The sequence below is a fragment of the Lithobates pipiens genome, unplaced genomic scaffold (genome assembly GCF_037356315.1).
Source record: "Lithobates pipiens isolate NorthernLeopardFrog02 unplaced genomic scaffold, aLitPip1_a1.2 Scaffold_13, whole genome shotgun sequence".
Classification (NCBI taxonomy): domain Eukaryota; kingdom Metazoa; phylum Chordata; class Amphibia; order Anura; family Ranidae; genus Lithobates; species Lithobates pipiens.
The window spans coordinates 216662567-216806745 of record NW_027507718.1 but is presented as its reverse complement, the minus strand read 5'-3'; the positions used below and the strand labels follow the sequence as shown (position 1 = coordinate 216806745).

General features: G+C 43.0%; 1 protein-coding gene across 2 annotated transcripts; it reads right to left on the bottom strand.

Annotated features, from left to right (window-relative positions):
* Nucleotides 1-79409: 79409 nt before the first annotated feature.
* On the bottom strand, nt 79410-117628 carry LPL (lipoprotein lipase). Of its 2 annotated transcripts, none has more exons than XM_077476206.1 (10): nt 117364-117628; nt 102424-102602; nt 98103-98282; nt 97029-97140; nt 95579-95821; nt 93674-93916; nt 92109-92229; nt 88792-88974; nt 84545-84652; nt 79410-83870 (listed from the first exon to the last, which is right to left on the bottom strand). In XM_077476206.1, coding segments are annotated over exons 1-10 (1464 nt in total). In that variant the 5' UTR covers nt 117458-117628; the 3' UTR covers nt 79410-83869. The 2 variants fall into 2 exon arrangements, with proteins under 2 accessions (XP_077332332.1, XP_077332333.1); XM_077476207.1 differs by having other exon boundaries at nt 102424-102599.
* Nucleotides 117629-144179: the final 26551 nt, after the last annotated feature.

Here is a 144179-nt window from a genome sequence, read left to right as displayed (position 1 = left end):
ATTTGCGAAATTGGTACCACAACAGGTGAGTGTCTGAGATCACAGCTTCAGGTAAGGTAATCAATGTATGCCTGCATATTTATAATACACAGTGTTTTTTTTTCTGTTTCTTTTTAGGTGATGTGGATATTGTGGTCGAAGAATCGCATTTTACCAGTGAAAGTGCCCAGGTCATCATCGGGGAGATAATGGGGTGCAATCGCGATTTAGATAATATCAAATATTTTCGAATTTGGTTGAAATATTTTCGAATGCGACCGATTTTTCGAATTCGGTAGAAAACGAAACGAAATCCAAAAACGAATTTAACGAATTTAACGAATATAACTAAATGAAATGAATTAATGAATTAAAACGAAACGAAACTAAACTAATTTTTTCCTTTTGCACATGTCTACTGCCAATACTCTGCAACACTCTGGAATACTCTGCCAATACTCTACAATACTCTGCCAATACGCGCCAATACTCTGCCAATACTCTGGCAATATTCGCCAGTACTCGTCAATACTCTGCCAATACTCACCAATACTCTGCAATAAATTTTAACAGAAACAAAGAATTTTATTTATTTTTTTAACAGAATTTTCAGTCTTTTTTGATTTATAGAGCAAAAAATTAAAAACCCAGCGGTGATTAAATACCACCAAAAGAAAGTTCTATTTGTGTGAAAAAAAGGGCAAAAATGTTATATAGGTAAAGTGTTACATGACTGAGTAATTGTCATTCAAAGTGTGAAAGCTGAAAATTGGTCTGGTTAGGAAGGGGGTTTAAGTGCGCAGTGGTCAAGTGGTTAAATTGACCTATGAGGGATCCCCCAGGCTGCATAGGTTAAATGTTTGTTTGGCTAGTGGGGAAAGAAATATGTCAAAATACTTACCTTATTATACCTAGAGCATCAGACAGTGGGGGGAGCACTGTCTGCAAGGGGAACAAGGAATAAGGAGACTTTTTGTACTTATTTCTCTATTTTAGACAATTGATCCATAAACCCATGCAGTTTGGAGGAACTCCACTGCATGAGTACATTTAAAAGCAACCTTGGGATGGCCTTTAAAGTGATATTAAAGTTTTGTTATTTTAATAATATACTATTATACTTAACTGCTTTGTGTAAGGGTTTTGCACAGAGCAGCCTCAATCCTCTTTTTCTTGTGCCCCCAACCAGCACTTTCTCCCCCTTGATCAGTGCCCCAATAGAAAGTTGCTTGCTATGGGGGGACCGGTCCATGCTCACTCCCGAGCCCCGTTCTATACGTCCATAAAACTCATAGAGTCATGGTTTGGCCCCACCCCTCGCTCTCTACTCATTAGGCCAATGGCTGTAATTGACAGCAGTGGAGCCAATGTTGCTGTCTCAGAAAATGGAGAGAGAAACCTAGGACAGCCGAAGCTCCCATGCACATTGCTGGATTGAGAGGAAGCTCAGGTGAACATCAGAGGGGCTGCGTGGGGGACAGCACAGAAAAGGCTTTTTACCTACATGCATTGAATGCGTGCAGGTAAAAAAGCTGTCAGGGACATGACATGTGCATATGTGCATTAGCAAGTGCCGTATTGCCGGGCATAGACTAAAGCCTATGCACATGCGTTGGATAACATTAGCGCTAACAACCAAATGCACATTAGCGCTAACAGGCGAGCGCACATTGGCACTAACAGGTGAACGCATATGCGCTAACAGGAGAACACATATGTGCAATACGTGAAAATACGTGCACACGTTAGCCATTAATGCTGGCTCCAAATGGCCTATATAAAGCCAGCAGCTGCACTAGTGCAGCTGCTGTCTGATCTGCAGCTTTACCCTGTGTTCTGATCCTGTGCGTGTATCTGATCCAGTATTTGACTCGGCTTTCTGACCCGCTGCTGTCTCCAATCCTGACCTTTGGCTTGCCTTGACCCTGATTATCCCTGTCTGTCTGCCTGATTTCCTGTTGCTAAACCCAGCTTGAACTCTGATCATTCTCTGCTTGCTGTTTATGATATACTGAACCTCCGTATATGACCTGGTTTGTCTGACTCTGCTCCAGTCTTTCTGCTTCCAGCCTGTGTAGCTCCAGTACTGCCATCCTGTATCTACAGCTTACTTGCATCCGCTGTCCTGCATTCACAGCATACCTGCATCCGCTGTTCCTGCTACCTTCTGCTGCTGAGCAATCCAGTCTGGTCCTGCTACTCATCAGCCGCCACTACCGCTACCAACAGAGTACTTTGCAGGCACTCTTAAGCCCCATACACACTATCAGATTTTCTGCTGATTTTTTCCTTCAGATTTACCAAAACCATATAATATGAGGTCAAACCTTAGGAGGTTCAATGTGTATGTAATCAGGCAGGCCCTTGTACCACATGGTTTTAGTAAATCTGAAGGTAAAACTCAGCAGAAAATCTGATAGTGTGTATGGGGCTTTACTTCACCGTGCTCTCACGGCCACTGTTGCAACTCCAGTGGTCCTTGAGCCGGGGCTGTATGAGAGGTCTCCCTCTACTCGTCAGGCTCTCCCAGACGGTACGTAACAAAAGCCTTCAGCCTTTACAACCACTTTTAGTGTAGTTACCAAATGCAAGCGATCAGCATTCACTCTGATGAAGTTAGGCCTGTACAAGATGAATTTTGATGCGTTTTTGTAAGTCACTGCACTTAATTTATTACATTATTACACTTAGCCCTTGTACACACGATCGGAGATTCCGACAGAATGTGTCCGATCGGAGCGTTTTGTTGGATATTCCAACTGTGTGTGGTCTGCATTGGACTGTTTCCGTCGGAATATCTGTCGGACCAAATTTTCCAACTTGCCGGAAATATTTTCCGACAAAATGTTCCGATCGGACATACTCCGATCATGTGTAGAGAATTCCGATCGGACAAAGTGCCATGCATGCTCAGATCAAATTCCTAGATCAAAGCTATTGGCTACTAGCCTGAACGTAGTCCCATCGTAACGAAATTACGTCATCATGTTCTGAAAGATCGGATTTTCTGACAACTTTGTCCGACTGTGTGTATGCAACAGTTTCGGATAAGATCCGTCGGACAAAATCCGATGGATTTGGTTGTTGGAATCTCCGACCGTGTGTACAAGGGCTTACACTTTACCTTACCTTACACACAACTGCTGACTTATTGAATACCGACCATTATACACAAATCTACATAAAACCATGTTTTTCTCAAATGATATGTTTTATTTCCCAACTAATAATTTTAATTAACTTGCATTTTTGTGTATGAAGTTGCTAAAACAAATCTACTGTGTTAAGTATGCCAAGTAGGGTAGTGTATTTCAAAATAATTGATTGCTATGATTTGCAAATGCCAAGGACAATTTTGCACTGTCATTTCCTGCAGTGTCTCAGTGTTTTCCAGCCAGACAACAAATGGCTATTAAAGTTACAACAATGTCTCAGTACTGCAAATGCATCTGAAGGTCATTGCCAAATGTATTGCAAAGTTTATGAATGTATTAAAATGAAGGCACCACAGGTTTCTGAGTATATGAAACTCCTGGATGCAATAAAGGGTTTTTATTTTTATTTTTTTTCCATAAATTAGGTAAATTGATGTTGTGGGGGAAATACATGCCTTTTGCCTAACAGTTCCTTTGTTAAAAATGTTTGCTAGCATCATTAAAAAAGTAAAACTTGCCTTGTGCTGTTTACTGTAAATCACAGCTTTATATTTGACATAGGATATTCCAGTAATAAATGGATGTTTACTCTGCACAGCCCTTTCCAAATACCTTAGGGATTCTAATTTTTTTTTCTATATCATAAAATAATAAAAACAAATAAATAAACAGGAAACATGAGACACCCTCTACTATGCATTTATTTAGTTTATACAAGATGCTATGAACTTTGGCTTGAAAAGCAATGACTGACCAGCCCTTTGTTAGTTTTGCATACAAAAGTTCAACAAACATATGTAGCGCTTTCCCCAGTAGGGGCCACTGAATATACACAGCTCTCTCTTACCTGTTCAGAGGCTGCCAGGCTTAGATGCACAGCGACAAAATGCTCAGTCTAGGGCAGCGTGGCTGGTCCATAAGGAGCGCAGGGGTGCCGCCCCACTAATCTCCATGCGCCGGCCCCTGATCTCCATGTGGGGCGCCGGACATATGGATTTCTACAGGGTTTTTTTTTTTTAAGCACATTATTAGAGCCTGACGCTCTAATTGGCTTCAAAAAGGTTGGGCTCGGGGTGAAGAGCACTGCGCCCGGAGCCCAACCACTTGTGACTTTCGAGAATCAACATTCGCTATTATCTTCCTGCTTCTCTTCCCGGCCAATCAGTACAGAAAGCAGGTCCTAAGACCGGATTGGCCGGGAGGAGAAGCCGCTGAAGCAGCCTGCCCAATCCAATTCTTAAAATGGAGCACCCGCCGCCATTGGTCTAGGGGTGTCTTTTTATTGCAGTACTTGAACATAGCTGGGTAGAGGGATGAGGGTGCCTTCAAGGCACATGCAAGCATTAGCAGACAGATCCAGCGCTTCAGTAACACAGGCTGCCTCCCAGGAGTGGAGGCCCCAAGAGAGAGCCTGTGTTAGTAAAGAGCTGTCCGGCGGACTTTAGAAATAGAACATGTTTTACATTTTTCCACCGGAAATCCGCCGGACTCAGAAATCCGTTCGTGTGTATGCTAGTCCGACGGACAAAAAACGACGCTAGGGCAGCTATTGGCTACTGGCTATGAACTTCCTTATTCTAGTCCGGTCGTACGTCATCACTTTCGAATCCGTCGGACTTTGGTGTGATTGTGTGTGGCCAAGTCCGTTCATTCGGGAAGTCCGTCGGAACTCCGCCGAAAGTCAGTCGGAAAGTCCGTCGGACCTAGTCCCTCAAAAAGTCTGGTCGTATGTACGTGGCATTAGAAGCTGGGCTGGAGAAGGACTGAAAAGTGTTGCAGGGAAGTTGGTTCAAGAGCTGTCTCCAGACATTGTGAGTAGGATCTTTTGCCTAGTGCTTCAGGCATGCTTGTGTTTTGAGAGTTAGGAGACATTTTTACAACCTCTTCTGAATGATTAACTTGACAGATAGTAACCCACGTTTAAAATGTCAGTTTTGCTTCGCTTAGCGTTTTTTTTTTCCACCGTGTTTTGCCGCGTTTGCATTTAGAAGGGGTTTTTCAAAATGGGAAAAATAAAAAACGCCTATAAACAAAAAACAGCTAAACGCGAGTTATTGTGTTTAGCCGCATTTATAAGCGTTTGGCTCTTGCAATGCCTCTAAACTCAGCGTCTGAACCCATTTTTTTGCATTCCAAAAAAACCTCAACTCAACTGCCTAAAAACAACTATAAGGCCCCTTTCACACTGGGGCATTTTTCAGGCGCTACAGCGCTAAAAATAGCGCCTGTATAGCGCCTGAAAAAATCTGGCCCCTTTCACTCCAGTGTGAAAACTGGAGGGCTTTCACACAGGAGTGGTGCGCCAGCAGGACGGTGAAAAAAGTCCTGCTAGCCGCATCTTTGGAGCGGTGTATTCGCAGCTCCTAAACCGCTCCTATCCATTGAAATCAATGGGGCAGCGCGGCTATACCGCCAGCAAAGTGCCGCTGTTTTAACCCTTTTTCAGCCACTAGCGGGGGTTAAAACCACCCCGCTAGCGGCCGCATACCACCACTAAAACAACGGTAAATTGGCGCTAAAAATAGAGGCGCTTTACTGCCGACGCCGCTCCCGCCCCAGTGTGAAAGGGGCCTAAATGAACCCGTGTACATGTACTGATAAGATAACATAGAGGAGAGTCCAGAAGCAGTTGAAAAAAATTCCCAACTGCTCCTAAATGCCCATTTTTTTGCATTCCAAAAAAAGCCTCTAAACTCAACTGCCAAGAAACGACTATAAACTAACCTGTGTACATGTACTGATAAGATAACATAGAGGAGAGTTCAGAAGCAGTTGAAAAAAATTCCCAACTGCCCCTAAATGTCTGTTTAGCAGCAGCAGTGTACATAAGGTCTTAGCCCTTGTACACACGGTTGGACATTCCAACGGAAAATGTCTGATCGGACCGTGTTGTCGGATAATCCGACCGTGTGTGGGCTCCATCGGACTGTTTCCGTTGGAATATCCGACCGACAAAGTTTTAGAGCTGGGCCGATCGGACAAAGTGCCATGCATGCTCAGATCAAATTACGAGACCAAAGCTATTGGCTACTAGCCTGAACGTAGTCCCGTCTTAAGGAAATAACGTCATCACGTTACAAATGATCGGATATTCCGACAACTTTGTCCGATCGTGTGTATGCAACACCAGTTTCGGTCAAAATCCATCAGACAAAATCCGACGGATTTTGTTGTTGGATTGTCCGACCGTGTGTACAAGGGCTTAGATGCCAGAGGTTGCTAGAAGGACTGTAATAGCTCTTAGAAAAGATATAATAAAATAATTACAAAAATGTAAGGGGTGTACTCACTTTTGTGAGATAATGTATGTATACAAAAAATACGTATATGTACTAGTATATGAATAAAGAACCATAAGGAAAAAGGAGGGGGAGGGAAGGGAGACAAGGGGGAAGGAAAGGAGGGGAGGTAGGGAAATGGAGGGGTGAAAGGGAAGGAAGGGGCAAAAAGAGGGGGGGGGGAGAGGGGAAAAAAGGGGGAAAAGGGGGAGATAAAGAGGAAGGAAAAAAAGGGAGGGCATGGAAGGAATGAAAATGAGGAAGAGAGGAGAGATAGGAGAGAGGAGAGAGATATAGCTCTCCTCTCGTCCTCTTTTTAATTCCCTTCCTGCTCTCTCCCCCCTTTTTTTATTTCTCCTTTTTTCCCTTTTTATCTCCCCCCTCCCCCGTTCCCCTCCTTTTTCTTCCCCCGTTCCTCTCTATGCCCCTTCTCTCCCTTTCTTTCCCCCTTCCCCCCCACATTTCCCCACCTTTCCTTCCCCCCTTGTCTCCCTCCCCCCTCCTTTTTCCTTATGGTTCTTTATCCATATACTAGTACACTTACGTATTTGTATACATAAATATTTTACCTATTTAGTTATTGCGGAGGACTAATTCATTCATGTCTACACATCCCTTATATCTGCCGTAGGGGAACTTGGTGATGTCTTGGCTGCGCTCCTACATATGGGATTATGAGTAAGCATATTTGTGCCACTCCTCCCCCTCTGATTATACATATTTCGTATTACCGTATATACTTGAGTATAAGCCGAGTAATTTAGCCCATTTTTTGGGCTGAAAAAACCCGCCTAGGCTTTTACTTAAGTACGTGAACAAATGTCTCAAATGGAGGAGAAAAAGGGGCGGGCCTTGCTGCTGGGTGACGCTTGTAAATGGCCCGGCACCCTTGTGAGTTTCCCCTCCCTCCCATGCTGCGTCAGCTCGCTGCGCAGTCACCCGCATAACAATGTCCCACCTCCTCTTGTGACAGATCCAATGCTAGGAATCACTGTGCCGTGTGTCATAGGAGGCGGGACATCACTACTGCGGCTGCACAGCGATCTGACACAGCGGGAGTGAACTTCTTGTAAACCAGTTGTGCTTTACTCCAATAACTGCCACATAGCTCTGGTCCCAATACAAACGTTATCAACAGAATTTTAAGGAGTATTATGGCCACCCAACCGCACATAGTGTGGTTCAAAAAGTAGAGACAAGAGATGGGAGGGGCCTTTCTAGAGATATAGTGTAATATAGGTAAGCCTACTAATAGGGAGCTAACCCATCAAATGATCGATTACACAGAAAGGTACCAATGAGGAGTGTAATCAGGCCTAGGATGCTGTGTTAGAGTTTCCCCTCCCTCCATGCTCTGTTAGATCACTGTGCAGCCAGCCGCATAACTGTGTCCCACCTCCTCTTGTGACAGACAGTACAGTGATCCAATGCTAGAAATCATTGTGACATGTGTCATAGGAGGCGGGACATCGTTACCGCTGCTGCACGGCGATCTGGCAATCACGGCAATCTGACTTAAGCTTTTACTTAAAGCGGGGTTTAACCCAAAAACAAAAAAATTGTTATAGTACAGCTTACCAATTCTTAGATGTGGTGGCTGAATTTGTTTTCTTTCTTTTAGTTTTTTTTCCCCTTTTTTTTCACCAAGTGATCCTGTTATTTTTACTTTCTTTCAAAGTGGTATTTAGATGGTTGAGACAAACTGTTTGACATTTGCAATGGCTATTGTATATATAATGGGCACTGGCAGGCTATATACCGGTATAATGGACACTGGGAGGCTGTATATAATGGGCATTGGCAGGCTGTATATATTGGACACTGGCAGGCTGTATATAATGGACACTGGCAGGCTGTATACAATGGGTACTGGCAGGCTGTATATAATGGGCACCGGCAGGCTGTAAATAATGGACACCGGCAGGCTGTAAATAATGGACTCTGGCAGGCTATATATAATGGAGACTGGCAGGCTGTATATAATGGTCACTGGCAGGTTGTATATAATGGTCACTGGCAGGTTGTATATAATGGGCACTGGCAGACTGTATATAATGGACACTGGCTGGCTGTATATAATAGGCACTGGCAGGCTGTATATAATGGACACTGGCAGGCTGTATATAATGGACACTGGCTGGCTGTATATAATAGGCACTGGCAGGCTGTATATAATGGACACTGGCAGGCTATATATAATGGACACTGTCAGGCTGCATTTCATGGGCACTGGTAAAATGTATATTATGAGCCCTAACACAGGCTTCTCTATGCAAACAGTCATGTCAGCACATTCTGTAATATCATCAGCCTGCATTAGGCCTCAAACTATACAAGTCTTTTTTTATCCTGTTAGAAATGGATCCCAATACTTCTACCGGTAATCCTGGACCAAAAGAAAAATACAGGTCATATGAAGCTGGTTTCAAACTTAAGGTTGTTTCAAGAGCAAAAGAAAGAAATAACAGTATTGCAAGTAAGGAATTTTGTGTTGATGAAAAACAAGTGAGGGAGTGGCGGAAAATTAAAGCTGACTTGGAAAAGATTCCAAAGGCAAAAAAAGCTTGACGTGGCTTAACAACTTCATATGGGGCTCTAGAGATTGAATTGCATAAATGGGTTATGGAGTGTCGTTAAAATGGTTACTGCGTAACATGCATGGGAATTCGCTTACGTGCCCTTCAAATGGCTAAAGATGACAAATTAAATGCACCAGGCATTGAAAATGTTGTTGCGTCAGCAGGATGGTGTACCCGCTTCATGAATAGGTTTGCCCTATGATTGTGGCAAAGAACAAAGATTTCACAGAAGTTGCCAAAAGACCTTGATGAAAAAGTTATGTCATTCCATTCATCATAAAACAAAGAAGGATCCATAACTATGACCTGGGAGATATTGGAAATATGGATGAAACACCTATGACCTTTGATCTTCCAAGCGACAAAACTATTTTTCTCGGAACCACAGGAAATTAAAAATAACAATTTCAGTCGTTCTGTCATGTTTGGCTAATGGAACTAAGCTGCAGCCTGTCATTATTTTTAACAGAAAGACCTAGCCTAAAAAGGTCACATTCACACCACAAATTACAGTATGCGTACATATTAAAGGCTGGATGGATGAAGATGGGAACAAAAAATGGCTGGAAGAAATTTGGAACGGACGACCAGGTGCAGTGTTAAAGAAAATACCATCATTGCTAGTTTGGGATATGTTCAGAGCCCACACATCTGATGACATTGGCAAAGTCCCCTCAAGTTACTCCAGGTGGGCTTAAATCTGTATTGCAGCCCCTAGATGTGTGTTTAAATAAACCTTTCAAAGACCATGTGCGAAAGATGTGGCATGAATGGATGTCATCTGGTCAAGCCCGACTGACAAAAGGTGGAAATCTGATGAAGCCCGACATAGAATTGATAGCAAAGTGGGTTTGTGATGCATGGGAAGAGATTCCAGAGGAAATGGTGAAACGCGCCTTCAAGAAATGTGGCATTAGTAATGCTATGGATGGCAGTGAAGACAGCGCTTTGTTTGAGAATGACAGCAGTGATGGTGATGACTGTGAACTCAGTTATGATGACAATGTCTATGCTGATAACCTCACAAAAGCTAATGCGGAAGCTCTGTTTGGACAAACAGATGATGAGGAGTAATCCAGTTTTGAAGGATTTTAACTTTTGTGGTTTAGCTTGGCTGCTGATTGAGCTAAGGTTTTTGTACTTTTAAAGTTATTGTTGATGCCATATTGTTTTTATTGACCCTCTTTTCCACTTACAGAGCTAGTTTACTGTTTTCTTTGAAATAAATATTCAAAAACATTATTGATATCTATTTTTATTTTTGAAATCTAACGGTAGCTGCTGCATTTCCCCCCCAGGCTTATACTCAAGTCAATATGTTTTTCCATTTTTTTCTGGTAAAAATACGCGAGTATATATATATATATATATATATATATATATATATATATATATATATATATATATATATATATATGTGTGTGTGTGTGTGTGTGTGTGTGTGTGTGTGTGTGTGTGTATTGATATTATGTTTATATATGTATAGATATAATAACTTTTCTGTATTGCTATGTATAATTTGTTATTTTTATTTTAGACTTCCTCCTGATGAAAAGGTAACAGATTGCAAAACATGTAGAGGACCATATGTCCCGTGAGGACCAACCATAGCTTGTCTCCTTTTTGGAGTACACTAAGTATCTTCACATCTGTATAGACACCCTCCCCCCTTTTTTTTGTACTTTTTTATACTGTTCTATCTTGAACATTGGAACATGATGTTCTTGTTTGGATCATTTGTTTTTTATCTATGTGTATAATAACATTCAAATTTTTATTGAAATATATATGTTGTTCCATTGGTACAGAGATAGTCCATTTCTTCATTGGAGATCAGTTTAGGGAACTGTCTCTGCCCCCCCCCCCCCCCAATTTTGGAGAAAACAGAGAAAATAAAAACATGTTTTTTTATTTAAATGTTCTGTCTTTTCATGTATTAGCAAAAAATAAAAATAAAACAGTGGTGATTAAATACTACCAAAAGAAATCTCTTGTTGTGTGAACAAAATGATAAAAATGTAGTTTGGGTACAGTGTTGCATGGCTACGCAATTATCATTCAATGTGTAACAGTGCCGAAAGCTGAAAATTGGCCTAGGCAGGAAGAGGGTAAAAGTACCCAGTATTTAAGTGGTTAAACTACTTTTATAGTATACCATTTTTATGTATTGTGTTACTTTTTTGTGTTTTGAAAACTAAAGCGATTGCCTAATTTTAGGCATTTTGTGACATTTGTTTATTTTTCCTGTGACCAGTACATCTTTATTTTCTTTTGTAAATGTTCTAGTCCATTAGAATTGTAAAGGGTGTAGGTCTACACAGAAATATTCATGCTAATATTTTTACTTTAAGATTCTCTGTGATCTTTGCTCGCTAACTTTTCTTCCACTGAAAAAAAAGACATCAGATGTTATATCAAAATGGCCTCAGTTGCTGAGATATTGTCATGCTCTGCAGGAGTGCATAAATGCTCTATCATCTGCTAAGCAATAACTCTTTCTCTTTTTTTTATATTTATACAGCCCAAAAACATTTAATACAAAACTGATTTTCAATACTTTTAAACTCCCTACTCTACCATCTGCTTCCTCCAATTCCTTTATGTCATATTAAGACACGTATGTTAGAGAACAAGGGAAACAGATTCGCTTTGAACTCTATATTACCACCTCCTCTGTTTTTTTCCCTCAGATTTCACGCCTGGAACAAGGACTTCTTCCATAATTTGCAATTTTCTGCTTATTCTATAGATTCCATATCTTCCTTTTTGTTTTTCCTCCCTCAAACACACAGTCACAGTACTTACACTTTGAAAACATTCTTCAGTCTGACCTCTCTAAAGTTTTCTAAACAAAGATCGATCTTCACAATGGTTCTTCTTGATCAGTTTTTAAGCTTTCAAAACTGGTGACAACACTGATGCTTAATGTTTTCTAAATATCTTCTCAGCAAAAATTCTCTCTTCAAGCACACATCTAATCCCCTTTCTAGAAAAAATCCTCCCCTTCCCAGTAAAAAATCTTTCTTCTGCCCACTTCTAGTACAAATTCTCTCCCCCAAATCCTCCTTGCCAGGACACATTTTCTTCCACCCCAACCCCTAAATCACCCCTCTCAGTGCAACTCCTCATTCCAGGGCAAATCTTCCTTCCCCCAAATTCCAATCTATAATCATTCGCATCTGACACGTATGATTGTCATGTGGTCTCAGAGAGGAAAGTCAGCAATATTGATTGTTTAACCACTTGACCACTGGGCACTTAAACCCCCTTCCTAACCAGACCAATTTTCAGCTTTCGGTGCTCTCACACTTTGAATGACAATTACTCAGTCATGCAATACTGTACCCATATGAAATGTTTGTCCTTTTTTTCACACAAATAGAGCTTTTTTTTGGTGGTATTTAATCACCGCTGTTTTTTTTATTTCTTGCACTATAAATCAAAAAAGACTGAAAATTTGCTAAAAAAAAATAAAAATTCTTTGTTTCTGTTAAAATTTATTGCAGAGTATTGGCAGAGTATTGCAGTGCTGCAGAGTATTGCAGAGTATTGGCAGAGTATTGCACAGTGTTGCAGAGTATTGCACAATGTTGCAGAGTATTGGCAGAGTATTGCACAGTATGGGCAGCAGAGTACTGCAGAGTATTGTCACAGAGCAGCGCTGCGGGCACTACACTTCCAGCCCACAGTGCTGCTGCAATCTCTCCCCCTCTCCCCTCATACTGTACCGATCGGTACAGAGAGGGGAGGGAGGAACCGGCGTCATGTCATGTTTGTTTATAATTCATTTGAACGATCACGTGGTAAACGGCCTCTACCAGCGGCCGTTTACCTCGATCCATGATGCGCCAAGTCTTCCAGACCCGGCGGTCATGGATGTTTGCAGGAGCGTGCCCTAGGGGGCGCGCTAGAGAGAGATTCTGGGAGGACGTGCGTGGACACCCTCCCAGAAAAACACAACTGCGCTGTAGCTGCCTTTCGGCTATGGCCCGGTCGGCAAGTGGTTAATTTGTCGATATACAATGGTGCCTCCAATATGAAATAATTAAATATAATTACGCTGGCCGATTAATTAATTCCTGAATTCATGGTCTATGCAGATATTCCTAAGCACAATACAATTATGTAAAAGTATGGGCTATGAAAATAGAAAAGTAAATTAGGATTTATTTTACAATTAACTAACATGTATAGCTGCAAAATTAATAGTATGATATGGAAACATAAACTTAAATTCCACAATGAAATGCCTTAACTTATATGGCTAAAACATACTCCTGGGAACTAGCGTGAGTTGAACAATTTGCTTTCAACTCATACGTTTTACACCTGAACAGAAGCGTGACATAGCGGGAGATTCCCACTGAGGCAGATCGTCTGGAGGATGAAGCAGAGAGGAAGCAGAGGAAGTTGCTGGATGAGAAGACCGGAGAAAGAAGCGGAGGAAGATTGAGGAAGAAGTGGGGAAAGAAGAAGACATTAATAAAGGCATTGTCAAAAACCGTCTATTGTCTTTTTTAACATTTTTGACACTTTTTTTGTGAAATGGTAGGGGTAAATTTGTACCCCATTACCAATTCACATGGGGGGGGGCCGGGATCTGGGGGTCCTCTTGTTAAAGGGGGCTTCCAGATTCCGATAAGCCCCCCACCTGTAGACACCCACAACCACCTGGCAAGGGTTGTGGGGATGAGGCCCTTTTCCCCATCAACATGGGGACAAGGTGCTTTGGGGGGCTGGCTGGCTTCTGTAGGACAAGCATGCTGGAAAACCAGCAGCTGGCCGGCTCCTGATCAGTGCTCTTAGCCAATGCCAGAGAGCACTGACCAGAGTGTTCTAGCGGGGGAACTGTCCCCCTGTCAGAACACAACAGCTCGGGAGGGGGAGATTGTTGTACTAACTTTGCATAGTGACTATAGCAACTCCGACCGGAGCCGTCAGTTTTTTTCACTCAACCTGTTGGGTTGAATGAAAAGAAACTCGTAGTGTATACCAGGCTTAAGTTGTAGAAGAAGTTGTAGAAACAAATTATGATTGTTGTCTTGGTAAACTCCTCCATTGTTTCTAAGCTTGGAGAGTCCATGATTTTAATTCAACTGTACTCAACTCCGTGGGTAGAACAAAGTTTTCAGATTTTTGCAGCTCTGAGATAGGTAAACATTCATGTAATCCTGTAAGATTTAATTAATCTGAGAAATACACATTTCCTAGTGCCCTTAGACCGACACCAGTGCAAATAGCTTAGTGCTTGGAGGTTCGCTCCACTCCTCACTCCCATGGGCCAGCGTGCATTCCAAACGCTAGATGTAGGAACCAAACCTGACGTCGCATGTTTCCTGGAAATGACGGCAGCGCATGCTTTAACCCCTTCCTGACTGGGCCATTTTTTGCGATACCGCACTGCGCCAATTTAACTGACAATTGCGCGGTCATGCGACACTGTGCCCAAACAAAATTGATGTTCTTTATTTCCCACAAATAGAGCTTTCTGTGGTGGTATTTGATCACATCTGCGTTTTTATTTTTTGTGCTATAAACAAAAAAAAGAGCGACAATTTTGAAAAAAACAACAATATTTTTTACTTTTTGCTATAATAAATATCCCACATATATTTATTTTTTTAAACAAATTTCTTCATCAGTTTAGCCTGATATATATTCTTCTACATATTTTTGTAAAAAAAAATCGCAATAGATGTGTATTGATTGGTTTGAGCAAAAATTATAGCATCTACAAAATAGGGAATAGATTTATGCCATTTTTATGGCATTTTGATTATTATTATTTTTTTACTAGTAATGATGGTGATCTGCTGATTTTTATCTTGAGTGTGACATTGCGACAGACAGGTTGGACACCTTTGACACTTTTTTGTGACCAGTGACATTTATGCAACGATCAGAGCGATAAATAGCCACTGATTACTGTGTAAATGTCACTGGCAGGCAATGGGTTAACTGTTCCCTATGAGTGTCTCTAACTGTGGGCGGAGGGGCTTATTGGGATATGACAGCGATAACTGTTCCTGACCACTGGGAACAGTAGATTCCTGTCATGTCTCCTGTCAGAACGAGGAAATGCCTTGTTTGCATAGGCATTTCCCCGTTCTGCCTGTGTACAAGCAATCACGGGCCACCGGGCATGCTCCCACCCACAACAGAGCCTGCGTGAGCCACTGTACACCTACGGCGATTCACGCAGGAGAGCCATTATGCCACCGTCAAACGACGGCAGCCGGTCTTTGAGCGGTTAACCCATTTCTCCAAGATGTCGTCTTCAGGAAGATAGGTCGATAGGAGATAGAAAGATATGATGGCTTGTTTGGTTTGCACATACACTGAGGTTGGCGCCCACTTAAAAGCATATTTTAAGGTTAACAATATTCCTCATGCTCTTCTTAGAGAATGAGGATGGTACTATATTTTTTAGTTGGATGTATGTGATGCAGGCCTTTCTTAAATAAAGATTGTTTTTAAAAAAATATAAAAATATGAGTCTTTAAATCCCATTTATAGCAAAAAAACTACAAACTTTTCATAGTTACTGTCATATCACTGCATATACAAGGAAATATATTTTTAATTTACTTTACAAGTTAAAGCGGAGGTCCGCCGACCATTCTTTTTTTTTTTTTTTTTTTCAGCCATTCTGGCACTTTGCTAAACACTATACAACACTCACTTGTTTGGTGTATTAATTCCCCCGATGTCCATTTTCGAATTAGAAAATTAACTTATAAAATCTTATGATGGCATGTGAAGCCCACAAGCATTGACTTCCAGGATGCGGTGAATGCTGAGCTCTCAGCATTCACTGCTCCTTCTCGCGCATGCTCAGTGTTTACGGCACAGAGCGCTGTAAACTTCCAGGTTGCCATCACAACGGACGGCAACCAAAGAGATCTCGCAGTGGTGTTCCGCACTGACTCCTGGGAAGCCTGAGACTTAGCTCCCAGGAGACAGTGCGGCGCCGGGGAAAAGCTATATACATGCCTACTCCCACGGGAATGAAAGACAGTAAGTGTCACAATAAACACTGATACTAAGGTAAATACAGCACTAAAAAATGTTTTTTGTTCATTTGCACATCTGTGCAATGTACTGATGGGGATAAGCTAGGTTAGTAATTTGTGTGAACTTCCGCTTTAAAGTGGAAGTAAACCCTCCTGTTGTTTTCAGTCAATGAAGCTGCCATCTTGGCCTCTCAACTGCCATTGTGCTGCACATGTGATCAGTTATGACAAAAGTCTTTGGATGATTTGAGAATTTGGTTGAGAGCACAACCAATGTGTAATTTATTTTTTAACTGTTAACTGGGTTTACTTCTGCTTGATACAGCAACCTATACTGCTGAAGAGTGGTATCTGTAACCAGAAAACTGTTATTGCTATGCATTTATCAACAACATTTTTTTCTTATATCCTGGTAACACACATTCACTTTTGCATTTTTAATCAGTTGCCTAAATGTTAATAGCATTGTTCAAGTGTAAAGCAAAATAATGAATGGATATATGCAAAGTTCAGTAACCAACAACTAATCAGTGCTATTTTTTTATTGACCTGACTCCCATACACATAAATTCTAGTTGTATGCGTTTGGAGGGTTACTAGACTGTAATTGCACCTTTGCAATTTTTTATTAACCAAGTCTTACATTAAAGTCAGAAAGAATCAGAGCTAGCCATGTGTTTACTTCTCTAGTGCTTTTCCACAGATCACAGGCTATTATTGCAGGAGGATACAGAATGTTCTCTGTGTACAGTACGTACATAACGTTCTGCATATAATAGTGTTTTGTAGTTTTAGTTAACTATTGCATAGGGTACACCTCAATGTCATGCTATCAAACTTAACGTCTATAATTATTTGCATCTGACACACGTGATTGTCATGGGGACAAAGGAATTTCTCAGCAAATGACCTTTGAGAAAGGAAACAGAAGCCTGCTTGAACAAAGACATTTGTATCATTTATTATGCATAGAAACCTGAATAACCTTTTCTGTATTACAGGTAAACAGAGATGCATATACCATACCTTCCAACCAATGTATGTGCAGAATAGGAGCCAACACCCACATGGACCTATGCTAACTTCAGACATTTGACTATTTTCTAATCAACCCGCCAGAACATATGACATGACACTGCTTGCAAAGAAACATTTTCTGCATGTTACCAATATATGTTGTGCTGAGAAAACCCATGTAGCTTAAAAGAATTCTGAGTCATGCCTAGTCACCATATTTTATTCAGTAAAAACAAAAGAATGGTCAGTTCAGGATGGTTAACACAAATAGTGAATCTGCTATAAAAAGTAGTATACGATTGAAGCAGTACCCCCTTGGGGGCTGCTGAGTTTGTTCTTTACCTTTTGCCAGACTGCTCTGCTTCCGATCCCCCATGCAATTATGACACACAAACAGTCAAGATTCCGGATTTATGATTCTTTATTTCTGGTATAAGTCGGTGGGCTATTCAGTAGGGTATATGAGATGCCCCATCCGACCCCAATTTTAGGTTAGAGGGTATTAATCTCTAGCCATGGCTTTGATAATTAAGGCCCTTATAGCAATCCTTTCCTGGTTCTACTTCTATTTCTGTCGTAACACTCCCAATTTGGACAAATAAGCATTACTCTGAATAACGCTGTGGGTTTTGAACTCAAAGTCACAGGCCATGCTGCCTATTTCCATGACTTATATGGTCAAACCTCCCTTAGCCCTGGAAAGTGTTCAATACTGTGGTCCTTGGATACACAGTATGAAGTTCCTAAATAGCTCTACTGGGTTTGCACTCCCGTTGCTCTCTCCCAATCAACAGTCCATGTTCAACTCACAGAAAGTTGATTATCCAGTCTTCTTTCTCTGCTTAGCTCCTGCTTCCTCCTCCTCCAACGCTGCCCGGCACATCCTTACATGGGACGTCCGGTATTCCTCCAGTGCTACATATAAGCTCCGTCTCCAGGGGACAGACTATCGACCTCCCTGGACTGGAGGCTCTGGGATCTCTGAAATCCCGGGCCTCCGGACATGAACCTCCGAACCTCGAACTTCTCCTCCCCAAGAGCATGTGACCTCCCCTTTTTATGAGAGACCTCCCTGTTGACCATATGAATTAACCATTGGGCAATTCACTCACGTGGGGTTTCCTGCCACTCAGGTCTCAGCCCATCCTCTCAGCAAAATCCACTGTCAAGCAGAGGAGGTATCCCTGAACCCAAGTGAAGGTGGCCACACCCCCTTCTACTCAGACACTCCCAACCCTGAATAAACAACCAGGCTTGGTAAAACAGTACAGCCCTGGCTAAATTTACCTGTCTCTATATCCTACACTGTCATAACAAGACTATTAAGCACCTACCAAAGGTAGAGGGCGCTACACGATTATCTGATGTTGCATTGTGGAAACCTGCTCTTACCCACTTGTATAACTAACATATATGGCGGTGAGGTGACACTGCTGCGCCAAATCACATACAGTGGATATAAAAAGTCTATGTACCCCTGTTAAAATGTCAGGTTTCTGTGATTTAAAAAAAATGAGACAAAGATAAATCATTTCAGAACTTTTTCCACCTTTAATGTGACCTACAAACTGTACAACTCAATTGAAAAACAAACTGAAATCCTTTAGGGGCGGAAGTAAAAATAAAAAAATAATAATGTGATTGCATAAGTGTGCACACCCTTTTATAACTGGGGGGGGGGGGGTAGCTGTGTTTAGAATTAACCACTTACTGACCGGGCCATAGCCAAATGACGTCATATGACATCCACCCAGAATCACGCTCCCACGTGCCCCCAGGTTCACGCACATGGGACTGTCTGTGCTCGCGGGGTTCACTGGACTAGTGATGGACGAACTTCCGACGGGACGTTTCACAAACGCGACCGCGAACGTGGCCAAAAGTTTGTGAACAGCAAAGTTCACGGTGGACCCCATTGACTTTAATGGCAGGCAAATCTTAAAAACCTACAGGTCATATTTTCCGCCACTAAATACTTACTAGCTGTGCACACACAGTTCCACAACATGGACACTGACATAACAAAAGTATTACGTGAATCTGGGATCGACAACGACAAGCATTCTTTTTTTATCTGTGAAATTTTGACAATTCAGGACTCAGGAGCGCATGAAGGCCATGGAGGAGAGGCAAGGTCAGGGCAGGCTATGAAGGGGGTGCAGGAGATGATCAGTGCCACAGTTAGGGCAGCGCAGTCCTGTGCCAGTGTCCCAGTGTGCCAACCTGTGCTTGAGCCCCTCCCTCTGCCCGGCCCTTACCCATGCAGGCTCCACTATGGTGGTCCGGAGGTGCCAGTCCAGTGCTGATCCTCAGCCATGGTGCTGGCACTGCCTGCTGATCGGCTTCTCCGCTGCTATCTCTCTCGCTGTCTGAAACCAATACCGCGATAGAGACAGAGCACTGACACCAGCACCGTGATAGAGAGCACTGACACAAGCAACGTGATAGAGAGCACTGACACCATCACCATGATAGAGAGCACTGAGACCACACCAGCACCGAGATAGAGAGTACTGAGACCACACCAGCACGAGATAGAGAGAGAGCACTGACACCACACCAGCACCGTGATAGAGAGCACTGACACCAGCACCGTGATAGAGAGCACTGAGACCACACCAGCACCGAGATAGAGAGCACTGAGACCACACCAGCACCGTGATAGAGAGCACTGAGACCACACCAGCACCGTGATAGAGAGCACTGACTGACACCAGCACCATGATAGAAAGCACTGAGACCACACCAGCACCGAGATAGAGAGCACGGACACCACACCATCACCGTGATAGAGAGCACTGACACCAGCACCGTGATTGAGAGCACTGACACCAGCACCATGATAGAGAGCACTGACACCAGCACCGAGATAGAGGGCACTGACCACACCAGCACCGAGATAGAGAGCACTGAGACCACACCAGCACCGAGATAGAGAGCACCGAGACCACACCAGCACCGTGATAGAGAGCACTGACACCAGCACTGTGATAGAGAGCACTGAGACCACACCAGGACCGAGATAGAGAGCACTGAGACCACACCAGCACCGAGATAGAGAGCACTGACACCACACCAGCACCGAGGTAAAGAGAGAGCACTGACACCACACCAGCACCATGATAGAGAGCACTGACACCAGCACCATGATAGAGAGCACTGAGACCACACCAGCACCAAGATAGAGAGCACTGACACCACACCAGCACCGTGATAGAGAGGACTGACACCAGCACTGAGATAGAGAGCACTGAGACCACACCAGCACCGTGATAGAGAGCACTGACTGACACCAGCACCATGATAGAGAGCACGGACACCACACTAGCACCGTGATAGAGAGCACTGACACCACACCAGCACCGTGATAGAGAGCACTGACACCAGCACCTAGATAGAGAGCACTGACACCAGCACCGAGATAGAGGGCACTGAGACCACACCAGCACCGAGATAGAGAGCACTGAGACCACACCAGCACCAAGACAGAGAGCACTGAGACCACACCAGCACCGTGATAGAGAGTACTGACACCAGCACCATGATAGAGAGCACTGAGACCACACCAGCACCGAGATAGAGAGCACTGAGACCACACCAGCACCGAGATAGAGAGCACTGAGACCACACCAGCACCGAGATAGAGAGCACTGACACTACACCAGCACCGAGATAGAGAGCACTGACACCAGCACCGTGATAGAGAGCACTGACACCAGCACCGTGATAGAGAGCACTGAGATCACACCAGCACCGAGATAGAGAGCACTGAGACCACACCAGCACCGTGATAGAGAGCACTGACTGACACCAGCACCATGATAGAAAGCACTGAGACCACACCAGCACCGAGATAGAGAGCACGGACACCACACCAGCACCATGATAGAAAGCACTGACACCAGCACCGTGATAGAGAGCACTGACACCACACCAGCACCATGATAGAGAGTACTGACACCAGCACCGTGATAGAGAGCTCTGAGACCACACCAGCACCGAGATAGAGAGCACTGAGACCACACCAGCACCGAGATAGAGAGCACTGACACCACACCAGCACTGTGATAGAGAGCACTGAGACCACACCAGCACCAAGATAGAGAGCACTGACACCACACCAGCACCGTGATAGAGAGCACTGACACCAGCACTGAGATAGATAGAGAGGATTGACACCAGCACCAAGATAGAGAGCACTGACAGCAGCACTGATACCAGCAACTCACTGCGGGACCTAAAAATATGACACCGCTCAACCTATTCAAACAGGAGGGTACGGGCATATAGTACAGTGTGCTTTTTTTTTACAAGGAAGTGAGCCAAAGGTAGAAAAAAGGTCTGTGTGCTTGATTAAATAAATCGTTTAGAGAGTTATGCATATACATGGTCTACTGGTCACATGTGTTGAATTCCTCCGAGATCCATGCCTCATTCATTTTTATAAATGTCAGGTAGTCAACACTGTCATGAGCTAGGTGAGTGCGTTTATCAGTCACGATCCCCCCTGCTGCGCTGAATGTCCTTTCGCACAGGACACTGGATGAGGGGCAAGCCAACAGTTCCATTGCAAATTGGGCAAGCTTTGGCTAGAGGTCAAGCCTGCCCACCCAGTAGTCCAGGGGTTCATCACTCCTCAGAGCGTCCACATCGGCCGTTAACCCGATGTAGTCGGACACCTGTCGGTCTAGGTGTTCCCTGATGCTGGATCCAGATGAGACCTGTCGATGGGTCGGCTGAAAGAATGACCTCATATCAGAAGTCACCAACACATCTGCAAACCGACCTCTTCTTGCAGGCGCTGTTGGATTGGTACCCGCAACTCTTTCTCTGGGAGTGGGAATTCCTCCTCTGCGAGTGCACGCAAAAGCAGAATGCAGCATTTCTCGAAGCAAGGCCTGGAAGTGCTCCATTCTGACAGCCCTCTGTGACGGTGGTAACATTTCTGCCATTTTGTGTTTGTACTGGGGGTCTAAGTACGTTGCCACCCAGCCTCCCCATCCACGCACAACAAGAGGAATCCCAGAAAGGTTTAAAGCATGCTCTTCTTGCTCCTCCTCATCCGCCTCGGCACCATCCTCCTCTTACTCCTCTTCAGGCTCCTGTTGTTGACTTGTCTCAGATAGAGTAGCCCCCCCCCCCCCCGGAATTTATCCAACATTGCGACTTCCTCATCTTCCTGCTCCTGCTCCTCCATGACTTGATCAATGACACGACGCAATGCACGCTCCATAAAGAAGGCATAAGGTACCATGTCACTGATAGCGCCATGGCTGCGACTGACCAGTTTGGTGATCTCATCAAATGGCTGCAAAAGTCTGCATGCATTGTGCATGAGCAGCCACTGGTGCGGTGAACCAAGCTCCCAGAACCTGTCCTGCCGCAGAGTTCGTAAGGTAGTCGTTAACTGCACGTTTCTGCTGGAGCAGCCTATCAAGCATATAGAAGGTTGAGTTCCATCGCGTCGGGCAATCGCAAGTAAGACGTCTGACTGGCAGATTGTGTCGTCGCTGAATGTCAGCAAGGCATGCCATGGCCATGTAAGATCTTCTGAAATGGGCCGAGATTTTCATTGCCTGCCGCAAGATGTCCTGGACCCCAGGGTATTGAACAACGAATCGCTGCACGACCAAGTTTAAGACGTGTGCCATGCATGGCATGTGTGTAATTTTGCCCTGTTTCAATGCGCTAAGCAGATTGGCACCATTGTCACACACTACTTTACCAACTGTCAAATTGGGCAAGAGGGTTATCCGGCGTCATCATTTTTTTACGCTCGAACATTTGGCCCACGGAAGCCTGCCTTTTTCCAGAAAAACATGAGGACGGCGTGATGGAAGGTGGAGTGGAGGACAATTGTGAGGAGAGAGGAGAAGGAGAAGTAGAAGACGAGGCTGGATGGTGAGAGCCTGGAGTGGGGCTTTGTGTGTTCCGTTGCTCCCACTGGGCTCAGTGATGGCAGCTCATGTGCCTTCTTAAGGCGGTCGTCCCTAGGTGAGTGTTGGGCTTACCGCGACTTATGCGTTGACTGCAAAGATTGCAGATGGCAACACTATTGTTAGCAGCGGACACGTTAAAAAAAGCCCACACTGTGGAGCCATGTGCCACCGTCCTGGGAGCGCCAGATGTGACCGTACATAGTTGATGCCTCACTCCTGATACATTAGCAGTCTGCTTTGTCCCTCCTGTGTAATCTAAGTTCCGCCTGCTTCTCCTCCCTATCTGCTGGTTCATATCTCCCTCTGAACTCCCCTCCTCTTCCTCTCTTGTGGGCACCCACGTGACATTACAAGACACGTCATCATCGACGTCACCTTCCCCACCGCTATAATTAGAGATCTCGGAGTCGGCAGCAACAGCAGGGACCAACCTCCTCCTTGAGCTGATCTGGGTACTGCCGTCAGACTGCTGAGTGGCGGTTGTTGCTACCTCCTCTTCCTGATCCAATGCCAAGAATGGCTGCGCATCGGAAATGTCTTGTGATGGATCAGAAAATAATTCCTGTGACTCAAGCGGAAGGTATATGGTGGTGTTGGTGGTAGTGTCTTTGGCGGTGCACACAGCAGAGAGTGAAGAGAGTGCAGATCGAGAGGATGAGGAGGGTGCAGAAGAGTAAGGCTGAGTGAGCCACTCAACCAAGTCTGGTGCGTCCTTTTACATAATCGCACGCACCTTCTTCAATTTGCCACTTTGGCTCAAGTCTGTTCCTCCTGCCCTACCCCTACCACCCCTGCGGAAGGGCCTGCCTCTTCCTCTGCCTGTCATTTTTTAAATGACCCTGTGACAAAAGTCTCTAGAGAAGTGCAGTATGTATGTGGAAGAAGGTATATAACACCCCGCTTCAATCTGTCGTTTTTGGGGGCCACTGGTCTATCACACCAGTTATAATACTTTTTTTTTTAATTGCGTTTGTCACTCTTTGTAGTATCGCTGCAGAACCGCTCAGCAGTCACAATGCTGCACAGTGGAAATGCACTATACTATACTTTCTATATGTGCAAGTATTTTATACATGTATTACACCCCTATATACTGCACACCAAATAGTACAGCTATACCAGTCCTTAAAAGGACCTTTGTGGACCTAGTAGCTAGTGATTTGCAGACTGTCCCTCAGTCCCTACACTGATAAAAGACAGCTGCAGAATCGGTCAGCAGTCAAGTATAATAGGCTTTCTATATTTGAAAGAAAGTATATTATACGTGTACAACCCTATATACTGTACACCTATACCAGTCCTTAAAAGGACCTTTGTGGACCTAATAGTAATAGCTAGTGATTAAACTGCAGAATCGGTCAGCAGTGCACTCAGCAATCACCAGTACAGCAGTCAGCAGCAGTGCACCAGAACCCTATATACTGTACACCTATACCAGTCCTTAAAAGGACTTTTGTGGACCTAATAGCTAGTGATTTGTGTCACTACCGTCTGTCCCTGCTCCACACAGCAACCTCTCCCTACACTGACAAAAGACAGAAGGTAAAATAGCCGCCAGATGAGATCTATTTATAAGGTAGGGAGAATGTCCAATTGTCCATGTGCTGAAATGTCTCAATTGGCTGTCCTGTACCCCATGATTGATGTGTCATCATGGGTCAAAGTTCTTTCACAATGTAAACGCATATGTCCGCCATGCGAACAGTGCCAGAAGTCCACCGGTTTGGCGAATCGCGAACACACAAAATTCGCTGCAAACCTACCGCCGGGCGAACCATAAGGCCATCCCTACACTGGACCCTGCGCATCACGGATTGCGGTAAAGGGCCAATGACATCGGCCCTTTACCACGTGCACGTGGACAAATCGAAGCATGTCCAGTACAGCTCCTCCCATCTCCTCACACCGATTGGTAAAGTGTGTGAGGAGATGAGGGAGCGGGTGTAGCAGCGCTTTTGGACTGGATCTGAAGTGCCAACAGCGCTGGTCTGTGCCCATTCATAGCTCATCCATCTTCATTCATGGCTCATCTATCCACGTTCATGGCTCAACCATCCCTATCCATGGCTTATCCATCCCCATCCATGGCTCATCCATCCCCACCCATGGCTCATTCATGCTCATCCATGCCTCATCCATCCCCACCCATGGCTCATTCATGCTCATCCATGCCCATCCATAGCTCATTCACGCTCATCCATGGCTCATCCATCTCCATCCACGACTCATTCATGCTCATCCATCCCCATCCATGGCTCATCCATCCCCATCCATGGCTCATTCATGCTCATCCATCCCCATTCATGGCTCATCCATCCCCAGCCATACTCATCCATCCCCATCCATGACTCATTCATACTCATCCATGCCATATCAGTGATCATCCATGCAACATCCATGCCACATCAGTGCTCATCCATGCCACATCAGTACTCGTCCATGCCACATCAGTGATCACCCGCAAAATAACACTGCACATCAACAAAAGAACACTATACCCACAGTGAAGCATGGTGGTGCCATCATCATGCTTTGGGGCTGTTTTTCTTCAGCTGGAACGGGGGTCTTAGTCAAGGTAAAGGGAATTATGAACAGTTTCAAATACCAGTCAATATTGGCACAAAACCTTCAGGGTTCTGCTAGAAAGCTGAACATGAAGAGGAACTTCATCTTTCAGCATGGCACGACCCAAAGCATACATCCAAATCAACAAAGGAATGGCTTCACCAGAAGAAGATTCAAGTTTTGGAATGGCCGAGCCAGAGTCCAGCACTGAGTCCGATTGAAAATCTGTAGGGTGATCTGAAGAGGGCTGTGCAAAGGAGATGCCCTTGTAATCTGACAGATTTGGAGTGTTTTTGCAAAGAGTGGGCCAATATTACCAAGTCAAGATGTGTGATAGACTCATACCCAAAAAGACTGAGTGCTGTAATAAAATCAATAGGTGCTTCAACAAAGTATTAGTTTAAGGGTGTGCACACTTATGCAACCATATTATTTTATTTTTTTTATTTTTACTTCCCTCCACCTAAAATATTTCCGTTTTGTTGTTCAACTGAGTTGTACAGTTTATAGATCACATTAAGATCCCTTTCACACTGGAGGCGCTTTAGCGCTAAAAATAGTGCCTGTAAAGCACCTGAAAAAAGCCTCATCTGTAATCCCAGTGTGAAAGCCAGAGTGCTTTCACACTAGGGTGCTGCACTGACAGAACGTCAAAAAAGTCCTGCAAGCAGCTTCTTTGAGGTGCTTTAGGAGCAGTGTATACACCGCTCCTAAAGCGCCCCCGACCATTGAAATCAATAGACAGCGCCACAGAAGTGCCTCGGTAGCGGCGCTTTGCAGGCGCTTTTAACCCTTTATTTGGCCGCTAATGTGAGTTAAAAGCGCCCCGAAAAGTGCGAAGGAAAAGTGCCGCTAAAACTAGCGGCGCTTTACCTCTGACGCCCCAACGCTGGCAGTGTGAAAGGGCTCTAAGACCCCTTTCACACTGGGGCGTTTTTCAGGCACTTTAGCGTTAAAAAAAGTGCCTGTAAAGCGATTGAAAGAAGCTGCAACTGCAATCCCAATGTAAACGCCCGAGTGCTTTCACACTGAGATCCCTTTCACCCTGGAGCATTTTTCAGGCGCTTTAGCTTTAAAAAAAGTGCCTGTAAAGCGACTGAAAGAAGCCGTAACTGCAATCCCATTGTAAAAGCATGAGTGCTTTAACACCGAGGCGCTGCGCTGGCAGGGCATCAAAAAAAGTCCTGTAAAGCAGCTTCTTTTGCAGCGCTTTTGGAGAGGTGAATACAACGATCCTAAAGCGCCCCTTCCCATTGAAAACAATGGGAAGCGCCTGTAAAATGCCTGAAAAGCGCCTGAAAAGCGCTATTGGCAGCAGCATTTTGTGGGCGCTTTTAACCCTTTATTTGGCCACTAGCAGGGGTTAAAAGCGCCCCAATAACGCTCGAAAAATTCTGGTAAAGCGTTGCTAGTTTAAGCGGCGCTTTATGAGCATTTTTCGGGCGCTGACATTGTGAAAGGGCTCTTAAAGCACTTGGGTTTTGGGACTGCAGATAAAGCTTCTTTCAATCGCTTTACAGGCGCTTTTTTTAACGCTAAAGCGCCTGAAAAATGCCCCAGTGTGAAAGGGGTCTAAAGGTGGAAAAAGCTCTGAAATTATTTATATTTGTCTCATTTTTTTACAACACAGAAACTTGACATTTTAACAAGGGTGTGCAGACTTTTTATATCCACTGTACCCAGTACGTGATCTGACATTTCCACATAGGGGCGGGAACTGGTCTGCGGGTACCGCGGATTCGATGTCCGCCGCTATGTAAACAAGACAGATTGTTCTTTTGTCAGTAAGGAAGTTATGGATCTTGTGTTCCTGCAAAGCAAGGACAAAGATCCATGTCTTGCCCTGGTAAAGCACCTTCCACGCAGCACAAAAACACAGACTGGGCACACAGTTAACCCTTTGATTGCCCCTGATGTTAACCCCTTCCCAGCCATTCGTACAGTGACAGTGTATATTTTTTGCATTGATCACTGTATTAGTGTCACTGATTTCAAACATTTTTTAAAAGTGTCAGTTAGGGTCCGATTTATCTGAAGCAATATCTTAGTCCCGGCTATAAGTCGCTGATCATCACCATTATTACAAAAAAAAAATATACAAATTCCAATCCCATAGTTTGTAGACGCTATAACTTTTGCATAAACCAGTCATTATACGCTTATTGGATTTTTTACCAAAAATATGCACCAGAATACATATTAGCCCAATATAATGGAGAAATTTGATTGTTTACATTTTTTTATTGGATATGTTTTATAGTAGAAAGTAAAAAATATTGTTTTTTCTTTTTTTTCAAAATTGTTGGTCTTTTTTTGTTTATAGCACAAAAAATAAAAATCGCAGAGGTGATCAAATACCCCCAAAAGAAATCTCTTTTTGTGGGAAAAAGGGACATACATTTTATTTGGGTAGAGCATTGCATGACCGCGCAATTGTCAGTTAAAGTACCATATCGCAAATAAAATAGCCTGGTCAGATAGGGAGGTAAATCTTCTGGCGGTCAAGTAGTTAAAGTCTCAGGCTGTAACCCCAAACATTTATTATTTGACAATAATTTAATAAATACTACTTTAAATAATAGTACTATGACTAATGATAAAAATAATAATACTACATTACTTCCATTATTATTTTTATGATGCTGAATTTTAGTAAATGCACCCAGTCAATTATTCCTAACCCTATGGGTGTACCCACTGGCAGAGTTTGAAGTTGGGGAGTATGCTCAGTAGAGGAAGCAAGAATATTTGTATGTAATTCCCAGAACAAGCCCAGTAATAATACACATCTGATAAAGACAACTCAAAATTACACTTACTGATAACTGGCCATCTAACCCTGCGTAACACAGTTTTACCACTAGCCACCTCAACTTCACAACTAGGGACTCGCAGGGAGCTCCACAGGAACCTCAAAAAAACAATTGATCCCAATCATTCATTGACCACCTTGCAACCTTCCTACAACAACCCATTGTACGCTGTCATGAAGATGTTCTAGAAATGGCGTATTACCAAATGGTAAGTATACTTTATTGCATATTGACTACAAACAAAATACACTATATTGTCACAAATATTGGGACACCTGCCTTCAAAAAAAGGGAACTTTAATGACATCCCAGTCTTAAGCCTAGTACACACAATCAGATTTTCTGACGACCGCTTGTGCGTTTTTTGTTGCATGTTAGTCTGATGCCAAAAGTGAAGAGGTTACTCACCATATGAAAATTCTCGTACGACAGAATACAACTTCAGAAGGGACGTACTGTGTTTAATAGTTTTGTATGTTTTCTTTCGTTTTTGAGCATGCGTAGTCTTGCTCTTATAATTTTTTTTTCCTATGAAAACTGTACTAATTATACAAAAATCAGACTTTGTGTTCACATCCGATAAAAAAATTATAGTCTGCACATCCAGCTTTTGTTGGACGAAAAAAACAAAATTGGCTGTCGAATACTAACGATCCGAAAATCGGCAGATCGTTCGTCTAACGAAATTGTACTTCCGATTTTCAGATCATGTGCCAACTCACTCATCCATGTCATTATGAACCTTGATTTGTGCGCTGGTGCAGAGTCATGTTGGAACAAGAAGGGACCAGCCCCAAACTGTTCCCTCACAGTTGGGAGCATGAAATTGTCCAAAATGTCTTGGTATGCTGACACCTTAACAGTTACCTTCACTGAAACTAAGGGGCCCATCCGAACCTCTTGAAAAATACAACCCTAAACTATAATCCCCCCTCCACCAAATGATGGTGATTTATTAATGTTAAGTTTCCCAAGTCTAATTTTAATTCTGTCCTCTGTTAACCATGGAGGTGCTTCCTGTGATGTGTCATAAGGATAAACACTGCAGTTTTGGTTACTAAAGCCCCCCGTTTCCCTCGTGAAGACTGAGGAGAAGAATACATTCAATACCTTTGTCATCTCTCCATCCTTAGTAACTAGATTCCCTTCATCATTCTTTATGGGAGCAATATGATCTGACCTCCCTTTCTTACTATTTATATACTTAAAGAATTTATTGGGATTTTTTTTTACTCTCCTCCACTCTGTGCTTTTTGAGTTCTATCTTAGCCACCCTGATTGCACTCTCACATGTCTTGTCGCATTCTTTGAAAAGTTGGAATGCTGATGAAGATCCCTCCGCCTTGTATTTTTTGAAGGCCTTGTCCTTTGCTTTTCTAAGCATTTTTACGTTGGAGTTAAGCCGCCTAGGACTTTAGCTCTTTTAAATGTATTTCCCATTGGGATGCACTGGCTAATACCCTTATTTAATATGCTCCTAAAGCATACCCATTTTTCCTCCATGTTCTTTGTTTCTTAAGATTTTATCCCATTTAGTATCTTCTAGCAAGGGTTTGTAGTTTAGGAAGTTGGCTCTTTTGAAATTCAGTGTCTTTGTATTCCACCTATGTTTCCTATTTGTGTGATTTATACTGCAACGAATTTGCCCTGTATTTCCACAATCGTGATCAGGTCTGTATTGTTGGTAATCAGTAGGTCTAGTAAGGATTTGTTTCTTGTTAGTGCATATACCATCTGACCCATGAAATTGTCCTGCAAGACATTTAGGAAATGGCAAGCTTTAGATGAATGCGCAGTTCCTTCCGCCCAGTCTATGTCTAGATAATTAAATTCACCCATTATAATGACACTTCCCATCCTTGCCGCTAATCCACATTGTGATAGGCGGTCTGCCTCCCCCTCCTCCCTCTGGTTAAGGGACCTAGAGCATACACCCACTATTACTTTCCCTTTAGTTTCCTCCCTTTGTGGCTCTACCAATTAGGATTCCCCCTCCTCCCTTGTCATCTCTCACATTCACTTGTACATAATTTTTGAAATACAGGCATACCCCTGCCCTTTTTTACCCTCTCTATCCCTGCGATATAGGGAATACCCTTGAATGGTTGCCAGCCAATCATGAGAGCTGTTGAACCAAGTTTCTGAAATTCCTCCAAAATATAAATCTTCAACAGTAGCTCTAGTTCTCTCATCTTGTCCGCCAGACTTCTGGCATTGGTGAACATGCCACGTAGTTTAGATTTAGATTGTTACTATACTTATCTAGGGTTTAAGTGCTTTAGTCAATACTACCCTCTGGAATTTGTTCTGCTCAGATTATCTCTAACTCTGGACTAGGGATGACCCGAACATCCCCCGGTTTGGTTCGTACCAGTACTTTCGAATGGAACAAAAATTTGTACGAACTTTAGAACCCCATTAAAGTCTATGGGACTCGAACGTTCGAAATCAAAAGTGCTAATTTGAATGACTAATATGCAAGATATTGTCCTAAAAAGGGTTTGGGGACCCGGCTCCTGCCCCAGGGGACATGGATCAATGCCAATTTTTTTTTAAAACTGCAGTTTTTTAGGGAGCACTGATTTTAATGACGATTAAAATGAAAAAAAAAGTTTAATATTCCTTTAAATATCATGCCTGGGGGTTGTCTATAGTATGCCTGTGAATTGGCACCTGTTTCCTGTGTTTAGAACAGTCCCTGCACAAAATGACATTTAACGGAAAAAAAAGTCATTTAAAACTGCTTGCGGTTTTAATGTCATGTCTGGTTCCGGCAATACGGATGAAAGTCTTGTACGGATATTATGGGGAACCCCATACCCAAATAAAAAAAGTAAAGGTGTGGGGCCCCCAGGCCCTATATTCTCAGAACAGGAGTATACAGGCGGTGCAAACAAGACAAGGACTGTGTAGGTTTGTTGTGTTAAGTAGAATCTATTTGTAATTTTGAACTGGTACATTTTTAAATTGTAGCTCCAGTCAAAAAATCTAATTTTAAGCTTTTTGGAAGACATAGAGAAGGGTTATCACCCCTGTTTTTTCATCTCCCTTCCTGTTGTCGCCTTCCGTTTGCAAGTAGGAGACGTTTGTAAGTTGGATGCTTGAAAGTAGGGGCCTGCCCTATATGCTCTGCAGAAATGTGAGCCTAATGCCCCGTACACACGAGCGGACTTTTCAACATCCAAAGTCCGAAGGACCGAGTCCATCAGACTATCCGATCGTGTGTGGGCTCCAACGGACTTTTAATTCGCCAAAGTCTGACGGACTTTAGAAATGAAGCATGCTTCAAATTTTCCCGAAGGAACTCTGCCGGACCCGGTCCCCTTCGAAAACTCCGCTCGTGTGTATGCTACTCCGACGGACTAAAACCGACGCTAGGGCAGCTATTGGCTACTGGCTATGAACTTCCTTATTCGAGTCGGGTCGTACGTCCTCACGTTCGAATCCGTCGGAGTTTAGTGTGATCGTGTGTGGCCAAGTCCGTTCGGCCGAAAAGTCTGTCAGAACTCCGTCGGAACTCCGGCGGAACTCCTTTGGAAGTCTGTCGGACATAAGTCCTCTCGTGTGTACGGGGCATAAGGTGTTGGTGTTGCCACAACACTGTAAGCCCTCAAAGTGACTCTTGGTGGGCACTGGAGCGCCCTGCTGTGAATGATTATATCAAGAATTGTAATTACATGCCATTGTTGAACAGTGGTAGAAAAATTTGGCCTTCGGTGGTTGTGGTGGTTGTGGTGTTGGTGGTGGAGCTGGTGCCACAACACTATAAGTCCTTACAGTTACTCTCGGTGGTCTCAAGAATGGGCCCTGCTGTGAAATATTATACCAAGAATTGTAATTACATGCCCCTGTTAAACAGGGGCTGAAAAATTCGGTCTTAGGCACTGGTGCTGGTGCCACGACACTGCAACCTCTCCCAGATACTCTAGTTGGAGTGCAGGAATGAGCCCTGCTGCAAAGCATTGCATCAAAAATTGTGATTACATGTCCCTATTAAACAGGGGCTGAAAAATTGGGCCTTAGGCTCTGGTGCCATGACACTGCAACCTCTCCCAGATATTCTAGTTGGAGTGCAGGAATGAGCCCTGCTGCAAAGCATTGCATCAAAAATTGTAATTACATGCCCCTGTTAAACAGGGGCAGAAAAATTGGGTCTTAGGCACTGGTGCTGGTGCCACGACACTGCAACCTCTCCCAGATACTCTAGTTGGAGTGCAGGAATGAGCCCTGCTGCAAAGCATTGCATCAAAAATTGTAATTACATGTCCCTATTAAACAGGGGCTGAAAAATTGGGCCTTAGGCTCTGGTGCCATGACACTGCAACCTCTCCCAGATATTCTAGTTGGAGTGCAGGAATGAGCCCTGCTGCAAAGCATTGCATCAAAAATTGTAATTACATGCCCCTGTTAAACAGGGGCAGAAAAATTGGGTCTTAGGCACTGGTGCTGGTGCCACGACACTGCAACCTCTCCCAGATACTCTAGTTGGAGTGCAGGAATGAGCCCTGCTGCAAAGCATTGCATCAAAAATTGTAATTACATGCCCCTGTTAAACAGGGGCTGAAAGATTAGGCCTTAGCCACTGGTGGCGTCACCCAGAAATGTCAACCAAAAATGTTCTTCTAAGCTATCAGCAGGATCATTGAGGAGGAAGAGGATAGTCAATCAACATAACAGGATAGGCAGTCTTGAAGGGATGTGACATTTCAAAAAAATTATTTGGTTACATCAACTTCAGGTGCTTGGTAGCTGGTGGTGATCCAAGACTGATTCATCTTTATGAAGGTCAGTCGATCAACCGAGTCCGTGGACAGGCGCACCCTGTGATCGGTTACAAAGCCTCCAGCCTCTCTGAAGGTGCGTTTCGAAAGAACGCTGGATGCAGGACAGGCCAGTAGCTCAATTTCATACTGTGCAAGCTCTGGCCAGTGATCCATCCTCAAGACCCAGTAAGCCAGAGGATTTTCGGTGGGAAAGGTGTCCAAGTCTAACCTTGCCCCTAGGTATTCCTGCACCATGTAAATCAGACGCTGGCGAGGGTTGCTGGAACCGATCATACCTTGTCTGAACGCATCGATCAGATGGTCACCTTCTCCACCGCTCCTTCTGTGACTGACCGAAGCCTCAGCAACACGTTGTCCAGGACCAGGAGTTTGTAACCTCACAGTCTCTGGGAATGTGTTGCACAGACCTTTCTGCAAGGCCTTCCGGAGATGTCTCATCCTCTGCTCCCTCTGCGATGGCAAGATAAGGTCTGCAACCTTACCCTTGTACCATGGATCAAGGAGAGTTGCCAGCCATTAATGATCCCTCTCCTTGATCCAAAGAATACAAGGATCCTTCTGCAGGCTTTGCAGGATCAGGGAGGCCATGCAGCATAGGTTAGCTGAGGCATTTGGTCCGGAATCCTCTGGGTCACTAAGGACAACATGATCTGCAGCCACTTCCTCCCAGCCACGTACAATTCCACAGGTTTCTTGGGACTGTAAATTATCCCTAAAAGACTGCTGCTGCTGATGCTGAGGGCCAGGCTCCGCCTCCACGCTGACACAATCCTCCTCCTCTTCCTCCTCCTCATCCTCTTCCTGTGTGATAGGTGAAACAGCAGGAACACTGTCTGGATAAAGGGGGCCTTGAGAGGCAAGGAAGTCCTCCTCTTCCTGCCTCTGTTCTGCCTCAAGTGCCCTGTCCATTACAGTGGTGTGAAAAAGTGTTTGCCCCCTTCCTCATTTCCTGTTCCTTTGCATGTTTGTCACACTTAAGTGTTTCGGAACATCAAACCAATTTAAACAATAGTCAAGGACAACACAAGTAAACACAAAATGCAATTTGTAAATTAAGGTGTTTATTATTAAAGGTGAAAAAAAATCCAAACCATCATGGCCCTGTGTGAAAAAGTGATTGCCCCCCTTGTTAAAACATACTATAACTGTGGTTGTCCACACCTGAGTTCAATTTCTCTAGCCACACCCAGGCCTGATTATTGCCACACCTGTTCACAATCAAGGCATCACTTAAATAGGAGCTGCTTGACACAGTAAGGTCCACCAGAAGATCCTTAAAAGCTACACATCATGCCGAGACCCAAAGAAATTCAGGAACAATTGAGAAAGAAAGTAATTGAGATCTATCAGTCTGGAAAGGGTTATAAAGCCATTTCCAAAGCTTTGGGAATCCAGCGAACCACAGTGAGAGCCATTATCCACAAATGGCGAAGACATGGAACAGTGGTGAACCTTCCCAGGAGTGGCCGGCCGCCCAAAATTACCCCAAGAGCGCAGCGACGACTCATCCAAGAGGTCACAAAAGACCCCACAACAACGTCCAAGGAACTGCAGGCCTCACTTGCCTCAGTTAAGGTCAGCGTTCATGCCTCCACCATCAGGAAAAGACTGGGCAAAAATGGCCTGCATGGCAGAGTTACAAGGAGAAAACCACTGCTGAGCAAAAAGAACATCAAAGCTCGTCTCAATTTCTCCACAACACATCTTGATGATCCCCAAGACTTTTGGGACAACATTCTGTGGACCGATGAGACAAAAGTGGAACTCTTTGGAAGGTGTGTGTCCAAGTATATCTGGCGTAGAAGGAACACTGCATTTCATAAAAAGAACATTATACCAACAGTAAAATATGGTGGTGGTAGTGTGATGGTCTGGGGCTGTTTTGCTGCTTCAGGACCTGGAAGACTTGCCGTGATAAAAGGAACTATGAATTCTGCTGTCTACCAAGAGATCCTGAAGGAGAATGTCCGACCATCTGTTCGTGTACTCAAGCTGAAACGAACTTGGGTTCTGCAGCAGGACAATGATCCTAAACACACCAGCAAGTCCACCACCGAATGGCTGAAGAAAAACAAAATGAAGACTTTGGAGTGGCCTAGCCAAAGTCCTGACCTGAATCCTATTGAGATGTTGTGGTATGACCTTAAAAAGGCCGTTCATGCTCGAAAACCCTCTAATGTAACTGAATTAGGACAATTCTGCAAAGATGAGTGGGCCAAAATTCCTCCAGGACGCTGTAAAAGCCTCATTGCACGTTATCGCAAACGCTTGGTTGCAGTTGTTGCTGCTAAGGGTGGCCCAACCAGTTATTAGGTTTAGGGGGCAATCACTTTTTCACACAGGGCCATGATGGTTTGGATTTTTTTTCACCTTTAATAATAAACATCTTCATTTACAAATTGCATTTTGTGTTTACTTGTGTTGTCCTTGACTATTGTTTAAATTGGTTTGATGTTCCGAAACACTTAAGTGTGACAAACATGCAAAGGAACAGGAAATGAGGAAGGGGGCAAACACTTTTTCACACCACTGTATTCCACACAGCGTATGCTCCAACAGGTGGACAAGAGGTACACTGATGCATGCACTGTTACTGCTCACCATCCTCGTGGCCTCCTCAAATGGTGACAGGTCAGTGCATGCATCCCTGATCATGCCCCACTGGCGTGGTGAAAAAAAAACGAGCTCCCCTGACCCTGTCCTGGAGCTGTAGTCGCACAGGTACTCATTGATGGCCCTCTGCTGCATGTGAAGCTGCTGCAGCATGGCCAACATTGAGTTCCACCTGGTGGGCATGTCACATATGTGGTTCATCTTGGGCAGGTTCAACTCCTTTTGGAGCTCAGCCAGCCGAGCACTGGCATTATATGATCAGTGGAAATGCATGCAGACATTCCAGGCCTGCCTCAGGACATCCTGTAAGCCCGGGTCCCTGCCCAAGAACCGCTGTACCACCAGGTTAAGGATGTGAGCCACACAGGGCACATGGGTCAGTTGTCCCTGTCGGATGGGGGGGAGAGGAGGTTGGTGCCATTGTCGCAAACCACCGTTCCTGGCTTAAGCTGGCGTGACGTCAACCACCTCCCGGCCTGCCCCTGCAGAGCTGACAAAATATCTGCCCCAGTGTGTCTCCTGTCCCCCAAACAAACCAGCGCAAGCACGGAATGGCATCTTTTTGCCTGCGTACTTGCGTAGCCCCTTTAATGCCTACGGAGCACCGCTGGTTCCGAGGACAAAGCACTGGATGAGGCCATGGAGGAAGAAGAAGAGGAGGGGGTGGAGGAGAGGGGTGTGTCACAACCAGTAGTAGCATTTTGGAGGCGTGGTGGTAGAACAACCTCCAACACTACTGCACCTTGTCCTGCATCCTTCCCAGTTGCCAGAAGAGTGACCCAATGAGCCGTGAAAGATAGGTAACGTCCCTGTCCATGCCTGCTGGACCATGAGTCAGCGGTAATATGCACCTTATCACTGACCGCCCTGTCTAGCGAGCATGCCTTCCACATGCCGGTAGAGAACCGGAATCGCCTTCCGTGAGAAAAAGTGTGTGTTTGGGAACCTGCCACTGAGGAACCGCACATTTCACAAACTCACAGAGGGGGGCCGAGTCTACCAACTGAAAAGGCAGCAGTTGAAGTGCTAACAATTTAGCCAAGCTAGCATTCAACCGCTGGGTATGTGGATGGCTGGGAGTGAACTTCATTCGATGGTCCACAGCTGGGGCAGGGACATTTGCCTGCTACAATCGGACATCGGTGTACTGCTAGCAGAGTTCCCGCAAGTACTTGGCTGTGACACACCTAATTCTACACCTTCATTCTCTCAGTGCAGATTTCAGAGAGGACTGAAGGTCTAGTGGGGTTGAAGATCCCAGCTGATGAGGAGCAAGGAGAGGTCCACTTTGTTCTTTGGTGTGGTTCTTTAAAGTACGCTTGCCAACGAGCTGCATGGCAGGTCAACATATGTCTGGTCAAGCATTTGGTGCCCAAGTGGCTGATGTTTTGGCCACGCGAGATACGTTTGAGACATATGTTGCAAATAGCAGCAGTGCGATCTGATGCACTGGTCTCAAAAAAGCCCACACCAAAGAACTTTTGGAATAACGCGCAGAGGCAGCGCCCTGCACAGGTGGAGCTCTGTGGTGTGATTCAGTCGGTGTGCTGCCCCTAAGCTGGCCCCCGGAGGGCATCCTGCCTCGTTGGAGATGTGCCTCCTCCTCCTCTCTCCTATCAGTCACCCACGTGGAGTCAGTGACCTCATCATCCCCTCCCTCTTCATCACTGGAGCAAACTTGGCAGTATGCTACAGCTGATGGAGCATGACTGCCAGATTGCTCTGCTTCTCTCTCTGTGCTCACGCTACTGCCTTCCTCTAGCTGGGTATCATCATCAGAGCCTTTAAAACGATGGGTATCCTCCTGCAGCATGTACCAAACACTGTGCTCAAACAATTTGGGGGACTCCGCAGGAGGAAATGGTGGGTCTATGGAAGGAGTGACTGATGACATTGAGACGAGGGAAGAGGACGCGTTGGCAGCTGCTTTGCTAGTACCCTGAGCCTGGGTGAGAGAGGATGAGGAGGGCTTGGTCATCCACTCTACCAAGTCTTTGGCATGATCCGGTTCAACACGTCCAGCTGCCGAAAATAAGGACAAGCGTGTCCCATGGCCACGTGCTGATGACGATGCACCACGTACACGACCAGCACTGTTGTCTCTAGACACAGAACCTGCTTGCCCTCTTTCATTGGCTTGTGACTGTCTGCCTCACTTTGTTGGCCTTCCAGACACAGTAATGGCCTGCAGGGAGATGGGAAAACCAGTAGGGATGGCCTTGCGGTTCGCCCGGCGGTTGGTTCGCGGCAAATTTTGCGTGTTCACAATTCGCCAAACCGGCGGACTTCTGCCGCTGTTCGCGCTGCGGACATATGCGTTTACCTTGTGAAAGAACTTTGACCCATGATGACACATCCATCATGGGGTACAGGACAGCCAATTGAAACATTTCAGCACATGGACAATTGGACATTCCCCCTACCTTATAAATAGACCTGATCTGGCGGCCATTTTACATTCTGTCTTTTGTCAGTGTAGGGAGAAGTTGCTGTGTGGAGCAAGGACGGACTGTAGTGACACAAATCACTAGCTATTAGGTCCACAAAAGTCCTTTTAAGGACTGGTCTAGGTGTACAGTATATAGGGTTGAGTATAGAGTGCACTGCTGACCGATTCTGCAGCTGTCTTTTGTCAGTGTAGGGACAGGACGCTGTGTGGAGCAGGGACAGTCAGTTTAATCACTAGCTATTACTATTAGGTCCACAAAAGTCCTTTTAAGGCCTGGTATAGGTGTACAGTATATAGGGTTGTACAAGTATAATATACTTTCTTTCAAATATAGAAAGCATATTATACTTGACTCCTGACCGATTCTGCAGCTGTCTTTTATCAGTGTAGGGACTGAGGGACGGTCTGCAAATCACTAGCTACTAGGTCCACAAAGGTCCTTTTAAGGACTGGTATAGGTGTACTATTTGGTGTGCAGTATATAGGGGTGTAATACATGTATAAAATACTTGCACATATAGAAAGCATAGTATTGTGCATTTCCACTATGCAGCATTGTGACTGCTGAGCGGTTCTGCAGCGATACTACAAAGAATGACAAACGCAATAAAAAAAAAGTATTATAACTAGTGTGATAGACCACTGGCCCCCAAAAACGACAGATTGAAGCGGGGTGTTATATACCATCTTCCACATACATACTGCACTTCTCTAGAGACTTTTGTCACAGGGTCATTTAAAAAATGCTGGTGCGGCCAGACTGTATAGGATGGGGATTGGGGAGGGAGACCTTTGTACCAGATGTGTCAGGGATAGGGGAGACCTCATACATTTACTTTGGCGCTGTCCCAAATTACATTTATATTGGTCGGGGGTCATTGCTACTCTCAATGGGGCCTTCCAGGTGCGGATTCCACAGGATCCAAAGGTGTGCCTTTTGGGTGTGCTGGATGATCCCTCGCTGGGGACGCCGGTTAGGGAGGCCCTGGGGAGAGCTCTTTTTCAGGCGCGCAAACTCATCCTTCAACACTGGAGAGCGAGCGACCCTCCAAGGTTGAAGGAATGCATAACTCAGATGGGGAACGTGTTAAGTATGGAAAAGTATATTTACCAACACCGAGGCCGAGCGGAACGCTTTGAGCGACTGTGGGGACCCTGGCTTGATACCCCCGGGTTGTCTCCCCTGGAGCTGGTTATGGGACGGTTGCTTAGTTAGGGGGTATAGGGCAGGCCTTACGAGGGTATGTGTTGTTGCGGGGGAGGGGGGGGAAGCAGGTAATAGGGCTGCGGCCCGTCTGGACAATCTTGACCGGTATCTGTGATGTCATGATTGATTAGGGTAATATTCAATACCGCCTGGGGCATATGACTTTGCTATGTACAAGGTGTCTTTATGTGTACGATGTTTGACTATGTATTCTCTGCTGACGATGTGATGACCTGTGTGTGTATTTATGTGTTAAATAAAATCCGTTTTGTTTAAAAAAAAAAAAAAAAATGCTGGTGAGGGGTCAGTGCTCTCTATCACGGTGCTGGTGTCAGTGCTCTCTATCACGGTGCTGGTGTGGTATCAGTGCTCTCTATCACGGTGCTGGTGTCAGTGCTCTCTATCACGGTGCTGGTGTGGTGTCAGTGCTCTCTATCTCGGTACTGGTGTGGTTTTCAGTGCTCTCTATCTCGGTGCTGGTGTCAGTGCTCTCTATCTGGTGTCAGTGCTCTCTATCACGGTGCTGGTGTCAGTGATCTCTATCTCGGTGCTGGTGTCAATGCTCTCTTTCTCGATGCTGGTGTCAGTGCTCTCTATCACGGTGCTGGTGTCAGTGTTCTCTATCACGGTGCTGGTGTGGTGTCAGTGCTCTCTATCTCGGTGCTGGTGTCAGTGCTCTCTATCACGGTGCTGGTGTCAGTGCTCTCTATCACGGTGCTGGTGTGGTGTCAGTCCTCTCTATCTCGGTACTGGTGTGGTCTCAGTGCTCTCTATCACGGTGCTGATGTGGTGTCAGTGCTCTCTATCACGGTGCTGGTGTCAGTGCTCTTTATCTCGGTGCTGGTGTCAGTGCTCTCTATCACGGTGCTGGTGTCAGTGCTCTCTATCACGGTGCTGGTGTCAGTGATCTCTATCTCGGTGCTGGTGTCAGTGCTCTCTATCACGGTGCTGGTGTCAGTGTTCTCTATCTCAGTGCTGGTGTCAGTGCTCTCTATCTCGGTGCTGGTGTCAGTGCTCTCTATCTCGGTGCTGGTGTCAGTGCTCTCTATCACGGTGCTTTTGTCAGTGCTCTCTATCTCGGTGCTGGTGTCAGTGCTCTCTATCACAATGCTGGTGTCAGTGCTCTCTATCACGGTGCTGGTGTCAGTGCTCTCTATCTCAGTGCTGGTGTCAGTGCTCTCTATCACAGTGCTGGTGTCAGTGCTCAGTCTCTATTGCAGTGCTGGTTTCAGACAGTGAGGGAGATAGCAGCGGAGAAGCCAATCAGCAGGCAGTGCCAGCACCATAGCTGAGGATCAGCACTGGACTGGCACCTCCGGACCACCGCAGTGGAGCCCTGCATAGGTGGGGGTAGGGGCCGTGCAGAGGGAGGGGCTCAAGAACAGGTTGGCACACTGGGACACTGGCACAGGACTGCACTGCCCTGACTGTGGCACTGATCATCTCCTGCCCCCCTTCATAGCCTGGCCTGACCTTGCCTCTCCTCCATGGGCTTCGTGCGCTCCTGAATTGTCAAAATTTCACAGATAAAAAGAGAATGCTAGTCGTTGTCGATCCCAGATTCACTTAAAACTTGTGTTATGTCAGTGTCCATGTGGTGGAACTATGTGTGCACAGTTAGTAAGTATTTTGTTGCTGAAAATATGACCTGTAGGTTTTTAAGGTTCGCCTGCCATTAAAGTCAATGGGGTCCGCTGCGAACTTTGTGGTTCGCAAACTTTTGGCCGCGTTCGCGGTTTGCGTTCACGAAACATCCCGTCGGAAATTCGTCCATCACTAAAAAACAGTAATTGGGTATCTTTAGGTGCACACTGAGAAGATGACACAGTACACCGACTGTAATTACTGCAGCTGCCTGCCTGTGTTACAGAAACAGAACAACACCAGCAATAAGGGGTACCTTCAGGTGTATACTGTGCAGGAGGCACACAGCACCCACTGTAAATGCTGCAGATGCCTGTATTACAGAAACAGGACCCCAGCAATAAGGGGTATCTTCAGGTGTATACTGTGCAGGAAGCACACAACACCCACTCTAACTGATGCAGATGTCTGTATTACAGAAACAGAACACCAGTAATAAAGGGTGGCTTCAGGTGTATACTGTGCAGGAGGCACACAACACCCACTTTAACTGATGCAAATGCCTGTATTACAGAAACAGAACACCAGCAATAAGGGATATCTTCAGGTGTATACTGTGCAGGAGGCACACAACACCCACTTTAACTTCTGCAGAGGCCTGTATTGCAGAAACAGAACACCAGCAATAAGGGGTATCTTCAGGTGTATACTGTGCAGGAGGCACACAACACCCACTAACTGATGCAGATGCCAGTATTACAGAAACAGAACACCAGTAATAAAGAATAGGTTCAGGTGTATACTGTACAGGAGGCACATAACACCCACTTTAGCTGCTGCGGATGCCTGTATTACAGAAACAGAACACCAGCAATAAGGGGTATATTCAGGTGTATACTGTGCAGGAGGCACGCAACACCCACTCTAACTTCTGCACACAACACCCACTGTAACAGTGCTAGGTTCCCAAGCAGTAAAGACACTTCCCTGCCTATCGTCCTCTTTCCCTGACCGCCGCAACACACTACACAAGGCCGCCGCACTGGCGGCCTTATACAGTGCGGGGTGTGTACTAAAGCACCCTGAGCTATAATTGGACACAGGCATCCTGCCTGTGGCCAATTATGGCTCTCCTTGCTGCTGGTGCTGTGATTGGCCAAGCATGTGGGGTCACAGTGCATGCTTGGTCAATCATGAGCCAGCAATGCACTGCAATGGCACGGTGCATTGTGGGCCGCGAGCGCTACACGAATATGGCGCAAATGGCCCACAGAGTTCTGGCTTTGCCGAACAGGTGAACAGCTGGTGTTCGAGTCAAACATGCTTTCGTCTCAAACACCGAGCTCATCCCTACTCTGGATCCTTCAAATTGGGAACTGCACTTTTAAAGATCATCTCCAGCAATGCATTTGTTTTAGCTTTGAATAATGTTAGGAAGGGGTAGAACCTTAGCATTGTATTGCTGCCTATGACCCCTGGAACTGCACTTTCTGTCCTAGTAACAACACTGTTGCCAGGACAGAAAGTAAGGGGAATTTCTCAAGTGAGGTCATAGACAGGAATAAAACCTCTTACGTTTTAAAGGAAAAAAAAACGTTTTGGTTAGAGTTATTTTTTAACAGTGATTACTCTTTAACACGTCATATGCAAGCAATGCTCATTTATCATTAAATAAATACTGTCCACCCAGATCTAATATTTCTGTGGGGTTGGAAACAAAGCTATTTTTCATAGAGCTATTGAAAAGTTGCATTGTGTTGTTCCACTTGTTTGTAATTTATCATGCATGACTGCTACCCTCAATTAACCATTTCATATGTTAACCTCAATTACCCATTTCATCATGAAGTTCTTAGAGGAGATTTGACAGCCCTGATTAAAGAAAGCCCAAATAATGGGAGTTCAAAGATTATTTGTGCCTTTTCTTTGTCAACACTGCCATGCCCAAAGTACACTCTATTATCAAAAGTATTGGGACGCCTGCCTTTACATGCACATAAAATTTAATGGCATACCAGTCTTAGTCTGTAGGGTTCAATATTGAGTTGGCCCACCATTTGCAGCTATAACAGGAGTGTGTCTATGGGAATGTCTGACCATTCTTCCAGAAGCGCATTTATGGGGTCAGGCACTGATGCTGGGTGAGAAGGTCTGGCTCGCAGTCTCCGCTGTAATTAATCACAAATGTGTTCTATCAGGTTAAGGTCAGGACTGTGCAGGCTAGTCACGTTCCTCCACCCCAAAGTCACTCATTCATGTCTTTATGGACCTTGCTGTGTGCACTGGTCCAAGGACCAGATGGCTTGCATCCGAGGGTACTTAGGAAACTCAGTCAAGTAATTGCCAGACCATTGTTCCTAATTTTTACGAACAGTCTACTGACTGTAATGGTACCAGCAGATTGGAGAAAAGCCAATGTAGCTCCAATGTTTAAAAAAGGGCCAAGATATATCCCTTTGAATTACAGACCAGTTAGCCTAACATCAATATTATGCAAGCTCTTGGGGGAATGATAAGGGACTATATACAAGATTTTAGTAATGAAAACGGTATCATTAGCAGTAATCAGCATGAATTCATGAAGAATCGTTCTTGTCAACCCAGCCTATTAACCTATGAAGAGGTGAGCTGCCATCTAGTTAAAGGAAGGCCCATAGATGTGGTGTATCTGGATTTTGCAAAGGCATTTGATACATTTCCCCATAAACGTTTACTGGATAAACGAAGGTTCTTTCAGCATGGACCATAGAGAGAATACATGGATTGAAAACTGGCTACAGGGGGGCAGAGCCGGCAGCCAGAGTGGATGGAAGTGTGAGAGAGGAGCTCTGACACAATGGGGGCTATACCGTGACTCACAGCAAACAGACACGGCCGAAATTCACCTCCACAGTGAGGGGAGATGGAGGAGCACAGCCTGGGAACAATGTGCAAGCGAAAGGAGAGAGAGGGCCTGAGGAAATGATGGCTTCGAGAATTGCTCTCCCTCATCTACAGCCAGCGCATCCAACCATCTACAGCCATTCATGGGTGAGTCGCCTGTTACAGGCCATCTGCTACAAACCTCTGCATTTAATAGCAAAAATGGAGGCTAGGGGAGGAGGGTGATGAGCAGGATGCCACAGACAAGGCAGCGGAAGAAATAGAGGAGGCCTCAGCATATGGCCAGCAGCTGAATGCATTTCCTACCACAGGGCAGCCCATCATAGCCTCTACTATGAAAGAAATGTTACTAACGCTGCAGGGGGGCCTCCAGCAGGATATAGCATCTTTCATGCGCTCCACAAAAAGAGACATGAATGAAGTCTGCAGCAGAGTGGAGTATGTGGAACATAAAATGGAGGAATTTACTTTGGCACATAATGAGTTAGTTGATGTTCATTTTGATATTGGAGATGAGCTCAAAGCAATGCGCCTCATGCGCGGATATCGAGGACAGATCGCACAGAAACAACATCAAATTCAGGGGGATCCCAGAACCCGTCAAACCTGCTGATCTGTGCGCATACCTCCCAAATCTTAAGACAACAGCTCTACCATCTCTGGGGCCTGCTGATAGATCATAGACAGGGCACACAGGCTTCCAAAACCATCATACCTGCTGGAAAAGGTCCCCAGAGATTTAATAGCAAGGATCAATTTTTACCATGTGAAGGATCAATTAATGCGATACTCCAGACAGCACCCTGCACTCCCAGATCCTTTTGCTGGAATCGCACTTTATGCCGATCTGTCTCAAGCTACTATGACAGCAAGACATAACCTGGTTCCCATCACAAAAATATTGCATGACCACAAAATCCTCTACAAGTGGGGCTTCCTGGCCAAGCTGCTTGTGGAAATGCATAATGAATTGCACTCAAACACCTTACTGGAAAAAGGCATGGAACTTCTCCAGATATGGCTCCTGGGGGGAAACCATTTAAGTAAACGGGGGGCCCTGCCCCCTCTGACGCCTCGGGGAAGCCATTGGGAAGTCCCCATGCGTCAAAGGGGGGTGGGGTCACCCGGGTACATCACCTGCCCTCAGTTATAAAAGGACTGTCACCTGCGAGGCCGCATCATACGTCAGGTGCCTCCCATGGAGGCAGATCGATGGTGGCCTGTGGGGGGGGGGGGATGTTTCCCGTCCATCAGCAGAGCCAGAGAAATTGAATGGCCTTCGTGGGGCATTTTAATTTTTTAATTTTTTAATAAAGGACTTGTCCCAAAGTGTGTCCTGTGGTTTTTTTAAATTTTGACACTTTTTTGTGAAATGATATGGGTACAATGTACCCGTTACCATTTCAAACAGGGGGGGCCCAGGATCTGAGGGTCCCCTTGTTAAAGGGGGCTTCATGATTCCGATAAGCCCGCCACCCGCAGACCCCCACAACCACCGGGCAAGGGTTGTGGGTACGAGGCCCTTGTCCCCATCAACAGATAAGGTGGTTTGGGGGGCTACCCCAAACCACCCTCCCCATGTTGAGGGCATGTGGCCTGGTATGGTTCAGGAGGGGGGGTGCTCTCTCATCCCCCCTCTTTTCCTGTGGCCTGCCAGGTTACATGCTTGGATAAGAGTCTGGTATGGATTTTTGGGGGGACCCCCACATCATTTATTTTTAATTTTGGTGCAAGGTTCCCCTTAAAATCCATATCAGACCTGAAGGGTCTGGTATGGATTTTGAGGTGGACCCCTACACCATTTAAAAAAAAACAATTAGCGCAGGGTTCCCCTTAATAGCCATACCAGGCCTAAAGGGCCTGGTATGGAATTTGGGGGACCCCCACGCATTTTTTTTTTAAATTTGGTTCCGGGTTCCCCTTAATATTCATACCAGACCCAAAGGGCCTGGTAATGGACTGTGGGGGATCCCATGCTGTTTTTTTCAATGACTTTTATCTGTAGTACTTTTAAATTACTTTTTCTTTATCGTACATCATAGGACACAGAGTCTCAAGTAATTATTTGGTGGGTTATAGGCCTACCTTCAGGTGTTGACACTGGTATAACCAATACAGGAAGTTGACTCCCCTATATAACCCCCCCTCCTTCCAGGAGCACTCAGTTTTTTCGCCAGTGTCTAAGGTGTTGGTCACGAGTGAAGATGTGCTCTGCGGAGCTCCAGGAGGGATCCATGCTGGATTGAAAGAAACCTCCACAATCAGATCCATCCTCGCCACTGAGGCCATAGGATGGTACCTGGACCTCGATGCAAGAACGAGATGTTGCCTGTAATGCTTCTCTTTGAGAGCTGGACCCTAGGAACCAGGACTCTTTTTGGTCTTGCTACATTTCCTAAAGTTGTCCTAAGGGGTGCTATACAAGGCCCAAAGGAGCGGAACCCCTTTTAAAAGGGCCCCAGTCTTTGAGCGTGTTTAAACGCAGCCCGCCGTGATGGGTGAAAGTTGGATCTGTCTGTTAAATCAGCAGTATCCTGCAGAGAGGACAAGGTAAGGGAAGAAGCTTTGCTTTTTCCTTCAATATACCTTATATGCCTTATAAATGTCTCCTCTATAAGGAGTAACTTACACTACCTATGATGTGTCTTAGTACAGCTCTGTCTCAGAACATGTGTGGTCCCAGCGGCAGAGGGGGTTCTTACTTAAATAGATCTTGTGGGATTTGGTAAAAAGTACAGCAGTTGCTAGTACAGAGATGTGTATAAACTTCTATATGGGCGGTGGCTGATTGGTTGCATGGTTTAATTACAACTTAGCACTTCCACCTAGTAACCTAGTAACATTGGGAAATGCCCTATGCTTCTGTGGTTTTAGAAAAAAACTATAAATCTGCTGACAGAACCCCCCTCCCCTTCCCCTCTTCCCCTCCCCCCTTGTAGAGGTGTATAGTACATTCACCTTACTTTGTGTTGGCCATTCGGGTCCCTAGCAGGGCCTGAGAAAGCAGAGGGGCATGTCCGCAAGGTCACATGGCGCTGTGTATGGATGTTACGTCCACACACTCACAGCACTCGTCGCATAGCTGAGGGGAAGCGCTGAGGATGCCAATCAGGTTCCACTTGAGGCTTTATATCACAGACACTCTCATTTCAGAAAGACTTTTTAACTGAAGAGAGGCAGTCGGTCACACTAAGAGACACCAGAGCGCTGGGCACGTAAGGGTGTAAACAGGCATTTCCAGACAGGAAAAACTATTGTTACTTAGTAGCAAAAGAACTGTTTTTTTGTGTGTGCCTCTGCTTGTGCTTTGCACTATGTCTTCCAGACCTACCGTAAAGGTACCTAAGGTGTCACCCCCCCAGGCGCTGGGAATCCCAGTTATGCCTCCATACTGTCTTCCTCTTCAGAAAGATCAGACATGGCAAGCCAGGGTGAGTCATTGGAAGCTAGCAGTGGTGCAACTGCTTCACACACTTCAGCCCCTGTAGAGGTGACTGAAGATGCATTTTCTTCTGCCTTGCAAGGCTTAGAAGGAAGATTATCAGCTTTAATCGCATCCTCCATCGAGTGTATAGGAAGCGTCCTAGATCCCCCTCCCCACCTTAGACTCTTTACAGTCAGTGGAGTGTCCAAGAGAATTGTGGGGACAGGATGGGGTATTGCCCTCAGATGACATGCGATTATTTCTCTGCGGAGGAAACAATACTTGAAGATCCCAAAGATCCCTACTTCACAATCTGAAGTACAGAGGCTTGCAAAGATGGTTCGCTCTACTTGCATTCTACCCCTAATAGAGTTAGCTGAAGGGCCGGTCTCTTCCTTGGGTTCTTTGAAGCCTTTACAGCCTTTGCATGCGTTTCCCGGCCACGCATTACTAAAAAGCATGTTTATACCAAATGGGATCATCAGGATAATAATTTTTTCCCTTCCAAAGAGACTCCCAAAGCTCTATCCTATGCAAGAAAGATTCACTAAAAGATGGAAAGTTCCAGCAGTTGATGCTGCGATTTCCAATGTGAAAAAAAAAAAATACCCAGTGGAGAATGCGCTTATGCTTAAAGATCCAACAGATAAGAAGTTGGAAGGTTTGTTAAAATCCCTTTTTTCTTAGCAGGTACTGATGCTCAGCCTGCAATTGCAGCTATAGGCATCTGTCAGTCCTTAAAGGACCAGTTCACAGATGCTCTCAGATGAGCTCCCTGCACAACAAGCACAGAAACTGGCCGAGCTACCTAAAGAATTATGTTTTGCTGTAGACGCTATGAAGGATTCTATTCACCAGGCATCACGCCTTGCGTTTGTACTTATGCAAAGGACCCTTTGGTTAAAGGGTTGGTCAACTGAGACGCCTTGTAAGAACCTTCTAACTAGTTTCCCCTTTAAGGGAGAACAATTATTTGACGATAGTTTGGATAAATACATTCAAACAATTTCCAGCGGAAATAGTACTCTTTTGCCAGTCAAAAGAAAATATAAGCATCTTTCATTTAAACTGTTCGGCCTCTGCCATCAGACCAGGCATAAAGGAAGACCTGGGGCTACAAGTCTGCAAAGCAGAATACAAGACTTCCTTATGAAGAGGCATCTCCCCTCACCAAGGTGGGGGGGAAGACTTCTGATGTACTCAGAAGTCTGGCAAACGGAGATTCAGGACAAATGGATTCTCTCCACAGTGTCTCTAGGATACAAGCTAGAGCTTTTAGAGTTTCCACCATCTCGTTTTCTGAGATCAAACGTTCCCAAGGATCCAGGGAAAAGGCAATCCCTGTTGCAAGCATTAGAGCGATTATTGGCTCAAGGGGTGATCAGACAGATTCCCAAACAAGAGCAAGGTTTGAGGTTTTACTCACACCTAATTACGGTGCCAAAGCCAAATGGGGATATTAGACCAAGTCTAGATCTACGTAATCTAAATCGGTTCCTGAAAATCCGCTCCATTAGCATGGAGTCAATCAAGTCAGTCGTTTCCATCATGCAAGGAGAAAAACTTCTGGCGTCCATCGACATCAGAGATGCATAGCTGCTTGTCCATATATTTCCTCCTCACCAGAGGTTTCTGCCGTTCAAAGTAGAACAGAAGCATTTTCAGTTAATAGCCTTGCCCTTCGGGCTTTCTACAGCACCTCGGGTATTCACTAAGGTATTAGCCCCACCTCTAGTCAGGTCAAAGCACAGGGTATAACTGTCTTGGCTTACTTAGACTATCTATTGTTAATAGACCAGTCAGTGGCTTGCTTGAAGCAAGGTGTAGCCATCACAAGCAGTTACCTGGAAGGTTTGGGTTGGATTCTCAACCTAAAGAAATCCTCCTTAAAGCCACTAAGAAGGCTGGAGTATCTGGGCCTGATCATAGACACAGCCCAGAAAAGGGGTGTCCTTGCCTCCTGCAAGGATCAGCTCCATACAGGAGCTGGTGAGGATGATCAGGTCGAAGAGAAATCCTTCAATTCACCTTTGCATGAGGTTGTTAGGGAAGATGGTAGCTTCATTCGAAGTGGTTCCCTATGCTCAATTCCATTCGAAACTGAAAGCAGTATTCTGTCTGCTTGGAACAAAATGATTCAAGCTTTGGACTTGCCAATGTGGCTGTCCCCATGAGTGTCCCAAAGCCTCAGTTGGTGGTTCCTATCTTGGAACCTGCTGAAGGGAAAGTCCTTCAGATCAATTATCTGGAAAGTAGTAACGACAGATGCCAGCCTTTCAGGCTGGGGAGTAGGAGCCTTGCCCATCGACATCCTAGAGATTCCGGCAATGTATCTGGCTCTAGAAACCTGGACCTCCAGGTTAAAGAATTGTCCTGCCAGGATCCAGTCCGACAATGCCACAGCTGTGGCATATATCAATCACAAGGGGTCACCAAGAGTCTCTCAGCTCAGAGAGAGGTGAACCAGATTCTAACTTGGACAGAAGAGAATGGTCTCTTCACCCCAAGGTGTTTCAGGCTGTTTGCCAAAAATGGGGGACGTAGACCTTCTAGCGTCCAGATTTAACACTAAGCTAGTCAACTTTGCATCCAGGACAGGGGACCCACTCGCATACGGAACAGATGCGTTGGCGACCTCGTGGGATCAGTTTTTACTGATCTATGCACTTTTCCCCGATTCAGTTGCTACCTCAAGTTCTTTGCAGGATCAAGCTGGAAAGAAAATCGGTAATACTGGTAGCACCAGCATGGCCCAGAAGGTCATGGTACGCAGAGATCGTAGGGATGGCAGTGGAGGGTCCAGGGCTCTTCCCACTAAGGCCAGACCTGCTATCTCAGGGGCCGATATTCCATCCTACTTTAAGAACGCTAAATTTAATGGCTTGGCTATTGAGACCCACATTCTGAATAAACGTGGGCTTTCCAGGTCAGTTATCTCTACTTTGATTAATGCTAGGAAGCCAGCATCTAGAGCAATATATTATAGAGCCTGGAAAGCTTATGTTTCCTGGTGTGAGTCCAAGGGTTGGTACCCTCGGAGATATATCGTAGGCAGAATTCTTACCTTTCTACAATTAAGCGTAGAGATGAAGTTGGCCCTGAGTACTATTAAGGGTCAAATCTCAGCTTTATCAATTTTTATTTCAAAGACTGCTTGCTATGCATTCTTTAGTCCAGGGTTTCATGCAAGGAGTGCTGCGGATTAATCCGCCAGTTAAATCACTATTAAGCCCTTGGGACTTAAATTTAGTTTTTTGTCAGTGTTACAAAAACAGCCACTCGAACTGTTGAGCATGTTCCCTTAGTCCTTCTTGATTATTCATGAGGACAGAGTGGTGTTACGCCCTCGTCCAGGTTTTTTGCCAAAAGTGGTTTCAGGCTTTCATCTGAATGAAGATATTGTCCTGCCAGGGTTTTTTTCCCAAGACCTTGTTCCAGGGAAGAAATGTAGTGAGAGCAGTGAAAATGTATTTTGGAAACTGCTCCGATTCGTAAGACTGATGTCTTATTTCTTCTGCTAGAGGGTCCTAAGAAGGGACAGGCAGCGTCAAAATCCACTGTCGCTAAGTGCATTTGGCAAATTATAATTCAAACTTATGATTTAAAGGGAAAGATTCCCCCTTTTCAAGTTAAGGCGCACTCTACCAGAGCGATTGCTTCTTGGGCAGTGCGTCACCAGGCCTCCAGGTCTCAAATCTGCAAGGCCCTGACTTGGCCTTCAGTACATACATTTGCAAAATGTTATCAAGTGCATGTAAGATGGAATGAGGATATCGTCTTCGGGCACAGTGTGCTGCAGGCAGCAGTATAAGTCCTCAGGTCTGGGGGGTTACCCTGCGGGTTGTGTCTCCCTCCCCTCAAGTAGCATTGCTATGGGACATCCCACCAAGTAATTACTTGAGACTCTGTGTCCTATGATGTACGATAAAGAAAATAGGATTTTTAAAACAGCTTACCTGTAAAATCCTTTTGTTGGAGTACATCATAGAACACAGAGCTCCCCCCCCCCTCTGTTTTATGGGGTGAGAGTATATTACTTATATTGCTTGGCTACAAAAACTGAGTGCTCCTGGAAGAAGAAGGGGTTATATAGGGGAGTCAACTTCTTGTATTGGTTATACCAGTGTCAACACCTGAAGGTAGGCCTATAACCCACCAAGTAACTACTTGAGACTCTGTGTCCTATGATGTACTCCAAGAAAAGGATTTTTACAGGTAAGCTGTTTTAAAAATCCTATTTTTTTCCTTTAGAAATGTCATTTTGTGCAGGGACTGTTCTAAAATGTGCCATTTTAGAGGCATACTATAGACACCCACCAAGTACGAAATTTAAAGGAATAGTTCACTTTTATCTTTTCACTTTAAGCATTATTAAAATCACTTCTCCCAAAAAATGGCTGTTTTTAAAACTTTTTTTGCATTGATACATGTCCCCTAGGGCAGGACCCAGGTCCCCAAACACTTTTTATGGCAATACCATGCACATAAGCCTTTAAAATTAGCATTTTTTATTTCTTCCATAGACAATTCATTATAGCCGCAAGTACTTTTAAATAACTTTTTTTCCTTTAGAAATGTAATTTCCTGACGCCAACATGGCAGCATACTAGTGATAGAGCTCCACCTCTTGACCACTTCCCCAGGACCAGTGAATAGCATAAATGAAGTCATGGTTAGCCGCCACCCCATTCTTCTTTTTTTCCTCATAACTCCAGGCACCAGTGAGGAAGTAAGGAATTTTATGTCCCCCCACCCTGCCGCAGAGCAGTATACCGGCTGGGTTCAAGCCTCTCCCAGTGCGTAGTCTTAGAGCTTGGGCTGCTAACATTGCGCTAATAAGCCTGAGAGACCCTCATCTCTGTGGTCTTGATGGGTCCCTGCAGTGTTTCCTCTTTAGGAACGAAATCTGCCATGCAGCATGTCTTGGTTCCAGGAGCTTTGGGGGGCCAGCCTGTCATTTCCTTTTCTAGGGGCTTCCTTGTCCCTTAGGCTTTGTCTTTACCTATTTTATTCAGTTCCTGCTCTTCTCCTTTCTTATTTGGCTTTTGGTAGGTTCCGGGTAAACGAGGAGGGGATTACACCATGCAGTAGGTGTCAGGGTCTCCCTATAGTCGTGGGGCGGCTGCCCAGTGCTGTACTTACTGGCCTAGGGTGCTCCCGATGACGTCATATGGCTGTGCCCAGTTTGTACATGAGCACTGGCCAACGGAAGCTCTGGGCGCCATTTTGGTTCTGGGCAAACGATTAGTGTGCCCACAAACAACAGGTGGAGCCTGGGGGTGGGTCCTGTTTATCCCAGGATCACTTAAAAGTGTCAGTGGGCTGCTGAGGGATGGGCAATATACAGCCTCCTGACTGTGTCTTCGGACTGTGAGGTTTGTTCCTGGATCCAGTCTCAGCAACCTTCTGTGTCGCCATCTACTGGTAGGAACATTTTCTGTACTTAAAAAAAACAACAAAAGTTTTTGCTGTGGTGTAGTTTTTATACTTTTTTGTTAGGGGATTACTAGCAATCTCCATCCCTCTGTTTATCTTTCAGCTATGTCTCTTTTTTCCACTGGTCATCCCTTATTCTCTACTCTAATGTGGTTTGCTTTGATCTGTTTCAGCCCCTCGCGCTCACGCATTCTGCAAAGGAGTATAGCTCCAGACGTCACTCCCGGTCAAGGAAAAATCCAAAAGAGCAAGTAATGCCTCCTCTTCTCCAGAGCAATACAGGCGTCCCAGCAAGAAATCATGCTGGACTTGTGGCGCAGTCCCCCTATCCAATAAACTGGTATGCAAAGCCCAGAGGAATTTTCAGGGGACAGGGAGCAGGACAATGCGTAAGTCTCAGCATTACTAAAGAAGGTAATATGAGATTCCTTATCTGAGTTTACATCAGCCCAGCCACGTTCCCAAGGAGTCCCATTGGAAGATAAGCCAGGGACCTCAGCAAGCAGCATGACCATGCCCAGTGAGATGTCCTTGCAGTCTGCTCAGCCTGCGCAAAAGGATAGTTCCTCCTTATCAGAAGAGGATCCAGAACAACTTGGTGTTCAGTTTCTCTCTAGTGGAACCCTTCATTCTGGCAATAAAACAGGCGATCGCATGGGAAGAGGAGGAAGTGCCAAAGAAGGCAAAATCCTATTACCCTTTTTTACAGAAACGTCAGACCTATTTTCCATTTATGGATGAAATCAAAGACGTCCTAAAGCAGGAGTGGCAAAAAAACTAAAGGGTGTTTCCACTCAACTGTATGCAGAAATGATATCCTCTACAGGAGATAGAAGGAATATCACTTGACTCACCACCTACAGTTGATGCGGCTGTCGCCTGCTTGGCAAAAAATGTGAATCTATCTATGGAGGACTCGTCCTCTTTCTAGCATTTGATGAAGCGACCTACAAATCAGTGGGGGGATCCGGAGCTCGGAGGGGGAGCTTGGAGCACCGCCGATCCTCGGCATCCAGTGATGCATCCACTGGAGGGCGGTCGGGAGAAGAAGAAGAGATGGCGGTCGATCAGTCAGAGGGTGAGCTGTCACAGTCTGATGAGGAGGGGCAGCATGCGGCAATGGAGGCGGGACCTTCGTCTGGGGTGAACCTTCCCAGGCAGCCCAGTAAGTCATTTTGTTCATCTTTGCATGAAAAAGGTACTGTTGTTGGGGGTAGGGGGAGGGGTTAAGTAGAGCAGTCAACCCTCTGTCGGCCTCGACTGCGCCCCCCTCTCTGGCTGTGGTGGTCACGGGCTGAGCCACGGTGGATTCAGGACTACAGGCTTTCTTAGCGGGATTAAAAGAGTTGGTACATAGATTTCAGACAGGGTCTCGGGTCGCTGGTGGCGGCATGGGTGGCTCCCAGGGGTGGGGGGGGGGCAACCTACTACAGCACCAGCACCAGCACCTACTACAGCACCAGTGACAGTGGTTGCAGGGGAGGCGGGACAGGATACAGTACCCAAGGCAACAGAGGAGGTAATGAGTGAGGCTTCAAAAAACCAAGATCTGGTCAGGGTGGCGGACGCACCGAAGTGAAAAGTTTATGTGTGTTTTGAGGGGCCCTTCAGTGCACACCTCAAGCCAGAAGTGCGGTAAAAAAACTGGAAGGGTGAGTATGTGGAGATTTCTGCACTATTGCCACTAGAAAAATTCAACCTGGACAGGGTTAAGCCTGAGGATCACAAGAAGGAGGATGAAGAAAAGAGGAGGTACAGGCTCATACCACGGACCTTTCCGAATTGGTTGCAGGCCTTTGCCATACTGGTGAGTGTTATTGGGGAGAAGAACTCAGAACACTGCTCTTCGCTGTTTTGCTATTTGGACGCTGTGGGAGAGGCATACAGAGTCTACGGGCGAACGGGCCCCCCCATTCCCAGGCTTCTCAGTCCCCCATCCTCAGTCTTCTTAGCCCCCCTCCAGCTCATCCGCACAGCCCCTCATCCACAGGCTTTACAGTCCCTCATCCTCAGGCTTCACAGCTCCCCTCCAGCTCATCACCAAAGTCCCCCCACCCTCAGGCTTCACTGCCCCCCATTCAGATGCTTTACTGTGCCCTCAACCTCAGGATTCAGTGCCCCCCAATTCTCAGACTTCTCAGTCCCCCCCATCCTCAGTCTTCTCAGCTCCCCTCCAGCTCATCTGCACAGTTCCCGCAATCCTCAAGCTTCACAATCTCCCCTATCCTTAGTCTTCACAGTCCCCCCCATCCTTAGTCTTCACAGTTCTACCCCTTCCTTAGGCTTCTCAGCCCCCCCCCATTCTCAGTGTTTTCAGCCCCCCATTGAGCTCATCTGCACAGCCCCCCATCCTCAGACTTCCCAGTCCCCCTTCTGCCAACATCATTCATCATCAGCAGTCTCCTCATTCGCAGGCTTCACTGCCCCCCAATTCTCAGTCTTCTCAGTCCCCCCATCCTCAGTCGTCCTAAATTCCACCCTGATCACAGTCCCCTCAATCTTTATCCTTCACAGTTCCCCCCATCCTCAGGCTTCACAGACCCCCCATTCTCAGGCTTTACAGTCCCCATCCTCAGGCTTTACAGTCCCCATCCTCAGGCTTCACAGCTCCCCTCCAGTTTATCTACACATCCTCAGGCTTTACTGCCACCCTATTCTCAGACTTAACTGTCCCCCATCCTCACGCTTCACTGCCCACCATTCTCACTCTTCTCAGCCCCCCTCCAGCTCATCTGTACAGTCCCTGCAATGCCCAGGCTTCATAGTCCATTCAACCTTAGTCTTCACAGCCCCCCATCCTTAAGCTTCACAGTCCCCCATCCTCAGGCTTCACTGCCCCCTTCTCACTCTTCTCAGCCCCCCTCCAGCTCATCTGTACAGTCCCTGCAATGCCCAGGCTTCATAGTCCCTTCAACCTTAGTCTTCACAGCCCCCATCCTTAAGCTTCACAGTCCCCCATCCTCAGGCTTCACTGCCCCCTTCTCACTCTTCTCAGCCCTCCTCCAGTTCATCTGTACAGTCCCTGCAATGCCCAGGTTTCACAGTCCCTTCAACCTTAGTCTTCACAGCCCCCCATCCTTAGGCTTCACATCCCCTCTTCCTCAGGCTTTACAGTCCCCCATCCACAGGCTTCACAGCTCCCCTCCAGATCATCTGCACAGTCCCCCAATCCTCAGGCTTCACTGCCCCCCCATTCTCAGGCTTCACAGTCCCAAGGATTAGTCATCAAAGTCTCCCATCCCCAGTCTTCCCAGCCCCACTGCAGCTCATCTGCAAACCCCCCCCCCCGTTTACTCAGCTCATCTGCACAGTCCCAGAAATCCTCAGGCTTCTTAGTTTTCCCACACCCTTAATCTTCTCAGCCCCTCTTCAGCTCATCTGTAAATCCCAAAATCCTCATGCTTCACAGTTTTTACATCCACATGCTTCACATCTTCCCCATCCTCAGGCGTTACAACTCCCACCCCCCAACCTCAGGCTTTACAGATCACCTCCAGCTTATCTGCACAGCCCTCCCCCCCATCCTCAGGCTTCTCTGTCTTCCCAACTCAGGTTTCACTGCCCTCCCCAACCTCAATCTTCTCAGCCCCCTCCAGCTCATCTGCACTGCCCTCCCTGTCTTAAAGCTTCACTGCCTCCCATTTGCAGGCTTTACAAATCCTTGGACTTCACTGCTCTCCAGTCTCAGGATTCTCAGTCCACCCACCCTCAGTCCTCAAAGTCTCCCCATCTTTAGGTTTCACTGCCCCCCATTCTCAGACTTCACAGCCCCCATTCCTAGTCTTCACAGTTCACCCCATAGTCTTTACAGCTTCGATTCTCATCTTCTCAGCCCTTCTCAAGCTCATCTGCACAACCCCCCATCCTCAGGCTTCATAGTCTCCCCATCTGCAGGCTTCACAGTCCCCCCCCTTTCTTAGTCATCACAGCCCCTATCCTCAGGCTTCATAGCCCCCTAGCCTCAGGCTTCACTGCCCCCTATATTAAGGCTTTACTTCCCCCATCATTAGGCTTCTCAGTCCCCCATCCTCAGGCTTCTCAGTCTCCCCCCATCCTCAGACTTTGCAGCTCACCCATCCTAAGCTCTTGTACACACGGTCGGAGAATCCGTCGGAATGTGTCCTATCGGACCGTGTTGTCGGATAATCCGACTGTGTGTGGTATGCATCGGACTGATTCCGTCGGAATATCCGTCGGACCAAATTTTCCAACTTGCTGGAAATATTTTCCGACAAACTGGTCCGATCGGACATACTCCGATCATGTGTAGCCTACTCCGACGGACAAGGTGCCATGCATGCTCACATTCAAATTCCGACACGGAAGCGCTCGTTCAGGTAAAACTACTGCTCGTAAGCGATATAGCACATTCGTCACGCTGCAATGTTAAAAATTCTTCCATCAAGCGCATTCTCTTGTTCTTTACAATGCTGCAAGAACGAACTTCTTTTGATGCTCATAGTCACACACACTTCTCCCGAACTTATTTCATTACTCTTTTTTAACCATTTCAGCAATGCAATTTTAGTTTGCGTCACATCTACACAATTTTAGATTTTGTTTATTCTTTTTTGGATGCTTTTTTTTTTTTGATTCCCTAAAAATCTCCTTTAAAGACAGTTTGCTCATTTATCCTTTTTTTTTTTTTTTTTTTTTTTGGTGTGTAAACTTACCACAACAACATTATTCTATTTTTGATATTTTGTTTTTATTTTTTAATCTACAGGAGGTTGTTTAGTGTTGGTACCCCTTGTTATTTATTTCACTTTGTATTTTTGAAATGTACCTGACTGCTCACAAATAAACTGGCCTTTTGGAAGGAAAACACATACGCAAGTATTTCTTCAAACAAAAAAAACCTTTATTTCGGTGTCAGTAACAGATAAGAGGGAAGCAACAATGTTGAAACTGGGGAGATTAGCAAAGCCTTTGGCCCCTAGGGCACACATCAACTATTTAAATGCAAAAATTGGTGGCCTGAGGAGTACATGTCTGAGGGAGAGAAGTCTGGTCCTGAAGTCCATGAAACCCGGAACAGCAGCAGATGACATCTATGTTCCCAGGCTGTGGTACTACAACAGGCTGCATCTTCTGTCAGACCAGACTGAACCCAGGTCATCACTCTCTGGTCTTCCTTCCACGCTTCCTTCCAGGCTGTGGCTGTGGTGCTGGAGGTGTGGCAGAAGGAGGAGGAGGAGCAGGGGCTTGGGCCAAATCACACAAGTGTGTTTCTGGTGTCATTTGGCCCAACAGACCCTTGTGGAGGGTGTGCAGAATAACCTCCTCACACAAGATCTGTTGCCCCTGCTCCATTTTATCAAGCTTGCATGCAACCATGGTGGCAAAGGCCTCTTGGTCGGTGGGTTTTGCTTGGAGTGCTGCAGAAGCCTCACCAAACAGCCTCAGGGCCGACTCCTCAACATTCCCCCCCTTTCTCTCCCTTTTGCGTGGAAGGCGAAGGGGAGGGACCTGGCATTCAGTGAGGCTCCTTTGGCTGCCCACTGCCTGGCTGCCGCTTACCCCCGCCTCCTCCTGGCTGCCACTTTCCACAGCCACCTCCTGGCTGCTGCATTCCACACCCTCCTGTTCCTGGCTGAGTTCTTCCTGTGTATGAAAAAGGGACATAGTTTGAGTTTTTGGTTCATCAAACACACACAATTTTCACATCAACACTGTTGCAAATTGTTAACCAATAGAAAAGACTATCATTCTGAGCCCAGCATTTTTCTTTCTTGTCCCAAAGGTTTTGGCCACTACTGTCTATTGATATGTGAAACACTTTCTAAAATCAGCAATTAGTGAGCAAAAATCAAGTTAACATCATTCATTTTGACTCCACAAATATGTACAACAATACTATACCTGGCTCAAGCTGGGCTCCCACAATTCTTCCTGAGTGGAAGGCCCAGGTTGGGCGTCGGAAGACTCATCGGGTGTGGAATGGAGCATAGAAGGACGCGTGGAAGGAAGGGTAGAGAGGGATTCCCTGACACCAGCCTGGTCTGCCAGAAAATGCATCCTGTCATAATACCACAGGGTGGGGACATAAACGTCATCTGCTGAAGCTCCAGATTGCACGGACTTCAGCACCTTGCTCCTCTCCCTCTTATATGTACTCCTGAGGCTACCAATTTTCTTTTTTAAATATTTGACGTCTGCCCTGGGGACCACCGGCTTCACAAACTCAACCAGTTGCAACATTGCTGTCTGCCTCTTTTGTCTGTTACTATATAGTGGGTGTGTTGCTTGCCACAGGATGGGCATGTCTCTGTATTTATCGATGAACAGAGGGAGGAAGCTATGGTCATTGAAGCCGTCCATAATGTCTGCAAGACACAACACAAGACAAACCCTAATGTCAGTCTAAACTCCACTAATGCAGGCCTCAATCTAGAAGCAGTGTAGCCTAGTGATGTACCAAGTTCAAAATGTTACCTTTGTTTGCACGTTCGTCGCGTCAGCTTCTTCCTCTGTTCACCGATCGTACGGACGACACAAGCGTGTTGCGTTTTATATACAGTGCGCATGCATGAAACTCTGTCCCGCCCCTGACGTTCTTTCCAGACTATTCCCCGCCCCTTCGCTTCCGGCGCAGTGGGGAGAGCACATGGCGGAGAGAACGCAGGTGCGCACTAATAATAGTTACACTAATGAGGAGGAGGATGAGGAAAGCCCGGAGCCTGAAACGTCCCGATCCAGGAAGACAAGATTTAAGGCCTCAAATATGTCTTTGGGGAGATGTTTGAGCTGGTCGACATATTGAACAGGACTGACTATGATGGGAAGTATGGACCTTACCCAAACTCAAATATCAGAAAGGCCAAGATCATGAATAAAGTTGTGAATAGTCTTCATAAGAATTTTGAGGTACACCGATCCATGGATCAACTGAGAAAACGCTGGTCAGACCTGAAACTGAGGGAGCACGAGCAGTACCTAAGGATCAAGCGTGTTCTTGACAAAAGTAAGTAGTTGTCGTGTGTTCATATGATTATTATTGCTTGCACACTGCTCCATGTGCTTTGATTTCATGTTGTGCATTTTAAAATGGCCACTTTCAAGTTCATGGTTTCATTCATTCGTAGGAAACATCGTTCTTCCGGTAAGTATTCCAGCTGAACACAGTGTCCCCAATAATGTTATGACCTTGAAGCTCAGCCAAAATAAACAATTGGACAACACTTCCAAACAATGTTTCATATTGTTAATTCTGCCCTCTGTGTGCTAATTCTTTATTTTTTTTCCATTCTCATAGGGGAGAGAAGACTCGGCAAGTATGAGGACACCAGGGACCACAGCCCTCCCAAAGAAGGCCAACTTCCAAAAGCAGAAACAGAGGAGCAGGAGGAGGAGGAGGAAGGAGAGATCGTGGAGGTTGGGCAAATTGTCACCACAACAGGTGAGTGTCGGAGAACACAGCTTCCGGTAAGCTCATCAATGTATGTCACCATATTTTTATTACATGGTGTGTTTTTTTTTTGCTTTGTTTTGTAGGTGATGTGGAAGAAGATTCCCGTTTTACCAGTGAGAGTGCCCAGATCCAGATTGGGGAGATAATGGGGTGCAATCGGGATTTGGAAAATATCCTGCAAAACATCAATGATGTTAAAAATAAAATGAAGAACATCATTGATGTTTTGAGGAGAGTGTGAAACACCAAAAACTAGATAGGGTTTTATTTTTGCTATTTTAAAAACAAAATGTTGTATTTCTCGAAATTACAAATTTGGAAGATGCACAGAGTGTGTTAACATGCGCTATCTCCCTTCATGGGGGATCAATGTATGTGTTTTGTGTAAAGTGTCTGAGATGAAGGGGTTGCAGCCCCAAAGCATGCACATTGATCCCCCATGATGGGAGATAGCACATGTTGACACAATGTGTGCATCTTCCAAATTAGTTTTTTTCAGGGATGACACCCCATGTGATGAAGGCAATATCAGCCCAGTTTGTACATACTCATGTCTGATATTGTTTTCACTTTTCAAAGTTGAACTTTGTAAGTTCCTGTGTTCTGTATTTTACGGTTTGATACATGCCTGTTTACCCAAAAACACCAAGTAAACCAAATTTTGATTAAACTCTGTTTTTAAAACACACAATTTCTTGGTTTGTTGTAAAACCCTTTTCAAAACGCACATGTGAATGTGCTTGGATTAAAAAGTTGAATTATCAACAATGTGTGGCTTCCTTTTTCATTGCACCAAAAATATATTTAGAGTAAATTTAAGTTTGTGCTGAGAAGGAGTGTGATTTACTAAAGGCAACTCCACTTTGCACTCCAAGTGCAGTTTCAGGTGTACTTTTGCAGTGCACTTGTAGTGCATAGTGGATGTGCCTTTAGTAAAAAACACCCACAGTGAGGTGTAAATTTGGACAATCATGCCATTTTCCTGCCATGATGCAGAAAATTAGCACAATTTTGGTCAGTAATGCACTACATACATTAGTTACAAAAACAAGGTGTGTGTGTAGCAGACCCACAACATAATAACATTATCTGAAGAAGAGACTGTCCCCTCATCTAGCTCTGAACTTGTGTTTGCACTGTTGGTGAAAAAGGCACAACTTGAAAAAACCTAATTATACCTAGGAGACACCTAAAACCAAGCCAAGCAGTAAATGAAGGAGTTTCAGATAAAAATGTATTCTTAAAATGCCGCTCAGACATTGTCTGGCATATCAATGGCCCCCCTACCCACAAAGTAGTCCATGTATTGTGTTCTAACCTCACGGGCGCTTTGGGGGGGCAAGCCAGGATGAGCATGTTCAAGGCCTGTGAGGTTATCTTCATTTTCCAGCAAGTCTGCTTCTTGTTGGCCAACTGAGACCGCATAGTTCACAGAAACTTTTTTCATAAAATTGTGCAGAACACAGCATGCCAGCACTATGTGATTCAGTTTGTATTCCGCCATGTGAATAGGCATAAGAAAAAGGCGGAACCGGCTGGCCAGTATACCAAAAGTGTTCTCCACCACTCTTCGGGCTCTGGACAGGCGGAAATTAAAAATCCTCTGATCTGGGGTGAGGGTCCTCATGGGGAAAGGCCGCATCAGATGGTTCGCCAGGGCAAACGCCTCATCCGCGACAAAGACGAACGGGAGTCCTTCCTGATTCTCCTCTGGGGGTGGCAAGCCCAGACTGCCACTCTGGAGACGCCAGTAAAACTCCGTCCATGAGAACACTCCACCATCCGACATCCATCCATTTTTCCCCACAACCACATACAAAAACTCATATGTCGCAGACACCACCGCCAACATCACGATACTATGAAACCCCTTATAATTATAATAGTACGACCCCGAGTTGGGTGGGGGGACGATGCGGACGTGCTTCCCATCTATTGCTCCTCCACAATTGGGAAAGTCCCAACGACTGGCAAAGTGGGAGGCCACAGTCTGCCATTCCTGTGGCGTTGAAGGACACTGTGGAGTGAAACAAGAACAAAAATTTGTAATTTGACAAATCAACATTGCAAGCAGATTAGACACCAACATTTTTGGTCAAAATTAGTCAAACATTTTGGGAACTGAGTATTTAAAGCCTAAAGTCTAATGTCCCCTTATGAGAGTCATTACCCGCCCATCTCCCCCACCCCCCATATCCCCCATCTGATGGGCCCTTGCTAAAAAATGAGGGGGGGTGTTTAGGACAGGTTAACCTCTCCACTTGATTGAGAGCTGAATGGCTAAATAATGTGTGCTACTTTGGGAAGCCCCTCCTTAGTTACACTATTGGCAGCCCACCGGACAGGTAAGAAGTGTTATAATAACAAAAAGAAACCAAAATGGAAGCACTTTTCGACATTCTGCTATTACATATCCAGATAATTAATAGGTTAAAAAATAGAATAATACTATGGAGCTGACAAAAGACATTGGTAAGTGACTAGACTATAGTTTTATGGGCCTAGAAGAGTATGGTGGGGAAGTTAGTGAGGCAAATCTGCATGAGGACAAAGGGGCAAAGTATATGAATTAGAGCATATTGCAATGATGGTAATTAGGGAATGAGGAAAGAAATGTAAGACATTAGCGAGCATGAAATACATAGAATGTGATGTTAAAGGGTAAAACTTACCTTCATATAGTCCTTCTGCAGGACCTGAATGATGACAGAACAGGTCTCTGGAATAATAATCCCCAGAGCCTGGGGGGAGATGCCTGTAGAGAACTTGAGGTCCTGAAGGCTTCTCCCAGTCGCCAAGTAGCGCAACGTGGCGATGAGCCTCTGCTCCGGAGTGATGGCTTGCCGCATGCAGGTATCCTGCCTGGTGATATAAGGGGTCAGCAAAGCCAGCAGACGGTGAAAAACGGGGTCCGTCATCCTGAGAAAAATCCAGAAATCATCAGGATTATTACCCTGGATCTCACGGAGCAAAGGCATGTGCGAGAACTGGTCACGCTGGCGCAACCAATTCTTGGTCCACAAACGCCTCCCCTCCCTGTTCATGGACCGGGCTTGTGTCAAAGTAACAACCCCAACACGAAGCCCCTGCACAGCACAAACTCTGCGACGAGTACGTAGACGAAACATGGTTTGAAAACGGTCGGCTCGTCAGAACAGACACCAGAAAGCACCGATAAACAGCAAGGCCTGAAAAAACGACCTGAATAGCAGAAGCAAGCAGACAATAAAAAATGCCTTTCAAAGCGTACTATACCAAGATATAATCCACAATGATCAACAAATACTTACTGACTGCACGCACTGTTTATCAGATACACAAAGACAAGCACAAACCGAAGAGCAGTAGCGATCTGAATCACAAATCTGAAAAGCGCGAATCGTCTCTTCTACTAACACGCGATAGACACGAGATCAGCAAAAGGAGCCCAAAGGGTGCCGGACATGGTGCTGAACCTTCCTTTCTAGTCCCGCCGTACACGGCTTACGTCACCGTGTTCTTGGCAACCGCAAAATCCGACAACTTGGTCCGACCGTGTATATGCAACAGTTTCGGACACAATCCGTCTGACAAAATCTGTTGGACAAAATCCGACGGGTTTGGTTGGCAGAATGTCCGACCGTGTGTACAGGGGCTTAGTCTTCACAGTCCCCCTGTCCTCAGACTTCACTACTTTAAATCTTCAGGGTTTACCGCTCCATCCTCAGTCTTCTCAGTCCCGTATGCTCAGTCTCTCCATTCTCAGTCTTCTCAGCCCCCCTCCAGCTCATCTGCACAACTCCCTTCTTCAGGCTTCAATATCCACCCTCCCATTCTCAGGCTTCACTGTTCCCCATCTTTAGTTTATACTGTCCCCCATCTTCAGGCTTCTCAGTCCTCCCATCCTCAGGCTTCACTGCCCCCATCCTCAGCCTTTACAGTCCCACCATCCTCAGGCTCCACAGCCCCCATCTTTAGTATTCACAGTTCCCCCCTTACTCAGGCTTTACAGCCTCGCACCTTCAGGTTTTACAGTTCTCAGTCTCATCTTCTCAGCTCCTCTCCAGCTCATCTGCACAACCCTTCATCCTCAGGCTTTATAGTCGCCTCATCCGCAGGCTTTACAATCCACCCATCCTTAGTCTTCACAGCCCCCTATCCTCAGTCCCCCAATCTTCAGTCTTTTCAGCCCCCCTCTAGCTTATTTGCACAGTCCCTTCATCCTCAGGCTTCACAGCCCCCCTATCCTCAGGCTTCTCAGTCCCCCATCCTCAGGCTTTACAGTCCCCCATCCTCAGGCTTCACATCTCCCCTCCAGCTTATCTACACATCTTCAGGCTTTACTGCCACCCCATTCTCAGACTTAACTGTCCCCCATCCTCAGGCTTCACTGCCCCCCATTCTCAGGCTTCTCAGCCCCTCTCCAGCTCATCTGCACAGCCCCTCATCCTCTGGCTTTACAGTCCTCCTATACTCAGGCTTCACAGCTCCCCTCCAGATCATCTGCACAGTCCTTCCATGCTCAGGCTTCACTGCCCCCTGCCCCCCATTCTCAGGCTTTACTGTCCCCCATCCTCAGACTTTACAGTCCCCAGCTTTAGTCTCCAAAGTTCCCCATCCTCAGTCTTCCCAGCCCCACCGCAGCTCATCTGCACATTCTCCCCCTTCCTCAGCTTATCTGCACAGTCCCACCAATCCTCAGGCTTCTCAGTCCCCCTCATCCTTAGCCTTCACAGTCCGCCCATCCATAGTCTTTACAATTCCCCCCATCCTCAGGCTTCTCTGTTCCCCCCATTCTTAGTCTTCTCAGCCCCCCTCAAGCTCATCTGCACAGCCCCCCCATCCTCAGGCTTCTCAGTCCCCTCATCCTCAGTCCTCATAATACCCCCCTCTTCACAGTCCCCCCATCCTCAGGCTTCACAGCCCCATCCTTAGTTTTCACAGTCCTCCCATCCTCAGTCCTCCGAGCCCCCCATTCATAGTTTTCACAGTTCCCCCTATCCTCAGGCTTCACAGTCCCCCATTCACAGCCCTCTCATCCTTAGTCCTCAGTCCCTTCAGCTCATCTGCACAGTCCCACAATCATCAGGCTTTGCAGTCTTTACATCCACAGGCTTCACAGTTTCCCCATCCTTAGTCTTCACAGTCTCCACATCCTTAGTTTTCACAGGCCCTCATCCTCAGGCTTTACAGCCCCCTATCATCAGGCTTTACAGATCTCCTCCAGCTCCCCCTCATCCTTAGGCTTCTCTTCCCCCCCATTCTCTGGCTTCACTGCCCTCCCATCCTCAGGCTTCACTGTTCCACCCATCCTCAGTCTTCTCAGCCCCCTCCAGCTCATCGGCACAGCCCTCCCGGTCTTCAGGCTTCACTGCCTCCCATTCTCAGGATTCTCAGTCCCCCCATTCTCAGTCATCTTCAGGTTTCACTGCAACCCATCCTCAGGATTTACAGACCCCATACCTAGTCTTCACAGTCCCCCCCCCCATACTCAGGCTTTACAGCTTCCATTCTCATCTTCTTAGCCCCTCTCCAGCTCATTTGCACAACCCCCCATCCTTAGGCTTTATAGTGCCCCCATCTGCTGGCTTCACAGTCCCCCCTTCCTTAGTCTTCACAGCCCCCTATCCTCAGGCTTTACTGTCCCCCATCCTTGGCCCTCATCTTCAGTCTTTTCAGCCCCCCTCCAGCTTATTTGCACAGTCCCTTCATCCTCAGGCTTCACAGCCCCCTATCCTCAGGCTTTACCTTCCCCCATCCTCCAGCTTCTCAGCCCCCCATCCTCAGGCTTCTCAGTCCTCCCAGCCTCAGACTTCATTGCCCTCCATTCTCAGGATTCTCAGTTCCCCCACCCTCAGTCCTCAAAGTCTCCCCCCATCCTCAGGCTTCACAGCCCCCACCCCTATTATTCACAGTTCCCCTGGTACTCAGGCTTCACAGCCTCCCACCCTAAGGCTTTACAGCTCCCATTCTCATCTTCTCAGCTCCTCTTCAGCTCATCTGCACAACCCTTCATCCTCAGGCTTTATAGTCGCCTCATCCGCAGGCTTTACAATCCCTCCATCCTTAGTCTTCACAGCCCCCTATCCTCAGTCCCCCAATCTTCAGTCTTTTCAGCCCCCCTCTAGCTTATTTGCACAGTCCCTTCATCCGCAGGCTTTACAGCACCCCAGCCTTAGTCTTCACAGCCCCCTATCCTTAGACTCTACAGCCCCCCCATCTTCAGTCTTTTCAGCCCCCTTCAACTTATTTGTACAGTCCCTTCATCCTCAGGCTTCACAGCCCCCCTATCCTCAGGCTTCTCAGTCTCCCCCCATCCTCAGGCTTTACAGTCCCCCCATACTTAGTCTTCACAGCCCCCCCTTATCCTCAGGCTTCACAGATCCTCGTCCTTTGTCTTCACAGTTCCCCCATCCTCAGACTTTGCTACTTCATATCTTCAGGTTTTACTGCCCCCGTCCTCAGTCTTCTCAGTCCCATATCCTCAGTCCCCCTATTCTCAGTCTTCTCAGCCCCCCTCCAGCTCATCTGCACAACTCCTATCCTCAGACTTTAATGTCCCCTTCCCATTCTCAGGCTTCACAGCCCCCCATCCTTAGTATTCTCAGTTCCCCCCACCTTCAGGCTTTACAGCCCCTATCCTCAGGCTTTACAGGCCCCCAATCGTCAGTCTTCTCAGCCCCCTCCAGCTTATCTGCACAACCCCCATCCTCAGGATTCCCAGTATCCCCCATCCTTAGTCTTTACATTCCTCCCATCCTCAAGCTTCACAGCCTCCCATCCTGAGGCTTTCAAGCCCCCTATGCTCAGTCCCCACCATTCATAGTCTTCCCAGCCCCCCCCCCCCTCCAGCTCATCTGCACAGCCCTCATCCTCAGGCTTCACAGTCCCCCCATCCTCAGGCTTTACTGCCCCAAACTCTAGCTTCACAACCCCCCATCCTAAGGCTTTACAGTCCCAATCTTTAGTCTTGAAAGTCCCCTGTCCTCAGTCTTCACAGCCCCACATCCTCAGGCTTTTCAGACCCTCATCCTCAGTCTTCCCAGTAACCCCTCCTTCTCAGGCTTTATGACCTCCCCCATCTTCAGGCTTTTCAGCTCCCCATCCTCATTCTTCCCAGCCCCTCTTCAGCTCATCTGCACAGTCCCCCCATCCTCATACTTCATACCCCCATCTACAGGCTTTTAAGCCCCCCTCCATCCTCAGTCTTCCCAGCCCCCTCCAGTTCATCTGCACACTCTCCCCCCATCCTCAGGCTTCATAGTCCCTGCATCTTCAGTCTTCCCAGTAAACCCCCATCTTTGGGCTTTTCAACTCCTGATCCTCAGTCTTCCCAGCCCCCCTCCATCTGCACAGTCCCCCCAGGCTTATAGGCAATTTAGTGCCATAGCAAGTGTTTGGGGACCTGGGTCCTGTCCCAGGGGACATCAATGCAAAATAAAGTTTTAAAAACTACTGTTTTTTTTCAAGAGCAGTGATTTTAAAAATGCATAAAGTGAAACAATAAAAATGAAATATTCCTTTAAATATCCTTAGTATGCCTGTAAAGTATAAACATCCTTCCCATGTTTATAACAGTGTCACAGCAAAATGACATTTCCAAAGGAAAAAATGTAATTTAAAACTGCTTGCGGCTGTAATGATTTGTCAGATCCCAGAAATACAGATAAAAATACCAAAAATACCAAACAAAAATGGTTTAGATGTCACCCACAAAATCCATACCAGACCCTTCAGGTCTGGTATAGATATTAAAGGGAACCCCACACCCAAATTTAAAAAAAATGTAGTGGGGGTCCCCCAGGCCCCCATGCACTATAGACGCTAAACAGCAGTATATATACTATACAGCCTGCCCTATATACTGTGCAGAAAATTGGTGTTGCTGGTACCAGAACACTGTAAACCCTCATGCTTACTCTTATTGGGTGCAGGAACGGGCCCTGCTGTAAAATATTATATCAAGAATTGTAATTACATGCCCCTGTTAAACAGGGGCAAGAAGATTGGGCTTTGGGCGGTGGTGGGGGTGGTGCCACAACACTGTATGCCATCACAGATACTCTTGTTGGGCTCAGGAATGGGCCCTGCTGTAAAATATTATATCAAAAGTTGCAATTACATGCCCCTGTTAAATAGGGGCAGAAAAATTGGGCCATGGGTGGTGGTGCCACAACACTGTAGCCCCTCCCAGATACTCTTGTTGGGTACAGGAACAGGCCCTGCTGTGAAATATTCTATCAGAAATTGGAATTACATGCCCCTGTTAAACAGGGGCAGAAAATGTGGGCCTTTGGTGGTGGTGGTGGTCCCACAACACTGTAAACACTCACAGGTACTCTTGTTGGGCACAGACACGAGCCCTGCTGCAAAATATTTTATCAAATATTGTAATTACATGCCCCTGTTAAACGGGGCAGAAAATTGGGCCTTGGGCAGTGGTGGTGGTGCCACAACATTGTAAGCCCTCACAGTTACTTTTGTTGGGCGCAGGAACGAGCCCTGCGTTGAAATATAATATCAAACATTGTAATTATATGCCTGTGTTAAACAGGGGCAGAAGACTTGCGTCTTGGGCGGTAGTGTTGGTGCCACAACACTGTAAACCCTCACAGATACTCTTGTTGGGTGCAGAAACAGGCCTGTGTTGAAATATGATATCAAAAATTGTAATTACATGCCTTGTTAAACAGGGGCAGAAAAATGGGGCCTTGGGTGGTGGTGCCACAACACTGTAACCCCTCACAGATACTCGTGTTTGGCACAGGAATGGGCCATGCTGTGAAATATTAGATCGAAAATTCTAATTACAGAAAAACTGGGCCTTGGGTAGTGGTGGTGCCTTAAACCAAAAATATTGTTGGAAGCTAACATCATCAAGATTGAGGAGGAATAGGATAGTCAGCATAGGCAGTCTTCAAGGGATCCCACATCCATAGCAAATTCAATCAGTTACATCAGCATCAGGTGCTTTGTAGCTGCTAATCCAAGACTGATTCATTTTTATGAATGTGAGTGGATCAACAAAGTCTGTGGACAGGCACACTCTTTGATCCGTTACAAACCCTCCAGCAGCACTGAATGTGTGTTCAGAAAGCACGCTGGATACAGGACAGGCCAGTAGCTCAATTGCATATTGAGCAAGTTCTGGCAAGTGGTTCTTCCTCAAGACCCAGTAACCCAGTAGATGCTCTTTTTTAAAGGAAAAGGGCTTAAATGGACATACCGGGTAGTCGCTCACACCAGCCCCATATGTAGTTCCATTCAGCCATATAATAGATTGGACTATACCGGTACTTGATAATGGAAAAACACTAATAAAATTTAAAATCAATATAATTTTAATAAAGATATAAAACAAAACAGTAATGAAATATCACTTGAAGGAGTACAGTAATATGCACATCACAGTTGAGGTATTCCTGACGGGTTCTCCATAGGGAACATTCAACCGTAGAGAGTGCACAACAAATTTCCTCGACTAGTTTCGCGGGGAAAGGCCCGCTTCCTCAGGAGGATATCTATACAAAAGTATCACAATCATTAGATAATACATACATATAAGGATATAAGCAATACGGTTATCACAATGTTATTGATTTTACATACACAAATTCCCTATATGTTTAAAAAAGGAGATCAGCTCACCCTACTTCAAGGAACAGGCTGCAGGCAGGGAGATCCACAAAGTCCCCCCACGGTGAACATGGGGGATTGGTAAACGCCGGCTCTGGGTAAATAATATTATAATAATTTATCAATTAAATAAGGGTATATCTTGGATTAAGAGAGGGAGGGGAGGGGAGGGGGGGGGGAAGGGGGAGGAAGGGGGGGAGGGGAGAGAGAAGAGGGGGAGAAAGGGGGGGGGGGAAGGGACCTCGTGATGGATAAATCAGTGAAGGTAGGTGAGGGGAAGAATGGGGGGGGGGGGGGAGAGTGGGGGGGGGGGAAGGTAGTTAAGGTTGACTTAAAATCTGGGGTAATGAGTCACGAGAGCCACGTTAAAAAATGGTCCGAGTGACTACATATAATTCCAGAGGGGGGGGGGGGGAAAGGGGGGGGGGGGAGGGGGAGGAAAAACCCTTCACCAAGTTAAGGATCCTTAATTCCAAAAGAGATTACAATAAGAATAGGTCGGCTTACCACAAAGCCAATCAAAAATTCGTATAGAGACAGGGCACCAAGGTTGAGATGGTTAATCAAGCTTGTAAGGATATTGTACCATCCGCTGAATATCAGATACCAGGTCCACTGTTAGATAGCTTTATAGCCATCGATACTGCAAGGGATATATAAAACATTTGAGTGTAAAGAGGATAAGAGGCAGATGGGCATTATAAAGCCAAAGCGTCAAGGGAAAAAATTAGATAGATTTATAAGCAAATAGCATCATATACAGTGGTTACCTGTTAGCGGGGACAATATCCTAATAGAGCCCTGAAGGAGTCCGTGCAAACCTGTCCATTCAGCGGTCAATCAGACCGTTAAATAGGCTCCCCAACACACATAGCGTCCGACGTCCGCCGGAAATCGGCGGCGTCCGACGTCATGTGGTCTACTTCTCCGCACCGCGCAGGCGCACTAACCAGTCGCTACTGCGCAGGTGCGTCTGTTCGGCGGTCTGGTAGAACGGTCTACCAGACCGCCGAACAGACGCACCTGCGCAGTAGCGACTGGTTAGTGCGCCTGCGCGGTGCGGAGAAGTAGACCACATGACGTCGGACGCCGCCGATTTCCGGCGGACGTCGGACGCTATGTGTGTTGGGGAGCCTATTTAACGGTCTGATTGACCGCTGAATGGACAGGTTTGCACGGACTCCTTCAGGGCTCTATTAGGATATTGTCCCCGCTAACAGGTAACCACTGTATATGATGCTATTTGCTTATAAATCTATCTAATTTTTTCCCTTGACGCTTTGGCTTTATAATGCCCGTCTGCCTCTTATCCTCTTTACACTCAAATGTTTTATATATCCCTTGCAGTATCGATGGCTATAAAGCTATCTAACAGTGGACCTGGTATCTGATATTCAGCGGATGGTACAATATCCTTACAAGCTTGATTAACCATCTCAACCTTGGTGCCCTGTCTCTATACGAATTTTTGATTGGCTTTGTGGTTAGCCGACCTATTCTTATTGTAATCTCTTTTGGAATTAAGGATCCTTAACTTGGTGAAGGGTTTTTCCTCCCCCTCCCCCCCCCTTCCCCCCCCCCCCTCTGGAATTATATGTAGTCACTTGGACCATTTTTTAACGTGGCTCTCGTGACTCATTACCCCAGATTTTAAGTCAACCTTAACTACCTTCCCCCCCCCCCCTCTCTTCCCCCCCCCCCATTCTTCCCCTCACCTACCTTCACTGATTTATCCATCACGAGGTCCTTCCCCCCCCCCCCTTTCTCCCCCTCTTCTCTCTCCCCTCCCCCCCTTCCTCCCCCTTTCCCCCCCCCTCCCCTCCCTCTCTTAATCCAAGATATACCCTTATTTAATTGATAAATTATTATAATATTATTTACCCAGAGCCGGCATTTACCAATCCCCCATGTTCACCGTGGGGGGACTTTGTGGATCTCCCTGCCTGCAGCCTGTTCCTTGAAGTAGGGTGAGCTGATCTCCTTTTTTAAACATATAGGGAATTTGTGTATGTAAAATCAATAACATTGTGATAACCGTATTGCTTATATCCTTATATGTATGTATTATCTAATGATTGTGATACTTTTGTATAGATATCCTCCTGAGGAAGCGGGCCTTTCCCCGCGAAACTAGTCGAGGAAATTTGTTGTGCACTCTCTACGGTTGAATGTTCCCTATGGAGAACCCGTCAGGAATACCTCAACTGTGATGTGCATATTACTGTACTCCTTCAAGTGATATTTCATTACTGTTTTGTTTTATATCTTTATTAAAATTATATTGATTTTAAATTTTATTAGTGTTTTTCCATTATCAAGTACCGGTATAGTCCAATCTATTATATGGCTGAATGGAACTACATATGGGGCTGGTGTGAGCGACTACCCGGTATGTCCATTTAAGCCCTTTTCCTTTAAAAACTACAATTTCTGGATGATGGTACTTTATACAATATTATAATGATATAGACCAGAGGCGACACTCATAATATGCCAGTAGATGCTCTGTTGGAAATGTCTCCAAGTCTGCACTTGCCCCCAGATATTCCTGCACCATGTAATGCAGACGCTGGCGATGGTTGCTTGAAACAATCAGACTTTGGCACAGAGGACTGAAAAATTGTTTAACCACCTCAATACAGTGCATTTACACCCCCTTCCTGTCCAGACTAATTTTCAGCTTTCAGCGCTCTCACAGTTTGAATGACAATTACTCAGTCATGCAACACTGTACCCTGGCCACATAGAGAGGCCAAACATTGAAGTAGAACCTTCAGGCGAGCTAGGAGCATAAATTACACATCTCATTTCATTCCTTCCCATCCCACTTTTGAAGGCCCTGGAGCACCAGGACAGTGGAATTACCCACAAAATGACTCCATTTTGGAATGCAAACACCCCAATTTATATTCTATGAGGGAAGGGCTGGTGACAGGTACTCGGGTACTCTGATGGACTGACAGGTACTCAGATGAACTGTGACAGGTATTCAGGTACTCATATGGACTATGACAGGTACTCGGGTACTCTGATGGACTGTGACAGGTACTCAGGTTCTCTGATGGACTGACAGGTACTCGGGTACTCTGATGGACTGTGACAGGTACTCGGGTACTCTGATGGACTGACAGGTACTCGAGTACTCTGATGGACTGTGACAGGTACTCGGGTACTCTGATGGGCTGTGACAGATAATATGATGGGTGGTGACAGATCCTCTTTATTGGGGGGGCAATCAGTGTGATTTGTGTACACTGTAAGCGGTAACGAGATGTTACCGTAATCTCCTCCTCACACACGATCGGTGTGTAAGGAGGAGAACCCGGTAACATCTCGTTACCGCAGTTTGTTTACATTTAGTGATCGGCTGTGAAATGATCACAGCTGATCATGTGGGTAAGCAGCTGGCCAATGGCTGTTTACCTGCGTCGGTGACGAGCAGTGTTCCTGGGAACATGCCGCCACCAGCGTGCATGTGCAGCTCGCTTGCGATCGCGCGCGCACACGCCGTGCACAGTAGGGGTGGAACCATCAGTGATCGGCCATGACTTCATCACAGCCGATCACGTGGCAAAAAGCTATACCCAATGGCTATTCACCCCCCACGGTGGCAAGCAGTGTCTCCGTGACACAACGCCACCGAAGGAACAGGGATGCGCTTGTACGATCGCGCACATTCCCTGTTTAAATGGGAGGAAGTCATATGACACCCTCCCACCACAAGAGCTGCGCTGCCTGGCCGTCATTTGACAGCCGGTGGTCGGCAAGCAGTTAAAGGCATCGGTCAGCCGGCCACCTTCTCCACCGCTCTTCCTCTGACTGAACGAAGCCTCAGCAACATGTTGTCCAGCACCAGGAATTTGGAACCTCCCATGGACTGGAAATGCATTGCACAAACCTTTCTTCAAGGTCTCCTGAAGATGTTTCATCCTCTGCTCCCTCTGCGAAGGCAGGATGAGTTGTGCAACCTTACCCTTGTAATGTGGAACAAGAAGGGTTGCCAGCCAGTAATGATCCCTCTCCTTGATACCATAAATCCTAGGGTCCTTTTGCAGGCTTTGCAGAATCAGGGAGGCCATGCAGTGTAAGTTTGCAGAGGCATTAGATTCTGAGTCCTCTGGGTCACTAAGGATCACATAATCCGTAACTACCTCCTCTAAGCCACGTACAACTCCTTGGTTTTCTGAGGACTGAAAACCATCCCTTGAAGACTGCTGCTGAATGTTAACCTCTACATCCATGCTGACACAATCCTACTCCTCCTTGTCTTCTTCCTGTTTGTTTTGCTATCTAGATAAAGGGGGCCTTGAGAGGTAAGGAAGTCCTCCTCTTCCCCCGCTGTTCTGCCTCAGGTGTCCTGTCCATGATTCCACGAAGCGTATGCTCCAACAGGAAGACTAGAGGAACAGTGTCACGGATGCATACATTATCGCTGATCACCATCCTTGTGGCCTCTTCAAATGGTGACAGGACAGTGCATTCATCCTTGATCAGTAGCCACTGGTGTGGCCAAAAGAATCCAAGCACCCCTGACCCTCTCCTGGTGCCATACTTGCTTGGTACTCATTGATGGCCCTTTGCTGTGTGTGCAGCTGCTGCAGCATTGCTAATGTTGAGATCCCCCTGATGTGCACGACACAAATGAGGCAGTTGGTGGGCAGGTTGCATTCCCATTGAATGTCAGCCAGCCAAGCACTGGCATTGCATGATCAGTGGAAATTACCAATTCAAGCAATGCATAGCATCTTTTAGTCTGACTGCTTGCGTAGCCCCTTGAGCGCTTATGGAGCACAACTGGTTCAGAGGGCAAATTTGTAGACGAGGCTATAGAGGAAGAAGAAGGAGAGGAGGTTAAGCAGAGAGCTGTGGCAGAATCACCACCAGCTTTTTTGGAAGTGCAATGGTGGAATAAGCTTCAACAACATTGAACCCTGTGCTGCATCCTTCGCAGCTGCCAGCAGAAATACCCAGTGCACCATGAAGGGAATGCAACATGCCTACCCATGCCTGCTGGACCATGAGTCAGCGGTAATATGAACCTTACTGCTAACCGCCCTGTCCAACAAGGCCAAAACATTGCCTTCCACATGCCAGTAGAGAGCTAGAATGGCCTTCCGTGAAAAGAAATGGCATTTTAGAACTGGCCTCTGAGGTACAGCACATTCCACAAATTCACGAAAGGGTGCAGAGTCTACCAGCTGAAAAAGGCAGCAGTTGCAGTACTAGCCATTTGGCATTTGGCAATTTGGCATTTGGCAATTTGGCATTTGAGCATGTGGATGGCTGGGACCGAATTTCTTTTTAATGTTCAGAAACTGGGGTAGGGGAATTTTCCCGCTAAAATCAGATGGTTGTGTACTGCTAGCAGATTGGCTGAAAGTACTTGGGACACCTATTGCTATACCTTCATTACTCTCAGTGCAAGTTTTTATGAGGACTGAAGATATAGTAGGGTTGGAAATCCCAGATGAGGAGCAAGGCTAAGTCCGCCTTTTTCTTTGATGTGGGTCTTTCACGTGCTGTTGCCAATGGCAGGTCATCATATGTCTAGGCAAGCATGGGGTGCCCAAGCGGCTGCTGTTCTGGTCATGCTTGATCCGCTTCAGACATAGTTTGCAAACCGCAATGGTGCAATCTGCTGCACACGTGTCAAAAAAGGCTCACACCAAGGAACTTTTAAAAATCAGCGGGGAGTCAGCAGAGCCCTGCACCTGCGGAGCTCTGCGGTGTGATGCAATAATGAGGCTGCCCTTAAGCTGCCCCCTAGAGGACATCCTGCATCATTGGAGTTGTGCTTCCTCCTCTTCCACTCTTCTCTCAGGCACCCAAGTACAGTCAATGGCCTCATCATCATTAGTAAGAACTCATCTGGAATATGCAGTTCAGTCTTGGGCATCAGTTCTCAAAAAGGATATCAGGGAACTGGAGAAATTGCAGAGAAGGGCAACCAAACTGATAAGAGGAAAGAGGAAAGATTAGAGGAACTGAATTTATTCACTCTTGAGAAGAGGAGAGTAAGGGGGAATATGATCAACATGTTCAAATATATAAGAGGTCCATATAGTGAACTTGGTGTTGAGTTATTCTCTTTACGGTCAACACAGAGGACACAGGGGGCACTCTTTACATCTAGAGGAAAAGAGATTTAATCTCCAAATATGGAAAGGTTTCTTCACAGTAAGCACTGTGAAAATGTGGAATAGACTCCCATTAGAGGTGGTTCAGGCCAGCTCAGTAGATTGCTTTAAGAAAGGCCTGAATACTTTCCTAAATGCACATAATAAAACTGGGTACTAACATTTATAGGTAAAGTTGATCCAGGGAAAATCCGATCCAATGAGGCAGTTGGTGGGCAGGTTGCATTCCCATTGAATGTCAGCCAGCCAAGCACTGGCATTGTACGATCGGCGGAAATTAACTGTAGGTGACCGTAAGGTGTCGCTGTCACCGCCGGTAAGTGTGGAAATGCAGCAGGCTGGATGTATTGAATACTACCTCTTGCTCAGAAATGGCTCAGTGGGAGTGTCTTCTCTGCTGTGAATTCTGGGAGAGGGTATTTAAGGTACCGACGCCATTTTTGGTGGTTCTTTTGCGGGGTCAGCTATCCCGACCTCATGGCTCTCCTGGCCTGGGGTCTGTGCCGCGTGGTTATGCGCTCCAGGTCAGCTGGCCTGAGGCTCTGCAACTGAGAGGGTAGGCCCAGAAAAGTCTTGGGGCCTACTGATCCAGGGGTGGCCCTGTGCTGTCTTGCCTGTGGGGAAAAGCCAAGAAAACTAGAGGATCCAGGGGAGGACTTTTCTAGTAGAGGACCGAGCGCAAGACTGGTGTCTCTGGAGGAGCCTGCAAACTCAGTTAGAGGACGCAACCCAGATCAACGCCCATACAGTATCGCCGGGTCGGCTGAAATAATCTGGTACTATATGGTAGTTCTTCTAATTTCTCAAGATTTCTTAAATTTAATTGACAAGTCTGTGGCAGAGACTTTGTTGGCTGCTAGGTCAAGTGAGAGGGGCCTATCTGATGGTTGCTGGATCCAGTCTGTGGGGCTGTTTGTCCTCTGTATCTGACCAATACCTCTAACCCACAATTACTAGGTGCCTGAACTCCCCCTTTATCCTCTGACCCTCTATTGAAGGACTTTTGCGGTTATCCTGAATAAGTGTTAAAAAAAGGACTAAGTGTGAGATTCAACATAATTTGGGCTACTTTCTAAAGCCCCGTACACACGAGAGGACTTATGTCCGACAGACTTCCGAAGGAGTTCTGCCGGAGTTCCGACAGAGTTCTGACGGACTTTTCGACTGAGCGGACTTGGCCACACACAATCACACTAAACTCCGACGGATTCGAACGTGATGACGTACGACTGGACTCGAATAAGGAAGTTCATAGCCAGTAGCCAATAACTGCCCTAGCGTCGGTTTTAGTCCGTCGGAATATCATACACACGAGCGAATTTTTCGAAGGGACCGGGTCCGGCGGAGTTCCGCCGGAAAAATTTGAAGCATGTTCCATATTCTAAAGTCCGTCAGACTTTGGCGGATCAAAAGTCCGTTGCAGCCCACACACGATCGAATAGTCTGACGGAATCAGTCCGTCAGACTTTGGATGTTGAAAAGTCCGCTCGTGTGTACGCGGCATAACAGGACCCCTGTGACGGAGAGGCGAGAAGGTGAGGTATCGGTAAGCCCAAATAAAACCAGCAGCTTCTTCGAGGGTTAGTGCTACATGTTAATTAAAAAGGAGTTGATTTCTCCTTCCAAATAGACTGTATTGAATTGTACAAGTTAAAATTGGTAGACTTATGTTTTTTGTTTTTTTTATCAGATAATTTTTTATTGAAAACAAACAAACACAAACAAAATATACATACATCAATAACAAAAACAAAAATAACAATGTCTTTTTCCCCTATTACAAGACAGGGGAATTCCTGTATATTTATGAGGACACATAGAGATCAATGTTGTTTGACCTTCAGTCTGGCCCGTCATTTTTATTACCAACCGCACTGTGTTCATATAATCAGAAATAAAGATATGTCCGTGTGCTATGTCTATAGTACGTGTAGTTCTTTAGTCTCATTGTTTATCACATGTGTCTTCTGCCATGTGTCTTCCCCCTTACCGCTTCCAGCCGTATCAGGGCCGTGGAGCAGAGCAGGGTGTCACCAACCCCTAACCAGCGAGGAGCGGTGCATATCACTTCAAATATTCAACGTCGTGCAAACCAACTATATACATAATCGTAACCTCTGCAGTACCCTGTGTTTTTATATTTGTCTCTCATCGAACATATATTAGTCCCTTTGTACGTGTTGTAACCACATTCTAAACGAACGGAATTTTGTGGGCCAGTGTGTAGGCAAGACAGCTTGGAATTCCGTCGTGTGTACGCGCCCTTCCTTTTAATCACACACTTTGCACTTTATTGTGATCTTGTCACTAAGTTGTCACATGTTGAAGCATATCTTTATTTTATTGTTATTTACCACCATTTTTTTATGATGTTTAGATAGAAGCTTTATTGGTACATATTATTCTTCAGCGTGACATCTTTCTTTTCACTTTATATTTAAACCACTTTGTCTTTCGGTGATGTTTGCTGCTTTTTATATTTGAGGTTTTTTAGTCACAGCGCAGTATTCCTTTCGGTATTTCAGTGTGGGACATATTGTCTCATTCTCCATTCAGAGGGATAAGACATCCTCCTTAGGGCCAGTAACACCGAAGAAGTATTTTGTATGGCTAATAGGTCTAGAAGGATTGCTGCAATTATCAGGCAAAGTGGTTCTAGTATATTCCTTATCACTATACAGAGGTCAGCATCTGAGTTAGAACATCATTCTTGAAAATAGAAAATAGATTCAAGTTTGAAGAGAGACACAGAATTGGTCCTTCTTCAAGGAGAAAACAATAGGCTCTTTAGAATTAACGGCACCCGAAGACAATAACTGTCCATTAAAGACAATCGCAGTAGTGCGGATCAAGTTAGTCAAGGGGCTTAGATGGCTAGGACAAATCCATTGAGGGCAGAGACCGCATTTCCAGGCGGATTGCGCATCCATGGACGGAACTCCAAATGAGTCCCTCCAAAACTAATATGCAAACTACGACCTGGTCTACATTCAACACATAGGGGGCCCATTTTAAAGTGGACCCAGTGGCCTTAGCTACAATATATTTCAATTGTTAGGGAGGATAGATCTAATCCTCAACTTAAACACTTCAGCATTACCCACCCTTGTTTCCTGGTGATTTGGTACATCCCATATGTATATGCTGTCATGCTTTGTCAGGAAAGAGGAACATTTTATACTTACCTGATGGTAATTTTCCTTTTCTGATGCAAAGCATGACAGCATATAGGTTCCTCCTGAAAAGGCTTCGTAGTGATACTAAGTTACGAGAATGTGGCCTGCAGGGAGGAGACTTACTTTTAAAGTGTAACCGATCATGGAATAGGGCAGGGGCGGAGCCTACCCATACATATATGCTGTCATGCTTTGCATCAGCAAAGGAAAATTACCGTCAGGTAAGTATAACATTTTCCTCTTATGTGAGCACCACTCCGTCCTGGAAAAATATTTAATTTTAGATAAAAATGTAACAATGAAATACCTATTGTGATAAGTAAACCAAATTTATGGACACATAACTAATATATTTTTCATCAAATAAATTCTTTATTATCACCTTTTTATATACACTGATTACTTCTTTGTAAAAATACACAATTAAAACATACCAAATGTGAAAAAGAGGCTATTTACATTACAAACAAAAAAAGTTTAAATCCTAATATATATATATTTACATACAAAGTTTAATTTACATATATAAACATTATATAAATAGTGTATCTGTAATATGTTTATTATGTAACAGTTTTAAAAATTTTAAAGTGGTACAATGTATGTTTTTTTTTTTACACATCTTTCATATATTTTCTGTTTCATACACACACACAAAGAAGTTTGTTTTTTATATACTCAAATAGATGTTTACATATGAGGTATGCGATGCATGGTAGCCAATCAGCTTCTAACTCCAGCTTGATTCATTAAGCTTTGACAAAAAAAGACTGGAAGCTGATTGGTTTCTATGCTGATTTACACCAGATTTAGCATCTCTCCAGTTTTAGAAAATCAACCCCGTAGAGTACTGAAAATGATGCCACAGCACCTATTTGCATAGTAGAAAATGGCATGTAGAAAATTTGACAGGAGTCTGTTTTAAGTATGCATGACTTGTTAGTATAGAAGGCTAGATTTAATAAACCTATCTTATACAACATTTATAATAAATTGGAAGATGAATCCAGCATCATATTGTACCAAACCGTGTAAGTAAAAGTGGAGTTCTGAACCATACAGACTATTATAAAGACTAATGTAGAAATACAAGAATAATGATCACCTAATTGATGCTATTAAATGACAAATGTTTAATGTTTTGTTTTAAATCTCATTAATATTCTATGTTGACAAAAATGTTTCCCTTTGCTTTTTGACTTCATTTTCTTTGAATACTTGAGGTTTCAAAATTTACACAAAGAGCATCCATCTGCTATGACTTAGGGCAACCAATCAGAAATGAGTTTAGTGTAGCTAGGCCTTTAAAGACTTTTAAAGACCAGTATATGGTAGCTATGCATTACTGCGCACCTGGAAATATGCAATTATGCAATCAAATGGATCCCACGATATTGTTTGCTTGATGAGTTTTGGGTTATATATTTAGGTATTATGACTACAATTACAATCAAATATTCTGTCAATAGAAACTAAAAGAAAAAATTAAAATTATGATGCCACATCACAAGCAGTCCTAATTTACAGTAATTTAGGGAAACATCAAAAAATTATAAGTGTATTGCACTGACTGTCTCCAGAGCATAGTGACTATTTTTCATATTCGCAGCACAAAAAAATGATTGCAATTAAATGTTGAAATTGCTAGGTTTGGGCAAATTGTTTTTGGTTTTTCTTCCAGAGAAGGTTATTTACCAAAGTGTAAATGTTTTAACCACCCCACTAAAGCTGTATTTACTATAAGTGCTCAATACTGTGCAAGGTAAAAACTAAATGTGCTTGTGCATAATTTGATGTTTTAAGAAATCTATTAGGTGAAAAGAAAAAAATACTGCTTTAGTAAATCATCTCTTTTAGCATTATACTGTAGTTAATATAGGAAAGACTGCTTCAGATGGTAAATTTAGGAAAACCAGGTTAGGTAGTAGGTAATTTAAACAATATTTTTTTTCCACTTGAAAAAATGCATGCATTTATTTGTTTGAAGGTTATAATAACTATAACATTAACAGTGTTTGCAATGTGCAGATACAATGTAAATGGTGTTTAGTGCATGTACTATGTGTTGTGTCATGGTGTGAAATGCTGTGTTGGCCAAAAAAAAGTGCAGGTAATTATTTTTTTTTGTCCATTTAAACTGGCTGCACTGCCTACTGAAATGCACATAAAAAAGCTGTGTTAGCTGTGAATAGAATCTATAGTATATGTAAAAAAAAAAAGGAAAAATCATATTGTCAACAGACATTGAAAATTTGGACACAATTTTTCTTCTACATTATTTCACTGGAAAGAAGTGGGGACCACTCATACATGATTTCCTGTATGGCATGGCTATTCATCTGTGGCACTGTATAGCTATATTTTAATGTAACAATGCCTGGACAATCAAGCATGCATTCAACAATATTTGCTAATTTAAGCAACTAATAACAGATGATATTCATACATTTGATGAAATGGGAGTTAGTATGAGTCCCTTTTTTAACTAAAAAACACATCAGCAGTCTTTTAAAACATATACATTAAAAATTATAAATATAAAAAAAATGTCCCAGCTCCTTGATACTTTCTGTTAACAGTCATTTGAAGGCAAAAGGTCTTTTATTTTTGTGATGAAGATCAAAAAGCAACAACATCAAAAAATGTCAACGTATATTTTGTTTCAAAATTTTAAATTTTTTGATTTTACAAAACCGGTGTGCTAAGCAATTTTATACATATTTATACAGGGTTATTTCTCACTAGCCAAACAATACAGATGCAATACTGCTTTTTTGTCTTTTTATATTATTGTTAAACTATATACTTTAAATAATACATTTTAAAGCAAGATTTTAAATGTTTGTGCAATAAATATGTAACAATATAGGTTTTTGTCAACGTAAAACAAAAAATGAAACCATGTATAGGTTTTGTAAATGAATTTAGAAGATAATAGTTATAGTAACATGTATATTATTATTAGGAGAGTGTGTAATGAACAGAAGTATTTTAGCCTTATTTAGTAACTGTAAAAGCAAGTAATGCAATTAAGCTCATTGCTACCAATCAGCTTTGAGTAGTGAAACTTAATAATAGTTGACCTGTGATTGGTTGCTGTATTTTAAAGCATACTACTGCTCTTTACATGTCATTAAATAATACTTTATGAAGATAAAACAAAACATCATCTTTTGTTTCTTATATCCTTTTCAACAAATCTATTTTAAAACGTGGTACATAATCAAACATATCTAACACAACATTTGTTTATTTTAAATGGAGGTACTATTTTGTTGTGGACCTGCCCCATATTTAGAACATCCAAGGGCATTATTGTTAAATACCATTGTGGCTTCAAGTCATTTTTAAGTTCCCTAAGCTAAAGGAAATACTATTAACCTTTGAAGAATCATCCTTCTCCATCCAAACCCCTGTTTTTATTTTTGTCTTGCATAGAGATGGGATAAGTTAGAATCTCTGTCAGAATTTTAGTGCTGATTTTGTCCCCAATAGGGAGATTTTCTCTCTTTTCCTGTATATTTTACAGTTTTCAGAAGAGGAAGAATCTCCCCAGTTAAAACAAAGAAGGCAATTTATATATAAAAGAATTGTAGTGTGGCGAAGAGTTAAATCCTCTCTTGTTTGTTCTTTATGCCTCTGTTGGGGAGATTTTCTTTCACTTCCAGTAAATGAGTGTCAGACAAAAAAAGACAGCAATAAAAACCGCACAGATAAAAAACACCTTCTTCTCTCTTCTTTTCTCTCTCTCTCTGTGTTTTTGCTGTGGTGTGATTTAAAGCTCCACTCAAGGAAGGAAAAAAAAAAGATTTATTCTTGCAATGTGTCCTCCTCTGGACTGTAAGGGTTAACTGCTCATTTTGACTAGGGAACAATAAAGAAGGTGATATACCAGTACTTGCCTTATTCCTCACTCCCTCAGCAGCTCATGCTCTCCTCCACTGCTCAATGCTCTGTATTGTGGGTAGGCCCTTGAAGTACTTCGGTACATTGCAGAACTGCTGGTCCTGCATTGTATGAGATGACATCATAGAAATGTGACCAATGGATTAGTCATACAAAGAGGAGCAATTTTCTAGGTCAGGGGTCTCCACACTATGGCCCTCTAGTTGTTCAGGGGCTACAATTCCCATCATGCCTAGACATTCACATACATGACTTGGACATGTTTAGGGTCATAGTTTGCAGATCCCTGCTGCAAGAGAAGAGCGGTTAAGCCTTGTAGTGAGGAGGGAGACTTACTGCAAGTATAAATCTTTTTTTTTTGTCGGTGTTAAGCTTTTTTTTTTAAAAGAACAAAAACTGCAATCTTTCTCACAACCAATGTCTTTCTGCTAGGAATACCAGCTTATTTTTTTGCTATATAACATCTGTAAAATACAAAATGTTAAGCTGATACAGCACTCTAATTTATAAATGTTAGTAGTAACTCCTATAGAGCATAAACTGTGTTTCAAGCTTGGTTTGTTATTTAAACTCCAGTGCATAAACAGCATGGAATGAGCATATACTATTCAATAATACATTTTGATTGTCTAATATCTATTTAAAAATACATTAACACATTTCACAGACAGCTTGCATTGCTTGGAATGGAAATGGCTTGTACAGCATAATGAAACTGTTGTACATTTGTGCAATAAAGAGGTTGGTCTTTTGCTTCTCATCGGTTTACTTGTGTCTACTATGAAATGTCTGTAGACTTAATTTAAAGGTAAACTGGGCTGAGTAGAAACCAAAGATGTTCGTGTTCTTCAGAGCTTCAATACCATCAAGTAACACGTGCTTCTAAGTGCAGAAATCTTGCTCATATCTGGAAAGAAATTACAATAAAATAAGAGTGCTGTTGTGCTGCTGTTCAGGTCATTAGGAATACATTACTTTCATCCCTTCTGCCAAATCCTTTATACAGAGACACGGACAGCCTATTCTATTCTTGTTTTACTGAAGTCTGGGGTACACTTTCAGATTTTACTTGCAATGTCACATGAAGGAAATATAATGGTTTTATAATTGGAAATATAGAAAATATTGTTGACATTTAATGCTGTTGAATTCCATGAATTACACTGAACTATTAACTGAGGGTGAGAAATAACTAGATGATTTAGTTATTACAATAAAATAAGAGTGCTGTTGTTCTGCTGGTCAAGTCATTAGGAATACGTTACTTTGATCAACTCTCTCATCCCTTCTATAAAACCCTTTATACAGAGCCATGGACAGCCTATTCTATTCTTTTACTAAACTGTGGGGTACACTTTCAGATTTTCACACTGGACTACTCACTAAAGTTGAGAAATAACTAGATCTTGTTTTCAAACAAAAAAGGTGGAGAGGGCAAGATTTTAGTTTAGCCTGCTTTTATGCCCAAGAAAATGTAATCAGACTTTTTATTTCACCCTTGCACATCAATGCTGTAATCTTACTAAATAATACTAATATTGATAATAATGATATAGCTCTAAAAACAGTTATTGTACTTACCATTCATGATTCTTCATGATGGAGTTTTCATTGCACCTCACAAATACCACTGAGCCTTTTCCTCTTGTAAGAGTGGCATGTTTACCATTCTCAGGACAAAAAACTAACCTAAAACACAAATAAGCACACTCATATTAACTGCAAGTCAAGCATAACTGAAAAGCGAATTGCAAGTTTCCAAATACTAAGAAAAAAAGCATTTTGTTTGGCATTGGACATCATCATTTAGTTCCCAGACTTTACATTTCATGTGGAAATGGTCATATGAAGAATAATTTGTGGTTTGTAAAAAAAACACGTAACTCAAGTTGGACATATTAAAAGGCAACATGAGAGGAACTACAACAACATTCTCATGTAGAAATTGGTGAAAGGGTACATGCAGTTCATTGATCTTGTCATCAAAATGTGAAATGTAGTAGAACCATGGTGATCTAATGGTCATGGTTTGCTGACCTCATTCCTAGACTATAAGGCCGCGTACACACGTGGGGACTGTTCGGCCAACTTTGTCCGCTGAACATTGTCTCGGCGGACAGTCCGCCCGTGTGTGGGCTTTCAGCGGACAGTTTCAGCGAACAGTCCGCTGAACAAGGTTTTTCGGAAATTCCGAAAAACTGTCCGCTGAAACTTTGTTTCAGCGAACAGTCCCCTCGTGTGTAGGCTTGTTCGTCAAACTATGTTCCGGGCATGCTCAGAAAGGATTTACACGCCGAAAGTTATAATGCAGTGTATAGGACGTCGTATTTTTCGTCCCGTCGTACGTGCCGTTCACGTCATCGCGCACGGTTTCAGCAAACTGTTCGTTCGTCGTGTGTGGCCATGTCCGTCCATGCTAATTTTGAGCGGACTGTTTGCTGAAACTGTTTGACGGACAAAGTTGGGCGAACAGTCCCCGCGTGTGTACGCGGCCTTATGCCTACAGTGGTAAGATTACGTTTCCTCTGTATCTGAGGTGTTTTATATTTTCATGAAGAGAGTAAGAAAGTGGTGGGATGATGAGTTTTATTTAGTCAGGAATAAAAACACAATTGAATGCAGGCTGGCAGAGTAGAGGGGTCCAATTTGTACTAATTAACGGCAACAGAAAATTGTGATGTCCCTGACCTGGCTTTGTTGTAAAAGTTAAAATCTCAGGATTGCATTAACAGAAATACAAATCCTTTGGCAGATTTATTAGCTTCCATATATATATTTCATATGTGTATTTAGCTGTTTGACTGGAGTTTAATTTAAAAACTTGTAACAGTATGGAGAAAATGGGTTTCACAGTTTTCTCCAGAATTAGTAACTCCTGGATTGGGTTCTGGAGTCCAGAGGCTTTGAAGAGACCTGAGAGATATGAAGCCTCTAACCCTGTGTCCAGGGTTAGAGGCTTTATCCTGAAAGCCAGCATCCTGATTGTGCAGGTGTGCACAGCCTTTTTAGTCAAGGGGCTGTCTATGGGTTAGGGTTCTTTCCCTAGAGACAAGCTTCTGCAGGAGCAGGGTGTCTGAACAGACACTTGGAGAGTGTCCCATCTGGCCTCATGAAAAGACAATCATATTGGACAAGGCTGTAGCCTAGACTGTTATGGGGTTGATTTACTAAAACCAGAGAGTGCAAAACCTAGTGCAGCTGTACATGATAGCCAATCAGCCTCTAACTTCAGCTTGTTCATTAGCCTTTGACAAAAAAAAATAGAAGCTGATTGGTTTCTATGTAGAGCTGCACTAGATTTTGCATTCTGCAGCTTTAGTAAATCAACCACCGTCCATGTGTAATTAAGCAGGAGACTGTGCAGCCAAGGTTGGGAAGTTGGGTTTTCACAAGACTAAATTACTTGATGTGGTGAGTCTGAGCAGACACAAACTCAGGGACTAATGCAGGCCATACACGGTCGAATTTCAAACGAATTTTCTTTTCAAAATCCGAAAATTAGTTTCTTTTGTGATCCGATGATGCCACCATTGATTTTCGAAATTCGGCCGACCAAGCCTTCAATTTCACCTCATGTTGCTACAGAAAATAATTTTCTTGGCTGGGAATCTTCTTTTATCTCCGTACATTTTCTTTTATCTCCGTACATTTTCTTTTATCTCCGTACATTTTCTTTTCTTATTACGTTTCTCGCACGATTCTCCCATCATTGATTAGAAAATCGTTCGTTTTTCTAAAAATTTCCAACATGTCCGATTCCTCAAATTTTATTTCCGCACGAAAATCGGCTGTTGCTGCAGCCCACTAATGGTGCGAAATTCATACGAAAATTCTTAGATACGATTTTCGAAAGAAAATTCTTTCGAAATTCGAACCGTGTATGGCCGCATTACTATGCTGTCCAGATAGCTAGAAGGAAGTTTTAATTTGTTGTGAAGACACTGAAACCCCTGCAAGGGTAACATTCTGTTTTTTTTTTACTTTACTGTTGAACAAAAGTGGGTAAAAAGCACAGGAGTGTACTTCACTGGCTGGACACTGCATCTACTATTTAAAATGATGCCAAGAAAAGCAGTAAGCAACTAACATTAGCAAGTAAATATTAGGCATGATGTGCATTACATTTTCAAAAGATCATAGCTGTTTTATTGTAATTTATGAATGGACATCTTTGTTTTTTTTGGTGCTGTTGCATAACATATCCAAATAAACTGCTTGCAGTTGCATTGTAAAGAAAATTGCTTGATCACTATAACAGCATGTACACATTCAGTTGTGTCAAATGGTATTGTTCTTCTGATATACAGTACCGTCTAGAAAATGGTAGCAATAATAAAGTGGTTGTAAAGGCAGAAGGTTTTTTTTATCTTAATGCATTCTATGCACTTGGATGAAAAACCTTCTGTGTGCAGCTCCCCCCTCAGCCCCCCGAATACTTACCCGAGCCCCATCTCTATCCAGTGATGTGCACAAGTACATTGGCTGTACGGGACTCTCCCCTGATTGGCTGAGACACAGCAGCGGCACCATCATCATATGTCCATCAAAGTCAGTTAGCCAATTAGGAGAGGGGCGGGTCGAACCACAGCTCAGTGTTTGAAATGACATACAAAGCTGCGGCTCAGCTCGGGTGCCCCCATAGCAAGCTGCTTGCTGTGGGTGCACTCAACTGGAGGGAGGGGCCATGAGCGCTGGCAGGGGACCCCGAGAAGAGTAGGATCCAGGCTGCTCTGTGCAAAATCATTGCACAGAGCAGGTAAATATAACATGTTTATTAGTTTTAAAGAAAGAAAAAATAGACTTTAGAATCACTTTAACCACATGCCGACCAGCACACGATGATATACGTCAGCACAATGGCACGGCGGGGCAAATGGGCGTTCACGTACGTCACCCCTTTAAATCGTGGCAATGTGGGCACGCGCCCACCGTGAACTTCGTGACCGCGACCGCGGGCCCTGCGGACTCGATGTCCACCTGGGGCCCATGATTGTGTCACGGAGCGGCAGAACGGGGAGATGTAAACAAGGCATTTCCCTGTAGTGCCTAGTGGCATGACAGGGAGCTACTGCTCCCTGTCATCGGGAGCAGTGATTGCTCTCATGTCAGTGGTAGCCCATCCCCCCCTACAGTTAGAATCACTCCCTAGGACACACTTAACCCCTTGCTCACCACCTAGTGTTTAACCCCTTCCCTGCCAGTGTCATTTACACAGTAATCAGTGCATTTTTATAGCACTGATCGCTGTATAAATGACAATGGTCCCAAAATAGTGTCGAAAGTGTCCGTTGTGTCCACCATAACGTCCCAGTCATGATAAAAAGTACAGATCGCCGCCATTACTAATAAAAAAAATAATATCCCCTATTTTGTAAACGTGATAACTTTTGCACGAACCAATCAATATATGCTTATTGCAAATTTTTATAGAATATATATTGGCCTAAACTGAGAAAGAAATTAGTTTTTTTATATATTTTTGGGTGATATTTATTATAGCAAAATGTAAAAAATATTGCTGTTTTTTCAAAATTGTCACTCTTTTTTTGTTTATAGAGCAAAAAATAAAAATCGCAGAGGTGATCAAATACACACTAAAAGAAAGTTCTATTTGTGGGAAAAAAAGGATGTCAATTTTGTTTGGGTGCAATGTCGCACAACCGTGCAATTGTCAGTTAAAGCAACGCAGTGCCGTATCGCAAAAAGTGCTCTGGTCAGGAAGGGGGTAAATCCTTCCGAGGCTGAAGTAGTTAAATAAGCAATGTAGGATCTAAAAGACAAGGTTACTAATTATTTTTATAACCATGTGCTTCTACAAAGCTACTTACTTTTTCTGTAACTCTCCCGACTTTATCCTGATCTTCTGAATATCAAATGCGTATGTTGTAAACCAGTCTGACAAGCTGAAGAATGATTCCTTCTCCCATTTAACTTTCAACATTAGCAGCTCTCCTACATCCAGTTCAGTGAAGATCAAATATGAATAGGTTTTGTTTGAAGACATTTCAGCCCTAAAAGAGACAAGATCAGTTATAATTCTTGATGTGCACTCACTATATAAATGAAAAAGTTGACTTTGTGCAGCAGAATGCCAACATACTTATTTGCAAGACTGTTTCTGACCATTTCATTACACTAGGCTGAACATCTTTTAACCTTTATATGCCACTAACCATCACACCATTACTCTTATTAACATCTTTAATGCAGTAGAGTTTATGTATTTACCACCGCACTGAGATTTTCTAACCCTGTATTTTCTCAAAATCTGTCAGATATTCTGTATATTATGGCTCCAGTGTCCTCCCACAGAGACCCCTACACTGTCTATACCCCTTTACAATTCTTCCATATGTCTATAATATATACCAAGTACCTAATACATTAGCTTTCAGGGCTGGAAGACATAAACCCTTCCTAAACGTAACCTCTTAATTGCATACCAATCTCTCTGCTGTTGGGATACATTTTTCTGTGCTGAAAAAAATAGGTTACATTTAGAGGGCAGGCAACATTGTGCACAGTTGCTTGTTAAATGTATGCAGACTCTAGGTTAATTTGATTTGAGACCACTTATCTTTGCCTTTTATCTCTTGCAACAGTTTTTTGTTTACAGTGTGCTTATAGTACCTATTTTGCACTGCAGGCCTTCACTCAATACATGTAGATATACATGATTTACATCATATTTTAGTGATTGTCTGTAGTACATAGCAGCTATGGGCATTATAAAGGAAAGGCACTGGCTATGGACTGGTGCAAAAATCACACAGACACTTTGAAAATGTTTCACTCGAATCAAAATAACACTCAGAGCAAGCACACTTCACAGATGCAATAAGGCCTGACTCCTAAATTTTAGATGGCTCTATCTCACTTTACCCTGGCACCCCTTTTAGTTGTTGGTACTCTACAAGACTGCCTAGTTAACCTATGCCTTATAACAGCCTGTTTATTATCCCAGGGAGTAAAGTGTACTTTATTTTATAGGATATGCACTGAGTTTACAGTTAAAAAAAAATGCTGAAATCCTATGGTAAACCATCAAAAATTAATCTAAGTTAATCAAGGAAAACATTTTCCAGTGATCTCCACTATCAAGACCAAGCTACCTATGGCCATAAGACAGACTGCATCATACCTATAATTGTAGCTCTTCGTGAGGCATAAATGAAATGAAAATAAACAAATTAAGATTGTTTAAAGAATCAAGCACACAATGAGGTTGATCTACTAAAATTCGAGCGTGCAAAAGCTGGTGCAGTTGTGCATGGTAGCCAATCAGCTTCTTACTTTAGCTTGTTTAATTTATTATTATTATCATTACAGGTACTTATATAGCGCTGTAAATTTACGCAGCACTTCACATATAAATTGTACATTCACATCAGTCCCTGCTCTCAAGGAGCTTACAATCTAAAGTCTCTAACGTATATTCTTACATATACATAGCGCTCAAGGATCTTACAATCTAAAGTCCCTAACTCATATTCTTACATATATATATATATATATAGCTCTCAAGGAGCTTACAATCTAAAGTACTTAACTCATATTCTTACATATACTTATTAGGGCCAAGTTATACAGGAGCTAATTAACCTACCAGCATGTCTTTGGAGTGTGAGAGGAAACCGGAGTACCCAGATGAAACTCACACAGGCACAGGGAGAACATGCAAACTCCGGGCAGATAGTGCCGTGGTTGGCATTCGAACCAGCGACCATAGTGCTGCTAGGCGGAAGTGCTAACCACTTGAAAAAAAAACTGGAAGCTAATTGGTATCTATGCAGAGCTGTACCAGATTTTGCCTGCTACAGTTTTAGTAAAGCAACATCAAGCTGTGTGTTAATAAAAAATACAATATATGAATATTATTTTAAATGTTGCGTTCACTCAAACCTGATTGGATGTCCGCCAATAGAAAAAAATACCTGTTAAGCTGCCAGAAATGCACTCAGCACCTAATTTCTTGTTGGCTGACAATACAGAGAATTTTTGGTGGACTGGATGATTTTAGCACACTAATTATTCTATATTTCAAAATAAGAACGAAGAGGGTCAAATTGACTCCTTGAGATAACACAGGAAGTGTGCATAGAACAGTTCTGAATTCCTGACATAAAGACCAGGTATTCTTTTTTTACACTTATTGAACAGATGTAAAAAAAATATTAAAAGGCTAAAAGGGAACATATAAGTTTGCGTTCAACCATAGCGATAAGAAAATTCAATGGAACAGGAAGGACATTTTTTCTCGAATGATCCAATTTCTTACAGTGTATAAGGTTTTCATTCGGGAATCTACATTTGCTTGAAATCTGAATGTTAATGGTAACAGCAAGCAAACTTTCTAAGTGCATTTGTACGACATTCATCAAATGATTGAATGTACAGAGAATTTTTGTACGAATATTCGCACAAACATTCATTCGAAAATCTACTAGTGTACGGTCAACTTAAATGGAACTGAGGTGCACAGAATTCTTATTTATGTTTGAGCAGTTAGACTGAATACACCTCAACTGAATGTCTAAGTGTGAATTCAGCCATAGCCAAGATGAACCTGCTTCCATATGAGTTTAGAAATCAGCTTCTAAACACATCTGAAAGAATGTATTTTGAATCCCATGTCCATGGGGCCTATGAAACATTAGTTTCTCCTTTTAGGTTAAGTAAGAATGTGGGTTTGAGGGGTTTTTGTTAACAATACTTGTAAAATAACTTAAATGCATTGATTTAACATCTCCATGTATACAGTAAATTATCTGTAACTATTTAATAATATCAAGACCTTATGTATTTGATGATCTTCTAATGCATTTTTACATAATAACAGTGAAATTGAACAATTATATGACTGTGGGAAACCTTTCTATTTCACATAACCCCCCCATCCGTAAGGTTTCTTATTGTTATGGAGTATTAAGCACCATTTGTCCCATAGAGACCTAACGGAATAATAACTGGGAAAGGCAATAACATTATCCCACATATAAATATACATTAATGTATGTTTAATTAGGCCTCATGGGATACCAGTTGATGTCCACAAGTTTATGTAATTGAGAGATTGACAGTTCACACTGTAAACAACATCTGTACACAGAGCTCTCAGCAAGCCAAAATAGCATATGATACTTACAGTCGGAGTGGTCTGTTTTCACTTTCCCCTTTAGTACCATACAAGGAGACCAGTAAAGGTTGGTTGGTGACGGTTAAGTTCTTCTTTCCAAAGAAATGGACTTTCACTTGATAGTGGAACACTAAACATACAAACAGCAAGTATATGTCAATTCATTTATATAAGAGAAGAAAAAAAAAACAATTCAAAATAATGTCACCATATATTTCCTTATATGATTCCTAAACAACTCTGAAAAATCACATTATATGCATCAAAGGGGGACTAAACCCCTAAAAAAAAAAAAAAAAAAAGGTAAATAGAAGGTAAAAAGGAAGCAATTTTTATTTTTGGTATACAGGCATACCTCACTTTTAAGTACACAATGGGGTTTATTTACTAAAGCTGGAAAGTACAAAATCAGGCTCACTTCTCATAGAAACCAATGAGCTTCTATCCTCAGCTTGTTCAATTAAGCTTTGCTAATAAAACCTGGAAGCTCATTGGTTTCTATGCAGAAGTGAGCCTGGTTTTGCACTTTCCAGCTTTAGTAAATAAACCCCATTCTGTACTTAAAAGTGGGGTATGCCTGTACACTGCATGGTGCATACATTGTGCAGTGCACACTCCTAACTCATCTGAGAGCAATGTAGCTCCTGAGCTCATATGCAGAATTTGCATCAGCAATGGGCACCTGTTGGCCAATGCGGAGCGACACAGCATATGGAAAATGCAGCAAAGAAGATGGTAGCAGTAGAGGATGGACCCTGAGCCTGGACCTGCCAAGACTGGAGGAGCGCACGCCAGGAGCCCACTCTGACCCTGTGGACTTATTTCCACTTTAAAGAGTACACGATCAGGATAGAAAAATAGGAGCTGCCATTACCAACTTAGTTTAAAGATGCAATTCCTAGGATTGCCATCCATATCCTTCCTTTATCACTTAAAAAGTTACTCCTATGGAAAAAGTATACATATCACTTAACTTTCACTGCTTACATGCTTCTTTGCAACCATTGCTTCACTGTGATTGATTTAGTAAAATAATACTTATCTGAGTGAGGCTATATACATTCAATGTGCAATGTGCAATTTAAATTATATTAAGTTTTATTCCTCTGCAGTAAATCACCCCAATGTGAATAATAAAACAAGGAAAAGGATCGCAGCTCCAAATGACATACTTTTAATAACAGCTTGGCAGTCATGGCCTCCATTGTTCTATGCTAAAATGTTTTGCTTGATGTGCAAAGTTAGGTTATAATAGGTGTTCAGTAGGTATACGGTAGCTGATTCATTTTCTAGTAGCCAGGTATGGTCATTGCATTCATTTTTATTCATGATGCATTAGGTATGTGTATAGACCATAAACATGTTACATGTTACTAACCTAACCCAGCATAATTTTTAATGCTAAATTGTTTGTCATGTAAAGGCATACTCAAGAGATACACTCCTAGCATCATGTTTTAATAATTAACTGATCTTAAAGGCCCAGTTAAAAAGCATATAGAATTATAAAAGCTTTGTGTTTTCAAGCTTGAGGTATGTAAGCTAATTCATAAGTTAAGAAAGTATTACTGTACCTTTAAAAGGCATCTGAGAACTAGTTTTCATGAACATCTTGGCACTTCTTTTCCCACGTATCTTATTGACTTTGTAACCCAATGTATTACAGCGATTCTTTCTGCAGCTTAGACAGAGTCCTTTATCAAAGGCTTCCTTTGAATTGCAACGATAGGCCATGCTCGGCTTCTCTTCATTAAGAAGAGAGTCAATGAAGAGGTGGATGGAGCGTTCATGGGAGCACTTCACAATCTGGTCCATATCTGTACAAATATAAGGAAACTAAGTTTTATATATATATATATATATATATATATATATATATATATATATATATATATATATATATATATATATATATATATATATATATACTCTAAATGTCACACAGTCTATCAGTAATAACAAAAATGTAGCATAATGTTTATATTATGTTATATTATATTACTCCAACATAATGTTTATTAAAAATGAATGAATGTTGATGCTTAAGCCGATTAAGTTAATTGATTGCGTACATTGACAATATGTTCTTGGCACTCCATGAAGAGTAGCATACGCTTAGTGGTTTTAAGTTGGGTTTATGATGTTTGCAAGTAGGTAGGTAAACTGTGCAAAGCATAATAGCATTCACTTAAAGAAATACTAAAGCCTCCACTTTTTTAACAGCAACATGTTAATATTTAATTATTCAGTAGAGTAACCCATTCCCGTCAACACAGTTCCTAAGCATTTCAGCTTTTGTCATGATTTACCTGCATCCTGTTTTCTGTGTGCCATTTCTAACTCTACCGAGCCCCAGTCAGAATCTATTTTGCACTGATCTGACTTCAGCAAAGTGAATTTAAAATTGGTTATGTACTTAGAAATTAAGAACCCTTTTTCAAAAATATATGTTCTGTATCATTACAGACATTTCTGCTTAAATGTTTTTACGTGGCTAAAGTCCTTATGAGGTGATGAGATGATATAGACTTCTGGTAGGTAACATTACTTGTGATGTAAGTTATAGTGTCAAAATGTAGTATTTAGTTTACATATTGTAAGAACCCCATACTGAGTGCACAAGCTCCAACGGGTTCTTAACAGGTACCAGAAATTTTAGACTTCCAAGACTGGTTACTTTTGTAACAACTGTTGCAATTCTGCAGTGTTTTATTGACATAGTTCCTGTGTTAAAATCAAATATTAGGGGTTTTGTGTATGAAGGATTGGTCATTCAGTGGGATCCCTCAGCTTCCTTACAAAGATGTATCTAAAAGCCCCAGAGACATGGTATAAAACCTAAACAAGGCCGTCATCAAATATTTTACAACTATCTAACTTTATCATTTCCTTTTGTTTTATGTCATAAAGAATTTAATTTCAGAAAACATCTGGTAATTAAGAGCCAATAGCATTTATGGTTAATGACAAAGAAGTAGGTTCATCATCTACCCCTAAAATAGTAATTTATACTCTATTTATCACAGGTCTGAGTGATAAGTTTGCCAACACTGTAATTTACAATGTTAATTGGATGGCAAGGTTTGCCCTTGATTTATCAGGGAGATTTACTAAAACTGAAACAACATTTAAGACTATAAGTATATATCCAGTCAGTACTGTCTATACAGTATAATCTAACATTTATTGTGCTTTTTTTCACTGGTAAATTAAGAGCAAACCTTGCCATCCTATTAACACTGTATATTTGTGCCTGGAATATCAAAAGGATGCATAATCAGGTTTCTGCAGTAGCTTACAACTACTCCTCCAATTCCCTGTGACCTCAGAGACCCAAGGTAAAAGAGGCAAAGGAAGATGGGGTAGCCATCCTTTCTAAACAAGCATTTGAAAATTAGAACGTCCTAGTTTTTTCAGGCCATGGTATATGATTACTATTTAAAACACACACACATACACATATATTTGTGTATTCTTACCTATAAATCCCCGTAGACCCTTTTCTGCCATTAGCCGGATTGTTTCTCCAATATTGCATCCTGGCTGAAAGTTTCCACCATTTGGGTAAATGTCAATATGTCCAACAGGCCTTTGGATGCCTATGCTACGGTCTGGGGTACCCACACTGTATGTATGCACCACATCCACAAAATCGGCATCATCAGGAGACAAAGTCACTGAAATTTCAGCATATTCAAAACTTGGCCCAGCTGGATCCAAACCTACATAGAAAAACATTGTCAGTCTAACAATATGACGTCTAAACTGTCAACATTGCAATGGCAGTGTCACTTTAAAATAACTGAGCATATTAAATGCCTACTAAAATGAAACACAGAAGTTTAAATTGTTATTTATGTTTAGAATTAATTTAGTTTTGTTAGTAAAAGTAGGCTTTTTAATGCAATCAAAATATTACCTCATTATCCCTAACCTATCCCTTAATTCAGCAGTGTTAATAAGATTTACTGCACAATTAGCTTCCTAATTGCTAAAAACAACTATCTAATGTTCATCATTGAAATGTAAATAGATAACTATTTGTTGGCCTACGTATGCTACAGTTTTGCAATTCAGATTCAGAACAATTTTAAATTCAGATTTTACACAACAAGGCATAAATCAATGAGATATCATAAGTGTTATCTAATTAAACTGACAAAAACAAATCACTCAAAAAAGGAGTGAAAAAAGACGAGGCTTAAAAATGTAATTGTTTGGGTCTTCTCTCAACACTCTCTTAATAATTTGATTTTAACCTCCCTGGCAGTATGATTCAGTCTGGAATTAGGTGCTGAAAGCGGTACAATTATTTTGCATGGAAATCTGCGTTGAATTCTGCATAAAACATTTAAGTGTAATTTCATGAGATAATTTATAAGGGCATGTTTAGGGGCCAAATTAGGGGCGGGGCAGGGTAGGGGTTGGGTGGGGCAACTGGTGGTGAGTAACCCTTGATGCCTGGCCAGTAGCTCAGGACTTGAATTTTTTAGCTCTCCAGTATACGGTCAGCAAGCAGTTAAAGAATGAGCCAATCAAAAACTTTTATTTCAGTTTTGGTAGATTCTTAAGGGTTGAACTACCTGGGAACATTTCTTATATTTCAGTGACATTATTGGAGATGTATCTGTGCGTTTCCAGGTCTGCACATCTGATGTAGCCAATATGAAGGATTCCCAATGTCCCTCTTGGTTTTTCTATTAATACTATGTTACGTAAAATGGAATGGTGAGAGCTGAAACACGTGTAATTTGGGACATTCAGAACGCCCACGAGGATAAGAACAGAGTTGGGAATTATTGCAAGGCACTATCACTGTAGGAGAATTTTAAGAAATACAAGATCCACCAATAACTCATATATCACTTTTGGTTGGACTGACTCTTGAAGCCTGTGTCACACGTATGCAACCATTTCAGTTCATCTCACCTGTTATCCTGTTAACTTTATTTTTGGTGAGACTTCCAGCAACACCTGCTGCATGAGCACCAAGACTATATCCCAAAATGTGAATGTTGTCCACAGGATAGTTGAGCTCTTCCTATAAAGGACATTGAAGTTCAATTGATTATAAACTATGTGACATATTAAAGTCAAATTAAAAAAAGATCTTCAGAATAAAATAACTGATCCTAACTGAATTTTACCTTCTTTTTTGTATCTGAGTATTAAAAGCACCCCAAGGCCAGGGCACCCAAGCCATTAGTCTGAATTAAAGTGTAGGTAAGACACAATTTTGGAGATTTACTAAAACTGGGGCACTGAATCTTTTGCAACTGCATGGTAGCCAATGAGCTTCTAACTTCAGTTCATTCAAATAAGTTTTGGCAATAAAATAAGGAAGCTGATTGGGTATTATGCAGAGCTGCACCAGATTTGGCACCATCCAGTTTTAGTAAATACTCCCACCACACCCCCAACACCCATAACTGACTTTTTTGTTTGCTTTCTTTGGTCTGTGTGTGTGTTAGGATGCAACCCTGAACCCCCCCCTCGGGATCACCAGGTCAAAATCAAAGAAAAATGAAATCTATTTCAGCCACCACATCTAAAGACTGGGTTTATAAATATTTAACATTTATAGTGTGTGGGTGTGTGTGTATGTGCATGCGTTTAAGCATTTGTTGACTAGTTTGTTAAACACTTGGTAAAAGATAATTTACTCTATGGTCTCTCTACTTCCTTTCTGTGGTCCATTTTTTACTAACTCTCTGAAGAGAAAATATATTTTGCTAAAGTCTAATGGTACACCATTCTTTGTAGCATGAATCCCTGCACTGCTCTAAAGAATGGTATATAAATGTAATCTCCCTGTGTGTGTTTTGCTAATAAAGTTCCCAGCTTTCCAAAAGGCACTTGAAGAGAGCAAGTACAGCTTATAACAAATGTCAGACTAAATAGCCTAATAAAAAATAAAAAAATTAAACAAAATAATATAAATGGCACAAAGAAGGTAACACTTGCTCTCTACACCCTTAAGATGTACTACTGAACTGTACTCACTTCCATCCAGTCAATGAAACTTGCGACATCCTGTCCCACCAGTTGCGTGTACCCAGCTGAAATTGGGTAGTGTTGCTGTGCACGAGATAGCCAATCTACCACAATCACATTTGAGTCTGGCTCTCTTTTATATAGGGCATCTACTAACTTAGGAACCCAACTCTCATACATGCCAGTTACCTAAAAAGAAAAAACATAGCTTAAACATTTAGGCATAAATATCAGGAAAGAATGACACATGCAAAAAAATTAAAAATAATTGCTAAAATTTGTACAGTGCTTATTTTTTTTTGGGGGGGGGGGGGGGGGGATTCTTGAGTATATTTGAATACCCAATAATGAGCAATCCAATCAAAATAAAAAAATAAAATAAAACAAAACAGGATTTTGTGCTTATACATGATTGGATTATTGCAGTGAACATAGCTTCCCCTTATTTATGTAGCTAACTAGACTTGTGTCTTTTTATCACCCTGACTAACTATGTAACTAAATGCAATAAGTAGCCACACACGGCTCTTCTTTCAATTGAAAAAAGCTTTATGGTTCATAGGACTCCAATTCTTCTCTGAGTGCCATCCTCTATAAATAATTAAGCTTTTTGGAATTGAATAAAAAAAGATTTAGCATCGTATGGCTACTTTAGGCATCTAGTTATCTTCAAGAAGCTGAAGCATCCTACCAGGCCTGGGCACCCATGGTAACAAGAAGTAGTAGGTCTGTCTGGAATGATGCCACTTTGCAGGCACATATATTTCCTAAACTAAATGAACATTTCATTTGCTATATGAAGTTTATCTACTTATGCAGTAAATCAGCCCTAATACACACATGATAATGCACTCGTGATAAGGACAATTTGCTGTGATTCCTATTGCATGGAGCAACAACTTTACCATAAAAGACAATTTTTTGGAAGTTTATTGCATATGTATTATTGATCCACCTAACAACTATATTAGTTTGAATGTTTTATTTCCTTGTTTTAGCGCCCTTGACTTCCTCTGCTGATAAGTATAAGGTTGTGAGATAGATAATGGTCCAGGCTCAAGATCCCTGGAACAGCCTGAACAGTTCACATTGCAACCAGAGGACACCGCAACGTGCGTTCAGTTAACTGTTTGCATGTGGATCCATTTTTTATTTTTACACAGATTATTTATTGATATGACAAGAGAGAACTATATCAACTGTAGGTTTGTTGGATGGTTGTCACAAATCTAGATACAATTGCAACCATCTAAGATTAATTAGAAATGCATATAGGATATATGACAGATTTTTTTTCTTAATGGTGAAAGGCCATTCAACACTTTCAATAATGGACAATTTGTCCAAGCATCAGCAAATTAGTTCCTGTATGTAGGACAGTTTGTTAAATGTAAAAACATCCAGAATGTTTGATTTTCCTAAAAAGAAAGACATCATGGTTTATTTTGACTAGTAGGCTTGGAAGCTTTAGTACATTTAGATGTTCCTGGTTCGTTTACATTTATCTACCTAGCCTTTCCTGTACTGCAAATACTGGGACAGAAAAGTGACATTGTAATTTAGAATGATTCTGGAGCAGTGTTCATATGGTATATACCTGTAATTGGACCAAAAAAGTACTTTTTCTAAGGATGTTACATTACAAAGTGACAGAGCTCATACATTTCACAGGTGTGCTTTCATATTGTTATACCAGACTGTGGCCATATTGGTCATATGTCTAGAGCCAACATAAAGTGTAGCTGTTAGTTTTAAAAAAACCTTTGCTAATTTAAGAACTATTCTTACAAAACAATTGAAAGTTAAAGCAACTGCAGTATAAGTGACCTGCTGCAAATTTAAGGCTGCCATACACGGCTCAATTTTGTTTTTCAGCTGGAAAAATATCAATCGAGTCCTTCATCAATGCTAATAGTGTGGGTGGAGGAGTCTCAATGATTATTGTATTAGGTGCAGAGGAGCTACCAAACAGTGGCTACATCTGATAGAATTTAGTCAATGCTTGGCCGATAATTTTACTTCTTCTCAGTTGAATTTTAAGTTGCGGTGCTCCCAGGGCCACCCACAGCTCAAATTTTGGGTAATTCAGCAGTAATTTGCAGTAAACTATATCACCTTGTCACGAGTAATAAAAGCTGTGGGGTTGGTTGACTAAAACTAGAGAGTGCAAAATCTGGTGCAACTCTGAATAGAAGCCAATCAGCTTCAAGGTTTTATTATCAATGCTTAATTGAACAAGCTAAAGTTAGAATCCGATTGGCTGCCATGTACAGCTGCACCAGATTGTCCACCCTTCAGTTCTAGAGCTCTTTCACACGGGACGGATCTGTGATGATCCACCCCGTGGACATCCACTTGCTCAGCGGGGATTGCTCGACAGATCCCCGCTGAGCAGGAAGATGACAGGTCCGTCTCTGCACACTGTGCAGGGACAGACCTGTTAGAGCGCCACTTTCCCTTATGGGAGATCGGATGACGACGGACCGCAGAGTCCATCATCATCTGCAGATGGATGGAAAAGTAGGTTTTTCCTCCGTAACACTTTTTCGGATCGGAGCGGGTCAGATGTCAGCAGACACATCACTGCTGACATCCGACGTTCCATAGAGGTCTATGGAGCTGAACGGATCGTTCGTGTGAAAGATTTACTTCTTAAGGTGAAGCAAAGGGTGGACTAGAAGAAGCAACTAGCTACACTGTGTTAATGACATGAGTTTAGATAATATGCTTTGCATATAAAATAGGACAGAGGTGTGACCACAGACGTACAGAGCAAACATTCAACAAAAGAATGTAAAAAAGTTAACACCAAATCCAGCTATTTTTGTATTTTAATCTTAGATAGAGTGGGAAGGATTAAAACCTCTGTCGGGTTTTAATTGATGTCTGTGCTCCCACTGTGAAGATTTTACTCTACTTCTGCCCTTGATGACAGGTAGTTTTGACATGGGTGTATGTAGAAACCTCCTCAAAGGGGTCACAAAAAGTTGTAAAAACCTAACTGACCCTTTTCTACTCTATCCAAGACTTAAAAGAAAACGAATTCCTGACTACTAATAAGCTTTCATTGTAGCCCTACACTGATAATGAGTGGAAGCTCATTGATTGCTAGAATTTAAACATCATCTGCACAGTGTTTTTAAAACATCCTGTTATGAAACAGAGTGGCAACAAGTAAAGTAATGTCTATAAGATTATTGGAAATAGGAAAAAAGCAAACAGAGGGGTTTGTAAAGGAACTTTCTTTCAACTTTTTAATGTGATGTCTCTTACATTGGTAAAAGTGACAGTGGTTGAGGCACTATTTTCACCAGGTGCAGTCGGACTTTGTTTGACGGCAATTCCATTGCTGTCCCACAGCAAAGCAAGGCATAATGCCTTGTCTTCCATGTGCCTAATTCATGCAGCATTGGTGTGTGAGCTGTAGGCCGTACTTTTTCAGTGTAGTGTAGTGTGAGGCAGCTTACCACCTCACACCATGTGATGACCAATTGAAATTAATAAAATGTCACAAAAAAGTTTGTTTAAAAAAAAAATAATAATAATAATTAACAGGCGCATCAGCCCTGCAACTGCACCTCACCTCACCATTGTAATGCAGTGACTGGTTAGTCCTTAAAAGCAAATGGGAAGTGATACGAAAGTGAAATGAAAGTTATTTGAAGCAAAAAGATAGTATAAAAACGTCTTGATCCTCTCATTGGATATAATAATTTGATTATGTTTTCACCTGATTCTGACTAAGATAGGCTTGGGCTGATTTACTAAAGGAGTTGCTAAACTTCATTCAAACATGGTATGAATATTCACTTTGATTATGCTTATTTTATAAGTATATAATCTCTTAGATTGCATCTAAAGAAGTATTTTTTCAGTCATACTATGTTTGAATGAAAATGAACAACTCCTTTAGTAAATAAGCCTCATTGTGTAGTATAACACTTACATGCTTGCACAATATGCACAGCACAAGGACTGGTTCACACCAGAACCACACAGGAAAGCGCATCGTGCCTTCCTGTGCATTCCCCTGCACTGCGATTTTGCAACCACTGCAATTAAATGGGCTGCCAAATCCCACTGGAAAGCACAAAAAGTAGTGCATGCACTACATTTGAAAAACGCTCTGCACCAAACCTAATGGTCCTGCAGTACCATGTGATCTGGCACCTGCAAACGCACTGTGTTTGCGATCCGTGTAAAGGCAGTGCATTTTGAACATGGTGCAGGAAAAACACACGAAATGTGCCTTTCCCACACCACATTCTGTTGTGAACTGGCCCTCAATATATTTTACAATGTTTAAAGTCTAAAAGAAATATTGCCTTACCGTCCATCCATGTATAACCACAAATGTTTTGCTTGTTTGGTTGAAGTTGCATTCTGCAATAGAGTGTTCTTGTCCAGGGATAAGGTAACAGGTGTCTTCGTCTGGCTCATTCGGAGTACGCAGTGCAAATTTGCTTTCAATGTCTTTGAAATCAGTTTTTTTCCCGAAGATATTTGCTGCTATAAAATAAAGTAAAATAATGAATATATGCTGCTAAGCATGACATTAAACATGTAAACATGTAACTATGCTTGTCAGCTGTTTTCTGTGCAAATTTTTGGCTGTTTCATATTAGACCCTCCCTCTTAGATTGCAAGCTCTGATTCCTACTGTATTAAATTGTATTGTAAGTATACTGTCTGCCCATATGTTGTAAAGAGCTGTGTAAACTGTTGGCACTATATAAGTCATCTATAATGATTATAATAGTTGTATTGTAAATAATGTAGCTATAGTGTAAAATAATAATAAGAAAGGTTGAAGGAGAGCTAGTGACATCTTGTTTGTCTATGTATAAAAAAACAATTGCCATTTTCATTTAATTAAATACTTGATTTCCCTTTTATAAAATGACATTAACATGTAAAAACTTATATGAGATTTTAGTAATTTTCAGAAGTTTGTTGTGGGGTGGTGGAGTTCAGTGGGACTGTTTTTTTCCACCTTGACAGTAAGAAAAACCTTTGGCCTGTTTTCATGCTTAGGTATATGATACTAATTTTAAAGCAAAACTCAAGTCAACTGTTCTTTTTTTAAATCTATTTTTCAATCAGTAGTCAATCTATACTGCTCCCTTCTACCACCTATCCCCCACCAGACTTCAGATTTTGCTTGCTTGTCTCACCCGTCTCCAGTCTATGGTAGCCTTAGCTGACTAGGAAATGCTGATAAGACACACTGCAGTTAATAGTTTACTAAACCAGTCATTCATTTCCAATTACCTGAACTTCAAATAGAATAGATATATGGCAGTAAAATGTGAGAAAGTGAAAAGGCAGTGATGGTCAAACTCTTTCTAATGCAAGAAAGTGACTCTTTAATATTAAAAAAATGTTCAGTTTTTTTTTTTTTCCTTTTTTTTTTTTTCACTAACTCTTAGACAATGAGAATGTTCGATTTACAGATTTAGCCTGAGGCAGACACAATTTCTTATGAATACGGCACATTTGACAGGACATCCTGAGTAATTACCTTATGTTATGCGTGCAAATGTTTTTCCAACATAGAAGTTCTTTGTTTGCCCTGCGTATTTACATTTCCACCCAGAAATAACATGATTAAAGTACAGATGTATATAGATCTGGCCATGAACAGGGAGATCTTTTATCCAGTACAAGGAAATATCTTACTTTGACCAACTCAACAGACAAGTCCTACATAACCCTTAAGTTCACGAATCAAGTTTTAGTTCACCAAATTTACTTCAAATCGTTTTCTGAGCACACATTTCAGATCTCATTTGCTGTGTTACTGCTGAATGACTGCATTTGATATTTTTTTTCCATTGGCTGATCCGGTAAACAGCTGCGGCAGGCATTTTAATGCCCAGCACAAATGACATATGTGCTTGCAATGGTATGGATTTGTGTAGCTCCTAAAAAGGTCAGTTTAATTATTTGCACCTACAGTATTTCCTGCAATATTGCCATACATAGATCAAAGCTTTGTTCACTGTAATTAGGCATTTTAATGCCCAGCATAAATGAGATATGTACAAGCAGTGGTATTGATTTCTGTAGCTCCTAAAAAGCTCAGTTTAATTATTTGCACCTACAGTATGTCCTGCAGTATTGCCATACCCCGATGAAAGCTTAGTTCACTGTAATACAGATATTTTATGATCAAAGTACATACTTGCATATGTTGTAATTAGGTTGTAAGTTGTAATATTGTAATTTATTTGCCAGTGCATGTTTTTTGTCTTAAATAAACCTTTTAAGCTGTTGTACAACCAAAGTGAATTTCTCCATCTAGTAGATTGATGTTACTATTCTTATGTTATCTCCTAACCCTGTGAACTTCCAAAAGCTGATTCAGTAACTTATTTGCTGGGCATGTACTGACTGCATGCATAGTTTATCTTGTACTTTCATGATACTGAATCAGCTGCATCACTAATCAATGCTTATGCCAACAGAGGTAGGAATAAGCAGAGCTGTGGTTGTGAAAATTGACCTCTAGGTTGCGTATATCTACTCACAGGTCTTTACAAATCTATACATTAAAATCTGGCAGCTGTACAGAAATGCATCCTACAGATGTACTTTCCAATAAAATGTTGCATTTAACTATAAGGCTTTTTATATGCACTTAATTTAATTTTAAAAATCCTTCAACATAGCACATTTCTACTGGGCATGCAATGCGCATCCCATTACAGTATAGTGATAAGGATAGTGAGACACCCAGTCAACAATTATCTCTTAGGCCGCGTACACACGCGCGGACTGTTCGCCCAACTTTGTCCGCTGAACAGTGTTTGGGCGGACAGTCCGCTCGTGTGTGGGCTTTCAGCGGACAGTTTCAGCGGACAGTTTGACGAACAAGGTTTTTCGGAAATTCCGTAAAACTGTCCGCTGAAACCTTGTTTGAGCGAACAGTCCGCCCGTGTGTAGGCTTGTTCGTCAAACTAAGTTCCGCGCATGCTCAGAAAGGATTTACACGCCGAAAGTTATAATGCAGTGTATAGGACGTCGTATTCTTCGTCCCGTCGTACGTGCCGTTCACGTCATCGCGCACGGTTTCAGCAAACTGTTCGTTCGTCGTGTGTGGCCATGTCCGTCCATGCTAATTTTGAGCGGACTGTTTGCCGAAACTGTTTGACGGACAAAGTTGGGCGAACAGTCCCCGCGTGTGTACGCGGCCTAAGAGTTAAGAAAAAATTGATTTGGTAGATGATAAGACTTATTTTTACACAATGTAAAACTAAAATTAAAAAAAGTACAGTTGGCTATAGAAAACAGTGATGAGTGAAGAGTTTCAGATGGAACAATTCCAGAACTGACAAGATTCAATTCAGGCAACCACTATCTCAATGATTATAACCTGAGGAGATTAGTGTATGAATCACTAAAAGTTGTGATGTGCTTCATAAAGGCCACATTTAAAAACCCCTAGATCAAAAGAACAGTGAATTTGGAAAACTTTGACCATTCCTATAGATGACCACACATGTTCCAATCTAAAGGTGCAAGCTCCTTTAAAACTACCAACAGCCATTGGATGGTCTAGGTAAGTCCTTGAATCGTCTTGGTAAATCTAAAGGAGATTATACAGAGATTATAGAAGATGATAGTAATTTTTTTTTTTGCAAATCTATGCAAAAAAAGTGACAGTTGGAACTTGATTTGATTTTCCAGTACAGCTCCAATGCCATCTTTTCCACCATTGTGGAAATAAACAGACCTACCACATTAGCTTTATTTATAAACAGTACTAGCCACTGTAAGGTTACCATCTATTTATATGATGTTTGCTAGCTGTTAGAATGTGTTAAAGCATGTAAAACATCATTAGCATCATCATCCATAAATTGCCAGGACAAACTATGATATATAGTCCTGGACTCTGAACTCTTCTTTAAGCCCCACATCCAATCACTGTCCAAATCTTGCTACCTCAACCTCTGCAACATCTTCAAAATACGCCCCTTTCTAACCAATGACACAACAAAGTTCTGAATTCACTCCCTGGGCATCTCTCACCTCAACTACTTCAACTCCCTTCTCACTGGATTACCTTTACATAGTCTATCACCCCTTCAATCCATGATGAATGCTGCTGCCAGACTCATCCACCTTACCGATCGCTCTGTGTCTGCTACTCCTTTCTGTCAATCCCTCCACTGGCTTCCGCTCACCCAACAAATTAAATTCAAAATACTAACAACTACTTACAAAGCCGTCCCTTGCTCTCTAGCTCCCTCGTCACCTCCTCCCATGCTCGCCTCCAGGACTTTTCCAGAACCTCTCCAAACCTATGGAATGCCTTACCCCAATCTGTCCGATTATCTCCTACTCTATTAGCTTTTAGACAATCCCTGCAAACCCCTTCTCTTCAGAGAAGCCTATTCTACCCACACCTAACAACTGTATTGTCATTTTCTCCATCAGTTCATCCCCCACAGTTATTACCTTTTGTTCCACTTAACCCTCCCTTATAGATTGTAAGCTCCAATGAGTGTGTATATATATATATATATATATATATATATATATATATATATATATATAATTATATATATATATAATTATATATATACAAGCACCTGTAATAATAAAATATAAATGATAGAAGTGAACTTTTTCGTACAGAACTGCTTTTTAGGGGTCATGTTTGCCTGTAATTATTTTGAAGAGATTTTAACATTCCTGTATATCTGCTAGCAGACTTGAACTGTACATACTTGCTTTGCAGGATGACTGCAGGAGATAACTTTCTGTGAGCATTTGACTTGGCAGACCTATATATCTGGAGGCACACTTTCCAAGAACTGCTAGTTGTTCTTAACTTAGAGTGCCACGTTCCCATAAATCAAGCACTGTTGACACTATCTAAAAGCTGCCAAACGAAGCACGTGAAAACTGAGTGAACATGAAAGCAGTTTTGTTGACAGCTTTCCTGCCTTGCACCACAATAAATGTTCCATAAACAGAGAAGTGCCACCTTAAGATCCGCATGGTGCAACTGTGAGACTGAATCTCACAGTTGCACCATGTGGATCCTAAGGTGGCAGTGTCTACAATTTCAGACTCACAGTGGAAAAGTCAAAGTGCAATAAAGCTGTCATCTGCTCATTTTATGGCTAGTAATATATGACTTTTTATAACTTGCAGTTAATGATGGTTTCCACAAATTCAACACATCCTTCCATGAAATACTGTGCTGGCTATAAAGATTAATGAGCTACAAACTTCTCTGGAACTGGCTTTCTGCAGCATAAATGAAAGACAAGAAATGCAAAAAAAGAAACAAAAAAAAAAACGCATAGAACTAGTGCTATAACATTATATTGCCACATTGTAATTTGGCTGAAATTGTTAGTGTTCGGGAAAAAGTTATGTAGAGGTGGTTTATGAAACATTTACATTTTTCACCTTGACAACTAAACCTGAGTTACCTCAGAACCTCAGCTACCTGAGAAATTTCCAGTACCTCTGGATAATTAAAGTGAATACAGCTTCAGTGAAAGTGAAATATGTTCTCCTTTAGTAAGTTAACCCCAACTGAATTGTTTAGTAGAGGTAACAAGCAATGTTACATAAGAACTGAAAAGGACCACAGTTGGTAAGTGTAATATTTTAATTCCAATTACCTTCATACAGTTCTTTCTGACATGTAGCCTACTGAAAACCCTGCCCTATTAGCTGGCTGCTTTTGGCCCTTTGGTGTATTCTTATTCTGGTCCCGTCACTATTTGAATTGAATTAGACACTTCAGTAGAAGTCCATGTGATTGTATGTAGTCAGCTAAGGGTACCCCTGTGCTGTCATCAGGATTTTTGGAGAACTGTATCTTGGAAAAGGGAGCACGGAGGTATGGGTCATTTCTACAGGACACTCATCCATAACTCCAAACTGTCCCTAAATTGAAGGGTCTGTCCCTCTTTTTGAATCAAATTCATATGTCTCTCTTTCCTTCTCAGTTGTCTCTCTTTTTGGACAGAAATGTAGAACTTGATAATAAATGTAATATTTAAGTACCAAAAGTGTTACAATACACTAACTAAACCTTTCACACAAACCTTTTTATAATCGTATTACTGTTTTAAAAAGCCAGTCTAAAGGAAGCACAGTGATAAAGAGAGCACTTGTGGATTCAGACCAGTGGTCTCCAAACTCTGGCCCTGGGGCCAAATGCGACCCTTTCCCTAACTTTATCCAGCCCTTGAGGCATAATTCCTGCCACTTACACCATTGATTGGGCATATTTCCTGCCATTAACACTATCAATGGGGCATAATTCCTGCCACTTACACTATTGATGGGGCATAATTCCTGCCACTAACATCATTGATGGGGCATAATTCCTGCCACTGACACCAAGGATGATGTACTATTCCTCTCACTGATTAATTTTTTCTCCCCCTAATACCAAAGATGGGGCATTTTCTATTCCCACTAGGTATAGTCTGCCCCCCCCCCTAAAGTCTGAAGGACAGTAAACTGACCCTTTGTGTAGAAAGTTTGGAGACTCCATGTTTGGACAATCAATTTTTACCTATTAATCCTTCATAGGCCACATAACTGGGGGCATGGCGGGGCATGGCAGGGCATGTGTCCTTTGCCTACAAATTTGAGGGGGATTTACTAAAACTTGTGCACTCAGAATCTGGTGCAGCTGCACATCTTAGCCACTAAGGTTCCAACTTCAGCTTGTTCAATTAAAGTTTTAAAAAACAAAAAAACAAAAACAAACATATACTTACCTCCCATGTGCAGTGGGTTTTGCATAGAGCAGCCTGGATCCTCATCTTCTTGGGTCCCTCTTCAGTGCTCCGGGCCCCTTCCTCCTGTCGAGTGCCCCCACAGCAAGCAGTTTGCTGTGGGGGCACCCGAGCCAAGTTACAGTTCCGTGTGTACATTCAGACATGGAGCCTGGCCCGGCTCCGCCCCCTTTATCCCATTGTTCTATACTGTACTTGAATTAGCCTGAAAACAAATGCAGCAACCACAACATCTATGGTCTTGTTGAACTGTAATATATTACATTTTTGTTTTGGGGATTTCAATTTTAATGAACCCAAATGATAATGATTAGATGTTGAACAAATGTATTATGTGTTGTAAACATAGTGAAACTAATAAAACATGCAATAAATCACCAAATAAACGCAACAGACAATATTAGCCAACTGTGCACTACATTTTAAGCCTGATAGTTGGCACTTAATCCACCTTACTGGCTGTTATTTACCCACGTGATATTATTGGAAATTGTAGACATGTGCTTGCCAATCTGTAATTTATTTATCAGAGAGATCAAACAGAATCAGCCCACCAGCTAGATAATGATCTACTCTATGCTTTCTAAGATACACTGTCTGCTGTCCAGGATTTCACATCAAAGATTCGCATAACGTGAGTGATGGGTTATTAGAGGGCATATATTTCATGCCAATCCACGAAACTTGTATTTGCTTTAAACTCTCAATATTTTGAGTAGATACGTGTGCTGACCTTGCATAAAAATTCCACCTCTGGGTAAATGACGTCTTATGATGTGTGTTAATTACTATGGAATATGTTACACAACTTCAGGAGCCTGGGTCGCTGCAGCTGTTGCGGGTTTAGCCCGGGGTAGTCTGAGACTTCAAGTTCCACATCAGCTGGAGATCCACATTCTCCTTATATTATCCTTTTACTTTTATTTATTAAAGAGCACAAGAAGCACTCTGCTATGAACAGATTGCAATAACCTATAGCAACCGACTAGCACAAGGTACTTTTTACAGGAATTTAAGTTGTACCAACACTTTACACAGTGCTTTACACATTTGTATATTCACATCGGTCCATGACTTTAACCTCCCTGGCGGTATGATTTTTTCAGATTTTTAGTGCTGAAAGCGGTGCCATTAGTTTGCATAGAAATTTGGCGTTTTATATTGTAGTCCTGTAATTCTTAGGAATAACTCACTTAAATCTGTCCACACCAGAGTCTGGTAGACATCCCAGGTATGATAAAGTTTGAAAAAATGAAATCATAAATTATAATATAATAATTATACCAAATAATATAAAAATTATTCAATAATGTAATCAAATCTAAAAACACTGACATTTTCTTAGTTGCAGAATTGTCGCTGTCATTACTTTTCAGTGTTTGATGATGGATCTCCCCACAAATCACTATCGCTCAATTCTGCAAGTGATTCTAATTTATTATTGCTGTTTTTAACGTAAAGGGATGGTTTTGGTTGCTATGGACAATCTCCAGTTTCCAGGCAGAAAGAACGTTTTTTATAATATAAAACTGCATTCAGGGCACTGGACAGACCATTAGGGAGAAAAGGGATGTGAAATAATTTCATACAGTAATGTAATCTGTAAGATTTTCTGAAATTCCTCCCTGAGCCAGACTCAGGAATACCACCAGGGAGGTTAAGGCTCTTACAACCTAAGGTCCCTATCTCACATGCATGCATACACATACTAGGGCCAGTTTAGACAGAATCCAATTAACCTACCAGCATGTCTTTGCAGTGTTGTAGGAAACCAGAGAACTTACATCCCACGCAAGCACTGGGAGAACATGCAAAATCCGTGTGAATTAAGCCTACTTATTAGAGCATGCATCCTAGTACATTGGTATGCAGGAGGCAGACCCAGAGTTCTAGGCAGAGTTCCAGGTCCTAAATGGGAGATGGATTAATCTGAAAATATCCCCTGTGGGAAGAGCGGGGAGGAAAAAAAAAATAAGGAATGTAAAGAGTAAATAAAGATCATGCAATTATCTATAAAGCTGAACTACCAGAAAAGTAAAAGTCCTCCCTTGCATTGCGTTCACACTGCCAGGGATAAATGGTGACTTATGCTTCAGGGACCAGGTAAAGCAGCTTTATTTACCCAGTCCTTTGCTCCCGCAGGCTCTTCCATGGTGCTAGACTGGTCCTTCAACCTCTTCCCTCCTAGAACTCCTGAAAAGACGCTCAAAAATGCTTATGCATTTTCAGACACTTCTGTCTATGGGGCCAAAAAAGTTTAAATCTGCCTCAGATACAGCAAAAATAGCTTCTGGAGCATCAGGCGTTAAGCTACAAGAAGCTGAGGTATGAATGGGGCCTGACCCCTGAAAAGCTTGTACCAATGCACCTTAGGCCGTATTGCCACTTGAGCATTTTTTTTAGCTCAAAGCTCTAAAATGTCCAGCATCCTAAATACAGGGTTTTCAGTGGTGGTTGTTCACATATGAGCACTCTGGTACATGCATCACGATGCCTGATGCTTAAAGCGGAGTTCCAGTCATAAAACACATTTTACATTATTCAGCTACATTAAATACAAATAACAACCTTTGGAATTTTTTTTTTACTCACCTTTTCAGGTCTGTTGCTAGGGGGGTCCCTCGTAATCTGCTTCTTCCTTCCAAGGCGCCTGACATAATAATTTCCCTTGGCGCCCGTGCTCGCTAGTGCTCCTGGGAGATATCTGTCATCATTCCCCAAGAGTCAGTGGGCAGCACCAAGGGCTTCGTTGCCATCACAATGGGGGCGGGCACTTCCAATAACGCCACCCGTTGAGATGGTAACGTCAGAAGTGTACGGCGCTGCGTCGTACATACAACGCATGCGCAAGAACGGACGGTGCATGCTGGTCACTCAGAGCCCGGAAGATAGTGCTTGTGGGCTTCACATGCCCACAAGCAAGATGGTAATATACAAGAACAAGGAATAAAATAGATCTTTCTAAATTAAATTGGCAATGGAGCACCTTTTAAACAGAGACACGTGAGTGCTATTAACAACTTTTTAAATATTAAGATATTCATAAGAAACTCAGATGTGAAGGCAGCCTAATGCTGGATGCACACAGGCCAGTTTCTTTAAACGATCCTTCGTAAACCTCTTTTGCAAGGGGGGACGTAAAAGATTCCCTCAAAGTGTAGTATTTCAAATGTTTATTGGCGAGTGATAAAAATTGCACTAAGACCCTTTTCACACTGAAGGTGTTTTTTAGGCACTAAGACCCCTTTCACACCGTGCCGCCTATGACGTCAGCGATAAAGCGGCACTAATTTTAGCGCTGCTTCAACATCGATTTAGAGAGGCTATTTGGCTGCTAGCGGGCCGGTTTTAACCCTCCACAAGCCGCCGAAAGGGGTTAAATCCACCTGCAAAACGCAGCTGGAGTGGCATTTTGCCAACGATATCGCAGCGCGGCCCCATTGATGTTAATAGGGAGCAGCAGTGAAGGAGCGGTGAGTTCGCCACTCCAAAGAAGCTGAGGACTTTTTCTGATGCCCTGCCAGCGCACTGCTGCAGTGTGAAAGCCCTTTATAGTGCCGTAAAGCTCCTGAAAAATGCCTACCCTGCAGCCCCAGTGTGAGAGCCCTAGTGCTTTCACACTGGGGCGGAGCGCTTGCAGGATGTTAGAAAAAGTCCTGCAAGCAGCATCTTTGAGGTGGTTTAGAAGTGGTGTATACACCGCTCCTCCGCCACCCCGGCTCACTGAAATGAATGGGCACCACTGCCGAAGCGCATGCAAAGCGTTTCAGCAGCAGTGCTTTTCAGGCACATTTAACCCTTTCTTCGGCCACTAGCGGGGGATAAAAGCGAACCAATCGTGGCCGAAAAGTGCCACTGAACTGACGGCAAAGCGCTAAAACTAGTGGCGCTTTACCGCTAATGCGGAGTGTTGCCAGTGTGAAAGGGGTCTTACATTTTATACAATAAAAATGAGCATTAGTAAGGAACTGAAGAACACCGGTTTGCGCTCCACCTGCGTTCCAGACGGCGAAAATGACGTGTCCGGGAAAGTCGCCATTGATGACCCCTGATGACGTTTGCTGATAAATCACTTAGGGTGGGGCTTTTCAGGATACATCGTTTCCGGCTTTCTAGAATGGAGGTGGAGCGCAAACCAGCATTCTTCGGTTCCTTATTGATGCTTGTTTTTATTGTGTAAAGTGTAAGTGCAATTTCTATCACTCGGCAATAAACATTTGAAATACAACACTATGAAGGATCGTTTAGGCCCCTTTTACACTGGGGCGGTTTTCAGGCGCTACAGCACTAAAAGTAGTGCCTGTGTAGCGCCTGAAAAAAAACGGCCCCTTTCACTCCAGTGTAAAAGCCAGAGGGCTTTCACACTGGATCGGTGCGCTAGCAGGATGGTGAAAAAAGTCCTGCTAGCTGCATCTTTGGAGCGGTGAAAGGAGCGGTGTATTCACCGCTCCTACCCATTGAAATCAATGGGGCAGCGCGGCTATACCGCCAGCAAAGCGCCGCTGCAGTGGTGCTTTGCGGGCGGTTTTAACCCTTTTTCGGCCGCTAGCGCGGATTAAAACCGCCCTGCTATCGGCCGCATACCGCCGCTAAAACGACGGTAACAGCGCTCCCGCCCCAGTGTGAAAGGGGCCTAAAAGATATAAGAATGCCTTTTAGGATGTGCTGATTTATAATTGTCCAAAAGAGCACAGGACATCGAGGGGGGATTAACCATGACTACCATTTGGGGATACACTTACCTTAAGCTATTTTGACCTTCTTTGAGAAAAGAGGTCAAATATTTCTGGTAAGTGCGAAGTGTTTTCACCTAGCAGCACGATTTTTCAATTGAAGTGGCGCAGATAGTATTTTTGGAGCACTTTATTGAGAATTACAGCAAACACTTTATTGCGAACCATGAGGATCTTCATATATCAACTTATTTATGTAATTTGCACCAAGCACTCTTTTTTGGATTAATATAAGCACTTTATTTGTTGACACATCTTTCACCATTTATATGTATATATATATATATATATATATATATATATATATATATTTTTTGTATGTATATATTTATGAAACATTCATGTATTTTTTATATATATAATTCACGTTATTTTTATTTTTAGTAAAGCGTTTTTTATTGTAATCGATTTGATGATATTGGTTTTGATGAGTGCGGTTTGTTTTCTAAATGTGGTTTAATTATTTAGCTTTTCTAAGCTGGAAGACTCTAAACGGTTCATATTATTGGATTTGCGCAGGGGCTCATTATCATACATAGACTTTGTGTAGTATATATATATTTTTTTGTGGTGTAGTTACAGCCAGAAAAGTTTTTTCTTTAAAGGAACGTTTGCAGTGTTTTCCTCCCACATGAGTGTGGGTTAGGAAGCATGAATGTGCACAGAAGAACATAAACATTCCCCAGGCTATGAAGGGAGAGGAGTGCGGTGACAGAGCTGTTCATGTAACAATAGTTGCCAAGAGCTGTGATTGAGTCATTTTCAGACTAGCCCACTCATGCTGCTCTCAATGAGCCAATCAGCCAGTCAGAAAAGGGGGTGTGAGGCCGGGTGGAGTCACAATGACCTTATGTTAGGTTAGACGCTGAGGTAACCATCGGTCACATTTTTCAGCTTGTCTTTCAAACCCCTGCTCCTCCCAAAACCCCTGCTGTGTTTTCTCTGCTGCAGTCATAAGAGAGATTATCAGAGGAACTCGCCTTTATTGCTTGAAAAAAATAAAAATAAAAGATCGGCAGCTGCTTAAACTAGATTTAATGTGTGAAACGACAGCAGTTCAAAAGAAAAAAATATGACTATACATGGTGCAAAAATTTGCTTTTTTCAGTCAAAGATAAGGCCTACCTCATCACCTAAACTACAAAAGGCTTATTACTGGTGCTGGAAATAGAAATATGCAATAGGGGTTAATTATGAAGACTGGAGAGTGCAAAATCTGGTGCATCTGTGCATAGAAACCAATCAGCTTCCAGGTTTTATTGGAAAAGTTTCATTGAAAAAGCTGACGTTAGAAGATGATTGGCTAACTGCACCAGATTCTGACTGCACCAGTTTTAGTAAATCTCCCCCTATGTTTACCATAATATGTCTTATTTATTGGATTATTCCAATTATCCTTCTTTGGGGAAATACATTTACATCAGGTCTAAAGAGATCTAAAGAGAAACGTTTGTGTTTTTGTTCCATTGGGGGGATCTCCTTTTACTTCCTGTCCAATAGTCAAAACAGGAAATGAGAGGAAATCCCTCTAAAAAGAGAGAACCCCTGGTTAGCATCAGAACAGCAGAACAGATTTCCCCTCTATTCCTGTTTAGATGACAACCCAAAATGTGGGATTTTCTTTCACTTTCACTGTCAGTGATAATGGTCACCAGATCAAATAAGCACGGTGAATCTCCCAAACAGGGGCACAACCAGTGAGCCTTTCCCCTACCTTGGTGAATAGGTTTTGATGGAAGTAGCTATAAGACCCTTTTCACACTGGGGCGTTTTTCAGGCGCTTTTGCCCTAAAAATAGCATCTGAAAAACGCCTCCCCTGCAGCCCGAGTGCTTTCACACTGGGTCGGTGCACTAGCGGTGCGCTGGGACGTTAATAAAAGTCCTGCAAGTCGCATCTTTGGAGTGCTGTTGGAGCGCTGTATTTACCGCTCCTAAAGCGCCCCTTCCCATTGAAAACAATGGGGCAGCGCTCAAACCCGCCTGCAAAGCGCCGATGCAGCGGCGCTTTACGGGCAGTTTTAACGCTTTTTCGGCTGCTAGCGGGGGTTAAAGCTGCCCCGCTAGCAGCCGATCAGCGCTGCTAAAACGACGGTAAATATAGCGGTGCTTTACCGCCAGCGCGCTGAACGCCCTAGTGTGAAAGTAGCCTAAGTGGGCTTAAGCACCATATAGCAATATGGTGTGACCAAATCCCCATATTTTTTGAGAATGTTTTTTTGAAAATGTCTTAGATGTTTTAAATAAGCCTTGCAGGAGGTAAGTGTCTTTTTTGCATGTGTGCCCTGTAATATTTTGTTCTGTTGTATGGTCTTATGGCTGCACCATCTTTAATGCATCTTTTAGGGTTTGCCCCCCAAATATCTTGTTTGCTTAGGGTAGATTTAGACATGCTTAGGGTAGATTTAGACAGCCCAATCCACATTCAGATCGCACGTCAGAGGCTACTAACAAGCAGTAAGGAAGCATTGTGATGCCTCCCCGCTGGCTGTTTTAGCCCTACTTTTGCTGACAATTGCACGGCAATAGCCCTATTTTCTTGAATGTGTAGTGTGTAGGGATCGATGGGCTTGTGCCTGCCAATCGCTACATTCCCGGTGAAATTTATCCTGACGTATAAGCACCCCCGTCTGCTGCCTATTGCGGTTGGCTGGCAGCAAAAACACAACTTAATCGCGACCCCCGCCTCAACCACAACTCTAAATGAAGCCTATTGGTAGCCATTCATGCACTGATTTATGATCAATTTATTTTCCAATAAATCTCTAATAAGAATAAAGCGCTGAGCAAACTGTTGGCGCTATGTAAAACCTGTATAATAATAATAAGAAGAATAATCCATCTACAGTCAACAACTCATTCATTCAATATGACATACACAGGGAAGTGGATTTTGAATCAATAGTTAAGGAACAATCCAAACTTACAATCATAAGTTATCGATCACATCTCTGTTTCCACCATGCAATCTCATAATCTGATCAATCAAAATATGATCGTATGCATGACCAAAGGATCTCAGTGCTTAGTTTAATTGGATACAATCTAAGTTTAATCTAAACTGATCGGGGGAAAAAAAGTTATGGCTATTCGATTGCTTGCTGATTTAATAGATTTGAACAAATTACACATCAATCAGATAATAAAATGAAACCGTGTATGGCCACCATAAATCTGACTCCAAGGAGCTGATTATGACCGGTTGCTTTTGAATAGGCACAGCAGTGTTCTTTGCCTTTGAAACACTTTTTTTTCTAGGTCATATAAAATGAACTGACATTCTCCCTAACATACCATTCAGTCTATTACAATATCTGGCATTAACTTCAAAAGGAAATACAATACATTCCTCCTATTACGAGTTCTCAAACATTTTCTTACGAGAGCACACATGCAAGCGACGGAATTCTAGTACATTTCATGATTTTAGAAGTATGATTTGCATGTGTGGGAAGGACATAAACATATCTTTCTAATAAAAAAACAAAAACAAAAACAAAAAAAAACATATCTTTAAAAGTTTATCTGTTAACTTTATGTACCTTTATACAGATTAGTAAATAGCATTCAAATCAACAACAGCTTAGACATAATTAAAAAAGTTTCTGCAACAAGTTTGAATTAGTATATGAATGAAACACAATCTTTAAAATACCTGATTGGATTTCAAGAGGAAAGTGCTGCTAATCTATTCTTTTGAAATAATAGAAAGAGACGGAAGTGAGACAACGCATAACTAAATAATACTAAAGAAACATACTTACTTGCAGTAGTTGGCTCAGTAGTAGCTATGACTTTGTAGCTAGCCAGCAGACAGTGCATCCATATAAACAGTGTAAGGACCTCTCCACTTCTCATGTTTTAAAAAAAAACAACAACTATTCCCTAGACTGAGACAATATGACAAAGTATCTCTCCCAAAAGAACTATACTTCTAATATGATTTGAAGGATGTTTCAGCAGCTACAGTGCAATGAATGGAAAAGTTCTCCTACAGGCAGGAGGAGTCCTCAATTGCTATTGGCAGTCAGAAGTCTCCTTATGTTATGAGAAATATGCAAATCATTACCACCCGACCAGAAGGAGGTTCCCAGGATTTCAGCTTGTGTTTAAATAGCTTTGATGTGAAAGATTGGCAGGAACTTCACTTTTTAATAACTAACGTGCCAGTGCAACTTAGAATAGTACATGGCGGTTTGCAACTCGCAGAGCGTAACATAACCAAACGCATCTGTTTCAAAATATACTCCCAAAGTATATTTTTATACTTTAGCTTGGACAGTAAAAATAGCTCACTGATGTATACAGAGACTTTGATTTACTAAAGGCAAATGGGAATTTACCCTTAGCTTAGTACATAAGATGAATTGACTTACATCATCCAATCATGTGCAAGAAAAAATATGTTTTTTTTATTTTCTTTGCACATATTTAGGTATTCTTTGCAAAAATCAATTTTCACGCACTCGCAAAGTAAAAATCCCCTTGCAAAGAGATCATTTTTTTTTGCCTTTATTAAATCAATCCCCAAATGTGGCTTATTATATAGGGCCTAGGCCACTGCACATTTGGCACAGCCACTTTTTTATTTTTATTGAAGTTTTGTGTGTATTTTTCACTAGACTGGCCAAGAGGTTCCTTCCTCCCCTGTCACTGGGGGGGTCTCTCTTCGGGAGAGCTCCCCTGACCTAGTACTCAATGGATGGCTTTGCCTGTCCTAGAAGAACAGGGTCTGCCAGGCCTTATGGCTAGGCAGACCATTTAAACCTATATCCCCGTCAGGAGCCTTGCACCCCGGGGGTCAGGGTAAAAGTAATACTCCTCCGGGGGAGGGGGGGGACACACACCCTTAAGTGCACTTTTTTGTATGTGTTTGCACATGTACGTTTTTTGTACACTTACAGGTTTTTTCCGTTTAGGTTTTTGCACCAGCGCAGACTTAAAAAAGAAAAGAAAAAAAAGTGGCTTATTCAAAAAAGTCCTCTATGGATTTTATTGTTTTACACATTTTTTAATATATGTGTAATACGTTATACACATATTACACATACTCTATGGTCAGTTAAAAGCTTGTGAGAAGACCATTTTACCCAGAGTTAATGCATACATGAACAGAATAGAGAAGTCTATGCAGATTGCATCTCTGATGGGAAGCAACTCCAGGACTCCAGTGCTGCAAAGGTGTTAAACACTTTGGCACTTAGCTACTCAATTTTATTTAAGACCCCTTTCACACTGTGACACCACCGGTGTCAGCGGTAAAGCGGCACTATTTTTAGTGCCACTTTACCGTTGTTTTAGCAGCGCTATTTGGCTAAAACTGCCCCTGCTAGCGGCTGAAAAGGGTTAAATCCACCTACAAAACGCATTTTGCCGGGGGTATCGCAGCACTGCCCCAGTGATTTCAATGGGGAGCAGCGGTGAAGGAGTGGTAAGTTCACCGCTCCTTCACCATTCCAAAGACGCTGCTGGCAGGACTTTTTCTGATGCCCTGCCAGCGCACCACTATAGTGCTTGCAAAACACTCCAGTGTGAAAGAGGTCTTAGTATTTAACACACAATTGGAATAAATTATATAATGAATAAATTATAAATAAATTATTAAAATGTCAAAATGACAATTTAATTACAACATCCTTGGAAATGCATTACATACATGTGTTATCAGGGGTGTACCTAGAGCATTTGGCACCTGGGGTGGATCCTATATCTGGCATCCCCCCATCTGGCACCCCCCTACACCTGTTTGCACTCAGCCCCCTCACACCTGTTTGCACTCAGCCCCTCTCACAACCGTTTACACACTCAGTCCCCCTTATATCTCTACGCACTCAGCCTCCCAACACACTTCTACGCACTCAGCCCCCCAAAACACCTGTAGACACTCAGCTGCTCCCCCTCCCAAACAAACGCACACACCTGTACACACACAGCTGCCCCCTCCCACACACACACCTGTACACACTCAGCTGCCCCCAGACACACTCACCTGTACACAGCTGCCCCTCCACACACACACAACTGTACACAGTAAGCTGCCACCCCCCACACACACACCTGTACACAGTCAGCTGCCCCTTCACACTCACACCTGTACTCACTCAGTCCCCCCCCCCCCCCCAACACATACACACACACTTGTACACAAACAGCCTCCCGTCACTTGTACTCACAGCCCCTACTTGTAAGGTGGTCTTCCTAGTCCCAGGTCCTGTTTGTACATGTCCCGGTGAGACACAAGAGTAGCTGCAATCCAAAATATTGTACTTGCAGCACACACGAGGGGTGCACATGCAGGAAGCAGCCAGAGGTGGCAGTAAAGAGACAGACAGCGAGTTGAATAACACAGAGCAGGAGCTGCTGACTCATATGAATATAGAGATCCAGCACAGCTACAGAGCACCCGCCCTGCCTCGTCCCATCCCTGATAGCTGGCTTGACACCACCCCCCCCCAAATTGTGGATCCTGGGGTAGCCTGGTCCCCCCCTATAGGTACGCCACTATGTGTTACATAACTTTCAATCCTAAATTTAATTAACAGTGCGTTAAGGGCTGTAAATCTTAGCAACAAACATTCACTTCATCAGTGGCTGCAGTGACATGTTGTTGCTATGGGTTACAGGATTTAGTACAATCACATTTTTATATACAATTATATTATAATGAAATTCTGTCAGTAAATGGAAACACTCTTGGACCTGAAGCGTTGCAAAAAGTATGAAAAGATGCTCTGTATTGTAGGTAATACTATACCTCCTGGAATTAATAGGATACTGCACGTCTTTTTTTCTTTTCATTTTTCTGGTCACACTACTACTTTATTATATCATATTTTTTCGTTTTCGCCTGTAGTGTATTGTCTAAAAACAAAATCACAAGCAAAGTTTGAAACTGAGTTTTTTTAATAGAAAATTATTGAATTTTTTTCCCACGCTGAACTAGAAAAGTTAGCAATCTGAGCTAGTTATCCACAATCAGTTCAGCAAAGTTTTTAGTGTAACCCTTTGTCACACAAGCACAGGGTTATCTACTCCAGAAACCACATATAGTACTGAATTGCTAAAGGAGTGAGTGTTTTTTAATATCCCCTGTGTACCCAATAAGGTTTAAGAGAAATTTTCATTTATAAAATTCCAATAAACTAGGTTAAGTATTTTCAATCTATAGGGAAAATGACCATTTTAGTAAGCAACCTCACATAGTGCAGTTGCAAAAAAGAAACAAAAAAAAAAAGAATTTCAAGTCATTCATATTGTGTGACTTGCATTAAAATCTATCCAAGTTGATGCAAAAAAATTTTTTTTAACAAAAGGTAATAGTGAAAAAAAGGTATTTTTTTTTTCTTAATTATTGTAGCTTTTATGGTTCTTTGTGTAACCTTGCTATTGGGCTGGTCATGCAGATATTTCTTCAGTAATCATGACCTATACCTGTACCTGTACCTATAGATGATCAGAACATATTGGGGTACTTAACAATGGATTGTACTTGCTGATGTATATTTTGTTGTTCCTCATTTTATGCTACAGGTAGAATGAAAGGCACCTGCCTTGGGTCCACCAGTAGGGGCTGTGCAGAAAACCCGTCATCTAATGACAGCACACATGCCTTACTGCACTCAATACGCCTGTAATGTAGCCCCTCTTTGTTTGAACCCCTGGCACTATTATACCCACATTTGACAGAGGCATTAAAGCACTCAACACTAGTGGAAATTAGGGATGCACCGATACCAGTGTTTTTTTAGTACGAGAACTAATACTATTTCTCAAGTACTCGCCTATAACGATTAATGATACCTACTCATTACACTAGCCTTCCTACCCTGTTTCTCCCAAAATAAGACCTAGCGTGATTGTCGGTGATGGCTGCAATATAAGCCCTACCCCTCAAATAAGCCTTAGTTAAAGTCCTTGTAGGTCTTATTTTCAGGGTAGGGCTTATTTTCGGGGAAACGGAGTAGGGCTTATTTGGGGGTAGGGCTTATATTGCAACCAACACCGACAATCATGCTAGGTCTTATTTTCGGTCAAACAGGGTAGGTGTCCTTGTGTATTGATCAGCATCGGAAACTGCCCCCACATCTTCCCCTTACCAATTTCTTAGATTAACGATGCCTATTTTTAGTGTTGTGTGACATTTTTTTTAGACTAATATAAAATGATTACAGTTTCTTTATAATTATGAAGAACTGTAACGGTTCACATATGTGCGGACCGGTTTGCAGTGCAATTTCAAAGCCCCGGCTGGTGCAATTTTGTTCAGCGGTTTAGGTGCGATTCCAATGCGAATTGTAGTGTATGAGATTATAAATCGCACCAGAACCAGACTGAAATCGCACTTTTTCACATCCTCTCACCCTGTACCTAGAAGTGACGTAATCTCCGATTGCCCCTGTATTCCCTGCTGTTCTCATAGGTTGCGAATGCTGGAATCCACCTGCATGAGTTGTCAGCTGCATTTCAGAGACACGGACATTTAGGAGAAAACCACCCCCGGATTTTGCTGCAGGATTGCTGCAGGATTACTATCATGCTTGTGTTTTTGCTCCCTTTGTGAGTAGTTTCACGTTTGACTTATTAAATGGTTTACCAATACTATACTTAGAGGCGACGTGTTTCTTTTCCTCTTTTTCAAATCGCACTGGGGGCCAGCCTGCACATATATGAATGGGCTCTGCAGAAAGACCTTTTAGTTTACATGTCATGCGACTTGGTGCAGTTCAAAACGCATCCAAATTTGCATATATGTGAACCGGAGGTATCGGTTTTAATATTGGAGCATTTGCATGAATAAAAGTAAGTACTCATGCAAATGCTTAGTATCGGCACCAATATCGGTATCAGTGCAACGCTAGTGGAAATCCAACCTACAAAGTAGCTGAAGCAACCCTGAGATATGACACCTGGGAAAACAGGAAGCAACCGATAAGGATGGGGATTAGTGTCTTCTCATCTACACACAACTCCATACTTTAACAACAATGCCTGTGAAGGGAGAATGAATTGTGTAATTAGGGTAGGTAAGGTTAATGATAAGACATTGAAGAGTGCAGTGAGTACAGTGACAAAAGACATAGCTCCTAACTGTCCCTGATTTCGAGGGACTTTTCCTGATTTAGAGCAATGTCCCTCTTTCCCCCTTAATTTGTCCCTCATTTTCGTCTGATCCATATAGTTGTATATAAAATGCAATTTTTATCTTTCAAAAAGTGTTTCCCAGTGCTAAACCTTTCATCGAAATACAAAATTGCCGCATGTAAATTTTAAAAGCCAATATAAAGGAATAGGTGTGGCAAAAAAAAGTCCTTGTGGATTTAATTAACCTTTTTTTGGGGTTAATTCTCCTTTAAGGGGTTGTGTCAGGGGGCGTGTCCTATGCCTACATACATTTGCAAATAGGTGTCCCTCATTCCCATCTAAAAATGTTGGGAGGTGTGAAGAAGAGTGGGATGGGACAGTGACCAGAGACTGGAGGATGCAGTGGGGACAGTGACAGGAGGCTGAGGTGAGCAGAAAAAAACTAAAGAAAATAGAGGGGGCATTTTTAGCTTTAGCACCTTGGGTGCTAGAGGAACTTATCCTGACATGGGTTAGTCCTTTTAACTTTATGAGATGATTGACATTTTGATCATAAGATCTGGGTGAAAACTGCGGAACACGTTTTAAAAAATGAGAATATTGGACATATACTGCTTGAATGCACAGTATGTAATTGCCTTTTGTGTGCTGTATGGACTGGAAACACGTTACCAATACAAATGACTTAGAGTAAACTCTGGGAGTGTGAAAATGATTGGAATGTTTGAAACAAGGTCATATCATGCGTCTCTAAGATTGAATGCACTGAACAGTTTGTTACTGTTACAAATACATGAGATACATGAAACAGCAAAGTGAGAAATTGTTTTCCTCCCTTAAAGTGTTACTAAACCCACAACAGTAAAATCAGTCTGTATATGCAGTAAACTCCTCCTACAAGCTTTAACCAGACACTGATAGAAGTCACAAGATTGCTCTAACTGCTGATAAAAAAGGTATTTAGCAGGTTATACAGTTTTTACTAAACTATTGCATTTCCGAGCTCTGTCAACTGCGGGTGACCAGATATGGTGAATCCTGTTTTTTTTTTGTAACACTTTAAGGGTAACCTGCAGAAAATGTTTACTATCCAAGCAAAGCTCCTAGTGCCTACTCAATTACTTAGATGGTCTTCACTAAACCCCTGGATCTCCAAAACGCAGCTTGCCTCCTCTGCTCTGCTTGTCTTCCCATTGGCCAGTTGACCATTACTTTTGTGGTAGCTATTTGCAATGATTTTAAAGGTTCTAAGATGCAGTGAAGATCATCTAAGTATAAAAGCAGTTGAAGCTGTCTTCTGTAAAGCAAAACAGCCATTTGTCAGGTAAGAACTCCTATGAGCATCCTATAAATTAGGCACCCCCAAATGGTGGACCACGGTCCACATCCAGCCTGAGCTACTGCTCTATCTGGACCGCCGCAATCACTCCATTTAGCTGCCCCTTTGTCCCCAGCCTCCACCACTGTCATTAGCAGAGTGCACAGTAGGAGGCGGGACAATTCTGGACTGGGGGCGGGTCCAGCAACGCATGGAGAGAGGCAGCTGCCTGAATAAACGTTTCCCATTAATCAGGAGGTGATTGGCTGCTAGGAGGTGGTCCAAGCAACCAATCACCAGCCTGCTAATATGAAAAGTTAATCTGGCACCTCCCACTTGTCAGTTGTTAAAGAATACAAATTGCCTTATGCGACAACTTTTTTTTGGTGCATTGCATATCAAATAAACTATTATATTGCAGTGAATATCATTTATTTGGAACGTAGCAGAATGTGTAACATTTTACATACCATCATCCTCTTGGCATGCTACTGCCCACCGTTATTGTGCCAAATAATGAAAACAAATTTTCTTCCCCATTCATTTATGGCACAGATTGGGGGACATATTGGGTGAAAGGCCACACTTGAGATTTTTCAAAATTGCTGCACTAGTTGCATCTTTCACTAGTTTAAACCCTTCAAAACAAACTGTTATTTGGCGCATCCCACATATTCAGCACACTGGCAATAGTTTATCTGGCCCAGTGTGTATGTCCCTCACTGAGGTGCTTTACCCCATCACAATTACAAAATATTTGGAAGCTGATCAATCTTTCTAATGCTTGCGTGTGTTCCAATGTCTTCCAAGTATGAGCTACGCAGATTATAAACAACTCACCAATCGATAATCAGCAAACAAATATTGTTACAGTCTGTCCAGAGAACACAGCTTTCTGCACATGATCATACAGGGGCTGTACTGTGTGTAATCATGGGTATACAGCCCCCATTGAGATGAATTAGAAGATGCCACTGTACACAGTTATACTCCAGGGGTTGTATAAAGCACCCTGACAAACATACTGCTTACTGCAGATAGTGTGCATTCAAAACATACGTCTGTGTGGGTGCAGGTACTTTAAACAACTATGATGCACATCAAAAAATAATGTATATGTGTTTTTGAAACGTTTTTGATGCCATTCCATTGAAGTCTATGAACTCAAAAATGTACCTTTCCACATGGAAAAAGTCCCTGCCCCTCTTTCAAAAACAGGAAACTGCATAGATGTCAATGGGACCTATAGAAAAGCATGGTAAATCATTTGTCCTGTGCTTCTGAAAATGCACAGGTGGGAACCTAGCCTAATACCTGGTACACACAATGAGATAGTCAGACAAATGATTGTCTTTATTTTTTGTGTGCTAGTCTCATATCGAAAATGAAGAGTTTACTAAAGTTACGAAAACTCTTGTATGGCAGAATAAAAATTCGGAAGTGATCTAATATATTGTAATGTATTTGTATTGTATTTTCGAACGACAACTGTACTGTTTAAACCAAAAGTGTACAATCTGGTATCGAACAAGATACATTTCTTTGCTTGTCCGATCAGATAATTTTGCATGAATTATCATGATCGGCTCTCAAAAGCTGTGTTCTAATGAATAGATTATTGTACGATCACTTTGAAAGTGGTATTTTTTTGTCCGATTTTCTGATCATGTGTACAGGCCTTTAGTCTAGACCTCCTTTAATAAAATGAATAAAAAAATAGGGTTTAATGTTACTAACGTGTTTGTTTATTGTACTTTGCACTTTCGTTTTTATTTTCCTTTAACATATTTAATTATTTGTGACATACAGTATATGTTGAAGGGATTTATATTCATCAGCGGAACTAGGGGTTAGAGTTATAATGATCTATTAATTTTTTTAAATCTTTTTTTTTATATTGATAGGATCTGTTTATTGTTTATCACAAACCTAGCCAACTAAAACTGACCTGCTACGCTGTAGATCCAGAGATGAGGAAGTTGAAGTTATACTGTATATTTGCACGTGTTGACCTTTCCTGTAGAAGTTGATCTTGGTCCCAGCCCCTTCTAACGCTTGTGCACGTTCTGTTTGCCATACAACCTTATAGGGAGGGTACTTTAGAGGCTATCTGAACATTTTAGAACAGGTATATAGAGTTTTAGAGCAGGTCTGATATTTATAGGAAAAGTTTAAATTATAGGAAAAGTTTAAATTTGCATATATTTTCACTATGATGGTTTGCTTACATATTGTTTTACCATATATTTGGTTTAGATTTATTTAAATGTTTATCTCAGAATGCCCTTGCATTGAATTGAAGGAAGTAATTCAAAGAAACAATACGTGCAGAATTCAATTCAAATGACTGACACCCTATGTGAATGGTACAATTTGTATAATTATATGTCATGCATTATGTGTTTTATTCCAGAACATTTCATAGTATCACTCAATCATCCCATGAACTTGCAGAATGGGGTACATTTTGAAGATGGAGTTCACGTTTTCCCTTGCAGAGTTTCAGTTCACATGAAACAGTGATTAAGCACATTAATTTGTTCTGTTCCACATTCATTGGAGGTGACACCATCACTAAAACATTCTATTCAGCTGCCAATCACAGCGATACAGTGTCTAAATGATATACTGCTTGTAATGGATTTATTGAGCAATTTTTCTGACTGTGGAATCCAACTCATATTGCCAATATTTAAATGAAAAAGAGGTATAGCAGTGTCCTATTAACCACAGCCAATGTAACTTTGTTTTACACCTGCTCCGCGATACGAAAGAGTCGTGGCAGCACTTTTTGTACTTGATTTTTACATGTCTCACATGTCTGTATAATGTGAATTGTTTAATAAAATCGTTTATTGGAGAAAAAAAAGAGATTTGAAATGTTAATTACATGTAATGATTTACTATTTGTCTTTGATATGAAGAACCGAATCATCTACAGAAATCACTAACATGCAGAACTGGTTTTATCATACATTAGTGAAATGACTGTATGGATAGAAGTGACTCTCTACCTATGGCTTGTATTCAAAATACTCTGATACTGCAACCTTTCCAAAGAGTTTTTGTTTACCAGTCCCAAATTGGACAACATGAAGCATTTCCTATATACAGGTAGTTGGTTCACGTGGTTAAAATAAATGTCAATGCATACTAACATCACTGCCCGCTGAATGTGGAAGAGCACAGGGGTTGATTTACTAAAACTGGAGAGTGCAAAATTTGGTTCAGCTCTGCATAGAAACCAATCTGCTTCCAGTTTTTTTTTTTTGTCAAAGCTTAAAGGATAAGTTCACCTTTGTTCACCCTTATATATATATATATATATATATATATATATATATATATATATATATATATATATATATATATATATATATATATATATATATATATATAAATGACAGCTCCCATATGTAACAATATAGCATTAACCTAATGCCGACCAGCTGCCGTCATTATATAGTGGCAGGTCGGCACGTCTGCGCAAATCGCCGTAGGTGTACGTCGGCTGCTTTAAGAGGTATAGGGGTGAGAACGCCGCCGGAGCCGATGCGCTTGGCCACAATGTCAGTGTGATCGCTCCAGAGAGAGACAGAATGGGGATCTGTCAATGTAAACAGACAGATCCCCATTCTGTCAGGGAAGTAGAGAGAGATCTGCTGTTCCCAGTGATCAGGAACAGCGATTTTGAATTGTACAGAAGAAAAGAGAGGCAAAACTTTTATCTTGTCACAGGAAAAGGTTAACCGGAGAAGCTACATTGTTTTACCTTAGTGCTCTCTAATCCCCAACAATATAAGAGGAGAAAATTAGTCCTTGATTGAAAGAGAGGAGAAGGTAATACCTTAGATCAAAACAGAAGGTTATTTTTTAGCCAGTAGCATGTTGATATTGTTTGCTTGTGTCATATAACACTTGTTCAGTGTTACCCATCAACCACAAAATAAGAGAGGAATTCTAACCTCTAACCCCAAAGAAGTCAACAACTTTTTACCACTTTTTATCAGTCTTTGTTCTGCAACTAAATCCAGAACAAATAGGGAAGTTGATGCATGGCTAGACTTGCTTTCTCTTCATGAATCCCTGACAACAACCATACCTCCCAATTGTAGACCATGAGAATGAGGGACACCTTGGGGGGATATTTGTTCATGCTTAGCATGCCACAGTGAAAAGTGAGTTTTTAAATTGCACTAAACACTGGCCGAGCATAGTAAAACATAGTCTGAACTTACTTGCAGTATACACTGTACACATATGCCATAGGCATGTTATTCTTCATAATTACTGCACCCCAAGGGACAACCTCACTCACACAAATAAGCCTCAGCACGTGGGAACCTTTTTTAAATGAAACTTTGGCATTAAATATGCTTTTTTGTAAACAGAATGTGGACAGCTAACAAACTTTTTGTCGGAGCCTACTTTAAAGATGGAGGTCATTTAAACAGTCAGGATCTACTTAGCAACTAGCAGCTGTTGTCAGGAGTATGTAACTGTATAGTAAGGAATACCGTGCTAAATAAATACCAAAATACACTATGTATCTGCCAGCACTACAATAAACAAACCATCGTGGACAAATATTATATACAAAAAATGCAGCGCTTGAAAAACAATATGTGAAATAACAGTGAGATTCAAAAAAAAAAAAACATATATCCTATGTACCAATATAGTACAAAAATTTGAAATAATAACATTAAAAGGGAAAAGAATTTCAATACACACATATATATATATATATATAGTTGGCAATAGTGACAGTCCATATATAACACCTGTGTGTGAATACCCACCACCAAAGACGGGTATTGCGCTTACCGAAAAATATGGACGTGGTACTGAGTCAACAAAGCATGTATAATCCAGGTATGGATTATGGAAGCAGTTCGGAGGGTCTCTTATCACCACCTCACGACAGGATTGCCACTCACTCGATTATTTTGTGCGTTAATTAATGGGAAACCAGAACCTGAATGATGGTGGTCAGATGTGAAAATCAGTGCTGGAATTTTCCTGGGAGGAGGGATTTTCACTTTTCTGGTCTGAAGAAGCAGCTGTGGAGAGTATTGGAGTCAACAATATGCAACATACAGCAAGGCTTGCAGAGTGCAGTGGACAGAATAATGGCTTTTAAATTGCGTGGAAAGGAGATGCCCTGGTACTGTTGATTAGTGGGAGATACAGTAAAAAAAGTCTTACATCCTTATGGGCAGTGAAAGCAATCCCTCCAAATTGCTTTGTGTCCCGACAAATGAATTGTTTACCAGGGGTGTGATTAGAAGAGGTGCAAATTATTGTTAGGAAAATAAAACCCTCCACTTGTTCCTTGGACCCTTTTCCAACTCCCCTGGTAAAAACTCATATTTCAGTCCTAAGTCCCCTGATTACTGCTGTTATAAATTATTCTTTCCGAACTGGCCATGTTCCCTCAGTTTTAAAAAGTGCTGTTATTAGACCTCTGCTTAAAAAATCCACCCTTGATCCGGAAGTCCTTTCTAATTATAGGCCCATTTCTAACCTTCCCTTTATATCAAAAGTACTTGAGAAAGCCGTTGCAAGTCATCTTGAGGATCATCTTAAGCATAACAACCTTTTTGAAAAATTTCAATCAGGCTTCCGTTTTGCTCATAGCACGGAGACTGCTCTTGTTATGCCACATACACACGATCAAACAAGCGGGTGGAAAAGTCCGGCAAACTCAAGTCCACCAAACAATCCCCCCGTGTGTAGCCTCCGGCATACTTTTTTGACCCGAAAGTACGGCGGACTTAGAATGTGGTTTTACACTCCAATCTTCCCGCATTTCGGCGGACAATCCGGCCGTGTGTATGCCAGTCCGCCGTACTTTTGAAATGAACAGACTTTTCCCGCCCGGAGAAAAGTCCGCTCATTTCGAGCGGGTCTCCAGGTAGGCGTGGCCCGCGAAGGAGACGTCGCTGGCCCCGCCGCCTGGTATGGACTTAAAGGGGAACCACAACGCCGAAAAAAATCGGCGTGGGGGTCACCCCAAAGTCCACAACAGACCCTTGTCCGAGCACGCTACCCGGCTGGCCAGGAAAGGAGGGGCGAGCGAGCGCCCCCCCCTCCTGAGCCGTACCAGGCCGCATGCCCTCAACATGGGGGGTGCCTTGGGGAAGGGGAGCTGCGTGGCCCCCCCACCCCAAAACACCTTGTCCCCATGTTGATGAGGACAAGGGCCTCTTCGCGACAACCCTGGCCGTTGATTGTCGGGGTCTGCGGCGGCGGCGAAAGAAGAATGCCGGGCTCCTCCGCTAGTAAAAGAGCTACAAGAAGATAGCGGAGGAGTCCGGCGAGAAGACTCCCGAAGACGGAAGACCCCCAGAGCTGTGCAATAAATTATTTTATCTTGTGTGTTGTGTTTTTTTTTTGTACTTTATTAAAGGGGGCTCCCGGATTCCGATAAGCCCCCCGCCCGCAAGGCACCCCCCATGTTGAGGGCACGTGGCCTGGTACGGCTCAGAAGGGGGGGCGCTCGCTCGCCCCTCCTTTCCTGGTCGGCCGGGTAGCGTGCTCGGACAAGGGTCTGTTGTGAACTTTGGGGGGACCGATTTTGGGGGAAGTCCGCCAGACTAAGTACGTCGGACAGACGGCTACGTGTGTACGCGGCTTTAGAGTTACAAATGACCTTCTTATGTCATTTGATGCTGGCTCTCCTTCTTTCCTTATCCTTTTGGATCTGTCGACTGCGTTCAACACTGTCGATCATGGCATTCTTTTAGACCGGCTCCGTTATAATGCTGGACTAAATTACTTAGCCCTCAACTGGTTTGAATCATATCTCACAAATAGGACTGAACAAATTTCACTGGGTCATTTTAAATCCAAGCCGCATATGGTTACTTGCGGTGTTCCCCAGGGGTCAGTTCTTGGCCCAATTTTGTTCATTCTCTATCTCATTCCTTTGGGCCATGTTACCAGTCGTTATAATATCTCATTTCATTGTTATGCTGATGATACATAGCTATATGTAAAAGCAGCAGCTGAAACTCCATCTGTGCAGTCAACCCTTTCAGTCCTCACCACCTGTCTGGATGAGATAAAGGTATGGATGGAACAACACTTTTTGCAATTAAATAGTTCCAAAACTGAGGTTATCATGATTGGTACGTCTCATCAGATTAAATAATCATTGATAACCAGTATTGCTTTTTCTGGTTCTAAAATCCCTGTTTCGTCCACAGTTACTAATCTTGGTGTAAAAATGGACTCTCAACTCACTTTTGAAGCACATATAAATCATTTATGTAAGACCTCTTTTTACCATCTCTGTAATATCTCTAAACTTCGTCCTATTCTTTCCCTTTCTGATGCTGAAAGGTTGGTTCATGCCTTTGTCTCCTCTAGACTGGATTATTGCAACACACTTCTCATTGGGATTCAGAGAAAGAGTCTGCAGAGGCTTCAGTATATTCAAAACCCTGCAGCTAGGATCCTGATGAGAGTGCGGAAGCATGAGCATATTACTCCGATTCTCAAATTTCTTCATTGGCTCCCGGTCTCTGCTAGGATTGAGTATAAGGTTTCTCTTCTTACACACCAACGCATATATGGACATGACCCACTTTATCTTATTATCTTAAGGAACTTCTTAGATTGCAAAATTTATCTCGTTCCCTCCACTCAACTAATTTAAATTGTCTTCAGATTCCAAAAATTAGATTAAAGACAATGGGAGATAGGGCTTTTTGTGCTGCTGCCCCACATTTGTGGAATGCTCTGCCTGATCGTTTGAGGGTTTCTCAATCTACTGATAATTTAAAAAAAGGATTAAAGACTTTTCTTTTTAGCAATTTTTTTGATTTATGTTAGCTGTATGTTTTGATTGTAACCATGTAGCACTTTGAGATCTTTTGATAGAAAGCGCGTTATAAATAAAATGTATTATTATTATTATTAATCCCTCTCCATCCCTCTCATCTTCACCCCACTCACTGAACCCCTAGTCAAAACCAGGTAAAGTGAATCCAAGTATAAAGTGATATGACAATATGTTCCATCAAATTCAAACTTTGTGTAAAAGATCTGCTTAAATACAATCTGCCCTGACCTGTGCCAACACTATCTACCTGACTACAGCTTGCTTTTTACATTTTTGATTTCCAAATAGGTAATTTTCTTTGGTTACCTGGCTAGTGGTACTATTGGAGAATACCTATTGCTGCTATTCCTATTTATTTTTGTTGCACATTCAGCTGTTTCTGTGACAGATTTTTCTGTCCCCACACAAAAAATCTGGTTAAGGTGCCAAGCATCTGGATAGTATAAACCAAAGTTGCTTATGTTCCAGCCAGTCTATGCTCAGGCTGATAAACCGGATTTTACAATCCACTGGTATTTAGATATCTAGAACCATTCTTACATGTAATTTATTGTGCATTCCTTCTATTGATAATTTCCAAATACACTATGACCCAGACAGGCATTTCTCTTGCCTCATCATTATATTACATAATTCTGCTATTATTCAACATTATTTTTGCTGTACTACTGGTAACTGCCATCAGCCAAGTAGTTCAGTGAAATGTATAACTCGTCTCTTTATCCAAAATTGCATACCAAGCTGACTACACAAATAAAGCAGGAATATTAAATGAATATCTAGTTGTGTTTTTTGCATGTACTGTATACTGTATATGGACTTACAAGTATTTGTGAATATCCTTACATAGGCCTCAGTGTGACTTCTCAATTGTATTATCTTTATGTATGCAATACATTTATTTCATTAGCTTCAAGACTTTCATGGTGTTTACCACCTGTGTTCTAAACAGTGCTTCCTCAAAATAATATTATACATAACGTATGAAACTGAGCTGATAGGAAATAGAAAATTCCTTAGTGCAAAAATACATTAAAAGTGCATCCAACCACGAAGCTCTTGTTGTTTAGTAATGCAAAGTGGATTTAAAGTGCATCAAACCATGAAGGTCTCATTATTTAAATGTGTACCATATCTCCTAAATATGTAGTGCAGTACCTAGTGAAATTCTTCATATAATGTGCCACCACTCCTGTCAAACTTGCAAAAATCTGTGTACACCAACATTCTATTCAGCAAAAAAGAACATTCAGTGCAATTGCACACTTCCCTACATGCAAGTCTCAATATCCACTGTGTATCCTCGACCACCTTATCCATGCAATTCACCAGATATTTAGACAATATATAGTCATATATATGGTCATTAGCGCTTTTGTACAACACCAAAAATGTGGCCACCGTGCGCAGTTATCAGCCTGACACTAGGACAAGAGGAGACTAATTTTCCAAAGCATGATACCGTTTTATCTAAAAAAACAGGCACTAAAAATGAAAGCATATAATATGTGTTGATGCCAAATCCACTGGCTGTGTCTGCTCAGTGCCAACTGAACGTCCTGTGTGGAGTGATGTCATGAGCCTAGAGCAACCTTTCTCAACCTTTTCAATGTAGAGGAACCCTTGAAATAACTTTCCGGTCTCAGGGAACCCCTGCTTAGAATTACTATCTCTACAACTCATGATACATTAGTGCGACGGTCATTGGGAAGAATGCTACTTACACTTGTGATCATTGAAAAGAATCAACCCCTTGCAGATAGCTAAAAAAGATCATTGGCGCTTTGTGGGAACTGAGAGGCAGGAATTGCTAGTTGCCTAGGGACCCCCTAGCAACCTCTGGAGGGACCCTAGTTGAGAAACCCCGGCGTAGATGCTACCCTATGTGTTTCATCAATCCAATGTTGTCAGGAGCTGTGTAGGCTTACTCCCCCTATAGCCTAAGTTATACTTACATGAACCCTTTATTTATTGCTACTACTAACTGCCAAATTTATTTAAAACATTACCTGCACTACAATACACATCTACAGTTTGTTTTAGGGCCCAGTCACACTACCAGCATGCAAAAACACTCTGTTTTAGCATGTGGGTTGGTGTCCGTTTTGCTTGGCGGTGAGGGGTTGATGCAAAGTGGGATGCGATTTACTTTTTCCTGAACCTTTATTAAAGTGTACAAATGTACACTTAATTCAAGTCTCCAAACAGTATCCTGGTGCAATATGCAGCGGTGTGGTGACCCGCAATACCATTGTGTTGTAATGTAAATGGGACACATAGAAAACCCTTGGTCTATCTGTTCCAGTGGTGACCTGTGTTGTTCTGTGAAAAAATGATTAAAAATCAAAACTGCTAATTTTAAAGGTTTATATGCAAGTTATTGCCATAAAAAGGGTTTGGGGACCCGGGTCCAGCCCCAGGGGACATGTTTCAATGCAAAAAAAGTTTTTAAAACTGACGTTTTTTCAGGTGCAGTGATTTTAAGAATCCTTGAAGTGAAACAATAAAAATGAAATATTCCTTTAAATATCGTGCCTGGTAGGTCCCTTTATTCTGCCTGTAAAGTAGCAAATTTTTCCCATATTTAGATAAGTACCACAGCAAAATGACATTTCTAAAGTGAAAGAAAAAATATCATTTAAAATTGCTCACGGCTGTAATGTGTTCCCAGATCCTGGCAATATAAATAAAAAATCATTTAAAAAAACAGTGTGGGTTTCCTCCCAGTCTATACCAGGCCCTTCAGGTCTGGTATGGATATTAAAGTGAACTCCACGCACATATATTTTTTTTAAATGGCGTGGGGGTCCCCCCCCCCCAAAAATCCATACCAGACCCAACGGGCCTGGTATGGATGGGAGGAACCAATGGCATTTTTTTTATTAATTCTGGGGTTCATAGGGCTCCCCTTAATCACTTCAATATACTATATTATATATTGTACACTGCACTATATACCCTGCACTGTATTATATATATATACTACACTGAGTGTGCTATATACTCTGAACTGCAGTATCTATACTATACAGCAGTGGTCATCAACCTTGTCCTCAGGGCCCACTAACAGGCTGGGTTTGCAAGATAACTGAAATACATCAAAGGGGATATAATTTGCTGCTCAGTGATTGTAGTATTCTAGTCTGCCTGTTAGTGGGCCCTGAAGACAGGGTTGATGACTACTTCTATACAGACTGCACTCTATACTCTGAACTGCAGTATATATACTATACAGACTGCACTATATAAAATTAGCCTTATGCCCTGTACACACGGTCAGACTTTTAAACGAAAAATGTGCGATCTGATCTTGTTGTCGGAAAATCCGATCGTGTGTGGGCTCCATCGGACTTTTTCCGTCGGAATTTCTGACACACAAAGTTTGAGAGCAGTATCTAAAATTTTCCAACAACAAAATCCAATCGTTTAAATTCTGATGGTGTGTAGGCAATTCCAATGGACAAAGCGCCATGCATGCTCAGAATAAATTACAAGACGAAAGCTATTGGCTACTGCCCTCTTTATAGTCCCATCGTACGTGTTCTATGTCACCGCGCTCTGAACGATCGGATTTTCTGACAACTTTGTGCGGCCGTGTGTATGCAAGACAAGTTTGGGCCAAAATCCGTCGGAAAAAATCAGATGAATTTTGTTGTTGGAATGTCCGACCGTGTGTATGGGGGATAAAGTGCTGATGGTGGCAGAACAAGGTAACCCCTCACAGATACTCTTGTTGGGCACAGGAACAGGAACGGCTGCTGTTAAATATTATTTCAAAAGTTGTAATTACATGCCCCTGTTAAACAGGGGCAGAAACATTGGGCCTTAGATGTTGGTAGTGCCTGAACACTGTAACCCCTCACAGTTACTCTTGTTGGGTGCAGGAATGGTCCCTGCTGTTAAATATTATTTCACAGGCTGCTTGTTCTCTTTTAGTGGCCTGTGAGCATCTGCCTCTTCTTGGAGGCCTTCCAGACATTTTTGTTAACACCGCACTACACTGAGTTAAAGAGGAAGTAAAGGCTAAAAAATAAAAACCACACCCTGTAAGGCAAAGGCATAATGAGCTAGTATGCATAGCATACTAGCTCATTATGAATAACTTACCTGAGAACAAAGCCCCAGAAGCGGTCCTCCGTCTTCATGTCTGCCGCTGACATGGATCCCGGAGTGACTTCCGGGTCTCGTTGCTCCGGCGCTATGATTCGCCAGAGCAGCGATGACGTCACTCATGCGCACGGGAACCGACACTCGCGGCATATAGCCACGATCTGCGGCCTGCCTAGTGCGCCTGCGCGCCGCTGTCTACGGCGCATGCTGTCTACGGGTAAATATCTCCTAAACCGTATAGGTTTAGGAGATATTTCTTGGACCTACAGGTAAGCCTTAATCTAGGCTTACCTGTAGGTCAAAGTTGGTTGTAAGGGTTTATAACCACTTTAAATACACTGCCTGAAGTGTATTTGAAACTGTACACCACTGAATACACTGTATATATAGGGTACACCAAATGCAGAGTGTATATATATATACTAGTCTGTCTATATTATTTAAATACACTGCCTGTACTGACTGAATATAGAGTTTACACTTTATATATAGGCTACGCTGAATGCAGAATATATATATATAACTCAACACACAGCCAATAATGTCTAAACCACTGGCAAAAAAGTGAGTACACTCCTAAGTGAAAATGTCCAAATTGGGCCCAATTAGCCAAGGTCTCAGGTGTGAATGGGGAGCAGGTGTGTTACATTTGGTGTTATCGCTCTCACTCTCTCATACTGGTCACTGGAAGTTCAACATGATACCTCATGGCAAAGAGCTCTCTTAGGATCTGAAAAAAAGAATTGTTGCTCTACATTAAGATGGCCTAGGCTATAAGAAGATTGCCAAGACCATGAAACTAAGCTGCAGCACGGTGGCCAAGACCATACAGCAGGACAGGTTCCACTCAGAACAGGCCTCGGCAATGGCTGACCAAAGAAGTTGAGTTCACGTGCTTAGCATCATATTCAGAGGTTGTCTTTGGGAAATAGACATATGAGTGCTGCCAGCATTGCTGCAGAGATTGAAGGAGTGGGGGTCAGCCTGTCAGTGCTCAGACCAAACGCCGCACACTGCATCAAATTGGTCTGCATGGCTGTCATCCCAGACGGAAGCCAATTCTAAAGATGATGCAGAAGAAAGCCTGCAAACAGTTTGCTGAAGACAAACAGACTAAAGACATGGATTACTGGAACTATGTCCTGTGGTCTGATGAGACCAAGATAAACTTATTTGGTTCAGATGGTGTCAAGCGTGTGTGGCGACTACAAGATGAGGAGTACAAAGACAAGTGTGTTTTGCTTACAGTAAAGCATGGTGGTGGGAGTGTCTTGATCTGGGGAGCTACAGTTAATTGAGGGAACCATGAATGCCAACAAGTACTGAGCAGAGCATGATCCCTTGCCTTCAAAGACTGGGACGCAGGGCAGTATTCCAACATGATAAGGACCCCAAACACACCTTCAAGACGACCACTGCCTTGCTAAAGAAGCTGAGGGTGAAGGTGATGGACTGGTCAAGCATGTTTCCAGACCGAAAACGTATTGAGCATCTGTAGGGCATCCTCAAATGGAAGGTGGAGGAGCGCAAGGTCTCTAACATCCACTAACTCTGTGATTTCATCATGGAGGAGTGGAAGTGGACTCCAGTGGCAACCTGTAAAGCTTTGGTGAACTCCATGCCCAAGAGCGTTAAGGCAGTACTAGAAAATAATGGTAACTACACAAAATATGTTGGACCCAATTTGGACATTTTCACTTAGGATTGTACTCACTTTTGTTGCCAGTGGTTTAGACATTAATGGCTGTGTGTTGAGTTATTTTGAGGGAAAAGCAAATTTACACTGTTATACAAGCTGTGCACTCACTACTTTACATTTTAGCAAAGTGTAATTTCTTCAGTGTTGTCACATGAAAAGATATAATAAAATATTTACAAAAATGTGAGGGGTGTACAAGAACAAAGTCACAAAGCACAAAGTCAAGCAGACATAGTTAGATAGGAAAAGATTTATAATGTTTCATAAACAGCACTGAGTAAATGTGTTGGCATAATCACATAGCATTGGGTGACCATCGCATAATTAAGACAAAGTTACTAATCTGATCCCTTTCAGGCTATAAGCATCTATCTACTCATCATTAAGAGCAAGTGATAGAATGCCAGAAAAATAAACCCGCTGGACGAGTCAAATAAATGATCACACTCATTAGCAGCATCATGAACAAGTAATTAAAAAAAGTGCTAGTTGGCATCATCAAGACAAAAAAATAACTGTAAGCATTTTTACAGACACTTTATAACACCAATATGACATGTTAATGTAGCAGTCAGTGTAATATTTTTATCCAATATGTAATATCATAAAATAAGTAATACCATATAATATAAAATGAAAATAAACGTTCAGGTTTTTATTGCTGTTACCCGACTGGGAAAATTAACATTATATTTCTCCTGGTGCCCATTTTTTTCAAGGCAATTTAAAATGTTAGCCCTTCTACACATGGTCGGACATTCCGTCGGAAAATGTCCGATCGGACCGTGTTGTCAGATAATCCAACTGTGTGTAGGCTCCATCGGACTGTTTACATCGGAATATCCGACCGACAAAGTTTTAGAGCTGGACTATAAATCTTTCCCACAACATGATCCGATCGGACTTTGTCCAATTGTGTGTAGAGAATTCCGATCGGACAAAGTGCCACGCATGCTCAGATCAAATTCCTAGACCAGAGCTATTGGCTACTAGCCTGAACGTAGTCCCATCGTAACAAAATAACGTTATCACGTTACGTACGATCAGATTTTCCCACAACTTTGTCCGACCGTGTGTATGCAACACAAGTTTCGGACAAATCCGACGGATTTTGTTGTCGAAATGTCCGACCATGTGTACAAGGGCTTAGAGTTGTCTCCAGAGCAAGAGGTGAGGGTACATCACCCAATTTGGACATATGTTCTGGAGACATAAGTTTTAGTGTGGAAAGCCTGACACTGGTATTTTCTCTTAATTTCTGTTGCGTCTTCAGGACAGGATGTACATCCCCAGCAGGAAAAAGAAGTAGCAATACCTAATTAATCTCCGGAAGATTTAACCCCCTTCATAACCCCTGGTGTATATATATATATATATATATATATATATATATATATATATATATATATATGGGCCTATAACTGGACTACAATATTGAAGCAGACAGTTGGACACTTTTGACACTTTGCGGGAACCAGTGACACTAATACAGTGCTAAAAATATTCACTGTACTAATGGCACACTGTCACCTACCTGGTCGGAGGCAGAGGTGCTGAGAGGGCTTCCCTTGAGGCTGAGTGTAGGGCACCAGAATCTGTCAAGCACTGTGCACTGGCACATAAATCTTTGTAGCCATTTGTGCTCGTGTGCGCATGCGTATTAGCATTGGCAAATTTCTTTGTGCCAATGGTGCATTTGCCAATGGCAAATTTCTATGCGCCAATCTACGATTCTGCTGGGCATTAGCAGAAGTGCCAGTTATTCTGCGGGCAGTTCTCTGACACACTGGCTGGCAAGGGGTTCAACTTCTAGGGTGATAAAAGAGTTAATTGTGTGCCTAGCTGGTGTTTTTTTAAAGATTTTATTGAAAGATATCACATACAGAGTAAGTTTGCAACGGTAACAGAGTTTTTCGTATAGGCAAATATAAAGAGAATAACCAATTACATAGCAATTACAATGTAGTGCATGGGAGTTGGTAAATAGAAATATTCACCTTAAAAGGGGGGGGGGGGGTTTAACTGGATGGATCTGGGGTAGAGGGTTCCTATGTTTACCAATGGGATACCAGTAAATGAGCTGAACCAAAGCATGGGGAGGGGGAGGGGAGAGAAAGAAGAAGGAGGAGTCGGAGGATGCGCACCAAGTGCTGGTTTGAAAAGTGTCACAAGGGTAGCTGGTTATAGCCATTGAGATAGAAGGAAGAGTTTGGTTTGAGAGAGATGACCTCATGCAGGAGCTTGTGGTTAGTTGCGTAGCACAGTCTCAAGTTGTCACATGGCCTTTAATTGGGGAAGGGAGGAGCAGAGGGATGTTGCACTTGTGATGTAGGAGAGGGCCCGTGATACAGGAATGAGTGCTCTTCAAGTTGTGCTCGTTCCATAGGAGTGAGTGTTGAGGCCATAAAAGGTTGCCATCTGTAGTAGAAGCGCTTTTTGGCTTTGTCATGCGACAGATTTGTGTTGATTTTGTCTCTAAATAGAATTTTTAGAAGGTCTCTTTTGACTTGAGGGATGTTTGGCCTTGTGTTGGAGATCTAGTTGGTTAGGATGGCTCTTCTGGCGAGCAGGAAGCAAATCAGAGACCAATCTATGCCTGGAGGGGTGAGGGTGAGTGACCAGGGCAGCAGCTGAGGGTCCCAGTGTCCAAAGATAAGTAGCAGAGGATCTTTTGGTAATTTCAGCAAAGTTATCTTGAAGATATAGGCCAGTATTTGGTCCCAAAAGGTAGAGATAAATGAGCAGGTCCAGAAACGATGTGTCAGAGAGAGCTTGGGGTGTTAGCAGAGAGGGCATGTAGAGGCTGTTTGATTCTGAGTTGTGGAGATGAAGGGCATATGGGCCCGATGAACAATCTTCAATTGGCTTTCCCTCCAGGATTCGTTAGAGACCAACTCGTAGACAGTAGTAAGGCCATGTAGGATTTTGTCCACCAGCTCAACGTTCGGGAAATCTTTTGCCCAGTTGGCCGCTGATGAGGCCTTTGGGGGGGAGTAGTTTTCAGTAGAAGAGGAGTATAGATGTCTGAGATCTTGTAAGAACCTTTTTGTAGAAGGACATCTGTAAAGGACGTTTTGAACCTTGTGAGGTCGCCACTGCAGGTTTTTCGTAGAAAGCTGATGCATTGACCATAGTGGAAAGCATGCGACTTTGGAAGCAAGAACTTATCAGCTAGCGTTTGGAAGGCGATTGGGCGGCCAGACTCCGAGTCACAGAGGGAAGAGAATTTCTAGAGACCCCTTTGTCGCCAGGTGGCATAGGGTTGGTGGTCCAATCCCGGAGGAAAGTTTGGGTGTCCCTGTATTGGAAGGTGACTGGAGATAAAGGGTGAAAGCTTGAGGCTTTTCCTTGCCTCCCTCCAAGCAATTGCAGTGTCCCGTAGTAGGAGGTTGTGCTGAAGTGGGGGTGGAAGGGATTTCCACTTGCAGTGGAGGAGGGCTACCAAGGAATACGGGTGAGTCATTGCAGCCTCCTGGTGATAGTTGGAGTAGCAAGAATTTTGGGATATCCAGTCCAGACCTACTCTCAATAAACAAGCTAGGTTATAAGTTCTAACATTAGGGAGACTGATACCCCCTTCGCACCTGAGAAGATGAAGCTTCGTGAAGGCTATGCGGGGTCTTTTGTTTCGCCAAATAAATTTAGAAATAGCCGAGTTAAGGAATTTCGTATCTCTGTGGTGTAGGAGTAAAGGTATTGTCTGGAGAGGATACAATAAGCGGGCCAAACTGACCATTTTCACCAGATGGCATCTTCCCAGAAGCGAAAGAGGGAGATCCATCCAGTTATCCAGTTCCTGTGAGATTTTCGATAGTAGGAGGGGATAGTTGAGGTGGTATAGGGAGGAAGGGAGTTTACCAATTTTCACTCCTAGGTAAGTAATGTGGGATTTTGCAACAGTGAAGATGGAGTTGTGGGCCCATGAGGGTGTGAAGTGGGAACCTATGGGAATGATTTCACTTTTAGTGTAATTAATGCAGAGGCCCGAGCATTTCCTAAATTGGTCGAAGGTAGATTTGATCGTGGGCATATCAGAGGCAGGATTTGCTGTGAAAATAAGGACACCGTCAGCAAAAAGTGAAGTCCTTAATTCATGTTCTCCTATTTTGATGCCATGTAGAGGGGCTACATTGGATAAGTACCTAGATAGGGGTTCTAGAGCAATATTAAAGAGAAGTGGGGATAAAGGATATCCCTGCCTCGTGCCTTTGTGGAGACGCAATTCATCCGAGAGGAGTCCCGCTGCCACAAGCCTGGCTGCCGGGGCGGTATACATAGAATTAATAAGGTGAATGAAGGGGCCGGAGAATCCCATTTTAGTCAGGACTATGGAAAGTCATTCGAAACTTACGTTATCGAATGCCTTTTCGGTGTCGAGGGTAATAATTGCGTGGTCACTGCTTGGATTGCATCTCGCCTGTTCCAGCGACATCATCACCTTTCTAATGTTGACAGTTGCCGTTCTGCACTTTACAAAACCCGATTGGGCTGGGTCTATCAATAAGGGGATGATGGGGGCTAGTCTCGTGGCTATAATCTTCGAAAGAATCTTGACGTCAAGGTTTAAAAGCGAGATGGGTCTATAAGAGCCGGGGTCTTGTGTGTCTTTCCCTTTTTCTTTTCAATAACTTGTTGATGGCTTAATTGCCTGTGGGTAGGTAGGGACCACCTGTCCACATGTAGTGGTATACGTCCCTGAGTGTAGGTTCTAGGAATGGACCTAGAAATTTGTAGAATTCTCCCGTGAAGCCATCAGGGCCTGGGGCTTTAGAGGGAGCCAGATTACGAATGGCAGTTGTTATTTCAGAGAGGGAGATGGGTTTGTTCAAAGCATCTAATTGGGAGGGGGGATTTGTGTATGGGTCACTTTCTCAAGAAAAGAAAGTGCCTTAGTTTTATCTATAGGATCTGTCGGGTACAGTGAAGAGTAGAAGTGTAACATAGCTTCGTTTATTCCTATTTGTGAGGTTGTGACATTACCGGATGAGTCCCGTATGGAGGAAATATAGGTCGGGCGGAAGGGTCCCTTAAAGAGTCTGGAGAGCAATTTACCGGCTTTGTTGCCGAATTTGTGGAGGGTGGCGTCCATATATGCTTTCTTAGTCGATTCTAGGGTTTAAGCCCAAGTGTCAAAGGACTGTTTTGCTACCTGCCAAGTCTTCCTGTTGTCAGGGGAGACGTTTGTGTTCAGGGCACGTTGAGCATGGTGAAGACTGGAACTGGGCATTTTGTACTGCATTCTTTTTAAAAGAAGCCGCAAAGGAGATGATGCGCCCTCTGAGAAACGCCTTGCCCGCTTCCCAGAATAAATTTGTTTTGTCAATGTGTACTCCGACCATGTGTTTTCCATGTAGGCACAGAAGTCAGAGTTGTTTTGGAGGTAGGAGGGGAAGCGCCATAATTTATGATTTGGGTGTAGGTCAGGTGTCTCTAACGTCGCCGAGATGGGTGCATGGTCTGAGATTGCAATGTCATGTATGTCAGCCTCAGGGATCAGTGAGACCAGGTTGTCTGAACAGAAAATATAGTCAATTCTATCGAAAACATTATGCAGGTTGGAGTAGAAAAAGAATTCACGGTCAGTCGGGTGGTGGAGGTGCCATACGTCATGTAGATGGAGGGACTCCATCGTGGAGGCCATAACCGTTGGGACAGTGGGGTCTTGATGGGGTTTTTGGCGTTTGGAGGAGGGCCTATCATCAATCGGGTGCAGGGTGGTGTTGAAGTCCCCACCAAGTATGTGCGGGAGGTGGGGGTCACGAAGTAACCAAGTTGTCAGCGTGCTGAAAAACTGTTTCGTGGGGCTGTTGGGTGTGTAGACGTTTGAAATTATGAGTTCTTTGGTCCCTATTTGTACGTGTGTGGATAGCAGGCCTGGGAGTCCGAGTCAATAGAAAGGACCTTACAGGGTAGATTCTTGTGTATAAGTACGAGAACTCCTGCTTTGCGACCATTGGAGTCAGAGCCTAACACCGTGCCCACCCAGAGTTTTTTCATCCATTGAAAGTCAGATCTGGGGAGGTGGGTTTCCTGTAGAAGAGAAATGTTGGGTTTAAGCCTTTTGAGGTGACGGAGAACTTTCATTCTTTTGGATGGGGAACGGAACCCCTTCACATTCCAGGAGATGATTTTCATATTGGTGGGGCTTTGATAGGGGTGTGAGCTGAATTTGCATGAAACGGTTGAAAGAGCGTATGTAGGGGTATTAAAGTTAGGATTACGAGAACGCAGGAGGCTGCATTGAATGTGGGTGCTAAACCAATGGCTGTTGGTGCAGTTAAAGTAAAAGGTGGGGGTGCGTGGGGGGAGTGAGGATTAGGAAAGTGGGGAGTAAAGGTTAGAAACCATTCAGTAACAGTAAGGAACTTCGCTTTTTTCCGCATGGAAATCACTGCGTAGGCCAGCTCCCAGTACAAGACCCCGTGACCGCAGCTTTTAGGCCCACGTATGAGGGGGTTAAATCACGCTGTCAGCTCGGGTATCACATAGGGAGCATAACGGGGTCTACCCAGGGAGGCCAGAG

Coding starts and splice junctions, on each gene's coding strand:
- LPL (XM_077476206.1), bottom strand. CDS start 117,457: ATGAGAAGTGGAGAGGTCCTTACACTGTTTATATGGATGCACTGTCTG. Junction 97,141..98,102: donor GTTTCATTGACTGGATGGAA/GTGAGTACAGTT, acceptor TGTCCTTTATAG/GAAGAGCTCAACTATCCTGT. Junction 84,653..88,791: donor TCGGGAGAGTTACAGAAAAA/GTAAGTAGCTTT, acceptor TTTGTGTTTTAG/GTTAGTTTTTTGTCCTGAGA.